At 44.4% G+C, this 144,179-nt stretch overlaps 5 protein-coding genes, 1 long non-coding RNA gene and 1 other non-coding gene across 10 annotated transcripts; 3 read left to right on the top strand and 4 right to left on the bottom strand.

Moving 5' to 3' along the window:
- Positions 1–2,444: 2,444 nt before the first annotated feature.
- On the top strand, positions 2,445–5,473 carry LOC110507614 (frizzled-9-like). Its single transcript, XM_021587714.3, has one exon. It carries the CDS (start codon positions 3,000–3,002, stop codon positions 4,749–4,751), a length of 1,752 nt encoding a protein of 583 aa, XP_021443389.1. The 5' UTR covers positions 2,445–2,999; the 3' UTR covers positions 4,752–5,473.
- A 36,114-nt stretch (positions 5,474–41,587) lies between these two features.
- LOC110507609 (tyrosine-protein kinase BAZ1B) lies at positions 41,588–67,932 on the bottom strand. Of its 2 annotated transcripts, XM_021587708.3 has the most exons (21): positions 66,944–67,603; positions 66,261–66,380; positions 64,832–64,948; positions 63,747–63,891; positions 63,400–63,616; positions 61,280–61,401; positions 60,819–61,016; positions 58,904–59,077; positions 57,109–58,678; positions 55,938–56,076; positions 55,576–55,709; positions 50,747–50,858; positions 50,483–50,581; positions 50,118–50,298; positions 49,684–49,869; positions 48,868–49,015; positions 46,590–46,737; positions 46,145–46,263; positions 44,734–44,870; positions 44,494–44,600; positions 41,588–44,226 (listed from the first exon to the last, which is right to left on the bottom strand). In XM_021587708.3, the coding sequence occupies exons 2-21, from the start codon at positions 66,377–66,379 to the stop codon at positions 43,617–43,619; spliced, it is 4,782 nt and encodes a 1,593-aa protein (XP_021443383.2). In that variant the 5' UTR covers position 66,380; positions 66,944–67,603; the 3' UTR covers positions 41,588–43,616. The 2 variants fall into 2 exon arrangements, with proteins under 2 accessions (XP_021443383.2, XP_021443382.2); XM_021587707.3 differs by having other exon boundaries at positions 66,261–67,932.
- Positions 67,933–74,819: 6,887 nt separating this feature from the next.
- On the bottom strand, positions 74,820–76,382 carry LOC118944673 (uncharacterized). Its single transcript, XR_005039976.2, has 2 exons — positions 76,023–76,382; positions 74,820–75,926 (listed from the first exon to the last, which is right to left on the bottom strand). It is a non-coding gene; the product is annotated as an uncharacterized LOC118944673 (long non-coding RNA).
- A 2,159-nt stretch (positions 76,383–78,541) lies between these two features.
- On the bottom strand, positions 78,542–82,016 carry LOC110507617 (B-cell CLL/lymphoma 7 protein family member B-B). Of its 2 annotated transcripts, none has more exons than XM_021587717.3 (6): positions 81,835–82,016; positions 81,294–81,369; positions 81,099–81,186; positions 80,698–80,868; positions 80,390–80,493; positions 78,542–80,245 (listed from the first exon to the last, which is right to left on the bottom strand). In XM_021587717.3, the coding sequence occupies exons 1-6, from the start codon at positions 81,924–81,926 to the stop codon at positions 80,177–80,179; spliced, it is 600 nt and encodes a 199-aa protein (XP_021443392.2). In that variant the 5' UTR covers positions 81,927–82,016; the 3' UTR covers positions 78,542–80,176. The 2 variants fall into 2 exon arrangements, with proteins under 2 accessions (XP_021443392.2, XP_021443393.2); XM_021587718.3 differs by lacking the exon at positions 81,835–82,016 and adding an exon at positions 81,508–81,686.
- Positions 82,017–88,300: 6,284 nt separating this feature from the next.
- Positions 88,301–100,746, bottom strand: LOC149971240 (uncharacterized). The gene is made up of 2 exons (XM_090224521.1): positions 100,440–100,746; positions 88,301–90,644 (listed from the first exon to the last, which is right to left on the bottom strand). The coding sequence occupies exons 1-2, from the start codon at positions 100,738–100,740 to the stop codon at positions 90,136–90,138; spliced, it is 810 nt and encodes a 269-aa protein (XP_090080647.1). The 5' UTR covers positions 100,741–100,746; the 3' UTR covers positions 88,301–90,135.
- LOC110507077 (huntingtin-interacting protein 1) lies at positions 92,963–142,951 on the top strand. Of its 2 annotated transcripts, none has more exons than XM_036964919.2 (31): positions 92,963–94,532; positions 114,909–114,972; positions 115,441–115,583; positions 116,698–116,754; positions 120,420–120,500; positions 120,958–121,034; positions 121,377–121,438; positions 124,959–125,099; positions 125,386–125,443; positions 125,607–125,682; positions 126,005–126,154; positions 126,396–126,496; positions 126,787–126,859; positions 127,020–127,203; positions 127,395–127,483; positions 127,704–127,820; positions 128,275–128,376; positions 129,208–129,402; positions 129,493–129,640; positions 129,881–129,967; positions 130,481–130,588; positions 130,924–131,060; positions 136,262–136,372; positions 136,531–136,589; positions 136,848–136,941; positions 139,405–139,505; positions 139,738–139,843; positions 140,059–140,182; positions 140,368–140,429; positions 140,506–140,614; positions 140,727–142,951. In XM_036964919.2, the coding sequence occupies exons 1-31, from the start codon at positions 94,413–94,415 to the stop codon at positions 140,735–140,737; spliced, it is 3,147 nt and encodes a 1,048-aa protein (XP_036820814.2). In that variant the 5' UTR covers positions 92,963–94,412; the 3' UTR covers positions 140,738–142,951. The 2 variants fall into 2 exon arrangements, with proteins under 2 accessions (XP_036820814.2, XP_090080646.1); XM_090224520.1 differs by lacking the exon at positions 92,963–94,532 and adding an exon at positions 100,496–100,770.
- Positions 130,021–130,127, top strand: LOC118944789 (small nucleolar RNA SNORA16B/SNORA16A family). The gene has a single exon (XR_005040106.1). It is a non-coding gene; the product is annotated as a small nucleolar RNA SNORA16B/SNORA16A family (small nucleolar RNA).
- Positions 142,952–144,179: the final 1,228 nt, after the last annotated feature.

Raw genomic sequence — 144,179 nt, 5'->3', positions numbered from 1 at the left:
TGGGGGAGTGTGTGTGTGTGTGTGTGTGTGTGTGTGTGTGTGTGTGTGTGTGTGTGTGTGTGTGTGTGTGTGTGTGTGTGTGTGTGTGTGATTGGAATTAAACTCAACATTTGTACTTTCTTCCAAAAAGTGGGAAATCAATTCTCAGATTAGGTGACACCCCCCACCTCTCTCATGCCTCCCTGTTTGATAGGTCATTCCAGTCACTGTGCCTTTCTAACGGCTTCCATGGACCGACAGTAGTATTTCAAATGGACTCACAACGGTTCTACGGTGTGCACTTTACCCCTTGAGAAGCTATATCTAGATAAATATATTTTTGTTAAGCCTCTTTTACTCTTAGGCCCCGTCACTTTGCCTCATGGCTTTGAAACCTGGGCCTTTTAGAAGGGCTCACACATCTGAATGCATAGGCTAAACAATGACATGAAAGAACTGTGAAGTATAATACTAGATTTATCAAAAGCATCATGCTGACGTGGAGCAAGATAACATCTCTGTGTCTGGAATGCACTTCCTCTCTGGCTAGATGAGGATCAAGCCCCAATTTGAATTTGAAGGCAAAGTGACAGCATATTTTACCAACTGCCAAATCTGATACAGCACCACATAACACCAGGGGTTACGTGGTTTTATTTGCCTACCGTCACCACCATTTGTCAGAAAAGAAAGCAAAATAGTCCAAGCTTTCCTTCCCTCTCTCTCGCTCTCTCTCTCTCCCTCGCTCTCTCGATTAAGAGGAGTTCAAAGACAATCCAGGTTTGGACATTGCCTTTGATGCAGAATAAGCACTGCTGCAATGGACCAACAACGAAAATGCCTTCCTTCACATTGAAAATGACTTCTTGGTGAGATCTCTTTCAGATATTTGTGGCTGTTTTCAGGAAACCTTTTCATAAACCCAAGTGTTGGTGAAGCTGCCGATTTAAATATTTGCTGCATTTTGTACCTATCTTTCATTTACAGTGCCTTGCGAAAGTATTCGGCCCCCTTGAACTTTGCGACCTTTTGCCACATTTCAGGCTTAAAACATAAAGATATAAAACTGTATTTTTTTGTGAAGAATCAACAACAAGTGGGACACAATCATGAAGTGGAACGACATTTGTTGGATATTTCAAACTTTTTTAACAAATCAAAAACTGAAAAATTGGGCGTGCAAAATTATTCAGCCCCCTTAAGTTAATACTTTGTAGCGCCACCTTTTGCTGCGATTACAGCTGTAAGTCGCTTGGGGTATGTCTATCAGTTTTGCACATTGAGAGACTAAAATTTTTTCCCATTCCTCCTTGCAAAACAGCTCGAGCTCAGTGAGGTTGGATGGAGAGCATTTGTGAACAGCAGTTTTTTGATTTGTTAAAAAAGTTTGAAATATCCAATAAATGTCGTTCCACTTCATGATTGTGTCCCACTTGTTGTTGATTCTTCACAAAAAATACAGTTTTATATCTTTATGTTTGAAGCCTGAAATGTGGCAAAAGGTCGCAAAGTTCAAGGGGGCCGAATACTTTCGCAAGGCACTGTAGCCTTGAAAGCTCAAACATCTCAGATTTAGCATCATGTGTCAGAGGTGCACCTAGTTCATGGGCCTAATGTGCACCTAGTTTTTGAACATGTCTGATATTTTTACCAAGACCATAATTTATTATGCTGTGCGTCACTGTCATATTATAAGCTGTTGGATCATCCTGTCTCTTTGATATTTTCTGGTCTCTCTTTGGCCTTTCCCAAGATAGCCTCATCAATGGGATTTTGTGCATGAGTAGAGTCAGCTATATCACATAGTGAATGAAAAGATCAAACACTTATTTGAGCTGTCAAAGGGGGCAATTGTAGCCTACCATTCGGCCACTAGATGGTAACAATAGTTTTTTTCCCTAGGCACAAACACTGACCACATAACATGTGATACCAAAGAGAATAATATACATTGTGATACTGTATGATAAATAGTGACCAATTCACTACTCACTTAAACCATTGCAGAAGCAGAAGATGTGTAGCCTCTCATAAGATGCCTTATAAACTATTTGGACATTTAAATTTAACTACGCTGGGTGACGCTGGGCCAATTGTGAGCTGCCCTATGGGACTCCCAATCACGATCAGATGTGATACAGCCTGGTTTCAAACCAGGGACTGTAAGTGACGCGTTTTGCACTGATATGCATTGCCTTAGACCGCTGTGCCACTCAGTAGCCCAATAGGACATAGCCTATTGTAAAAAAAATAAAACAGTAGCCTAAGGATTATGATCACTATTAAAATATTAACATTTATCCTAACCTCACTGACCACTTTCAAATTCCCAAATAAAGAAATGTGGAATTAATAGAGTCGTGCGTGCGCTTAAAGACGCTTCTCATGTCAGTGGTGGGCGGTACGAGATGGAAGCGTCGCGTCATGGAAATGCCCACCCTCGCGTCGGGTAAGAGCCGCAGATAGAAGAGAAAGTTCAGTGTTCTCAAACGATGGATGGAGAGCGGTTGTCCGAGGTAGAGTGAAATATATCTACTGCTGCAAATAGCTGCACCGAGTCAGCTTTAAACAGTTTTTATTCGAAATTAAGAAGTCAAGGATAAGGAGTCAACACTTTCTGTAATGAACGTTATTTAAGCTCACCACCGTTATTTTCTCATTTCATTGCGAACTTCATTTTCTAGATTGAACTCTGCCTTCCTCGAATTGGCTCGGAGGCTGCCTTCTAAGAACATTTAAACATTAATTCTGGGGAAGCTTTTTTTTTAATATATATATATATATATATATACATATATATCATAGACTAATGTTTACCTACTGGAATTATTTTTTGTTATATTTTACCTGCATTTGCGTTGTGCATCAGCATAGAATGCATTTGTAACAACGGATTTTTAACGCTTGTTGGGGCTGTGCTTACAATGGTAAAATAATACGGAAATATCCTCTTGAATTTACATTTTTGGTCTGAACAAATACAACTATTTGTTAGACTAATCATATGACTGAAAATAAGCATGGAGGGGTCTCCTTTGAAGATACTGATTTCTCTCTGGTGTCCGCTCATGATTGCTGCCTACAGTGTGGAGCTAGGAACATACGACCTAGAACGAGGGAGACCAGCCAAATGCGAACCCATAGTAATTCCCATGTGCCAGGGCATTGGCTACAACATGACCAGAATGCCCAATTTTATGGACCATGAAAACCAAAAAGAGGCTGCCATCAAGCTGAATGAGTTTGCACCTCTAGTGGATTACGGCTGTGATGTGCACCTTCGTTTCTTCCTCTGCTCACTCTATGCCCCAATGTGCACTGATAAAGTGTCTACCTCCATCCCAGCCTGCAGGCCTATGTGTGAGCAGGCCAGGCAGAAGTGCTCACCCATTATGGAGAAGTTCCACTACGCATGGCCTGACTCGCTGGATTGCTCCAGGCTCCCGACCAAGAATGACCCCAACGCGCTGTGCATGGAGGCTCCAGAGAACGACACCAAGACGGATATCAAGAAGGGAGAGGACATGCCTTTTGTTCCCCCTCGGCCCAGGCAACCGGGTAGCAGTAACGGGCGCTCCATGGGCAGTCTGGGGTCCTGCGAGAACCCAGAGAAGTTCCATTATGTGGAGAAGAGCCAGTCGTGTGCTCCTCGCTGCTCCTCTGCAGTGGACGTGTTCTGGTCCAGACGGGACAAGGACTTTGCCTTCATCTGGATGACAGTGTGGTCAACACTCTGTTTTGTCTCCACGGCCTTCACCGTTCTCACCTTCCTCCTGGACCCCCACCGCTTCCAGTACCCCGAGCGGCCCATCATCTTCCTCTCCATGTGCTACAACGTCTACTCTGTGGCCTTCATCATCCGCTCGGTGGCCGGGGCCGAGAACATCGCCTGCGACCGGGAGAATGGCGAGCTCTACATCATCCAGGAGGGGCTGGAGTCCACAGGCTGCACCATCGTCTTCCTCATCCTCTACTACTTCGGTATGGCCTCGTCCATCTGGTGGGTCATCCTCACCCTCACCTGGTTCCTGGCCGCTGGTAAGAAGTGGGGCCACGAGGCCATTGAGTCCCACAGCAACTACTTCCACATGGCCGCCTGGGGCATCCCAGCTCTGAAGACAATCGTCATCCTCACCATGAGGAAGGTGGCAGGGGATGAGCTGACGGGTCTGTGCTACGTGGGCAGCATGGACTCTGGAGCGCTCACCGGCTTTGTGCTCATCCCTCTGTCCTGCTACCTGGTCATTGGCACGTCCTTCGTCCTCACCGGCTTTGTGGCGCTCTTCCACATCCGCAAGGTGATGAAAACCGAAGGCACCAACACGGAAAAGCTGGAGAAGCTAATGGTGAAAATCGGCATCTACTCCATCCTGTACACAGTGCCCGCCACCTGCGTCATCATCTGCTACTTCTACGAGAGGCTTAACATGGACTACTGGAAGTTCATAGGTCTGGAGGTCAAGTGCGTGTCGTTCCCCGGGCGCCGGAACGAGGACTGCTCCCTGGAGTCGTCGGTGCCCACTGTGGTGGTGTTCATGCTGAAGATCTTCATGTCCCTGGTGGTGGGCATCACCAGTGGTGTGTGGGTGTGGAGCTCCAAGACCCTGCAGACCTGGCAGGGCCTGTGCAGCAGGAAGCTGGCATCAGACAGGACTAGCAGGAAGCCCTGTGGCAGCGTGAGCTGCAGCACACACTGTCATTACAAAACCCCTGCCGTGGTGCTCAACATGGCCAAGACAGACCCTTACTCAGACAGCCCCACACATGTCTGACGCTGACAGTCAGTATATTACCAGTATGCAGTTCATTCAATGCTCTGTCTAAACACAGGAAGCTACTGGGGTGACATTGTAATATATAGAATAAGAATAAGATTGAGATTGAGAGGAAGGAGAGAAGTTATAATTCAACTGTCCATTGTTGCTTTTCTGTGCAACTTTCCTTATTTCAGTATTAATGGGAAATGTTCAGTATTGCTCTCTATAAACACACAAGATGTGTGGACTGTATTGCATAGAGATGCTCAACTGCAATGCAGAAAAGGCCTTGCATGGACATTTTAAAGGAGAGGCATTGTTCTCCCCCGAACTGGGTATAAATAACTACATAAATAAGTTTAAATGTTAAACAGTCTATTTATTGTATATATATTTAATTGAAGTTTACTTTGGTTTCTCACACGTTTTGATTGGAGTGAACATGAATCCATGAGGCTAAAATAGTAAACTACTGAGCATCAAGGAAAATACAGTGCCTCTTATTGGGTTCTTAAGAATAATACAATTGGGTATACATTTGGTCGTGGTTTATTTACTATTATTAAATTGAGTGTGAATCCTATACATTTTTCAATATGGCTTAGTTTCATTGGATTGATTGAGAAAATTATATTGAGACTTGGGAGGAAAATGCATTGACAAAAAATATTGAATTTTACAATGTCTTTGATAATAATTTGGCTCTATAATAAATAAATATAATTCTTACAAAATGAGAAGTTTGTTAGATTATATATGGCTATAGATATCCATGATTCATTCATGTCATTATTCCAGGACGACCAGAATTAATCAGATGTGCTAGACTGGTTGAAGTAGACTGTAGTAGGGTTAATTCTGTTTTAGGTGAAGTAGACTGTAGTAGAGTTCATTCTGTTTTAGGTGAAGTAGACTGTAGTAGGGTTCATTCTCTTTTAGGTGAAGTAGACTGTAGTAGGGTTCATTCTCTTTTAGGTGAAGTAGACTGTAGTGGGGTTCATTCTGTTTTAGGTGAAGTAGACTGTAGTAGGGTTCATTCTCTTTTGGGTGAAGTAGACTGTAGTAGGGTTCATTCTCTTTTGGGTGAAGTAGACTGTAGTAGGGTTCATTCTGTTTTAGGTGAAGTAGACTAGTAGAGTTCATTCTGTTTTAGGTGAAGTAGACTGTAGTAGGGTTCATTCTGTTTTAGGTGAAGTAGACTGTAGTGGGGTTCATTCTGTTTTAGGTGAAGTAGACTGTAGTAGGGTTCATTCTGTTTTAGGTGAAGTAGACTGTAGTGGGGTTCATTCTCTTTTGGGTGAAGTAGACTGTAGTAGGGTTCATTCTCTTTTGCAAATGAAAGGTAGCCTAATTCCTATGGTAATGCCAACATGCAAATATCAACTGTAATCATTTGGAGAATTGGAGAATTTTTCTCAATATAAGGATAAATGCAACAGTTTATATTCCTAACTTTTGTAGCCTAATACGCCCATTTCTTCTTACTCCAAAGCCTCTTTGAACACATTTATCACAGGACAATAAGGCCAACATTTGTTGTTTATTTTCCTGTCGACCATTTGGTCCTTAATTTCCTCTCCTGCTTTGAAGCAATTTTCTACAGTGAGAATCGCGTGCCATATGTTCAACTGCATATAAGCTAGATCCTGGAAGCAACATGGACACACTATTCCTCAAAGAGAATTGGAGATGAATAGAGGGGCAATCCAAGTAGTCTCAAGGTTTGGGTCATCATCTTTAAAGAGATACTTCCTGGTTTTGACAATGAAGCCCTTTATCTACTTCCAGTCAGATGAACTCATGGATACCATTATGTCTCTGCATCCAGTATGAAAGAAGTCAGAGGCAGTTTTCCGATCCAAGGCTAACCAGCGTTAGCGCAATAACTGGAAGTCTATGGTATCTACTAGCATACTAGCAGTTACCATAGACGTCCAGCCATTGCGCTAACGCTTGTTAGCAACTTTCTTCAAACTGCAGGCAGAGACATACAAAGGGTAGGCCTATTCAAGAGTTCATCTGACTCTGGGGAAGTAGATATAGGGCTTCATTGCCAAAACCCTGAAGTATCCTTTTAACATGCGGGAGCTGTTCACAGAGAAATATATTTAATGGGTGTGCTAATCCTTTCCCTGAACCACTATTGTGCCCTGTCCTCCTCTCTGTTTGATCCCCATGCAAATACATGGCACTTTGATCCAGGAGGAGGAATTTGAAGTAGGCCATCTAGATCTCAGCACTAGTCCAACGCTTTACACCTGAATTGGGAGGAAATTAATTGACGATTTCTATTTGACCAAAAAGTTTCACAAATGTCATACTACATGCTACATATTGGTCATTGGTTGCATGGCTTTGTCTCAGTTTGAATTTGGCACATTCAAGCCTTATGTTGCCAGCAACTGTTCTCAGTAAATTAGGGTGTCAATGTCAATTATAAGCACACCCGAATATAAGAGACCATTTGTTTCACAGCAGGCTTGCTGGGATGCATGGTGTTTGACAGTAAATGTAATTGTTTATGTCTGTCTGTGTAATTGTGTTCCGTGTCAGGCAACACGAGGTGATGGCATGGAAAGATGTGAGGACCAAGAGTTACATTTACATCAGACTGCTGCTCACTTTAACGTTTAGATTTTGTCAAGCTTTATAGACGGAGGTGTTGTGTTGTGGTTTTTCATTTAACCTTTGTTAGACACCATCAACTTTAAGATTACAGCAATTTAACCAAATCATTTAAGTTGAGAAGACAGTCTTTGCAGAACAGAGTATCATATTGTATTATAGTGTGTGTGTGTGGGCACATATGTAAGGAGGGAGAGGTAGATGGGGGTTAACCTCTGTGTTTTCCTCGCTTGGCCATTATAGACATTGTCCATTGCTTAGCAGAGAGAGCTGAAGTCTTGACATTGCCAACCACATTTAACTATCAAAAGTGAGTGTGAGTTTCCTTTGAAGCATGTCGCTGGGACAGAATAACTGGAGTTAAAGCCACATGCACCAGTTCACGTACGGTTGAACGAGCTGCTGGCTTCCTCTCGGGATTACGCTCTGTGACATGACCCAGTGAGGTGAAACACTTGCTCTTAAAAAACAGCCAGTCCCACCTGTGTTTTCTGTGATTAGATAGGAACTGCAGTCTGTTTAGGACAAGGGCTGAGTTAGGAGATATGGAGGTACTTAATGTATTTGTGTTGCTAGACAGAGAAAACAAATCCCCAAAGACAACATGCGGTGATTGGAGTAACAGGGAGCGTTTGCAACCGTTTGTTGTTTATAAACCTTGTTCAATGAGGCTTGTTCCATGATTGAATGCTGTCCGAACATGTTAGTGCCAGTAGCTTGTGTATTTTCTAGCTGTCTCCAGAGGAAAAACTTGTTCAGACTCACAACACCACTGAACTTCTGTTACGATTGTCTGAATGAATGGACCAAGGCCCAGCGTACTTAGAGATCCACATGTTTAATAAATATGAAACTTGCCTCCCGGGTGGCGCAGTGGTTAAGGGCGCTGTACTGCAGCGCCAGCTGTGCCATCAGAGTCCCTGGGTTCGCGCCCAGGCTCTGTCGTAACCGGCCGCGACCGGGAGGTCCGTGGGGCAACGCACAAGTGGCCTAGCGTCGTCCGGGTTAGGGAGGGATTGGTCGGTAGGGATCTCCTTGTCTCATCGCGCACCAGCGACTCCTGTGGCGGGCCGGGCGCAGTGCGCGCTAGCCAAGGTTGCCAGGTGCACGGTGTAGCCTCCGACACATTGGTGCGGCTGGCTTCCGGGTTGGAGGCGCGCTCTGTTAAGAAGCAGTACGGCTGGTTAGGTTGTGTATCGGAGGACACATGACATTCAGCCTTCGTCTCTCCCGAGCCCGTACGGGAGTTGTAGCAATGATACCCGGCCAACTAAACGTGACGTTCTGGGCTGCTCACAGGCAGCTACACAAAAAACAAGATCCCACCAACTACAGGTGGGAAAAAAGCTGCTTAAGTATGATCCCCAATCAGAGACAACGATAGACAGCTGCCTCTGATTGGGAACCATACCCGGCCAACAAAGAAATAGAAAACATAGATTGCCCACCCTAGTCACACCCTGACCTAACCAATTAGAGAATTAAAAGGATCTCTACGGTCAGGGCGTGACAACTTCAATGTAGATGGAAGGGAGTTTGGAGCTGGGTCCAGAATACCTAAAACAGAGTTTGTTTGAGCTGTGTGTCCTGTGGGGCGCCTTACCTGTGGTCAACAGCGTAAAACTGAATTTAAATACAAACAAAGTGGTAGCAAAAATAAATTGAAATTCATCGGAGGAATCAGGTAAAAAAGCATCCGACTGCTCCGAACTCTACTTCATATATAGAGCAAAACACACACCTCTGGTAACACACACACTTCTGAGGTCAGCACTCTAGAACCTGTGCCAGCCAATCAGCACAACCCTGGAAAGAATCCCCACACAATTTTTTTTTTTTTTTTACAGAAATGTTTAATTTCAAGAGTGAGTAAGCTTGGCCTTAGTCGAAAGATTTCGCTTGGCCAAGGCACTGTTGTTGTTTTTTAACCACAAGGCTCAGGGGGTTAACCTGAGTTAGTATCTTTCTATAACGGCAGTCTGTGGGACAGAACAGGTCTGTCTGTCTCTGCACCTATCTGAAAAAGTTCAAAATTAAAGGGGACTTCAACATACTGTATCTACCTTGTCTATGTCTCTAGCTATGCTACAGTGTATTGACTCAGACTGGAGAAGCATGGCATAGGGATCTGTAATTGGTTCGTTTTTGCCTGGGAGAAAGTTGATTTATCAAACAGTGGAGTATTACATGAACTATTTAGGCTGGGTGAATAAGATTTATCTTCAAGGTGGGTTTATTAAAAGTTAAGGTACTACTGAGCTGACAGTGTTTATGTGATTTTCTGGGCGGGTGGTGTGAATAGAAATCCCCCTCCTATGGTCATGCATCTGATTAGAGAGGCGATCGTTATGGCACCGAAGCCCCTCCCTCCTGGCCCTAAACCACTGCCTACCCCTCAGGGTGTGTGGGGGGGGGGGGAAGAGAGAAAAGAAAGCATCCTTCATTACCCTGCTGCTGTTCCCTCCTCTGCCCTCCCCCACTCCTCCTCAGCACTATCCCTTTCCTGGGCCGTTTTGATGTGTAAATGAGTGTATTGAAAACCTGCAGGCCCCAAAGAGATGCTTTCCATGAAAATGCCCCAGTCTGAAAAGCAGCAGCAGAGTTCACACAGCTCAGACCCTTCACTACTGGCCTCCCACTGGGCTGCCTGTCTGAAGAGCAGCAGCAGAGTTCACACAGCTCAGACCCTTCACTACCGGCCTCCCACTAGGCTGTCTGTCTGAGAGCAGCAGCAGAGTTCACACAGCTCAGAGACCCTTCACTACCGGCCTCCCACTGGGCTGCCTGTCTGAGAGCAGCAGCAGAGTTCACACAGCTCAGAGACCCTTCACTACCGGCCTCCCACTGGGCTGCCTGTCTGAGAGCAGCAGCAGATTTCACACAGCTCAGACCCTTCACTACCGGCCTCCCACTGGGCTGCCTGTCTGAGAGCAGCAGCAGAGTTCACACAGCTCAGACCCTTCACTACCGGCCTCCCACTGGGCTGCCTGTCTAACAGCAGCAGCAGAGTTCACACAACTCAGACTCTTCACTACCGGCCTCCCACTGGGCTCCCTTGTCTGCCAATTCAACACTGTCTCTCTCGCTCTCTCTTACCAACACACACACACACACACAAAACGTAGATATTTTTTCAATGCCCTGCAATTTCAGAAACACTTCAGATATTCTTGAGCTATTTAGTAAGTAGGAAGGATATTGCTGCGACACAGAGCTATTATCTCTGTTATAACAGATGGTTACCCAAACCATCTATGTCTTTAAAATATGATGCTGTTTTCACAACTACACGATAGGTATGAACAATCATAACTCATTATAATGTAATGTATTCATCTCTGTTATTTTCTGGCTTGCCAGTGATGTATCATATCATGTGCCTTTTCACATATGAATGCCCTGATCTCTTCACGTTGTTAGAAGCCTCAGTCTCAATCATCATCTCTGATCCTCGTTCTTGTCATCCCAATCATCAACACGTGAGACATGCATACCAATGGAACAGTCAAATGTGATGTCAATATGAGAAATTAACCGGTAAGGAAATTAACCGGTAAGGAAATTAACCGGTAAGGAAATTAACCGGTAAGGAAATTAACCGGTAAGGATCAGCACAAAGTGCATACAGGAACCTTTACTACAGACAGACGTTTAGTTGGATTTGGAACAGACAACTCCATTATTGTAATTAGTAGGAAATTTCCCAGTTTTCCATCTTTCCATTTTTATTTTTTGCATGTTTTTTTCACAGTCTTTGATCAATAAATCAGAGACAGAACTCTAAAAGCGTCTCATCCCTTTTTCTCCTGCCTCTGGACTGGTGGATGAGTCAGAGAAGAGGGAGGTTCCGCCTCTCTTGCTGTGAAGCCGCAAATAAGCTAATAGCATCGCTGGGATCATAATCGTCATTGCCTTCTTCTCAGAAACATTGATTTCATTGCATGTTTATTTAATTTTAGTTTTGCTTATACTCATCCTATATTTAGATTTAAACTCATCCTTTGAACCGACCCGTGGTGCAATGACTCGGGGTGGAGGCTACCAATGGCAAGCATTTGTTTGAGGGTTAAAACATAATTTTGCCCCTTTCATCATGTTGTTGTGTTGTGCCATAGATCAGAGGCTTGGGATAATGTAGGTCAGGCGTTTGAGAGAGAGAGAGCACCCCTTTTGTAGCTGCCATTTTGAATCGGTTGCTAGGCAGCACCCCTCTCTAGTCGCCAGTACCATAGAGTCTCCTTTGAGAGGAGATAAAGAGAGCAGGAACTACAAAAGACAACAAAATCAACAACAGCGACAAAGAACACAAAACCATGCTGCATTACAACCTGCTTTATAGAAACACTGAAAAGAAGAAGCGAAGTGTAAAGGCCAGGATGTGAGTCTGTCTTCACCCTGCACGCCTCTCTCCACTACCCTGCTTCGTATGTCTGCCTGCACTTTACACCTCTCTCTGTTTGTCCCCATTACTTTCAAATGCGAGAACACAACCCTGTCTGTCACACTAACGGTCTCTTACCTCCTAATCCCAGGAAACAACATGACACACTGTTTCAAAGTGGCTGGCAGGTGTGTGTTGACAGGTGGTGAAGAGGATGAGAGCTGCTTGCATCTCTGTTGGCTGGCAAGTGTGGCTGTCACACTGTTACCCTGTCCAAAAATGTGCTCATGTCACGCTCAGCCATCAAAGGTTCCCCCCACGGGTCTGTGTTCCTCTTAGAAAGCCAGCCCAGCACAGCCTTCCTCATCTCCCCAGGGTAGACTAAACTCTTCCAAGTTCCTCTCCCTCTGAATTCACTCCACACTTTTAACTTTAACTTTTTAATCTCTGAGCGTTGTTTCATATTTATGGACTCCAAAGAACATTATTTCAGTCAGAGCATTTCCAGAACCACCTGAAAAAAACACCTGAGAACTAAGGTCTACATATATTCTGACATATTTTGTAAGGTTACCTTGGCACGCTGACCCAGCAGTGTCGCTAACAAACCAGAAAGAACAATGCATTGCGATTGAGTGACTGAGATTAATGAACTGCAGTGGTGTGATGTTCAGCATAGCAGAGGTGTGTGTTGGTTGATTGGGATCTCCCAATGCACGCACACACACACACACACACACACACACACACACACACACACACACACACACACACACACACACACACACACACACACACACACACACACACACACACACACACACACACACACACACACACACACACACGATTTTTCCCACTAGACCTGGAGAACTATAGAACCATTGTGTTCTCTGGCCCATTGTGAAGTGGCTGGTAGCTTTATAGAGGGGTGTAATGAGAGCGACCTCCCTCACCTCAACAATACCAAACCCCCAATCACCCCAACCCCCTAACACCGGGAGGACAGAATGGGGACTGGGGAGGTGGGGCGCCTACTTAATTAAGCACACCCCCAGGTGGAAGGAAGGGGGGGATTGTCGTCCCCCTGCACCAATTTTATTTATATTTTATTTCACCTTAATTTAACCAGGTAGGCCAGTTGAGAACAAGTTATCATTAACAACAGCGACCTGGCCAAGATAAAGCAAAGCAGTGTGACACAAACAAAACAGGGTTACACATGGGATAATCAAACGTACAGTTAATAACACAATATAAAACATATATATACAGTGTGTGCAAATGTATTAAGATTAGGGAGGTAAGGCAATAGGCCATAGTGGCAAAATAATTACAATTCAGCAATTAACACTGAAGTGATAGATGTGCAGAAGATGATTGTGCATGTAGAGATACTGGGGTTCAAAGGAGCAAACAAATAAATAACAATATGGGGATGAGGTAGTTGGGTGGGCTATTTACAGATTGGCTGTGTACAGGTGCAATGATCGGTAAGCTGCTCTGACAGCTGATGCTTAAAGTTAGTGAGGGAGATATAAGACTCCAGCTTCAGAGATTTTCACAATTCGTGCCAGTCATTGGCAGCAGAGAACTGTAAGGAAAGGTGGCCAAAAGAAGAGTTGGCTTTGGGGATGACCAGTGAAATATACCTGCTGGAACGCGTGCTATGGGTGGGTGCTGCTATGGTGACCAGTGAGCTGAGATAAGGCGGGGCTTTACCTAGCAAAGACTTATAGATGACCTGGAGCCAGTGGGTTTGGCGGCAAATATGAAGCGATGGCCAGCCAACGAGAGCATACAGGTCGCAGTGGTGGGTAATATATGTGGCTTTGGTGACAAAACGGATGGCACTGTGATAGACTACATCCAATTTGCTGAGTAGATTGTTGGAGGCTATTTTGTAAATGACATCGCCAAAGTCAAGGATCGGTAGGATAGTCAGTTTTACGAGGGTATGTTTGGCAGCATGAGTGAAAGATGCTTTGTTTGCGAAATAGGAAGCCAATTCTAGATTTAATTTAATTTAATACTTGTTCTCCCCACTGTATGTAGGTCTGTAACAGTTTGGGTCTAGAGTGTCTCCCCCTTTGAAGATGGGGATGAATGCGGGAGCTTTCCGATCTTTAGGGATCTCAGACGATACGAAAGAGAGGTTGAACAGGCTAGTAAATAGGGGTTGCAACAATTGCGGCGGATCATTTTAGAACGAGAGGGTCCAAATTGTCTAGCCCAGCTGATTTGTAGGGGTCCAGATTTTGCAGCTAATTTAGAACATCAGCTATCTGGATTTGGGTGAAGGAGAAATGGGGGAGGCTTGGGGAAGTTGCTGTGGGGGGTGCAGAGCTGTTGACCGGGGTAGGGGTAGCCAGGTGGAAAGCATGGCCAACCATAGAAAAAATGCTTATTGAAATTCTCGATTATCGTAGATTTATCGGCGGTGACAGTGTTTCCTAGCCTCAGTGCGGTGGGCAGCTGGGAGAAGGTGCTCTTATTCTCCATGGACTTTACAGTGTCCCATAACTTTTTGGAGTTTGTGCTACAGGGTGCAAATTTCTGTTTGAAAAAACTAGCCTATATCTGTTCTTAGTTTAAAAAATAAAAATAATGGGGCATGCTTATTTAAGATGGTGAGGAAAGCACTTTTAAAGAATAACCAGGCATCCTCTACTGGTGGAATGAGGTCAATATCCTTCCAGGATACCCAGGCCAGGTCAATTAGAAAGGCCTGCTTGAAGAAGTGTTTTAGGGAGTGTTTGACAGTGATGAGGGGTGGTTGTTTGACAGCGATGAGGGGTGGTTGTTTGACAGTGGACCCATTACGGATGAAGGAATTGAGGCAGTGATTGCTGAGACCCTGGTTGAAGACAGCAGAGGTGTATTTAGAGGGCAGGTTGGTCAGGATGATATCTATGAGGGTGCCCGTGTTTACGGATTTAGGTTTGTACCTGGTAGGATCCTTGATAATTTGTGTGAGATTGAGGGCATCTAGTTTAGATTGTAGGATGGCCGGGGTGTTAAAACCTCTCTAGGGTACGTGGGACGCTAGCGTCCCATCTGGCCATCAACCAGTGAGATTGCAGAGCGCCAAATTCAATAACAGAAATGCTCATTATTAAAATTCAGAAAACAAAATATATTTTACATAGTTTTAAAGATTAACTTCTTGTTAAACCAACCACAGTGTCATATTTATAAAATGCTTTTCGGCGAAAGCATACCTAGCCCAGAACATAGCCCAGTTGACAAATTATTACAAACAGTAACCAGCCAAGCAGAAGCATTACAAAACTCAGAAATAGAGATAAAATGAATCCCTTACCTTTGATGATCTTCATATGGTGGCAATCAGAAGACATTCATTTACTCAATAAATGTTCCTTTTGTTCGATGAAGTCTCTTTATATCCAAAAACCTTCAGTAATCCACAGGCTCAAACGCAGTCAAAACGATCAGACAAAAAATCCAAATTGTATCCGTAAAGTTCATAGAACCATGTCAATCAATGTTTGTATTCAATCCTCAGGTTGTTTTTTAGCCTAAAGGATCTATAATATTTCAACCTGACAATAACGTCGTCAATATAAAAAGTAAACAAGAAATGCACTTGCGCATGAAAAAGCTCTGCGATATGGTAGGGTCCACTCGTTCAGACTGGTCTTACTCCCTCATTTATAAGAATACAAGCCTGAAACGATTTCTAAAGACTGTTGACATCTAGCGCCGACAGAGATGTCTAGCGCCGACAGAGATGGCCGCCTCGCTTCGCGTTCCTAGGAAACTATGCAGTTTTTTGTTTTTTTACGTGTTATTTCTTACATTGGTACCCCAGGTTATCTTAGGTTTCATTACATACAGTCGAGAAGAACTACTGAATATAAGAGCAGCGTCAACTCACCATCAGTACGACCAAGAATATGACTTTCGCGAAGCAGATCCTGTGTTCTGCCTTTCACCCAGGACAACGGAATGGATCCCAGCCGGCGACCCAAAAAAACGACTTCGTAAAAGGGGGAAACGAAGCGGTCTTCTGGTCAGACTCCGGAGACGGGCACATCGTGCACCACTCCCTAGCATACTTCTCGCCAATGTCCAGTCTCTTGACAACAAGGTTGATGAAATCCGAGCAAGGGTAGCATTCCAGAGGGACATTAGAGACTGTAACGTTCTTTGCTTCACGGAAACATGGCTCACTGGAGAGACGCTATCGGAGTCGGTGCAGCCAGCTGGTTTCTCCACGCATCGCGCCGACAGAAGCAAACATCTTTCTGGTAAGAAGAGGGGCGGGGGCGTATGCTTCATGGTTAACGAGACGTGGTGTGGTCACAACAACATACAGGAACTCAAGTCCTTCTGTTCACCTGATTTAGAATTCCTCACAATCAAATGTCGACCGCATTATCTACCAAGGGAATTCTCTTCGATTATAATCACAGCCGTATATATTCCCCCCAAGTAGACACATCGATGGCTTTGAACAAACTTTATTTGACTCTTTGCAAATTGGAATCCATATATCCTGAGGCTGCATTCATTGAAGCTGGGGATTTTAACAAGGCTAATCTGAAAACAAGACTCCCTAAATTGTATCAGCATATCGATTGCGCATCCAGGGCACATATAAGGCCCTGCCCCGCTCTCCTTTCGGAAAAGCTGACCACGACTCCATTTTGTTGATCCCTGCCTACAGACAGAAACTAAAACAAGAAGCTCCCGCGCTGAGGTCTGTTCAACGCTGGTCCGACCAATCTGATTCCACACTCCAAGACTGCTTCCATCATGTGGACTGGGATATGTTTCGTATTGCATCAAACAACAACATTGACGAATACGCTGATTCGGTTCGAGTTCATTAGAACATGCGTTGAAGATGTCATTCCCATAGCAACGATTAAAACATTCCCAAACCAGAAACCGTGGATTGATGGCAGCATTCGCGTGAAACTGAAAGCGCGAACCACTGCTTTTAATCAGGGCAAGGTGACCGGAAACATGACCGAATACAAACAGTGTAGCTATTCCCTCCGCAAGGCAATCAAACAAGCTAAGCGTCAGTATAGAGACAAAGTAGAATCTCAATTCAAAGGCTCAGACACAAGAGGTATGTGGCAGGGTCTACAGTCAATCACGGATTACAAAAAGAAAACCAGCCCCGTCAAGGACCAGGATGTCTTGCTCCCAGGCAGACTAAATAACTTTTTTGCCCGCTTTGAGGACAATACAGTGCCACTGACACAGCCAGCAACCAAAACATGCGGACTCTCTTTCACTGCAGCCGATGTGAGGAAAACATTTAAACGTGTTAACCCTCGCAAGTCTGCAGGCCCAGACGGAATCCCCAGCCGCGCCCTCAGAGCATGCGCAGACCAGCTGGCTGGTGTGTTTACGGACATATTCAATCAATCTCTATCCCAGTCTGTTGTTCCCACATGCTTCAAGAAGGCCACCATTGTTCCTGTTCCCAAGAAAGCTAAGGTAACTGAGCTAAACGACTACCGCCCCGTAGCACTCACTTCCGTCATCATGAAGTGCTTTGAGAGACTAGTCAAGGACCATATCACCTCCACCCTACCTGACACCCTAGACCCACTCTAATTTGCTTACCGCCCAAATAGGTCCACAGACGATGCAATCTCAACCACACTGCACACTGCCCTAACCCATCTGGACAAGAGGAATACCTATGTGAGAATGCTGTTCATCGACTACAGCTCATTTAACACCATAGTGCCCTCCAAGCTCGTCATCAAGCTCGAGACCCTGGGTCTCGACCCCGCCCTGTGCAACTGGGTACTGGACTTCCTGATGGGCCGCCCCCAGGTGGTGAGGGTAGGCAACAACATCTCCACCCCGCTGATCCTCAACACTGGGGCCCCACAAGGGTGCGTTCTGAGCCCTCTCCTGTACTCCCTGTTCACCCACGACTGCGTGGCCACGCACGCCTCCAACTCAATCATCAAGTTTGCGGACGACACAACAGTGGTAGGCTTGATTACCAACAACGACGAGACGGCCTACAGGGAGGAGGTGAGGGCCCTCGGAGTGTGGTGTCAGGAAAATAACCTCACACTCAACGTCAACAAAACTAAGGAGATGATTGTGGACTTCAGGAAACAGCAGAGGGAACACCCCCCTATCCACATCGATGGAACAGTAGTGGAGAGGGTAGTAAGTTTTAAGTTCCTCGGCGTACACATCACAGACAAACTGAATTGGTCCACCCACACAGACAGCATCTTGAAGAAGGTGCAGCAGCGCCTCTTCAACCTCAGGAGGCTGAAGAAATTCGGCTTGTCACCAAAAGCACTCACAAAATTCTACAGATGCACAATCGAGAGCATCCTGTCGGGCTGTATCACCGCCTGGTACGGCAACTGCTCCGCCCACAACCGTAAGGCTCTCCAGAGGGTAGTGAGGTCTGCACAACGCATCACCGGGGGCAAACTACCTGACCTCCAGGACACCTACACCACCCGATGTCACAGGAAGGCCATAAAGATCATCAAGGACAACAACCACCCGAGCCACTGCCTGTTCACCCTGCTATCATCCAGAAGGCGAGGTCAGTACAGGTGCATCAAAGCTGGGACCGAGAGACTGAAAAACAGCTTCTTCCTCAAGGCCATCAGATTGTTAAACAGCCACCACTAACATTGAGTGGCTGCTGCCAACACACTGACTCAACTCCAGCCACTTTAATAATGGGAATTGATGGAAAATTATGTAAAATACATCACTAGCCACTTTAAACAATGCTACCTAATATAATGTTTACATACCCTACATTATTCATCTCATATGTATACGTATATAATGTACTCTATATCATCTACTGCATCTTTATGTAATACATGTATCACTAGCCACTTTAACTATGCCACTTTGTTTACATACTCATCTCATATGTATATACTGTACTTAATACCATCTACTGTATCTTGCCTATGCCGCTCTGTACCATCACTCATTCATATATCTGTATGTACATATTCTTTATCCCCTTACACTTGTGTCTATAAGGTAGTCGTTTTGGAATTGTTAGCTAGATTACTTGTTGGTTATTACTGCATTGTCGGAACTAGAAGCACAAGCATTTTGCTACACTCGCATTAACATCTGCTAACCATGTGTATGTGACAAATAAAATTTGATTTGATTTGATAGTGGAAGGCATAGGAACTGCAAATGGAGTCCTAAGTCAATGGATACTGTAATGGCATTGAATAGAAAACTACAAAACCAACAAAAAAAACTACTTCCGGAATGGATTTTTCTCAGGTTTTCGCCTGCTAAATCAGTTCTGTTATACTCACAGACACTATGTTAACAGTTTTGGAAACTTTAGAGTGTTTTCTATCCAGATCTACCAGTTATATGCATATCATATCTTCTGGGCCCGAGTAGCAGGCCGTTTAATTTGGGCATGCTTTTCATCCAAAATTCCAAATGCTGCCCCCCACCCTAGAGACGTTTTTAAGCATATCCCACTTTAGGTCACCTAACAGTACAAACTCTGAAGGTAAGTGCAGGGCAATTAATTCACATATGGTGTCCAGGGCACAGCACGGGGCTGAGGGGGGTCTATAACAAGCGGCAACAGTGAGAGACTTATTTCTGGAAAGATGCATTTTTAAAAGTAGAAGCTCGAACTGTTTGGGCACAGACCTGGATAGCATAACAGAACTCTGCAGACTATCTCTGCAGTAGATTGCAACTCCACCTTATTTGGCAGTTCTGTCTTGGCGGAAAATGTTGTAGTTGGGGATGGACATTTCAGAATTGTTGGTGGCCTTCCTAAGCCAGGATTCAGATTTGGCTAGGATCAGGTTTGGTGGAGTGTGCTAAAGCAGTGAATAAAACAAACTCAGGGAGGAGGCTTCTGATGTTAACATGCATGAAACCAAGGCTTTCATGGTTACAGAAGTCAACAAATGATAGAGCCTGGGGAATAGGAGTGGAACTGGGGGCTACAGGGCCTGGGTTAACCTCTACATCACCAGAGGAACAGAGGAGGAGTAGGATAAGGGTACGGCTAAAGGCTATAAGAACTGGTCGTCTAGTGTGTTGGGGACAGAGAATAAAGGAGCAGATTTCTGGGCATGGTGGAACAGATTCAGGGCATAATGTAAAGACAATGGTATGGTAGGATATGAGTACAGTGAAGATAAACCTAGGCGTTGAGTGATGATGAGAGAGGTTTAGTCTCTGGAGGCATGTGTGTGGGGTGGAACAAAAGAGCTATCTAAGGCATGTTGAGCAGGAATGAGGGCTCTACAGTGAAATAAAACAATAAGAACTAGCTAAGACAGCAGTAGACAAGGCATACTGACATTAGAAAGAGGCATAAAGCAATCACAGGTGTTGATTAGGAGAGCTAAGACAACAACGGGTAAATGGCGATGAATGGGCAAAGCGGGTCTGTTAGGTTCATACAGGACCTGAGTTTGAGGCTGGGGCGGACAGGTAAACAAATCAAATCAAATTTTATTTGTCACATACACATGGTTAGCAGATGTTAATGTGAGTGTAGCGAAATGCTTGTGCTTCTAGTTCCGACAATGCAGTAATAACAAGTAATCTAACTAACAATTCCAAAACTACTGTTTTGTACACAGTGTAAGGGGATAAAGAATGTGTACATAAGGATATATGAATGAGTGATGGTACAGAGCAGCATAGGCAAGATACAGTAGATGGTATCGAGTACAGTATATACATATGAGATGAGTATGTAAACAAAGTGGCATAGTTAAAGTGGCTAGTGATACATGTATTACATAAGGATACAGTCGATGATATAGAGTACAGTATATACGTATGCATATGAGATGAATAATGTAGGGTAAGTAACATTATATAAGGTAGCATTGTTTAAAGTGGCTAGTGATATATTTACATCATTTCCCATCAATTCCCATTATTAAAGTGGCTGGAGTTGAGTCAGTGTCAGTGTGTTGGCAGCAGCCACTCAATGTTAGTGGTGGCTGTTTAACAGTCTGATGGCCTTGAGATAGAAGCTGTTTTTCAGTCTCTCGGTCCCTGCTTTGATGCACCTGTACTGACCTCGCCTTCTGAATGATAGCGGGGTGAACAGGCAGTGGCTCGGGTGGTTGATGTCCTTGATGATCTTTATGGCCTTCCTGTGACATCGGGTGGTGTAGGTGTCCTGGAGGGCAGGTAGTTTGCCCCCGGTGATGCGTTGTGCAGACCTCACTACCCTCTGGAGAGCCTTATGGTTGAGGGCGGAGCAGTTGCCGTACAGCCCGCCAGGATGCTCTCGATTGTGCATCTGTAGAAGTTTGTGAGTGCTTTTGGTGACAAGCCGAATTTCTTCAGCCTCCTGAGGTTGAAGAGGCGCTGCTGCGCCTTCTTCACAATGCTGTCTGTGTGAGTGGACCAATTCAGTTTGTCTGTGATGTGTATGCCGAGGAACTTAAAACTTGCTACCCTCTCCACTACTGTTCCATCGATGTGGATAGGGGGGTGTTCCCTCTGCTGTTTCCTGAAGTCCACAATCATCTCCTTAGTTTTGTTGACGTTGAGTGTGAGGTTATTTTCCTGACACCACACTCCGAGGGCCCTCACCTCCTCCCTGTAGGCCGTCTCGTCGTTGTTGGTAATCAAGCCTACCACTGTTGTGTCGTCCGCAAACTTGATGATTGAGTTGGAGGCGTGCGTGGCCACGCAGTCGTGGGTGAACAGGGAGTACAGGAGAGGGCTCAGAACGCACCCTTGTGGGGCCCCAGTGTTGAGGATCAGCGGGGAGGAGATGTTGTTGCCTACCCTCACCACCTGGGGGCGGCCCGTCAGGAAGTCCAGTACCCAGTTGCACAGGGCGGGGTCGAGACCCAGGGTCTCGAGCTTGATGACGAGCTTGGAGGGTACTATGGTGTTAAATGAGCTGTAGTCAATGAACAGCATTCTCACATAGGTATTCCTCTTGTCCAGATGGGTTAGGGCAGTGTGCAGTGTGGTTGAGATTGCATCGTCTGTGGACCTATTTGGGCGGTAAGCAAATTGGAGTGGGTCTAGGGTGTCAGGTAGGGTGGAGGTGATATGGTCCTTGACTAGTCTCTCAAAGCACTTCATGATGACGGAAGTGAGTGCTACGGGGCGGTAGTCGTTTAGCTCAGTTACCTTAGCTTTCTTGAAAATGAGATACCATGTTATTGAAACAGTCCAGTGGGGAATCAGCTGTGTCGCCGAGTGATTATAGGGTCAAAAGAGCAGCAATAGGTGAGTCAGGGTGCCGTTCGGTAGTCACTACTACGCTAGGCGAGCAGGGGACACAGCGTTCAGAAAAGCTAGCGGGCCGGGGCTAGTAGATGGTTCTTCTGCGACATTGTAACAGAATAGCCTGTTGAGACCACATCGGGCGACCACGTCGGCAGTGCAGTCGTGATGGATCGGTGGGGCTCCGTGTCGACAATAAAGGGTCCAGGCCAATTGGCAAAGGAGGTATTGTAGCCCTAGATTTAGCTGGTATATGGGCCTAGCTCGAGGCTATCTCAAGGCTAACTGGTGCTTGCTTCGGGACAGAGGTGTTAGCTAACAGTAGCCACTCGTTTGCAGCTAACTAGCTGCGATGATCCGGCCTAATGATCCAGAGTGGCAGGAATCCGGTATGTGGTAGAGAGAAGCAGTCCGATATGCTCTGGGTTGATATTGCGCTGTGCAGACTGGCAGGTATTGTCCGAGCTAAGGCTGGCTGATGACCAAGAAAAAGGTGAAGATCGCTAGCCGTGGCTAACAAAGACTAGACCAATTAAACCAACCAGTGGAGTATGGCTGTTCCACTAGACATGCTCTGCGTTATGTTCTCTGTTCTATACCACTACCAGTAAACATCCTACATCCTACATCGTTTAGCCCAAAAGCTCTCCTTAAATAGCCCCAGCCATTTCACCTATTTGGTCTATTTCAGTACCAGCACACCTGACTCAAGGGCTGGATGATTAGTTGAACAGTAGAATCAGATGTGACGGTGCTGACGGTGCTGAAGTAGATCAAAGTGGAACGGCTTGAGGAGGTTGGGAAACATTGCTTTAGACCAACACAATGCCTCTTCCCCCTGCCAATTTCCCCCTGTCTGTGTTTACTGGGCAAAGACAACCTGAAAATTCAATAGCCCCGTTTATACCTGGTGCTTTGTCCTGATCGAGTCTACATTCTAATTATGCTCACATTTCCAGAAATGTGTCTACACTTGGTATTTCAATGTTTCTGTTATCCGTCCACTGTGTCTACAATGTGACCCGATTTCCTGGTCCCTTCCTTCATGGAAATTATTTCACAGCTATTCTTTCAGAATAATATTTATTGTAAGACACTTATTGATGTAATTAGTCAATGGTGCCACCTGTCAATGATTTTAGAGGGCAGAATAATTATGATTGACTGGTTTTCTCTGTCCAGATCTGTCTACACTTGTAAGACATCCAGACACAATGCATGTCTGACTATCTCCGGAGGTGGGCAGGATGATCTGATCACAATCAGATCACAATGTGTCTTTTGATTGTCTACACATGTCTAAAATTGTAGGCACAATCAGAATATGGACAAGATCAAGACAAAGGATGCAAGTTAGAACTAAGGCTGTGGCGGATCCTGAACTTTTGTCACCCAGTGATTGTCAAGCAAATAACTGTCAGTCACACAGTAATTGACCTTTAATTAAACATAAACACATTTAGCACCGGCTTCCGGACATAGCTTACAAGCCACTGAGACAGACTTTAGGAACATCTACATTTTAATAAGTAGAATAAATCCATATATATGTTTGATTTTTAAAACATTCTGAAAGGTATGAGCTCTGCTTAGTTTTTTTTGTGCAGGCTGTACACACTTCATCAGTTTCTCATTCACAATTTGACAAGCACTTGAAAATGCTTTGAATGTGCTGCGGGCTCCAAAGCACCTCTCACTCACATTGCTCTGAAGCACCTCTAACGCACATAGCTCTCCAACAAGTGATCGGATCTTTCTCACAGGCTACAAGTGAAGACAGACACATCTGGGACGCAACTGCGCGTGTCCTTATCCAATTCCGAGGCGCATATTGAAGATATTGGAAGAACTGTCCACATTTTCTTTTCATCAGCCAACAAGATGAGTAGGCCTAACGGACAGCAAAAGCACTAACCTATGTCAATCTACTATCCTCATAGTACAAAAGTTGTCCTATTATATTCTGTGTGAGAAATAAATATTCCAAACAGTCTGGGACAGCTGTGGGATGCGATTAGATCCCAAATTAATACAACCACTAGCATCAAAACAACTTTTTTTAGGCAATGAGGCTGACGCAACAGATCAGAACGTTTAGCTTGAAATGTTGATAAACTATTAGGCTATTTCTTCACATTATAAGAACAGCAATGCGCACATGGCAGTAGGCTATAAGTGCAACTGTGCCATTAGCAGGAAAGCAATTATCAGAAGTGACCGCAAATGTGATTATGCATGTAATGCTTTTATTATAAAGGTGCATTTTTATGGTGAAAGTTATCTTCCCCAAACTTGAAACTCACACACTGACTATGTATGCCAGTTAGGCTCTACACCTGTTGTAAACCAGTTTAATGTGCTTAATGTTAAGACATTATTTGGCCACTTTAGCTGCGATACAAACTTTATCAAAACATATGGGCTAGGCTACATGAGGTGTGATACTAAACTTATTAAAACATATAGGACTATGGGCTAGGCTACATGAGGTGTGATACTAACCTTATTAAAACATATAGGACTATGGGCTAGGCTGCATGAGGTGTGATACTAACCTTATTAAAACATATAGGACTATGGGCTAGGCTACATGAGGTGTGATACTAAACTTATTAAAATATATAGGACTATGGGCTAGGCTACATGAGGTGTGATACTAACCTTATTAAAACATATAGGACTATGGGCTAGGCTGCATGAGGTGTGATACTAACCTTATTAAAACATATAGGACTATGGGCTAGGCTACATGAGGTGTGATACTAACCTTATTAAAACATATGGGACTATGGGCTAGGCTACATGAGGTGTGATACTAAACTTATTAAAATATATAGGACTATGGGCTAGGCTACATGAGGTGTGATACTAACCTTATTAAAACATATAGGACTATGGGCTAGGCTGCATGAGGTGTGATACTAACCTTATTAAAACATATAGGACTATGGGCTAGGCTACATGAGGTGTGATACTAACCTTATTAAAACATATAAGACTATGGGCTAGGCTACATGAGGTGTGCGATCATGATTTGAAAAAGTCCCCCAAAAAAGGTATGCATTGTCTCTTGCCTTACGCTGGGCATTATTCAAAAGTGATTATATATAATTCACAAGTGATAGGCTAATATTGTCAACTTTGCCTTAATGACAGCTTTGCACACTCTTGGCATTCTCTCAACCAGCTTCATGAGCCTGGAATGCATTTAAATTAAAAGCACTCACAAACTTTAACAGATGCACAATCGAGAGCATCCTGCCGCCTGGTACAGCAACTGCTCCACCCACAACCACAAGGCTCTCCAGAGGGTAGTGAGGTCTGCACAACGCATCACCGGGGGCAAACTACCTGCCCTCCAGGACACCTACACCACACGATGTCACAGGAAGGCCATAAAGATCATCAAGGACAACAACCACCCGAGCCACTGCCTGTTCACCCCGCTATCATCCAGAAGGCGAGGTCAGTACAGGTGCATCAAAGCAGAGACTGAAAAACAGCTTCTATCTGAAAGGCCATCAGACTGTTAAACAGCCACCACTAACATTGAGTGGCTGCTGCCATACATGTAAAACATGTATCACTAGCCACTTTAAACAATGCCACTTAATATAATGTTTACATACCCTAATTTACTCATCTCATATGTATATACTGTACTCGATACCATCTACTGCATCTTGCCTATGCCGTTCTGTACCATCACTCATTCATATATCTTTATGTACATATTCTTCACCCCTTTACACTTGTGTGTATAAGGTAGCTGTTGTGAAATTGTTAGGTTAGATTACTCGTTGGTTATTACTGCATTGTCAGAACTAGAAGCACAAGCATTTCGCTACACTCACATTAACATCTGCTAACCATGTGTATGTGACAAATACAATTTGATTTGATTTGTTAAAGGTTAATTTGTGGAATTTCTTTCCTTCTTAATGCGTTTGAGCCAATCAGTTGTGTTGTGAAAAGGTATGGGTGGTATACAGAAGATAGCCCTATTTGGTAAAAGACCAAGTCCATATTATGGCAAGAACAGCTCAAATAACCAAAGAGAAATGACAGTCCATCATTACTTTAAGACATGAAGGACATGAACTTTGAACGTTTCTTCCTGTGCAGTCGCAAAAACCATCAAGCGCTATGATGAAACTGGCTCTCATAAGGACTGCCACAGGAAAGGAAGACCCAGAGTTACCTCTGCTGCATAGGATAAGTTATTTAGAGTAAACTGCACCTCAGACTGCAGCCCAAATAAATGTTTCACAGAGTTCAACAGACACCTCTCAACATCAACTGTTCAGAGGAGACTGCGTGAATCAGGCCTTCATGGTCGAATTGCTTCAAAGAAACCACTACTAAAGGACACCAATAAGAATAATAAGAGACTTGCTTGGGCCAAGAAACATGAGTAATGGACATTAGACCGGTGGAAATCAGTCCTTTGGTCTGATGAGTCCAAATTTGAGATTTTTGGTTCCAACCACCATGTTTTTGTGAGACGTAGAGTAGGTGAATGGAGGATCTCCGCATGTGTTATTCCCACTGTGAAGCATGGAGGAGGAGGTGTGATGGTGTGGGGGTGCTTTGCTGGTGACACCGTCGTGATTTATTTAGAATTCAAGGCACACTTAACCAGCATGGCTACCACAGCATTCTGCAGCGATACGCCATCCCATCTGGTTTGCGCTTTGTGGGGCTATCATTTGTTTTTCAACAGGACAATGACCCAACACACCTACAGGCTGTGTAAGGGCTATTTGACAAATAAGGAGAGTGATGGAGTGCTGCATCAGATGACCTGGCCTCCACAATCACATGACCTCAATGCAATTGGGATGGTTTGGGATGAGTTTGACCACAGAGTGGAGGAAAAGCAGCCAACAAGTGCTCAGCATATGTGGGAACTTGTTCAAGACTGTTGGAAAATTATTCCAGGTGAAACTGGTTGAGAGAATGCCAAGAGAGTGCAACACAACACTTTTTTGATTACTACATGTGTTATTTCATAGTTTTATTATTCTATTATTCTACAATAGTAAAAAATAAAGAAAATAGTAAAAGATAAAGAAAAACCCTTGAATGAGTAGGTGTGTCCAAAAATTGACTGGTACTGTATATTAAATATTATATGTGTGAAATTCCTGTTGATTTAGAATGGACCATTATCATGCATTACTATGCACCTGTCTCAAAACAGGGGCAGTGGAAAAATACATGTCATCTATCCACTTAAATAGTGAATGGAGGATGCTTTTCCTATGGTTCATTTTCATTCCAGCCAGGTAGGCTATACTCCTGTTGTAAAGAGAAGCAATGTGCTTAATATTAGGAAAGTTGAGAAATAAATATAGTAGGCCTAGCCTGGAGCATGCTGATGGGATCCTCTTAATTTTAGTAGAGGCCATCACTCTGTTTTCTCATGAAATTGCATAGCCTATATAAATGCTGCTCAACATGAGCTCATGTGCTCTCATGAAGTTTTTTATTTTATTTTTTATATCACCTTTATTTAAAACCAGGTAAGCTAGTTGAGAACAAGTTCTCATTTACAACTGCGAGTCTTTGATTAGATTTTTGATTACATTTGTATTGATGTCAGAGTGATTAGAGGGACAATAGAGTGCTGAGTACCAGGCAGTTAGCAAGTTAGGTAGGCTCCTAATGACCATCAGCAGCATCAGAGTTTGGAGATGCCTAATTATCGTGACTAAACAGTCACATGGAATTTGACTGCCTTCATGACTCGTGACCGCCGATGTGGCGGTCAGGGTTGGGTAGGTTACCTTCTAAATATAATCTGTTACAGTTACTACTTCTCTGTCCAAAATTGTAATCAGTAACGTAACTTTTGGATTACCCAAACTCAGTAACGTAATCTGATTACATTCCGTTACTTTTAGATTACTTTCCCCTTAAGAGGCATTACAAGAAGACAAAAATGTATGTTTCCAATTTAACGACATCTATTGCAGGATAAATCAATGTTAAAGTTTACATAGCTGGCCATATATGGATGTTACATTTTATTTTATGGGTTGGTTATGTAGGCTTCTTCTACCCCATCAATTTCTACTACATATAATACGGCTAAAATATACATTTTTATCAACTAAAATGGCGCCAGAAGAAATGGCAGCGGTTTTACGGGCACCCAACTAATTGCGCTATTATGTGGGTTTTTTGTAACTTATTTTGTACATAATGTTTCTGCAACCGTATCTTACGGCAAAAAAATAGCTTCTGGATATCATGACAGCAATCACACACCTCGGATTAGACAAAGATGTTTTCTTCAACAAACAAGACAGCACAAGACATTCCCAAACACCCGGCAGGGCCAACATCCCCGTTATTTGCAAGAGGAAGCAACGCAGGTACAGAGGACAAAGAGCCGAATGCCTGGTCAGGACCCGGAAAAGGCGAGTGGGAAAGCTGCCATTACCATCAATACTACTCACCAACGTGCAATCATTGGACAATAAACTAGACAAGGTACGATCACGAATATCCTACCAACGGGACATCAAAAACTGTAATATCCTGTTTCACGGAATCGTGGCTGAATGATGACATGGATATTCAGCTCGCGGTATACACGCTGCACCGGCAAGATAGAACAGCACACTCCAGTAAGACGAGGGGCGGCAGTCTGTGCATATTTGTAAGCAACAGCTGGTGCACGAAATCTAAGGAAGTCTCTAGATTGTGCTCGCCTAAAGTATATTGTGATAAATTGCAGACCACACTACTTGCCAAGAGAGTTTTCAGCTATACTTTTCGTGGCTGTTTATTTACCACCACAGACATATGCTGGCACTAAGACCGCACTCAGTCAGCTGTATAAGGAAATAAGTAAACAGGAAACCACTCACCCAGAGGTGGCGCCGGAGACTTTAATGCAGGGAAACTTAAATCAGTTCTACCAATTTCCATCAACATGTTAAATGTGCAACCAGAAGGAAAAAAATTCTAGATCACCTGTACTCCACACACAGAGTCGAGTACAAAGCTCTCCCTCGCCCTCCATTTGGTAAATCCGACCACAACTCTATCCTCCTGATTCCGGCTTACAAGCAAACATTAAAGCAGGAAGCACCAGTGACTCGGTCTATAAAAAAGTGGTCAAATGAAGCAGATGCTAAACTACAGGACTGTTTTCCTATCACAGACTGGAACAATCCGGCGTTCCGGCATTCTTCTGATGGCATTGAGGAGTACACCACATCAGTCACTGGCTTTATCAATAAGTGCATCGAGGACGTTGTCCCCACAGTGACTGTACGTACATACCCCAAACAGAAGCCATGGATTACTGGAAACATTCACACTGAGCTAAAGGGTAGAGCTGCCGCTTTCAAGGTGCGGAACTCTAACCCGGAAGCTTACAAGACTTCCTGCTATGCTCTGTGACGAACCATCAAACAGGCAAAGCATCAATACAGGACTAAGATCGAATCATACTACACCGGCTCCGACACTCGTCTTATGTGGCAGGGCTTGCAAACTATTACAGACTACAAAGGGAAGCACAGCCTCGAGCTGCCCAGTGACACAAGCCTACCAGACGAGCTAAATCACTTCTATGCTCGCTTCGAGGCAAGCAACACTGAGGCATGCATGAGAGCATCAGTTGTTCCGGATGACTGTGTGATCACGCTCTCCATAACCGACGTAAGACCTTTAAACAGGTCAACATACACAAACCTGCGGGGCCAGATGGATTACCAGGACGTGTGCTCTGGGCATGTGCTGACCAACTGGCAGGTGACTTCACTGACATTTTCAACATGTCCCTGATTGAGTCTGTAATACCAACATGTTTCAAGCAGACCACCATAGTCCCTGTGCCCAAGAACACAAAGACAACCTGCCTAAATTACTACAGACCCGTAGCACTCACGTCCGTATCCATGAAGTGCTTTGAAAGGTTGGTAATGGCTCACATCAACACCATTATCCCCGAAACCCTAGACCCACTCCAATTTGCATACCGCCCTAACAGATCCACAGATGATGCAATCTCTATTACACTCCACACTGCCCTTTCCCACCTGGACAAAAGGAACACTTATGTGAGAATGCTATTCATTGACTACAGCTCAGCGTTCAACACCATAGTACCCTCAAAGCTCATCACTAAGCTAAGGATCCTGGGACTAAACAACTCCCTCTGCAACTGGATCCTGGAATTCCTGACGGGCCGCCCCAAGGTGGTGAGGTAGGTAGCAACACATCTTCCACGCTGATCCTCAACACTGGAGCTCCCCAGGGGTGTGTGCTCAGTCCCCTCCTGTACTCCCTGTTCACCCACAAATTCATGGCCAGGCACGACTCCAACACCATCATTAAGTTTGCAGACGACACAACAGTGGTAGTAGGCCTGATCACCGACAACGACGAGACTATAGGGAGGAAGTCAGAGACCTGGCCGGGTGGTGCCAGAATAACAACCTATCCCTCAACGTAACCAAGACTAAGGAGATTATTGTGGACAACAGGAAAAGGAGGACCGAGCACTCCCCCATTCTCATCGATGGGGCTGTAGTGGAGCAGGTTGAGAGCTTCAAGTTCCTTGGTGTCCACATCAACAACAAACTAGAATGGTCCAAACACACCAAGACAGTCGTGAAGAGGGCAAGACAAAGCCTATTCCCCCTCAGGAAACTAAAAAGATTTGGCATGGGTCCTGAGGTCCTCAAAAGGTTCTACAGCTGCAACATCGAGAGCATCCTGACGGGTTGCATCACTGCCTGGTACGGCAATTGCTCGGCCTCCAACTGCAAGGCACTTCAGAGGGTAGTGCATACAGCCCAGTACATCACTGGGGCTAAGCAGAGGAAGGCCCTAAAAATTGTCAAAGACCCCAGCCACCGCAGTCATAGACTGTTCTCTCTACTACCGCATGGCAAGTGGTACCGAATTGCCAAGTCTAGGACAAAAAGTCTTCTCAACAGTTTTCACCCCCAAGCCAGACTCCTGAACAGGTAATCAAATGGCTACCCAGACTATTTGCATTGTGTGCCCCCCCCAACCCATCTTTTTACACTGTTGCTACTCTCTGTTTATCATATATGCATAGTCACTTTCACTATACATTCATGTACATACTACCTCAATTGGGCCGACCAACCAGTGTTCCCGCACATTGGCTAACCGGGCTATCTGCATTGTGTCCCACCCACCACCCCCTCTTTTACGCTACTGCTACTCTCTGTTCATCATATATGCATAGTCACTTTAACCATATCTACATGTACATACTACCTCAATCAGCCTGACTAACCGGTGTCTGTATGTAGCCTCGCTACTGTATATAGCCTGTCTTTTTACTGTTGTTTTATTTCTTTACCTACCTATTGTTCAGCTAATACCATTTTGCACTATTGGTTAGAGCCCGTAAGTAAGCATTTCACTGTAAGGTCTACACCTGTTGTATTCAGCACACGTGACAAATAAACTTTGATTTGATATGATTGAGCAATAAAAGCCCCACTTTTATTCCATAAACTGGGATCTGCACTGTGCAGCTTCTACAAGAGCGCATTTTTCACTGACTGTCCACTGGTTTCAAAAACAATGATTGATAGGCAGCTTAAACTTCTTGAATTCAACCATTATTGGGTTCAAATGCACATTTAGATTTGTGAACAGCCATCCACAACAAACAGTTAAATGAGAGAGCAGCAGCGTGATTCACATCAATACGCTGTGTAGATATCAATAATAAGTGATATCCGTATCGCCGTTGACTACACCACTGCTGTCATCCTTACCTTCAAGCGTTTATTCAAATTGGATAATCTTTGAATGTCGACAGAAATCTCACAATTGGAAGACATAGCTTGGACTGTAGCATAAAAGAGCCTATTTCTGCTCTTTTCCCGCGATAAATCAAACACATTTGGTGTCTCATCATAGTGATCTCTGACTTGTGGTCAGACTCGCTCACGTGGAACAAACTTAAACTTGCGCTTTTTTCCAATGGTGATTTGAATGCCATTGAGAAAACAGAGAAGTGTCAAATACTTTCCTTCACAAACATCCTTTCTGAATTTAAAAGTAATTATCGAAGTAATGATCTAGTTTTTCAAAAGTATCTGTAATCTGATTACAATATTTTTGCTGGTAACCTAATGGATTACAGTTACTGTTTTTGTAATCCCTTAAATGGAACGGATTACATGTAATTCATTACTCCCCAACCCTGGTGGTGGTAATATGGTCACTGTAATAGCCCTAGTTACAACCAGGTATAGATGGGGCTATTGAGACAGTTCTTTAGGCGGTTCAGACATACTGGCTCCAATTTTTCCTATCATCAATTAAGCCCGTTCTCCAGCCAGGTGTGTTGATTTAGGCTGATCACTGTACATTAGACTGCTCAGCACTAAGAGGAACCAGCTGGCGGCCAATAGGCCAAAGTCAGTCATACACACTAGACCTTTTTTGTACCGCAAATGAAGGAACGCTCAACCACCCCAAACCTAAAGAAAAAAACAGTTATTGCATGAGAGGTGTTCTTTATGTTAAGATGAACATGGTTCTCCATTGTGGCATGTTGAACATTACATGCCAGCTCGATGTAGAACTGGAATCAACTGCCAACCAGTATAGGCTTTGGAAACATTGAGGTGGCTGGTCGGTGATGATTTTGGCAGCAAGTGATGGTTGAATGAATTTCCAGGTCTAGCTGCAGCACTTGCGATCACTTAGTTCAATACCTCAGTCTTCATTTTTTCTGTCGTCACAATTCATCCTGCGTTGGCATGAAGCATGATTTGCCTTGTTCTGGTAATAATACATTTCCTGTGTAGTTGGTCTGCTCTGCATCTGGCCTTGTTTACAGGCCAGAGAAGAGCCTCATTAAGGCTGACACACCGCTGGGCGGATATGTCCATAAAGTACCTATTAGTTGCTCCAGACTGCAGGCCAGAGCCACAGTCACACTGGGCCAGGTGCTCATCAACACTGGTTGGCCTCTAGCTCTATTACACCATGCCAGGCCCTTCAGCACCAACAGGGAACATGGGTAATATTGTTGTCCAGCTGCAGGGTGTCAGGGATAGGGCTGCATTTCTCTTGTTAGGTCAAGCATGTGTGTGTGTGTGTGTGTGTGTGTGTGTGTGTGTGTGTGTGTGTGTGTGTGTGTGTGTGTGTGTGTGTGTGTGTGTGTGTGTGTGTGTGTGTGTGTGTGTGTGTGTGTGTGAGAGAGAGAGAGAGAGAGATATTTCTGAGTGATACCCAGAGAAAGAGAGACAGAGAGGGCACTCTGAGACAAAGCCCTCAGTGAAGCCTATGAGATGAATTCCACAAGTGTTTTCAGTTTGAAGTGTCACAAAATAGTTCCTTGGACGGGAGACCGAGGGCGGAGACAGAAGGGAAGGAGGGATTAGCAGTATCCCCTGCGCTCTCACGAGCTGCGGTCCTGCTCTCTCTCACACACACACACACACACACACACACACACACACACACACACACACACACACACACAGTGTATTCGACTGCACTATCTAACACACACAGAGTGTGTGACACGCAACACAACCAAACACTACTCCAGGGGCTCTGCTACTAAAACAAACGGCCATGGGGGAGCCGGGAACTCTGCAGCCACAGAATGCTGCAGCAGAGGTGGAAATGATCCCCACGTTTGACTCTTAACACAGGGGCCTCCCAGGGGTGTGTCCTCAGCCCTCTGTTGTTCACCCACGACTGCGTGGCTTTGCAAAACACCAACTCCATAATCAAATTTGTTGATGACACCACGGTTGTAGACCTGATAACCAACAATGACGAGTCAGTCGATAGGAAGGAGGTAATTGAACTGGCATTGTGGTGCCAGGACAACAACCTCTCCATCAACTTCAGCAAAACAATGTAGTTGACTTCAGGAAGCTGAGTAGGGAACATGCCCAGAACCACATCAATGGGACTGCAATAGAGAGAGTCAGCAGTTTTAAGTTCCTCTGCGTCCACACCGAGGACTTGACATGGACCAAAAACTCCACCACTCTGTTAATTGGACACAACATCGTCTCTACTTTTTAAGGCAGCTGATGAAATTCGGCATGCCACCCCGGGTCCTCTCTAAATACTACTGTTGCACCATCGAGGGCGTCCTGACCGGATGCATCTCGGCCTGGTACAGGAAATGCTCCGTCCACTGCCGCAAGGCCCTCCAACATGTGGTGAAGACAGCCCAGTACATCACTGGGACCGTGCTCCCACCCATCCAGGACATCTACTCGAAACACTGCCTGAGGGAGGCCCGCAGCATCATCAAGGACTTCTCACACCCCAGCCACGAGCTCTCCACTCCCTTCCTGTTGGGCAGACGGTATCGGAGCATGAGGTCTGATAACAGGTTTAAGGTCTAAGAGACAGTTTCTATCTACAGGCCGTTAGACTGCTGAACACTTGAACTGGACTGACCACCTGCTCTGATCCTCCACACCTTAGCACATATACTATGCACTCACTCATGTACACACCCACACAGACATATACTTTCATGCTACACACACATCACAACTGCTGCTACCAGACTCTTATTACAATGGCTAAATACTGCACAATTTAAACACTTGCTCCCCAATCGCTCCTTCCCCGAAAACACGTGTTATAATATTGAACATTAAATTGGGCCTTCTGTATTATACTTATGTAAAAATGTTTATTCTATTCTACTGAGCCATTTACTTTAAGTTCATATTCTTATCTTTTATTATTTCTTATGGTTTTTGCATTGTCGAGAAGGAACCTGCACGTAAGCATTTCATTGGACGCTGTGTACCATGTATATCCCGTAAATACAACTAATAAAACTTGAAACTTGAAGTGAGGGGAGGCTGAGGCCCGGGGTGTTTACACAGAGCGGTTAGAGAGAGCGGGAAATGCCACGGGAACACAATCCCCATGTTTGCCTTACCCTCGTTAATCCGACAAACGACACAGCGAGCAGATTGCCTTACAGAGAAAGCTGGCACTTGGATATTTATTCGAACTAAGGCGAACATCTGGCCTACCGGCTCCACTTTCTCCATGAGGCAGGAATGAGGGGGCAGTGGGGTGGCGATCCACTCGGCCAAATTTATTTGGGGTGTTAAGTTTTAATTCAAAGTGAAAGTGATGCCCACTGAGTCCCATCTGTGTGGAGGGACAGGGGGGCATGAGGAGAAGTTTGTGTGTGTGCGTGCGTGTGTGGTAAGGGACGGGGTTGCGGTTATTACACGGAAGGTGCTGATGGTGTGAAACTTCTCTCCTGGTTGTTTGTTTTCATTATCAGCCAGGCGAGGCGGGACATCTTGGGTCACAGACCAGGCACAATAACGTCTCCCTCTCCTCCCCCCTCACTGGGAGTAGGATATCTTTCTATTGTGTTAAATAGGAATTATAGCCCTCCCATTCTAACCTCATCCTTCATAGGTTTGATCTGTAACTGAACATTTTACTAGATATCTTCACAAGAGTGATTCTTGTAATATTGCTACTGATGTATCGTACTTCACTGCTTTTCCAGATCAAAGGAATCACAGGATTAAAATAACTTCAGTTGGTTTGTACTTCGTAAGCGAAGGTAGTTGTACGGTACATTGTACTCTAGTCAGAGGTGTTTGAATCATCTGTCTCCCTTGTGATCACCTGGCCAGAGGCCCTGTTGACAGCTGAAAGTGTGTGGAGACGGAACAGTGTTCAGGTTATGGTCTTCTCAGATGATCTCACGTAAGCGGCTCAGGTCAGACGGCGAACGTATTGTGTGTAAACTGGCCATGCCAATGACACGAGAGGATGTTAATTGGCCAAAAGGCGTCCTCCATGCCCCCGCTGGCATCAGAGCCAGGAGATGTGGCATAAAGCTTGGATAAAGCCTGGACCTCCAGACTCGGTGGGTCCAGAGAACCAGAGTGTTGGCCCGCCATCTGGCTGCCTCCTCGAGACAGGGCTCCTGTCGCCTGGCGATGGAAGGCCACTCAACCTGGGCAGATATTCTTTCCTCCACATCTGCTGTGCATTAGTCAGTGCCTCGCCACTCAAAGGGTCCTTTATGGAACCCTCAGCAGCCCCTCTGACCGCTTCCTATTAAAACACACACACAAGCACACACACACCAGAAGGGCTCTGTTGCACATGCTCACACCTCTGTAAAAGCCCTCCCTTTTCTTTTACAGGAATCTGACCTCCTGCAGGACCCAACAGCTGCAGCCTGTTTTTTTAATGAATCACCAGTGTTTAGTTCAGCTGTGTAGGAGGTGAGAGTCCTGGGGTGGTTATTACGCTGTTGCACGTTTTAATGGTTTTCTTTCTGATTGAAGTCTTCTATCTGCCGAGAGCACACTCAGGATTAGTTTAACTCAGGATTTAGCGGAACTAAATCCGCAGACAAATAAGATGAAGACTACATTGAAGACTAGATGCGTTTCTCATGACACGTGTACTGTTATATGAGTGAAACACAAGGAAAATGTTGAAGAACAGAAACCATTTGACAAGTGAAGAGACTGATCTAAATACTGTATTGAAACTTTTGTCATTTGTTTTCACACCTTAGACAGACTTTCAATAGCAACCTGAACTGCTATTCTAATCCGGTCAATACAACAGCTGCAACATGTGACATGTCTAAAAAGCCCCGCCAAATGATCAAAGTGCCAGGATGTGACATGCAAAACCAGTAAACACCACAGCACTTCCAGGCCAGGAGTGTACCACTCCTCCGTTCAACTTTTCAAATGGAATGCGAAGTGGATTCAGCCAGTAAGCAGGCCAAGACTGTTTGAGCTGATGAGGGCTGTTTGTCTGTCACTTTCTTCTTAGTTCTGTGTACATATCTACCTCAGCTACGTCGCGCCCCATGTATATAGCCACGTTTTCATTACTCATTGTGTATTTATTCCTCGTGTTATTTTTCTATTCTTTCTCTCTGCATTGTGGGAAAGGGCCCATAAGTAAGCATTTCACTGTTACTCTGTTGTTAACGAAGCATGTGACAAATACAATTAGATTTTATATGAGTGTCTATTTCCAGATCCAGCCGCAGCAGTGCATATATCAGTGATGTAAATTCTGGGTGAGTTTGAACTAGTCTGGGATGAGGAAGATTTCAGAGGAGAGCAGAGACTCCCATCGGGATGATTTCCCTGTCTTTCCCCAGGAGGAAGCTCAGCCTCAGAAGTTCTCTATTTCTGCATTCTGCTGTTTAGTTTTTTTTACTTCGTTTTTTTATCATCAAAGGGAGAGGAGGACGTACTTTTGTCGAGAAATTTGGGGTAAAGGAGTATGTTTTGTGAATAATGCATTAGTACTCCTCTGGAGCTCGCATTGAAAGGGAGAAGAGGATTCAATTGGGTGCATTGATGTTGCTGATACAGAGGTCAGGGGAGTTGGTTCTGTCTCTTGTTTTCAGGTCCTTTTTGTCCCTCTGTGTGGTTCTGTGGTTCTGTGGCTCAGTCTGGCTTCAGTCTGCATAGTCAGGCTGTCAAGATTGGCTTTGGAACAAAATAAACAGACAAGAACAATGTTTCATCACCAGACCTCGCATGAAGATTCATACCCACCAAACCACAGCCACATGACGCACAGACAAACATACACACACAATCCCCTGTCACCTATGAACTATTTTTGGTTTGCTGCTGCCTAATGCCCTCTGCACTGAGCAGGACCTTGGACAGAAGATGTGGGTCAATATTTGCTGGGCGCAACACTGCCCCCCACACGCTGTGGCTCGCTAGCTCCAATTGGCAGGTTGCACAAGGCATGGTTGGTCAAAGGTGGCTCTGCGCGTGGCGAGTGTTTGCTTGTCGATAGTGATATCAAATCAAACTTTATTTGTCACATGCACCAAATACAACGAGTGTAGACTTTACTGTGAAATGCTTACTTACAAGCCCTTAACCAGCAGTGTAGACCTTACCGTGAAATGCTTACTTATAAGCCCTTAACCAGCAGTGTAGACTTTACCATGAAATGCTTACTTACAATCCCTTAACCAACAGTGTAGACTTTACCGTGAAATGCTTACTTACAAGCCCTTAACCAACAGTGTAGACTTTACCGTGAAATGCTTACTTACAAGCCCTTAACCAGCAGTGTAGACTTTACCATGAAATGCTTACTTACAAGCCCTTAACCAACAGTGTAGACTTTACCGTGAAATGCTTACTTACAAGCCCTTAACCAACAGTGTAGACTTTACCATGAAATGCTTACTTACAAGCCCTTAACCAACAGTGTAGACTTTACCGTGAAATGCTTACTTACGAGCCCTTAACCAACAGTGTAGACTTTACCGTGAAATGCTTACTTACAAGCCCTTAACCAACAGTGTAGACTTTACCGTGAAATGCTTACTTACAAGCCCTTAACCAACAGTGTAGACTTTACCGTGAAATGCTTACTGACAAGCCCTTAACCAACAGTGTAGACTTTACCGTGAAATGCTTACTGACAAGCCCTTAACCAACAGTGTAGACTTTACCGTGAAATGCTTACTGACAAGCCCTTAACCAGCAGTGTAGACTTTACCGTGAAATGCTTACTTACAAGCCCTTAACCAGCAGTGTAGACTTTACCGTGAAATGCTTACTTACAAGCCCTTAACCAGCAGTGTAGACTTTACCGTGAAATGCTTACTTACAAGCCCTTAACCAACAGTGTAGACTTTATCGTGAAATGCTTACTGACAAGCCCTTAACCAACAGTGTAGACTTTACCGTGAAATGCTTACTGACAAGCCCTTAACCAGCAGTGTAGACTTTACCGTGAAATGCTTACTTACAAGCCCTTAACCAGCAGTGTAGACTTTACCGTGAAATGCTTACTTACAAGCCCTTAACCAACAGTGTAGACTTTACCGTGAAATGCTTACTTACAAGCCCTTAACCAACAGTGTAGACTTTACCGTGAAATGCTTACTGACAAGCCCTTAACCAACAGTGTAGACTTTACTGTGAAATGCTTACTTACAAGCCCTTAACCAACAGTGTAGACTTTACCGTGAAATGCTTACTTACAAGCCCTTAACCAACAGTGCAGTTCAAGAAGAGTTAAGAAAATATTTACCAGATAAACTAAAGTAAAAAAAAAAAAAATAATAATAATGAAAAGTAACTGCCTCAAATTAAACCTGGGTATTTTTCATTAACTATTAAGAAACACACATCTTCGCTTTCCGCTGCAAAAGGTTTTAAAACATTTTTCAACTTGCTGAGTAAAACTTTAGATTTCATGTCTGCAGCTTGAAGCCCTGCTAGTGTGTTTCCATACTTTACGTTTGCTTTAGCCCCAGGGACCTAATGGTGTAGTCACACTTTCAGATGGAGAATGTTGTTCGGACTGTACTTTATAAGCGGGTCATGTTGATGTAATGAAGATAACATTGACATCAACTATCAGTTTAATAACACCATGTGGAGAGTGAAACCTCAACCGACAATATCCCTACAGGGCAAACACCTGGTCATTAGAATGTTATGCTGAGTCTGGCCACAGCAAAACATAGGTCAGTCCAGGCCCTAACACAGAAAACCATAGGGCCTGGACTGACCTAACACAGAAAACCATAGGGCCTGGACTGACCTAACACAGAAAACCATAGAGCCTGGACTGACCTTAAACAGAAAACCATAGGGCCTGGACTGACCTAACACAGAAAACCATAGGGCCTGGAGTGACCTAACACAGAAAACCATAGGGCCTGGACTGACCTAACACAGAAAACCATAGGGCCTGGAGTGACCTAACACAGAAAACCATAGGGCCTGGACTGACCTAACACAGAAAACCATAGGGCCTGGAGTGACCTAACACAGAAAAACTCTGGGCTCTATTCTAGTTATATAGCCTGTAACATTAGAGCCTAAAAGTTTTCCTGGTCAGGTCACATCAAGGTTAACCTACCTAAAGGCCTATAACCAGAGAGCTGTAAGCTACAGGTTTGTTTGCTCCGTCCTCTCATTACTGGAAGATGTCTGTAGACACTGGGTTTAGAAATGAGCATGCTGTCTGAGGATACACTTTTCCAAATTTCATCAAAGCTAATTTACAAAAAAAACTAGAGTGTATTCAGGTACAGTACATTCCATCTGAGTTTGGTCAGTTTGGCTGTTCGGGCTTGTCGTCATACCAAGATGCTCAAAAGATGTGTAGAGCAGGTCCACGTCCACGCAAGTGAGCAGACTCAAGTGTACACCGATTGGTCTGGCCTGACCAGGTAGAGTATAGTCGCTCTAGACAGACAGCATGTCTTCTACTATATGCTGTTTTCCTTATGTCAGGGGTTTCCGAGACTAGAGTGAATATGGCTGAAGATATTCTGAACCACAATACTGGATGAGGACAGAGGAATGCTCTTACCTTTGTAAGGGAGTCTTTCAGATCAACTGACACATCCCAAAGGTTTTGGGGAGGTTGGACAACCCATCTTGAATATAAACAGAAGCCATGATGAGCCGAACCAGAGACAGAACACTTGGAAGTACTGTATATCAACAGTGGTTTTCATAAGCCCTCGGACAGTCAGGTCAAATAATGTGTACTGGCAATACACTCAAACAATCTGGATTTAGTATCAATGAGTACAAAATGACCTTATGTCTGGATATTTCCCTGTATGGTTAAATATTATTGAGTCTCCAACTAGAAACTTGGGAGCTATCACTTCCCTAACCACATTATCCATTATCCACTCTCCCCACCACCCCCCCTCTCTGCCACAGGCCCTCTCCCCACCATCCCCCTCTCTGCCACAGGCCCTCTCCCCACCACCCCCCCTCTCTGCCACAGGCCCTCTCCCCACCATCCCCCTCTCTGCCACAGGCCCTCTCCCTTTCATCCCCCCCCTCTGCCCACCATCCCCCTCTTCCACAGGCCCTGCCCCCCTCTCCCCACCATCCCCACTCTCTGCCACAGGAACTCTGCCCACCATCCCCACTCTCTGCCACAGGAACTCTGCCCACCATCCCCACTCTCCGCCACAGGCTCTCTTCCCACCACCCCACTCTCCGCCACAGGCCCTCTCCCCACCATCCCCCTCTCTGCCACAGGCCCTCTCCCCACCATCCCCCTCTCTGCCACAGGCCCTCTCCCTCCATGCAACAGTGGAAAGTCTGGAGCCTGTGTGCCTCACGAGAGACTAGGGATAATTACCTGGTGCCTCCGGAGAGGTCCAAGAACAACACAAGTGTCTGTAATTAAAAGAATGGCATGCTTCTCTGGGTGAGAGTGCAAGCCTAGTGAGACCGAACCAGAGAGCCCGACCGCAGACAGACTGATGAAGCCCCACGTCAGTGTTCCAGCCGTCCCGACGAGGCAACGAAACCCTTCAAACCTGACACACAAGAGTTTCACTTGACTCCACAAAAGCTGCCTTAATAGGACAGTCTTTTAAGGAAAGTCTTGTCCCCCCTCAGATAACTTGCAGAATTAAAACGGCTTCTAGTCATCTTCAAACTAAGCATACATGTACTGGGTTGTAACCATCTTTCACAATGCATAGGACCTTTATCAACATTTACATTTCAGTCATGAAGCAGACAACTTAGAATCAGTGCATTCAACCAACCAAAGTATAAAGACAGAAATAAGCAAGACACTAGAAAAGCAATACCATTGTATGATGTTTTATTAAAAAGTAAAGAAAACATACGTCAGCCTGGCTAACTCCTCCCCACAGGCAATGATGGATCAGAAGGTGTACCATTGGCAGTGATGGCTGGGGGAATAATATTTACCTCAAAACAAAGAAGACAAAAAGGGGGAGATCTAAACTCCCATATCCTTTACATGTGAGCCCCACACCTGTCCAACCAATCCCGACCCCAGTTGAGACTTAATACAAAAAAAAAAGTATAAAATACTCTTAGTTCTTCCAGAAATAAAGCATTTACAACAGACAGGTATTCTGAGAGCAGTCACTTTCGCAGTCATCTAGATTTGCACTTCCATCTATACATTCAATGTAATTGAACAGCCAACAATGAAATCCCAATCATCTCAGATACAGGAGTTGAGTAGTACAAACAAAAACCTCAAAACGCTTTTTAAAAAAAACGGCCCAAATTATAAGAACCAAAATTAAATCAGATCGGTCATTGAATCCTCAATCCTACGTGTCGGAAAACCTAACGTACTGCATAGAACAGCACATAGCTGCATACACAGAACAGGGCATAGTCAAGACCTCTGCATTGTAGATCACTACCTAGCCTGCGACCTGTACATAGATACCCCAACACCCCATCTGAGAATTACTATAAGGATCTTAGCCACTTTCCAAGGTGTCAGTATGGTACACACTCTAGTGATAGTAGAACGTGCATGAGGTTGTTAAGGAAAGGGACACGAACAAAACAAGAGGTTCTCATGAGACCATGGCTTGCACTATGCTGGTTAAGCGTGCAGTAGTATAGCGCCACCTGGTGCTAATGAATGGAAACGGAAAGGAATTTGAAGCAGCGGCAATAACCTGCTGCTGAAGAATGTGAACCTAACACGTCCCATGGTCCACGAACCCTCCTCCCCACACAGACCGCCTACCTCGGATTAGACCCTAACCAGACTTTGTATGGATGGCATAAAGATGACCGCTGACAAATCTTTGTGAACGAGGAAGTGGTTACAGCTCACAAGTATTTCTCATACACTGCCTTTGAATCAAATTCAGACAGATGTGCAACAAAAACACTGAACACGAAAATCACATTTAAAATCAACAAGCACGTTTCCATGCATTTAGACCATGGTTATCCTTGAATGTGGTTTCAACACTGGTTTCAAATAATAAAAGCCTATAAATGCTAATGAGACAGTGGACATGTGAAAATAAAGGCGGCAGGCATAGTTTTACAGGGAGAGAACTACAGGGCTGAGTTGAAGGAGAATCAACTACTCAACCTGAGGACATTATGGAGGTGAAAGGTCGGGTACCGCGGCGGACCAGGAATGAGACACTGCAGATAAACATGTATTTCTGCATCCAGAACAGAGCCATCTGGAGAAAGAGGGGACTAAAAAGTACTGCTGTTTGTACAATAGGTCTTTTCATTGTCAATAACACTGGAAACTGAATTGCATATGTAAAAACCTGGATAATCTGTTTCAATGCTTAGGCAGAGTGATGGCTAGGCAGTGTGTGTGTGTGTGTGTGGCCTGAAGAAAGAATTCAGACGTAGACGCCAAGGACTTTGGTGGCCTCACACGGCCGGGTTGCCCAAAGGCCAGTGTTAAGTCACGTCAAAAAAAGCAAAACCAGAGAATGATGACTGTACATCGACATAGACCTAATTTATCCTGGACAACGGTTACCAGCCCATCTCTCTCAGCCCAAGACGCAACTTTAAACCTGGGAGGATGACCAGAATGTAAGGTGTGGGGGATGGTCTCTAAGAGCTCTGACAAATCCTCTCGTCTTAAATGTAAATTTCTTGGTTTGAAAAATGTCAAAATATTAAATCGCATTACAAATATAAATCAGTTTCTTATTTTTTTACTAAAAAATATTAACAAAACCAAAATCACAAAAAAACTCCATCTGAGAAGTTGAGCCCCATTTCCTCGGAATTGGGAGGTGGGTTCTGCTTCATTTAGGGGCAGAAATTTGAAAAGACAGAACAGAAAAAGCACCCTGGACTTCATTAGGAGCGTTTTTGCCGCTTGGAATGTCGGTGGCCGGCCCTGTTCTCCTCGTCACTATCCCCGCCATCAGCCCCACGCTGCAGAGTTCTCCGCTTGTCGCACTCCTCGCCATCGCTCTCCTGCTCCCGGTAGTCTCTCCGGCAGGAAGAGGCCACCGCCCGCTTGCTCTTCCTCTTCGCGCTTCCCTCTTCCTCGCTCCCCTCCTCTCTCCTCCTTTGCTCCACCACTGCTTTCCTGGGCCGACCCACCTTGCCTTTCCCATTCTGCATCTTCCGAACCTTCGGCGTCTCCTCTTCCTCCTCATCCTCTGAGACCTGGGGGGTCCGACTGACTCTCTTCCGCTGGCGGCGGCGCAGGTAGCTGAGGCCGGGCAGCAGCTTGTGGAGCAGCTCGGTGAAGCTCTGCTCCGTCTTGGCCATGCAGGAGAGCACCGAGCTGCCCGTCTGGTTGTACTCCTCAGCGTTGGAGAACACCAGCTTGACGTCCTCCAGGAAGTCCTGGGCGTGGCGGTACTGGCCCTCGCTGAACTTGGCCTGCATGGTCTGGAAGTCCATGGGGCTGGAGATGATGTCAAAGTAGTCCTCCGCCTCCTCTACTGACACCGGCTCTCTGGAGAGAAGATGGGGAGGTTAGGGGTCAGGTCTACTGTCTCAGATCTAGTTAGCTTGTTACCATTGCTATGGAATTCACATGGACACCTACATTGAAAATTTAAAAAATCAACTGTCTGATATTTATATAGTTAATGTATGTTGTTACATTGAGATAGGAGTATAAGTCCAAAGTTAGTTGTACCAGTCAAGCCATAGTTTAAACACTTTCAGAAGGCATTTCCCAGCATGCCAGTCTAACAGACTAGTAGTGCATCAGTCTCACCTAAACGGCCAGCTGTAGCGGAATTTGACCAGTTTCTGCAGGATCTCCTCGCTCCTCTCCAGCTCCAGGGCCTGCCGACGCACACCTGTCTTTGAGCTCTGATGCACCTGCAGCAAACCAAACACACACCATAGTGTTGGGAAGGGGTCAAATGATCTGCATAGAAGCTGGCTTGCACCAGTGCGTTGGAGTCACCAGACCAAAGTCTTTATAACCATGAGCCATAGGGTGTGTTCTCACCAGCTCGTCGAGGTCTGCAGGGCTGCTATGGGCAGCCTTCTGTTTCCTGGGTTTACTGGGGGGAGTATGCTTCTTAGATCCACCCTTACTGGACGCCTTCGATGCTTTAGAGTGCTTGGTCTTCTTCCTTGATCTCACTGGGAAGAAGAGTCTAGTTAAATACACACCATCAGGAAAATATTTCAGTCAGCCCCATTTGTTGTACCTGTTTGAACTGTAAGAACAGGGATGAAGATATAAAATCACAAGTTAAATGGTCAAATATAATTCAGATTTGTAAATAAAAAAATAAAATAAAAAATCTTTCAACAGATCTCCTCTGGTCTAATAGGCTCATCAATGAGCCCAAATGATCCGAGGGAGGGAGCTGTGCCTAGTCAAGAGACCTCAAAATGCACGAGGCCGTATCCTCTCCCAGTTTGGTTTGCAATGTTATTGCAGCACTATAACCATCAACCACCCGTCTTCCAAACCCAGTTGTGTGTGGTTACCTTTCGTGCATGCCTAAACTCAGAGGATCACTCTGCCACATACTGTCAAGCCAAGCTGGGGGTGAAAAGCCCACCAGATCAAAAGGGGGTGGGGGACAATGACAACACTTAGACAATGAAGAGGGGAGAGAATGGGCTCAGAATACTGCACCACATTCCTGTCATTCCAAATCTCTCTGCACTCGTGAAATGGAAATGTGTCCATTGTTCGTGCTGTTCAGAGTTTTCCCTGGTCTGCTGGTCAGGATAGGAGACAATCTGGGTCCTAGTATTTATGTAAAACCACTGCTACACAACAGGCCCTTCCCACACAGTCTTAGAGCCCTAGTCCACAGTTGTTAGCTTCAGAGTGTATGGGCTTCTGTGTCAACTCTGCACTTACACCGATTCAATAAATATACAGTGGGTGTCATATTGAAGTATTCACCCTGCCTTGGGATTTTTTTTCCACATTCTGTTGAGTTACAAGGAGGGATTGAAATAGATTTAATTGTGAATTTGTCATTGATCTACATAAAATACTCTGTAAATGTCAAAGTGGAAATAATTCCACAAACGAATACAAATTAAATGAAAAAAATAAACCCCTTTGTTTAGGCAAGCCCAAAATAGTTCAGGAGTAAAATGTGGCTTAACAAATCAAAGGTTTATGGGCTCACTTTGTCAAAATACAGGTTGACAAGATTACTGAATGACCACCCCTTCCTCTACCCCATACAAACAGTGCCATAAGAAGGTATTCATACCACTTGACTTATTCCACATTGTGCTACAGCTTTAACTGAAAATGTACCAAGAAAACAGAATGTTCTTTAGCAAGACTCCCACTAAAAAGTAATACAAATAAATAAATAAATAAATAAATAAATAAATAAATAATTTTTTTTTTTTAAATCAGCAAGGGGGTCAATAATACTCACAGCTGTGGCCCACGGCCTTGTAATCAGCATCCTCCTCGTCATCTTCATCAGAGTCCTCCGATTCAGACTCCTCTTCTTCCTCTTCATCCTCCTCTTCCTCAGTGTCCTCGTTGTAGTTTCTGGAACAACAAGTAGCCACCAGCATTCTATGTTAAAGAGCATTCATCCAATTGGTACCCAACAACCACCCAACCAGCAAAACAGACTTCTTTCTTCACACGCTGTAGGTTTGGAAGAACATCAAACTAGAAACAGAATTGTATGATTTTGGGGGGCACATCAGTGGAGTCAAAATAATAAAACAAGTATTTTCCAAGTGGACTATACAGTACCATCTTCAGATTGAAACGGCTTGCTTGTGTTTGACGAGGAACAAGAAAGTTTAGACACAGCTAAGTCTTTAAACCTCCAGTGAAGTGATGCGTTTTATTGTGTGACCCCCTACCTTCCGCGGGAGCAGCGTCTTTGCACGGCAGGCTGGCAGGCGGGGCACAGCCACTCCCCCTGGGGAATGCGGTAGAGGGCGGGGCGCAGACAGAACAGGTGGAAGGCCTTGTTGCACTCGTCACACAGGATGAGCTTGTCATCCTCACCTGAAGACACGATGGAGATTATCATCACAAACAGACTCAGTAAAGAGTCATTAACTCAAGACAATGAAATGTGTATACATAAAGTCACTAAGACCAGCTAAAGTTATTCATATGAAATAAGGAGAAGCCTTTGTACAGAGTTCGTGTGCAAAAGCTCCAACTGAACAAACAAAAAATACCAGCGCTGCATCCCTCATAGCCCAGGACTCAGATCTACAAGTTAGGACCAGAGGTGGTTACTGATTAGAGGTGGAGGAACTATTTTGACAGGGACAGATGTGACAAAAAAATCTGAGTGGTTCACAAAAAGGGCTAGGGAGTAGGGGATGATATGGCATTGGACCAAGATGCCCCGAAACATCCAGGGTCATTTGGCTAGGGCTCAGTTTGCAATGAGACAGGTGGTCAAACCCTCAGGGAGAAGGGGCCCAGAGTGACTTTTGTTTCACTTATTAGCTCACCCATTAGCTCTACCAAAACAAGCATTCATCATAATAATTTATTACCTATATGAAATCAGTCTCATTTCCAAATATTTGCAGTTCAAGATAAGGCTAAGGATAAGTCATGGCTAACCTGAAATCACTGGGTAGGTTTCCACTACACCAACTCTGCTAATGTCAAATCAGCAACATGGATAGGAGGGAGTAGTGTATTTTCATACAGGGCCTTGAGTATTGTACTTCTACTTACAGTAATTGGTACTTATATTACATCAACACTTACAGGGCCTTATACTGTATGTATGTATGTATATATATTAGTTAATAATTTGTTTCTGCCTGTTCGAGGTCTGACTCAAAGGCCAAAATGTGAAAAATATTGTCCTCTATCCATCACTTTTGGATTTTTCTATGCTACCCCTAAATTACATTTCAATGACTGTATCAAGCTTCAGAGTAAAACACATTTCACTGTAGCTATTGGGGGTATGTGACAAAAAAAATATATATATATTTTTTTAAAAAGAGACTAAATCTAGGTCATTATTTTATTTATTTATTTATTTTAACCCCTTTTTCGTTGTATGCAATTGTTTTATGTAGTTAGTCTCTTCTCATCACTGCAACTCCCGTACGGACTCGGAGAGCCGAAGGCCGAGAGCCGTGCGTCTTCCGAAACACAAACCAGCCAAGCCGCACTGCTTGTTGACACAATGCCCACTTAACCCGGAACCCAGCCACACCAATGTGTCGGGGGAAACACCGTACACCTGGCGACTGTGTCGGCGTGCACTGCGCCTGGCCCGCCACATGAGTCGCTAGTGTGCTATGGGACATGGACATCCCTGCCTGCCAAACCCTCACCTAACCCAGACGACGGTGGGCTAATTGTGCGCCGCCCCATGGGTCTCCCGTTTGCGGACCCAGAACCTCCAGCGGCACTGCGATGCAGTGTCTTAGATCACTACACGGGAGGCCCAGGTCATTATTTCTACAGTCTCCATTTACTTCTAGTAATTTCAATGTCGATTGAGATTGAATAAACATTCCAGAGGAAATCCATTTTTTACTCAAACCACCTCTCTGGCCGGATTGAAATGGGCTCGTGGGCCTTGTTTGACACCCCTGCTTTAGTGGGTAGTTGTTTGGATGCAAGGTGATTTGTGAATCGCCAAGTCTTTACAGGACTTTGCTCAGGCAGATAATCTCCAACAGGCAGGAAATGACAGTCAAATGCTGTAGTGTAGACCAGGGTTTCCCAAACTCTGTTCCCGGGCCCACCCTGCGTGCCCGTTTTGGTTCTTGCCCTAACACTACACAGCTGATTCAAATAACCAACTCCTCATCAAGCTTTAATTATTTGAATCAGCTGTGTAGTGTTAGGACAAAAAACAAAACTTGCATCAAGGGGGGACCCCAGGACCGTGTTTGGGAAACCCTAGGTGTAGATGACTCAATACTGTGAAAAGTGTTCTTAACGAGACGCTGGGGCACGGTGCTCTACCGCCACCTAATGATACATTTCAGTTTTTCTTCATCTGATTGACTTTAGTGTTAAAATTAGATCCACTTTTAGGATACTATCTTCAATTGTTTCTTACTAATTGGAATGCCATTTTTCCATTGACACCATTTAAAATTCCCCCTTCAGTTTTCTGACAGCTCCAGGACATTGAGGATCACCCACCTTTCCTGCGGCACACCTTGCAGCGTGCGTTCTCTGCCGACATGTCCCACTTGATGCAGGCGTCCAGCATGCCCAGCAGCACGTGCATCCGGGAAAAGGTCTGAGCCTCACGGATCGCTGTCTTCCATTTTTCTACTGCCGTCGCCACCTGCACAGCAGACAAATTACTATTATTGACATTGTTTATTTAATCTCTTTTATTGTATCGATTTTCACAGAAAAAAAAAAAGTGTGTTTAAAACACACTTTAAATAAACATTGATTTGAAAAGACAGTCCTCCTTAAGCTCAAATACAGCTTGGGGGTAGAAGCAGCCCTTTAAAACCAGATCATGGGACAGATTACCCTAGCTTCAATCCTATCCTATGAAGAAACATTGGATTCTGGATTAGTCGTTAGGAATACCCCTTTCATATACAGATACAAATCACACTTTACCATAACCTCCTCTTTATACCATATTTTGCTTATACCTGAAAGAGGTAAGGGGTACAAATAAAATAAAATCATACTACATTTACAACCCACCTCGAGACCTAGTCATGAAACCTGTATTTTCAGACCCTGTAACCACATGGGTCTGTTTTACACGGGTAAATTCAATAACAATATGGTTTAATACCTTCCTAATATTAATTGCAAACAGGCCCCATGGTTTAACCCTCCCCCCATACAAATTGCCAGTTACGCACTGATATGTATAAAAGGGGTTATATTTGCAAGAAAATTGTAAATAAGAGACTGTTTGAAAGGGGGTTGCCTTGTTTTTAATTACAGGTAACATACCATGTTCTGATTAAAATATGTATTACTCACCCTGGCCTCCTCTGCCAGCTTCTTCTCCTCATCCACCTCCTCAGTCTTCCTGCTCTCCTCCCCTTCCTGCTTCTTCTTCTTCTTCTGCTTGGGGGCCATGAAGCCCTGCAGGAACTTCTTGATGACACAAGCCTGGAGAGTGATGACACACTCCCCAAAGTCCTTCAGGTTCTCCAGGTCACGCACCTGAACACACACAAAGAGAAAGATGTCAGAGGGGAATGGTAAAGTTCAGAGGTCATATTTTGCCGAATGTGCAAGGCACAAAGTTGAATACAGGTAAATGGGCATTGAGGAAGATCTTGAAAAGTTGGTTGAACAAAATAATGTTTATGGCCATTAGTGCTTCCTGACCATACGACCTGACCAGATAAGTGATCAGGATAAAGTCCTGAGTCCAAACATGTCAATTGATTGTATGAATAAATAGTTACCTTCTTCTCAAACTCATCCATGCTGTCGTCCATGTAGCCCAGGCCGCCCTTCTGGAGGCGCGAGGCCACCTCGATGACGTCGCTGCGCATGTACTTGAGCAGCTCCTGGTGGCCGTCGCAGCTCCTCAGCCCTGGGTTCCCCTTGCGGGCCAGGTTGATAGAGTGGAGGATGTCCTGGTACCTGTCAGCGTACAACATCCAGTCAGTCAGTCGCACATATACCTGTACCATGTGACCTAACCAGGAAAAACTCTGGGCTATTTGCATAAATAGAGCAAGACAAAAACATTATTTTTTTTTAATGTAAAGTGTGGAGTCGAGTGAATTGGTGGAGGGAATGTAGAATGTAACACTTGTCTCCTCACCTGACTTGCAGCTTGGTCTTCAGCTCGCTTTCTCTCACACCCTGTGCATGGAGGCTCTCCACCAGGTCATCGAGGTCCCGTGGAGCATCACACACAAACCTTCAACACAACACAAGCTAGGTGTAATCACATAGTATGCCCTAGAACAAATATAATCATCTACTCTCTGGTGTAAGTATCGTTTTAACACTGCTATTGAAAGACACACAAATCTTTTTAGTTAACAAGTCAACCAATGACCATCTCTGCAAGTGAGTTTCATACCAGAGGTTCTGTCCCTGGTTGGGAGTGGTGGTCTCGATGCAGACTGCAGCTGGCGCCCCCTGGTGGGCTCCCTCGCTCAGAGCACCATCTAGACTGCCACCGTCCTCAACATCTGCAGGACCAGCAACAGAATAGGGTCGTGTTCAGTAGGCACAAAACCAAACTTGACCAATAGGAATGGCTTATTTTTCTACAGTCTGCCCTAAGGTATATGACCCAGGTTTAAACGCTGCAACTACTACAAGACCATCTACTACAACTAATAATATCACTCAATTATATTTAGGGGTTCACAGCAAAGCTGTGAAACATTGTTATTCTCTGAATTAAAATAATTTTCTGGGACATGGTCAAATAACTCACAGCTAGATTGGTAACGTTTCTAAGCACACAAACTACAGGACCATGAGTCATTTAGTCTAAAAGAATGCCACTGATTGGCCTATAGGTGGCCCTATTATAAGTAGAGACTAAATGTTGTATGTAGGAGTCTTTTACATGCTGAACAAATTTGCCTCAAGGGCCCATAAAGTCCATCAGGTTTGATTTTCCTCCATTTTGGAAATTTGGAGAAAGAAAATCAAATTCGGTACATAGGCCTCTTAACTTCAGGGTTCATACACATTGACAGATGGAATTTCATGAATTTTAACCAAATATCCATGACCAACTGTTAGTGGCGTCTCTATATGTGCATGTAACAAAAGTATGCTTAATGTGGTATTGACACAGAGGCTACTCTCTGATCCCAAGTACCATCTCCTGTCGTTGTGGAAGGCACTTAACCCCCAACAAAAGTAGAATACCAGTTAGGCAGCTGTATAAAACACGTGGTCAACACTCAGCATGGAAAGCTACTGGATGTGCAGGCTTTTGATCAAGCCCTGCTCAAACAGAGGGGGGCTGGAATAACAGCCTACACCCACTAGCTGTCCTGTATAACATTGCGACATTACAACCAAATAAGTTACGCCTTTTGAAATAATCCACTCATTTAATACAGCAGATCAAAATGGCCATGGTAGGCTACAAATCTTTTTATTAAGCTGAAGCAAGCACACAAATTTTCATCAGTAAAATGTACCTTTTTAGTTGAGTCATATTTATCTTATCTTAGTGTTTACTTTGCATCTCAATAGATTCTAGTCAGCCTGCAATGTCCCATACATTGGATGCCTAAATCAACTGGAAATATCTACAAAGGTTTTGAATCCTAAAGAAAGGCTACATCTAATATTACTGTTTCCAATTCACATAACTATTTTGATTCACATTCGACTCATCCCGATTGAACCAAATCCAAATTAATACAATGGTGAAGTGAAACTCTTGTTGTAAAAAATGAATCAACTTTGCATGGCCTTATTCACAAGTGTTGATGGAACGTTTTTTGGGACATGCCGACAACATATGATAATAATAGCTAAAAAGTTCAAAAGACATGGTTTGAATTGGCTACCTAGCTATTTGATTGTTCTTTATCATATATAGGCCTAGTGCCTTTGGAAAGTATTCAGACCCCTTGACTCAGCAGTCTACACACAATACCCCATTATGACAAAGTGAAAACAGGTTTAGACATTTTTGCTACTTTATTAAAAATAAAACTGAAAGGCACAGGTCTGGGGAAGGTTACCAAAACAATTCTGCAGCATTGAAGGTCCCCAAGAACACAGTGGCCTTCATTATTCTTAAATGGAAGAAATTTGGAACCACCAAGACTCTTCCTAGATTTGGCTGCCCAGCCAAACTGAACAATCAGGAGAGAAGGGCCTTGTTCAGGGAGGTGACCAAGAACCCAATGGTCACAGACAGAGAGCTAGAGTTCCTCTGTGGAGAAGGGAGAACCTTCCAGAAGGACAACCATCTGTGCAGCACTCCACCAAATCAGGACTTTATAGTAGAGTGGCCAGACAGAAGCCACACCTCAATAAAAAGCTTATGACAGCCTGCTTGGAGTTTGCCAAAAGGCACCTAAAAACTATGACCATGAGAAACAAGATTCTATGGTCTGATGATACCAAGATTGAACTCTTTGTCCTGAATGCAAAGTGTCACTTCTGGAGGAAACCTGGCACTATCCCTACGGTGAAGCATAGTGGCGGCAGCATCATGCTGTGGAGATGTTTTTTAGTGGCAGGGACTGAGAGACTAGTCAGGATCGAGGCAAAGATGAACGGAGCAAAAATGTATGAAAAGGATAAATTCTGCTCTAGAGCGCTCAGGACCTCAAACTGGGGCGAAGGTTCACCTTCCAAGAGGACAACGACCGTAAGCACACAGCCAAGACAACACAGGAGTCTCTGAATGTTCTTGAGTGGCCCAGCCAGAACCTGGACTTGAACCTAATCGAACATCTCTGGAGACGTGAAAAGAGCTCCCCAATCCAACCTGACAGAGCTTGAGAGGATCTGTAAACAAGAATGGGAGAAATACAGGTGTGCCAAGCTTGTAGTGGCATACACAAGAAAACTTGAGGCTGTAATCACTACGAAAGGTGCTTCAACAAAGTACTGAGTAAAGGGTCTGAATACTTAAGTGTGATATTTCTGCTTTGTCATTATGGGGTATTGTGTGCAGATTGATGAGGAAAAATAACAATTTGATCAATTTTAGATTAAGGCTGTAACCTAAGAAGATGCGAAAAAGGTTAAGGGGTCTGAATACTTTCCGAAGGCACTGTATATAGGCCTACCTGCTACTGTAATGTCTGACCGTCTCTCGCTCCTTGAGCAACGGACCACTCGTCTCGCACGCGATGCAAACAGACACTCTAAAGTGTTATTCTGATCCTTGTTTACATGTTGATTTATATTTGATAAAATATGTAACCGTGCCTAAATAAATGATCTTAAGAGATGGCGGGCAGGCCTCTGCACTCTAGTTATGAGTCCTTCTGCACTGTATGATATTTGCAACTGGCAGCACAAAACTCAGATTTACTGCGGAAGGTAACTTCGATTCTAAACTACATCAAACCACAACCACTGCGCGCACGCCTGTTTGCAAACTATGTGGAGGTATGGGATCAGAGCATGACAATGTTCTATTTCATACCAAGGCTTGGTGGTTACCAAGATGGAGTGTTTTAAAATGTTTCATATTGAGAGAGGAACTGTTGTCTTTCACAATGGATATATAAAAACAAAAAGACTAATGAAAAGAAAAATGGCTCCTTGCTTATGTAACAGACATACGGGAAACTGAACAAACTGAACACAAGCCTGCAAGTGTTTTGGTTCGTCACAAAGGGAATACCCTGCAGTCTCCCTCCGAGCATTAATGCAATGTTGAAAACAACTGGGAACTCAGAAATCTCCAACTTTAGAGTGTTCCAAGACAACTGGAAACATTAAATATAAAAAATAAGAGCTTGAACAGTCATACAACTCGGGAAGTCGGGCCTCTTTCTAGAACTCAGACTTGCTGACGTAACGATCACCGACGTCATGATTTGACCTCGTGTTTTTCCTGAGTTCCCAGTTGTCTTGAAGCACCATCAAACTCATGTGAAGCTGGGTTAAGTGCTCTCGTCTGCATTAAAACCAAAAATGTATCCAGGTTGGATTTGAGAGCAGAGATGCACACTGTCGACTACACCGCATGGTTTTCAGACGCTCCGATGCGACATGCATCAAGCACATCATTAGTGGTGGTGAGATAACGTGTCTTATGTCAGACTCATTTGCAATTGACCGTCATAGCCGCACGTTAAAAGTATGTGACGGTGAGTTGACTGCCATAAACATTGGCTGTTAATAATTACATACATTTCCCCCCCACGTGGTTGGAGTCGCAAACATTTTCAGATATCAAAATGGGGTAGTTGGCCAAAAAAGTTTAGGAACCACTAGGTTAAGAGATAAATAAGGAAAGAAGATTTTACATGTCCATTAAAATCCTTTGTAAATCCACTCCACAATGGCTTATCAATGCCAAAGTTTCAAGTTAATACGCAAAAAAAGAAATAAGGAAACTATTAACAATTCACTTTGACTGTTTTTTTTAACCTTTATTTAACTAGGCAAGTCGGTTAAGAACACATTCATATTTTCAATGACTGCCTAGGAGCAGTAGGAGCAGTGGGTCGTTCAGGGGCAGAACGACAGATTTGTACCTTGTCAGCTCGGGGATTATGAGGCCTTTCGGTTACTAGTCCAACGCTCCTGCCACAAGGCTACCCTGCCGCCCTGTAACGCTAATGCTCAGAATAATCATGGACTAAAAGTCAGATTTACTCTAAATGTCTTTTGACTCATCACAATAGCCCCTAAAGAGTTTAAGAAAATAACACTGACGTATTCAAAGATTGTCACACTACAAGATGCATATTAGCCCATACACAAATATGCTAAAAATACTTTTAAAATCTTCTCATGAACCATAGCCCATGGTTCAAGTCTTACCTATGTTTTAAAAAAGCAAAGGGATTGATCAAAAGATGAGTTATTGCCAAATTAGATGTGTCCATTTAAACCACTGTAAATCCACCCCACAGTGGACTATTAACTTGAAACTTGTCGTTGCTATTTTAAATTAGGCACATACCCGAGCATTCCCATTGCATAAATCACCTATGGAACCACAGAGTCAACATTGTTTCTAATTGACATCCCAAAGAAAAACCACACTGAATTTGGTATTGATATCTAAAACAAGGAAACTATAAGAAACTTCTTTGCATATGTAACGCTAATGTTCAAAATCATCTGTAATACGTCGTTGCTGCTCACAGCTATATTTATTAATTATATTCCTTTACGCTTCTGGGACATGAGGCACTAAACATAGTACAGCCTCTCAGATGTGATGACAGTGTAATAACTCACCGTTAGTCTCCTCCTCGTCTTCAGGCTCGGCTGAAGCCTCTTCCAGGGTGAGGGTGTAGCTATAGTCAATGCTCTCGTGCACCCAGCCCTTCTCTATGTACAGGCCAGGCACCACATCAGAGAACAGCCAGTACCTAACACAGACACAAAGAGCTGGAAGGTCAATACCGACGGTAATATAAACCAACCGTGACATTAATTTAGTTTACATTTGACATAGTTGTTGATTCCTAATATATCCAAAGTCTTGGGACCATTGAGGATGCGTGCACTAAACCATATAAGTGATGTGCATGTATCAAGAGTAAACTGTAAATGAAACACCTGAACCGGTTGTGCATCATTGAAGTGTGCGTGCTGACCTGTTATGGTTTCGATCAGTTCCCAGTGGGATTCTTCTCAGCACCAGTTTGGCTTTGGCGATGCCGTCCTGGAAGGCCCTCTCTGCTGCAGCCTTCTGCTTGCGGACACGTTCCTCCTCCGCCTCCTTCTCCATGCGCTCTGAGGGGAGAGAAACTGAATTATTGGAGCCGGTAACAAAAAAAAAAAAAATACGCTTTGTTTTAAATAGGCACTTAACAGAGCATTCCCATTGCATAAATCACCTATGCAACCATGGACAAACCATTGTTTGGCTCAAATTCAACCATAGTCATCTCATCTAATTGTCCTCCACAACAAAAATTGGGGAGAGGACTTTGGATCGGTCTCCGTCTGTTAGTACGTTAGTCACACGCGACCTCAGACCATATTGGCCCCATTTTGATGAAACTTGTGTGAATGATTTGTCTTACCATAGAGATCTGGCATTTACAAAATTACACTGATTGGTCAGATGTTGGCGCTGTAACAAGAGATTGAAAATGATAACTTTGAAAGGTCAAGCCCCTCACCCTGTTTGACTTAGGGGCCTCAGGGACTCCGCCATTTTGAATTTGCGAAAAACACTTCAACGCTATTCTTCTGGCACCAACTGACCGATCTACACAAAACTTGATGTGGCATCTATGGACAAAGGTCTCAACGCAGTATTTTCAAGACTAATGACCAATAAACTTTCACGTTGTCTGATACAAATGCATATAAATCAGTCAAAAGACATTCATATTATAACAATATTTGGTACACATGTTGCAAACACTCAAGACATAACATATGCAAGAACATTCATATCGACAACATGGTGGCGATATAACAGACACTTTTAGCTCTCTTAAACTGTTTGACTCAGTGATGATATTTGGCACACACGCTTAGGGATGAGTCTAGCTAACCCACGAGATCTTAAACACCAACGGCCCGATTTTGACTAAAAGTGAGCGAATGATGCGTCTTGCCATGGAGATCTGGCATTTACAAAATTACACTGATTGGCTCATGGGAAGCGCTGCATAATTCATGGGGGACGACATGTTTGCTGTTTACATGTTTAATATTTTTTCTATGACTAGTGATGAGTATTTCCTTACCATGTGACCTGAACAGGAAAAATGGCCCAGTCTAATGACCTACAATACTCTCAGCTGTCCTTACCCTTGTTCTGTTTGTCCTGCTCCTCCTTTTCCTTCTTGGCTTGGATGGACATCAGCCTCCTACTCTTCACCGTACTGATCATGTCTTCCGACTCGGTGGCTACCGGCTCCGCGGCCACTGGCTCTGCTTTCACCTTCTTCACCTCTTTCTTAGCGCTACCCTCTTTCTTTTTCTCCACCTTGGTGGTGGCTGGTGGCGTGTCGCCGGCGGTGGCTGATGGCGTGTCGCCACTGGCAGCCTCCTCGCCTTTGACCTCGGCTTGTTCCTTACGCCGCTGCTTCTCAGCCCGCTTGCGGTCGTTGACCTCCTTGAGTGAGGCCAACCTCTCCTTCCACAGCTCGGCCGAGCGCTGCTGCATGGAGTCCACGTGGTCCTCCACCGAGTAGGTCATGAGGATGCGGTGACACAGTGCTACCAGCAGGCTGGCCTTCTCTGTCGACGTCAGCTCAAACACCTCCACCGCCTCCAGCTGCTCGAGGAACTCACCGCTTACCACCTGGTCGAATCCCCCTAGGGGGCCCCAGTCATCCCCCCCAGAGCCCTGGCCAGAGTCATCGCCGTGGGCGTCACACGGCCGCAGGCACAGGCGCACCAGCTCCGAGACAGAGTGGAGGGTGAGGGGGATCTCCGACAGGGGCATGTCCAGCTCGCTGTAGCCCTCAGCCAGCTCATCTTGCAGCAGGGTCTGCAGCAGCACCACCAGTACACGGTTCAGGTAAAGGAAACCTGCCTTCTCCCCGGCCAGAGCCTCCATCAGGGCCACTGCCGTCACCGGGTACTGGTCATCGGGCATCAGCAGGCCCGCGTAGCAGTTGAGGAAGTCTGCTACCATGGCCACATCTCCGAACAGGGAGTTGGGCAGGCCCTCTGGCATGTCAACCAGCTTGAAGACAGGAAGTGCCTTGCCGCCCTCAATCTCCAGGTCCTCATAGCGGCGCTGCTGCTCACGGCGCACCTGCAGCTCCTTCTCCCGCCGCTCCTTAGTCTTCTCCCGGAGTTTCTCCCTGATCTCCTCACGCCTCTTCCTCATCACATCCTGCTTCTCCTCCTCGCTCATGGCCGCCCATTTCTTCTTCTGCTCCAGCAGCTCCCAGCGCTTCAGGACCAGGTCTCTGAGCTCCTCTGGCAGCCGGCCCCGGTCCTCTGGCGAGAGGGCCTTGGCTGCCTTGGATATGAGACAGGACATGGCGTTCCTCTTGTCCTCCTTGCCCTTGTGCTCCTTGTAGTAGCGCAGCAGATGCAGGGCCATGGGGTGGAGGGGCTTGCCCAGTTTGGGGGTCCCTGGGCCAGTGCTCCGGGCTCTCTTCTTGGGGCTTCCAGCAGAGAGAGGGTTCTTGGCCAAGTCCAACAGGGTCATCTGCTTCATCTTGGGCTTCTTGGCACCTCCACCCTTATCCTTTTTGGAGGATATCTTCTGACCACTCTTGCCGGGGGTCTTTTTGCCAGCAGCAGATTTCTTATCCCTGGGTTTTTTGCTGGATTTTGGAGAGGAGAGGACAGAGGCCCCACCATCTCTTTTCTTGGGGGTTCCAGAATTTTTTACCTTCAGAGGCGAGCCATTCATTTTCATCTACAATATAAATGGATGCATTATTGATTCAATCCAAAGCAACAGACTAAATCTGCAAATTCTACAGAACATTTAAATTCTCAAATGGTCAAATAAGGAAAACAAACCCTGTGTTTATCTACCAACAGTCATATTCCAGGTGAACTAAGATTCTTTATAAAACCACAAATCCAGTAAAAATATCTGCAAATCAGATTACATCAGCATGTATCAAATTTGACAAACCTGCATGTGGCCCCAGATCGTGGGGCTCAGGGGCATGCCAAGAGAATCCTTTTTCTTCTCGTTCCCTGAATTCACTCCTCCCGGGGTGTTCGAGGTCTTCAGCTTCTTACTGGGTTTGCCCTCCGTTGAGCTCAGGCTCCTGCGCTTGGTTGAGACTGGATTCTCTGCGAAAAACTAGAAGGCAAAAAAACTATTAGTCACATAATTAAAAACAAAATGTTTCATAAAAACATGCATACAATGCCTTCAGAAAGTATTCACACTGCTTGACTTAAGTTGCATGGACTCACTGTGTGCAATAATGGTGTTGATTATTTATTTTAATGACCGCCTCATCCCTGTACCCAACACATTCAGATAATTATAAGGTCCCTCAGTCGAGCAGTGAATTTCAAACAGATTAAACCACAAAGAACAGGGAGTTTTTCAAAATCCTCACAAAGAAGGGCACCTATTGGTAGATGGGTAAAAGAAAAAGCAGACAATGAATACCCCTTTGAGCATGGTGAAGTTATTCAATTTACACTTTGGATGGTGTATCAATACGTCCAATCACTACAAAGATAGAGGCATCTTTCCAAACTCAGTTGCCGAAGAGGAAGGAAACCCGTTAGGGATGTCACCATAAGGCCAAACAATGGGGACTTTAAAACAGTTACAGAGTTGAATGGCTGTGATAGGAGAAAACTGAGGATGGATCAAGAACATTGTAGTTACTCCACAATACTAACCTAATTGACAAGAGTGAAAAGGAAGCCTTTGAAAAATACAAATATTCCAAAACATGCATCCTGTCTGCAACAAGGCACTGAAGTAATATAGCAAAAAATGTGGCAAAGCAATTCACCTTTTCTCCTAAATCCAAAGTGTTCTGTTTAGGGCAAATCCAACACAACACATTACTGAGTACCACTCTCTATATTTTAAAGCATAGTAGAGGCTGCATCATGTGTATGCTTTTTCAGAAAAAATAACATTTAAAAAAAGACAATGGACCTAAGCACAGGCAAAATTCTAGACGAATATCTGGTTCAGTCTGCTTTCCACCAGACACTGGGAGATTAATTCACCTTTCGGGAGGACAATCACCTAAGGCCAAATCTATACTAGAGTTGCATACCACAAAGACAGGGAATGTTCCTGAGCGGCCGAGTTAGATTTTAAGTAGATTAAGTCAAAACTATGGCAAGACCAGGAAATAGTTGAATAGCAATGATCAACAACCAATTTGACAGAGCTTGAAGATATTATATTAGAATGCAAATGTTGGTGGCCTCCCGGGTGGCACAGTGGTTAAGGGCTGTGCCACCAGAGACTCTGGGTTCGAGTCCAGGCTCTGTCGTAACCGGCCGCGACCGGGAGGTCCGTGGAGCGACGCAAAATTGGCCTAGCGTCATCCAGGTTAGGGAGTGTTTGGCCGGTAGGGATATCCTTGTCTCATCGCGCACCAGTGACTCCTGTGGCGGGCCGGGCACAGTGCACGCTAACCAAGGTTGCCAGGTGCACGGTGTTTCCTCCAACACATTGGTGCGGCTGGCTTCCGGGTTGGATGCGCGCTTTAAAAAGCAAGGTGCGGCTTGGTTGGGTGTGAATAGTAATTTAAATGAGATATATTTCTGTATTTCATTTTCAATAAATTAGCAACATTTTGTAAAAACATGTTTTCACTGTCATTATGGGGTATTGTGTGTAGACAGATTATATTTGTATTATTATTTTGAATTCAGGCTGTAAGAACAAAAAGTGGAATAATTCAGGGGGTATGAATACTTTCTGAAAGGCTATATTTTTTTCCATTTTGTCTTACTGTTGTATTCTATCACACAATCCAGAGCTCCGACACCAACAGGAGTATATGTGGAGGTTTTTGGACCTACAAACAAAAGTACAAAACACCATATAAATTCAGGTTTACCTTGTGTGGATCCAGGAGGAAGTCGCTGAATTTGCTGGGCAGGTTGAACTTCTTCACCAGTTCATCCTCCACCACCCAGGGGGCCGTCTCTCCCGTCCCAAGCCGGAGTGCATAGTGGCGGATGAAGTAGCGCATGATCTCCTTGGTCGGAGGGCGCTCAGTCCGGAAGAGGCTGTCCACTGGGACATCACTGATGACCTGTTGGTGTAGGGTTTAAACATTTATATAAATTACATAACAGACGCCAGTGTTGTGTTCATTAGAGTATGCAATGGAAAATGTTTTAAATCAATTTGGTAACGAAAAACAAAAGTGTGTGTCTCTTATTCAACAAGTTCAGGCAGCCTCTTTCTGTTTAAATCCATTTTGTAACCAATGAACACGACCCAGTAACAGAAAACGTGCACTTGATGGTCGGAGGTGAACAATAGACATTTTAAAGCAGTGGAGAGGACACCAACCTTGTCCTCGCTGATCAGTTTCACATCATACTTGTGTGGCAGGAACTTTGGCATCACCCATCTCTTCTTCTCCTCCTTCATAGCGGTGGGAGTTTTCCTGGGGGAGCGCCGTGCTCGATCACCTAATGGCAAACAAGCACACAGTATACTTTAACACATGTCAACAGATCAGGCCTGTGTGGATCCTATACTATTTTTACATGTACATTTCAATAAAATAAAAAAAGAATCATCCAGGTTTGTCCAATAGACATCAAATCTCTGTAATATGTAAAAACAGCTGTCTCTGAACTAGCCCACATGTCTTAAAGCTCCATGTGCTGTGTTATAGGGATGTGACATAAAAAATAAATAATGGGTGTCAAACTCATTCCATGGAGGGCCTAAAGCAGGGGTGGGCAAACTTTTTGGCTCGAGGGCCACGTCAGGATTTTGAAATTCAACAGAGGGCCGTATTTTTTAGAGGACCAATATTTTGTTAAAATCAATTTGAGGGCGCCTCCCGAGTGGCGCAGTGGTCTAAGGCACTGCATCACAGTGCTTGAGGCGTCACTACAGACCCGGGTTTGATTCCAGACTGTGTCACAGCTGGCTGGGAGACCCATGAGGCAGCTCAAATGCCCAGCGTTGTCTGGGTTAGGAGAGTGTTTGGCAGGACGAGATTTCCTTGTCCCATCACGCTCTATCAACTCCTGTGGCTGGCTCAGCACCTGTAAGCTGAAGCGGTCTCCAGGTGAACGATGTTTCCTCCGACACGTTGGTGCAGCTGGCTTCCGGGTTAAGAGGGCATTGTGTCAAGAAGCAGTGCGGCTTGGCTGGGTCGTGTTTCGGAGGACGCACAGCTCTTGACCTTCACCTCTCCCGAGTCCGAAAGGGAGTTGCAGCAATGGGACACGACTAACTACCAATTGGATACCACGAAATTGGGGAGAAGAAAAAGGGGGGCGTACTTTCCCCCCCCCGGCCTAATGTCTGCTGGTTTTTGGTTTCAATTAAGACCTAGACAACCAGGTGAGGGGAGTTCCTTACTAATTAGTGATCTTAATTCATCAATCAAGTACAAGGGAGGAGCGAAATCCCCCAGACACGGCCCTCCACAGAACGAGTTTGACACATTGTTTAAACTGACATTTACATTTTTTTCTGCGGTTTTCCGTTTACAACTACGAAAAAAATCATACATTTCACAATGAAGCTGTGCTGCTGCCAGCAACGGTTTGGGTCTCACTGTGCATCCCTTTCAGATGGTTAAACATTGCACCTGTACTACCATTACTGTACCTCAATTCTACCTCGCAAAGTTAACATTTCCTTCTCATTTAACTTCTCAAAGTATTGCCATAGAGGACTTCACTGCCGTCGCTTGCCTCTCTCTGCCATTTTTTCCAACTTAACGACAATTCCTTGCACACTCACTTGCATTTTGCAGTGTCAAGATTAGATTCCGCTAGGAATTGACTCCTAAGACTCAGTATTTTTGGAACGGAGGAGACTGAGAGGGGAGGGGCACAGTATAGGCATAGGCAGTATAGGCATTTACTATGCCTATCTACCGGCAACCAAAAGCTGTCTCTCGCAAGGGAATGCTGTAGATCACCATTTCTTGGCTTGCAATGCCTTGGAACTTCCCTAATACAGGGCCTATCAATGAATAGGCTAGAATAGAGATGAGCACGATGCAGCATGTTGCCCTGACAGTCACTGCACATGGGCTTGATTCACACGGTTAACAGCATGGTAGCCAGGGCACCAAAACAGCAGAGAAGTAGTCTTGCACTTCAACGCTCTAGGTTGTTGCATAAGTTGACCCACTATGTTGTTTCCTTTCTGCATTCACTTCATATCGCTGAGTCTACCTTTAAAAAATGTTCCCCAAGCCTTTATAGCATATTGTCTGGTTAAGGCTATAACACAGAAAATAATGTGTTTTGTGATAAGTGCACTGTCATAAGAATGTTGTAGGGACATTGTTTTAGCTGTTAGGGATTTTTCTTAACGTTAAGGCTCCCAATTTCATTTAAACATTTACACCCCTACTATGTTGTGGATTTTGGTGCAGGTTACCCAAAATCGAATAATATAATTTGCAGCACAACATGACCCAAACGTGTTGTACTCACTGAGGCTCTCTCTCCTGCTTTCCCTGGTCTCCCTGGGGCTCTCCTCTCTGGTCAGCTGTTGTTCCTTCTTCTGGTTCTCCTGGCTGGCATTCTCCTTGTCGCTGGAAGGAGAGTCGCAGGCTCCCTCTAGCTTCTTCTCCGACGTCTCCCCCTCAGCGTTCCCTTCAAGGGGGTGTATCTTCACGACCTTAACCCGCAAACTCTTTTCCTTCCCCACCTAAAGACCCCAAAAATTATTTTGAATCAACATTTTCCATGAAAAGTATTTCTTCCACCTTCATAGACTACTATCTCACCACATGAAAACAAACATTCACAGCATTCGACCAAAATAAAGATAACCTCACCAGAAAGTCACACTCTTCGTCTACGGCGTACTTGGTGAGGATCTCCACCCAGGCCTGGTCCACCAGCTTGTCCAGGGAGACAGTGTTGTGATGGACCATCTCCAGGACGGGCTTCTCGAACCATAGTGGGTATTCCTCCTGAAGTCTGGACATAAAACACTCATGTCAAACATCTCACTTATCGAACACTCGATTGAAAATGGCAGCAATAAACAGTCTTCTTATGCTAACTGATTTGGGTTTATTGGTGCACATTCACAAAATTCATTTTGACAGATGGTGGCTTTGTATTGCTATTGCTATTTGCACTGTTCGAGTCACCCGCAAATGCTTTCCGTAATTCATAAACATGCACGCAGAAGTCCGAGCCGAGGAATGAATACAAATGGTAACATCTCAATGAAACGGAATGCTGGGACCACCAATGCCCATCCTACCTGTACACAACCACTTCTCCAGCAGGGGAAGCAGATTCAAACCAAGGCTTCCCTGCATAGTATAAATAGACATCTTTAAATACGGTTGCTGATCCTGCATGGCTTGCGCCGAGGGTGCTGGTGGAGCAGAGCCTGGCTGTAGCACTGCGCTGAGGTCATTCGTGAACACACGGAACTCAACTTTCCTTCCCTCCCACAGTGCAGCACTCAATGCCACAGCAGCCAACCTGTACACACTGTCCTGAAACTTATCAAACGAAGAGAACCTAGACCTTGTCTAAAAACATTCCCTAATCCAATCCCTTCAGATGGACACAGGTGCTAGGGGGTGTGAAGTGCTAAGGGTTGTTTCTGGACCATGCCACACACTTATTTTGCACTCTCTTTTCATTAAATAAAATGAAGACATTCACCCCATCATTGGATTCAAGGATGACTCAATCCATACGTCATGCAAATAGAAAGGAAGGAGACGCACGGGGAAAGTCCAATAACACAGCTGTGAATCGTGTGACCTTCAACGGGAGACAGTGAGCAGTGTGTGCTACAGATCTTTTTAGCCTCTGTATAGAATAACAATTTATATTTCTTTTGAAACAGAGCATTTCTGTTGTAATGTCACTCAAGCTAGACTTGCTTGTTACTCACAGTTCAGTGACTTCTTGCTCCTCCTCCCAGGCCTCCTTGTGTGTGAGCTGGTTGCTGCCGGTACTCTTGCATGTCCAGATGCGTTCGGCGTACCTCTGCAAGCGCGCGTCATACTCTCTGTAGCCATTTCATCAGGATAACACATATTCCCTTCAAATGATCATAGTATGAGTACTAGGATACAGGATAGGAATATCCGCTTAGTCACTTGACTCAGTTAGCTCTACGGTAAACCCAGAGACCACTGATTCATAATTAATTAATCATGTTAGCAGCAATTGATCTCAATAATTAAAAGTGAGTGTGAGGGACATCCCACAAAATGCATATATTCGGGATCCTGTAGAGGCTAAGCAATGTGTTAAGTCATGTCCCGATATCATCATGACTTTGGCATCTATAACCCCAATGGCTATAGGCTAGTTAGATGTTAAGCAGTACAAACGTCACCCATTATATTACACTTACTGACAAAATGCAGAGCACAAACATTTTGGGTTGATGATGGTGTACATTGGGATAGTAGTGTTAGGGTTTGCTTACAGGCGGCTCAATTAGCTGCTTATCAAATTAGGTTATTGTACTGTACCTTTAGACTAGAAACACAAAAAGTGGTGATGATGGCCTAGTAAGTTATGCAGCCTCCTGGAGCAATACATGATCTCGAACTCACGTGGGGCACCAAAACACTTCTGTAACTATTGGTAGTAGGGCTAGGGGACTTCAAAACAACGCATTGAACTGCATTGTTACTACACAGTTGAGCAACCTGAACGATAACGTTACATGTTTAATATCAATCGGGCATGCCAGGCAGCCTACACCGGCTACACTTTATTGGAAAGTGGTTCATGGCACAAACACGTTTGCTTTTTCTTACATGTCATAACCGTTGTATTTACAACAAGTCAAACATGCCAATTTTATCTGCATGTCAAATCAGACCGATTTGATTATGAGCTAGTGTCAGAACCGACGTGATGTAATCTGTGACGTTGTCTGTCTGTAGTTAGCTGCTCTTCGATCTACTCTGTAAAGTTAGCTAGCTATGCTAACAAACGCGCCATAACAAACTTAAACAGATCTTGGGAATTACCCAAACCAGTTAGGCATAAATCAGCTCGATAGATTGCTGGATACTACTATTCTCAAATCAATCTAGTAGTAGTTAACTTAGCTACTGTTTGTCTAGTTAGCTAGTTTTAAAAAGAGAGCACAACTTTGGCTACGAAATAACACTGTGTGCTCATATTACGACAAAGACAACATTCTACAGTATTTAGTTATTAAACATCAGAAGGTCAGAAGGTGAATAACATGTTAAAACACTGACAAAACGCGAAGTCACAATTCGTGTACATAATGGTTGTGCTTTGATAGTCAGCTAGCTGGCGAACTGAGTCGGCTTTGCCATAATGTGAAAGGATACTCTTTGTTCCTGAAGGCCTCCTTGGTGTGTTCGATGATGTAGACCTCCTCCTCTGGGCCTGGCGGCTCGGCTAGCGGCTTAACCAGCGGGTAGGGTTTCCGGCCCAGCAGTGGTGCCATCCTGAGTACGAAACGGCAGCGATGACGTCTTTACAAATAAAACTCCTAGTACAAAACTACGCAAAATATCACAATATGGCCTTAGCATGTAGTCAAGTATCCAAAAAATATTCCAGGAGCATTCAGCGTGTAGCAAGCTAGCTAGCCAGTCGACTAAATCCTCGCTGCAAAACAATAACACAGCACTTCTTGCTAGCAGTCAAATCGCATCCTTGTTCTGTTCGCCGGTAGTTGTGTCATTGTTAATCAACACGAACTTGTCAAAAACAGCTGTTTAAAAGTGTGAACTGATAATGGACTCTTCGGGTAGGCTATACGGATAAACGTATGCTAGCTAGTCCCAAAGGAGGATGGAGAGGCGAGCTGACAGGATTCTCAAACTCGCGGCAACAGCGGAGGTTCCCGTCAGGGGATCTGGCGCGCTCTCTCCGTTCTCCAAAGACTAGGCCTCTTCTAATGGAGCGATTTTTTTTGACTCGCAGTTTCCGTCCTTGAAAGTTGAAGTTGTTAAAATAATAGTAAAGGGTTGTAACAACTTAATAGAAATATCCAAGAGGTTATCACCTGGGTTGAAAAAATGGCGGGAGTTCCCGCCCGGCAAAATTCTGCACAACCCCAAAACTCAGTTTCCCCGACAGCAAACAGCGGCGTTAGATTTATCCCGCCCCTCTCGTTTTCGATTGGTCTCACAAAGAGCGACCCTATTGGCGTGTTCTAGCATGCGTTTGCATATTTCCGTAACTCACTTCGCCCTTGCACTCCTTCTAAACAACGGCATTTTTTTTAAATAAACTTTGGCAAATGGTCAAATCTACTAAACCTAGTCCACTCTGTTCGTAAGATATTTTAGTTCTGGGCACATAAAACTGTATTGAGATTAAATGTTTCTTCGGTGAGAAGATTTGCATAATTGTCGGCCAAAATCCATCTTCTCCAACTGCCGGTCACTGGGCTTCCTCTCATCATATTTGGTAGGGAGTGGAAACGCCAACCGGATGCTTCACACTCATACATCTGGTGAAATATCTGTCTCCTTGTTCTATCTGTGACTACAAACTGTCGAATTCTATCACAAATAGAACAAGGAGGAAGATATTTTACCGGATGTATAAATGTGAAGCACCCGACGCGCCAATAGGATATCTAGATCGTCCCCACCTCCTTGCTTGTTCTTCTCACTATGACTAATTTGTTCCCGTTTGAAACGACAGGCTGTGGTCTGTCTTGGTTTATTCATAACAATCTTTGAAATACGGTTGGAAACAATAGAGACAAAATGGTACCCTCCTCCGGAATGAAACGTCATGGAGCCAGTTTCATAACCCCAGTATAATTAGATTTGCCGCTGTTGTGGCAACACATTATTTCAAATGACAAGTAATTTTGGACACGCGATTTATTGATTTTAATTGTTAATTTGTCACTACCTGACCGAGCGCTTATATCCTATTAGGGGCGTGGTTTAGCAACGTGAGCTGTAAGAAAATGAAATGGTCAGGAAGTGAGTAATCTCGCTAGCTCGTGCTTGGCTCTGCACCCCTCTCTGCTTGTTCTGCCCACTATGACTCATTTGTTTCAATTTGAAACGTCAGGCTGTGGTCTATCTTGGGTTAGTTATAAAAAAATCGTTGTTGTAGTCCTAAACCCGGAAATGATTTACCTCTGGTTTGTTCAGCCACATTCGGGAACTCTAGCGAGGAAGACTCGGCAGACCGGGGTTTAGGGAATGAGTGAAGTGGAAAATCCTTCCTTAGTTGTTAATTTTCTTGAAATGTAAAGGCACAACATAGTTTCGAGCTTTTGCCTTAAGTAGCTGAACATGTTATTACTCCCACCTCGTGAATGTGACAAACGAACAAGTTTTAATTTTCGGCAAGAACAACTTCATATAGAAGAGTGCCTTTGAATTGACGGCCTGCACATGCGCAGTTTGGCGCGATACGACCGTTACACCCGATAACATGTTTCTGCGCATGAGTTTAGCAAGCCAACATCGCCATGACATCGCCTACAAGCGTGAATAGGTATTTATATTAGAGAAGCAGTTTCTACATATCTTTATACTAAACCATCTTTGGTTCAGCCATCCCTATGGGGAAAATGAATGGGGAAAAAAAATGGGTTTTGGAATAAACACGAAAATTGTCTGAGGTTAACACAGGTTTCAAATCAAATTGTATTAGTCACATGCGCCGAATACAACAGGTAGACCTTAGAGTGAAATACTTATGAGCCCCTAACCAACAATGCAGTTAAAAAAAATACAAATAACAATAAGAAATAAAAGTAACAAATAAATGGAGAGCAACAATAGCGAGACTATACACAAGGGGGCTACCGGTACAGAGTCAATGTGCAGGGGGCACTGGTTAGTTGTGATAATATGTACATGTAGGTGAATATGCTCAGATGATAGAGAGTAGGGGGGGGGCAATGCAAATAGTCCAGGTAGCCATTTGATTAGGTGTTCAGGAGTCTTATGGCTTGGGGGTAAAAGCAGTTTAGAAGCCTCTTGGACCCAGACTTGGTGCTCCGGTACCGCTTGCCTTGCGGAAGCAGAGAGAACGGTCTATAACTAGGGTGGCTGGAGTCTTTGACAATTTTTAGGGCCTTCCTCTGACACCACCTGGTATAGAGGTCCTGGATGGCAGGAGGCTTGGTCCTAGTGATGTACTGGGCCGTTCGCACTACCCTCTGTAGTGCCTTGCGGTCGGAGGCCAAGCAGTTGCCATACCAGGCAGTGATGCAACCAAATCTTTTCAGTCTCCTGAGGAGAAATACTTTGTTGTTGTTATCAGGGCACAAAGCGAAACGCAGGAGGCAGATGGTTGGAGTCTTAGATGTTTATAGATCCAAAAAGGGGTATTCAAGAGAATGGTCGTGGACTGGAAAAAGGTCAAAACCAGTTCAGAATCCGGGAGGTACAGAGTGGCAGGCAGGCTCGAGGTCAAGGCAGGCAGAATGGTCAGGCAGGCGGATACAGAGTCCAGAAACAGGCACGGGTCAGAACCGGGGGGGCTAGCAAAAAGAGAATACAAAAGGCAGGTGCACGGGAAAACACGCTGGTTGACTTGGAAATACAAGACGAACTGGCACAGAGAGACAGGAAACACTGGGATAAATACACTGGGGAAAACAAGCGACACCTTGGAGACAATCACAAGGACAGGTGAAACAGATCAGGGGGTGACAGTCATGCCCTCTTCATGACTGTCTTGGTGTGCTTGGACCATGTTAGTTTGTTGGTAATGTGGACACCAAAGAACTTAAAGCTCTCAACCTGCTCCACTGCAGCCCTGTCGATGAGAATGGGGGCGTGCTCAATTCTCTTTTTCCTGTAGTCCACAATCATCTCCTTTGTCTTGAGATCTTATACGTTTTGTTCTGTGAGATAATAGCATTCAGTTAACATGAATTGTGAAGCCTTTATGTGGTTTTTATTAATACATAATTTCTTCAAAATTCACAGAAAGTGACATTAACTGATGATTATCTTATAGGACAAAATGTATAAGATCTTCTAAGTCTGCGTTTACCACATACCTTATTTTCAGCGTTTATACAAAAATATACATTTATTCCAAAACCATATTTTCCCATTGATTTTTCCTGTAGGGACTGCTGAATGAACCAGAGTGTAACGGTTTTCTTTCGGTGAAGGAGAGTCGGACCAAAACGCAGCGTGTTATTCTTGATACATGTTTAATAAAGACGACACACAATCAATACAAAACCAAGAAACATATCGCGAAAACCTAACAGCCTATACTGGTGCACAAATAAACACAGAGACAGGAACAATCACCCACAAAACCCAACACCAAACAGGCTACCTAAATATGGTTCCCAATCAGAGACAATGACTAACACCTGCCTCTGATTGAGAACCATATCAGGCCAAACATAGAAATAGACAAACCAGACACACAACATAGAATGCCCACCCAGCTCACGTCCTGACCAACACTAAAACAAGGAAAACACACACGAACGATGGTCAGAACGTGACACAGAGGTAGCTAATTTCCAGGTTTTAGGACTGCAAGCTGGCGAGCTCTATTACAGCCGACTTTAAAGTCAAGTTGAGATTGCCTGATTTACAAATCACCTGGCTTGCATCCTAAATAACTGCCCAATATTATTTGTAGATCAGTCGGTTTGAGTTTGAGTTGATTTTATTTTTAAAGGAACAGTGCACATTAATCAACGTTTCAGTAAAAGTGCCGGTTTTAGCCAGCCGGCTAATTTTCAACCGCAGTCCCTGGGCAGGTTATTTTAAACAATTACAATATAGACAATAGCAACATAGGACAAGCAAGACGTAGCATACAGACATAGCAACATAGGACAAGCAAGACGTAGCATACAGACATAGCAACATAGAACAACAAGCAGCAAGACAAAATTCAGTCACAATTTACCCATGCTACATCATGGTCTTGATGCTCTCGAACACAGCCAATGTCAATGGTGTATGCAGATGGCAATTAAGACCTAGACACTTTGAATATGTCATCAAATAAGAACATATATTGTACTGTAGCAGCTGCTACCATACTGTAAAATTCCATCAACCACTGTAAATAATGTAATAATGTTGTATCTACAGTGTAAGTACCATAATCAGGATTTGAATAGAGAACCACAGTATGTTACAATACTCATAAAACCTAGCGATCAAACACGGAAATGGTTCCAATCGATTTTAGAAACAATTCAAATAAGGTCTGTGTTTCATGACGTGACGTTTTGATAACTGTGTAAATCTCTCTCAGACAAGGTGACTATTATCAGAGAGGAAGAGGAAGAGAAGAGTTGTTTTTTTGTTTTGCCCACCCAGCAAGACGTTTTTGTATGGAGGTCAATGAGTGTCAAATTTGCTCAACAAAAAAATGAATGGCTTATTTGCTATGTGAGGTTTATTTGATCTGATAGAAGTTTTGTAATGCTTTAGATGTTACGAGTCTACGGATAGTGTACTTTGTGAGACAAAATACTTTATATCAGAGTTGTCTCGAGATGACTATGCATTTTCATGTCATGAGGCTAGTAGTATAGCATTTCTCTCCATTGAATACTGGCGGTTGACGTCAAAAACCCTCATCAAAAATGTTAAAAAAACATTACACTAATGAGATGTATCCACCAATCCAAAGAAAGGATAGGCGGGAGCTGAGACAGCCCACTGTGGCGTTTCGTGGACAATGACTCCCATTGTTAGGGTGGAGAGACTTGTATTTTGACAGTAAATCCATATCAATATAACTTAGATGGTGACACTAGGCATCCTTGAGAGTATGTTTTTGTGTCTGTGGGTGAGGGTGAGGCGTGGGTAACCTACTTCATTACTACTTGACTTGTAGCTGCCCTAGCTTGCTGTATTATTTTGCGAATACGGGACAATATTTCTAACGTAGAATGTGGGGAATGGTCAGAGGCAATCTACAGAACACTAATGTCGTTTTGTATGCTATTTTGTGATGTCATTAAAAATGTTATAAAGGAAATACTGTAACTTGGAAAGTATACCCACTACATGGATGAAGTTTCCATACTATGGGTTGTGCATGTAATATGGAAAATTATGAACGTGTTTTTGTTAAGAGAGGGATGTGATTTGAAAAGTTATAATAGAGAATTGTTTCCATAACTTTGCACACCGCCCCGGAGTGACGTCATGGAGCATGCCAGCCTGCCAGAACCGCCAGTTTCGTGCAAAAGTTATAAATGATGGGTTATGAATTAACACATGGGACCAGAAAAGTGTGAAGCTGCAGCTGTGTGTTTAAAATGGTCTGAACTTTGAATCTCAAGTCAAGGTGGAGACGATAAACTCACCTCCCAGAAAATCACTGGTACGGCTGATTGGCTGTCCTAAGTAAAGTATCTTCAAAAGCGAATTTAAGTAGGACCAACCTGTTACTCTGCTCAAACCATCGTATTACGCAACTCTCATCACCTCACTGGGGAACCATAGATACGGCTGGCTAGCCTATCTTCAAAGAAGCTTCTTCACAGACAGTTTTCCCGACTATAAATCCTAACTATCAACACGAGGAGGAAGAGGCGAGAAGCTCACCTCAGACAATCACTGGAACAACTGATTAGCTGTCCTAAGTCAGATATCGAGAAAAGCGAATCTAAGTGAGACTATCCTACTACGCTCTTCACCAATGGGATCTTGCTCATCACCAAAACTATCTTCCAGAGTGAAGAACATTAGAAGAGACGGATCCGGACCATTTCAGACTTGCAAGCGTGCTGCTGAAAGGCCAACCCACATCCTTCCTAAGAAGGCCTGGTTCCGACAGAGATAAATGGCGAACAAAGGCACCCACATGTAAATACATTAATGATTTCATATTCCAAATGGGTGGCGGTTCGTGTGCAAAATATATGATTAATGTGAGAATAGTTCTAAAATGTATCCATGATGAGTGTCCCTTTTTCTCTCTCTCTCTCCTCCCTACCCCACTTTATTCATTGTTTATAAGCCGCTATATTTTGTCAGTCCAGTAGGGACCTTTGTCTCATGTAAAGGGTGTATTTTTAGTCTGTGTTATTATTTAGTTAGCTAGTAAATAAATAATTAAACCAATTTGTGTAGTACTGAATCATGAGTGAGGCTATTTTGTTTTTCAGATGCATGGTTACGACTGTTCAGAATGATGATATGATTATATGATGATATGATAAGAGGTAATGATTAATATGTAGACTGTTTAATGGATGTGATAGGTAAAGACCTTTAGAGTTTAATTCAGGAGATGGTAACTCTTTAAACAAAATCAAATCAAATTTATTTATATAGCCCTTCGTACATCAGCTGATATCTCAAAGTGCTGTACAGAAACCCAGCCTAAAACCCCAAACAGCAAGCAATGCAGGTGTAGAAGCACAGTGGCTAGGAAAAACTCCCTAGAAAGGCCAAAACCTAGGAAGAAACCTAGAGAGGAACCAGGCTATGTGGGGTGGCCAGTCCTCACCGTGGCCCCATCCGATGACACCCCCGGACAGGGCCAAACAGGAGGGATATAACCCCACCCACTTTGCCAAAGCACAGCCCCCACACCACTAGAGGGATATCTTCAACCACCAACTTACCATCCTGAGACAAGGCTGAGTATAGCCCACAAAGATCTCCGCCACGGCACAACCCAAGGGGGGGCGCCAACCCAGACAGGAAGATCACATCAGTGACTCAACCCACTCAAGTGACGCACCCCTCCTAGGGACGGTATTAAAGAGCCCTAGTAAAGCCAGTGACTCAGCCCCTGTAATAGGGTTAGCGGCAGAGAATCCCAGTGGAAAGAGGGGAACCGGCCAGGCAGAGACAGCAAGGGCAGTTCGTTGCTCCAGAGCCTTTTCGTTCACCTTCACACTCATGGGCCAGACTACACTCAATCATATGACCCACTGAAGAGATGAGTCTTCAGTAAAGACTTAAAGGTTGAGACCGAGTTTGCTTCTCTCACATGGGTAGGCAGACCATTCCATAAAAATGGAGCTCTATAGGAGAAAGCCCTGTCTTCAGCTGTTTGCTTAGAAATTTCCAGGGACAATTAGGAGGCCTGCGTCTTGTGACCGTAGCGTAGGTGTAGGTATGTACAGCAGGACCAAATCAGAGAGATAGGTAGGAGCAAGCCCATGTAATGCTTTGTAGGTTAGCAGTAAAACCTTGAAATCAGCCCTTGCCTTGACAGGAAGCCAGTGTAGGGAGGCTGGCACTGGAGTAATATGATCAAATTTTTTGGTTCTAGTCAGGATTCTAGCAGTCGTATTTAGCACTAACTGAAGTTTATTTAACAACCTATTCCATGGTGCCACAAATCCTAATGAGTTAATTGTTGCATGATAAATTTAATTGGGTAACAATTAAAGGTAGTTAGTTGGTTAAATAAATAAGTCATCAGATTAATGAAAGTAAAGTCACGACAATGGTTACTGTAGGTGAGAGAAGCTTCTGAATGTGGCAATGTTAAGTATCTCTGCTCCTCTCTCTCCCTCTCCGTCCCTTCTTTAACAAGCATCCATGTTGTTGTCATTCCGCTAGAGACCTGTTTTCAGAGTAATAAGTCTCCAGTCAATAACCGATGCAGAGTGTGTGTTTATCCTGTGCTCCCGTTTAATTAGCTAGTACATAAATAATTTAACCAATTTGTGTAGTACTGAATCGTAAGATTCTGTTTTTTGCAGATTCAAGGAGGTTACGACTGTTCAGAATGATGATATGACACGAGGTTATGATTAATAAGTTGACTGTTTATAGATGTGATAGGTAAAGACCTTTAAGAGTTTAATTCAGGAGATGGTAACTCTTTAAAGAACCGCTCTCGTGGTGCCCCAGATCCTAATGAGTTATGTTTTACATGATTCATTTAATCGGGTAACAATTAAACATAGTTAGTTAATTAGATAAATTACAGTCTTCAGATTAATGTTAAAGTCCAATCACGATAACTTTAATGTTATGATTCACAGACACTCGATGTTCACAATTTGAATGACGTTGAGGGACACGCTAAGACCCCGAGTATGACTGGACATGGGCCGGTGACATTATTTGTGACAATGACTTAGAAGGGGTGCAGAAACACACCAGTACCATGACAAGCAAGTTAAATGTTTATTCCATAGCTACCCCTTATTAAATGTTTATTCCATAGCTACCCCTTATTCCACACTGCCTTTTATGCCCTGTGGTCCTTCAACTTTGAACATTTTGGAACTCTCCATCTTATCTCTATAAACCCACCCTACCTTCACCCATTTTCCCTATGCTCCTGATTTGATCAATTCTAGACTAATTAACATGTTTAAAAATGGCCAGCAGAGGTAGGTGGGATGGGCTGAGGGTTGGGATGTGGAATTGGAAACAAGTGGGAGTGGAGTTGCTGGGCGTGGGATAGAATGGCGGTCAAAGATAAAAGTATAAAAAGTCCAAATAAAACAACATAAAGTAAGTTTGAATGACACTGAGGGGCAGGGTTTTTACAGCTAATGCCGGGTTGCCTGAAGCTGATGCCGTGCAGGTGTTTGTACACATGCATATACACACTCTCATTCAAATGCACACACGTGCACATACACAGACACACACACATGTAAATAGGGCCATACATGCACTCAAACATATTCAGTTGGCCTTGCTTGTTATGATTTTTTGTTGTCCTTGATGTCTTTTGTTTTCTGCATTGTTGTTTTCTGTTTTTCCCTTTGTCTTTCTCTTATTTCTCTTTTGTTCTTTTTCCTGGTTATTGGGAAGGGGGTGGTGGAATTATTATTATTTTAAAATGATATTTTCTCGGGGGGAGGGGGGGGTGTCTCAGATGGTTGAGGGGCAGCTCTTGGGTAACTGTGGGGAGGGGGATCTTGGACAGCGGTTGGAAACTTGGGTCGGTGGCTGATGGATCCTTGGTTCGGGTCCCCGTTTTTGACTTTGTGGAACGTCTGTCGACGTGCCCTTGAGCTGGCCGTTGACCCTGGTTGCTTCTGTGTGTCGCTCTGGATGGGAGTCTTTTAGATGTGATGTTGTTGAGCAGCTTCCCTGCAAGTATATTATATGTTTTAATTATTCAATAAAAAAGTCATAATTAAAAAAAAAAAAAGGTTTAAAAGTGTTGTGGTGTACTGTTTTTGTTACCTTATTTCACCTGTGTAATTCTGTCCTGCTAATTCTGGGGTTCAGACTGAATGCAGTGGTACATATTCTGCTCACAATTGACAGCAGCAACATTACATTGAGAAGAAGGCTGTTGATATACCTGTGTTTAGGCATGGCTTCCTTGTTTTGTGTCACGATGATCGGAATAATGGTTGAGCCAAGACGCAGCGCGATATGAGTTCCACATAATTTAATAAAGAAGTGAAACTTTAGCAAAGACAAAACAATAAAGAATATACGAACTGTGACGACAATGCAGTGCTAACAGGCAACTAAACATAAACAATATCCCATAACCCACAGGTGGAAAAAATGCTACTTAAGTATGATCCCCAATTAGAGACAACGATAGCCAGCTGCCTCTAATTGGGAATCATACCCAAACCCCAACATAGAAAAAACAACCTAGAACCCCACATAGAAAATATAAACTAGACTTATTCGCCTAGTCACACCCTGACCTACTCTACCATAGAAAATATAGGCTTTCTATGGTCAGGACGTGATATTTTGTTTCTCATTCTGCCGGAGTTGACCTAGTATTTAATATTAAACCTACCTTACGCATCCAGTTGTTTCTCATTCTGCCGGAGTTGACCTAGTATTTTATATTAAACCTACATTACGCATCCAGTTGTTTCTCATTCTGCCGGAGTTGACCTAGTATTATATATTAAACCTACCTTACGCATCCAGTTGTTTCTCATTCTGCCGGAGTTGACCTAGTATTTTATATTAAACCTACCTTACGCATCCAGTTGTTTCTCATTCTGCCGGAGTTGGCTTAGTATTTAATATTAAACCTACCTTACGCATCCAGTTGTTTCTCATTCTGCCGGAGTTGACCTTGTATTTTATATTAAACCTACCTTACGCATCCAGTTGTTTCTCATTCTGCCGGAGTTGACCTAGTATTTTATATTAAACCTACCTTACGCATCCAGTTGTTTCTCATTCTGCCGGAGTTGACCTTGTATTTTATATTAAACCTACCTTACGCATCCAGTTGTTTCTCACCCAACAAAAATCACAATACACAATACGTTTTACATTGTGTTATTTTTGCTGGTCTAATTTCTAAAATGGAAAAGCAGAAGAATCTGTGCGCTCTCTGATAGTAATACTCACTCATATGGTGATCTTCGATGTCCCAGGTTTGTGGCATTGATTAATAAATTGTTTAATGTTTAAGTAAGATATATTTATATGTTATGTATAAAAGGCTTATGCATGCATTGTTCATTTCTTTAAAACAATGTAACTGTTGGAGTTCAGTTGTTTGAAGTGATTGATGGGTGACTAGGTGCATTCTTGTCAAACAAATATGCTTATTCATTCATAATTATGTATACATTCTGCAATTAATTAATCTCGCTTTGAATTGCAAGAATTTTCAGAACATGTCCACAAGTTAGTTCTGAATTGCTTTAATACAGCAGTGCATTCTGACACCATTAATTTAAATAGATTTCTCCTCATTCATATAGTTGTCAGAAATGTTAAGGGATTAAATATAGACCTCCACTGGCTGAAGGAGAAGAGGATCTTGTAAAATAAGGGTATGTTGCTAGTATTCATGTACGTAGCTGGCTAGCTAGCTTCTTTGCAAAAAAATTGCAGAGTATTCATGGCACATTGTAAATATCTGACTGCTACTAGAATAGTATTATGTACATGACACAAGACCAAATATGGAACAGTAAATGAAAATGTTCAATATATATTTTGTTTTGGATCAAGGTTGCTAGTAGCTAGCTAGCTGACAGCAAAGGTGTCTGCAAGAAATTAAGTGCAGGAGCTTGTAGTCTTGCATGTCTACTTTGATGCTAATTAGCATTTTCGAATCAGAGATTAAATAGAGCCAAATATATTGTTAAAAATCACCTTGTCTGACAGAGTTTACATGGTTATCAAAACATCACGCCAGGGAAAGTCTACATGAGACACAGACCTTGTTTGAAGTGGTTCTAAAATGCCCTATGGGAAAAATGAATGGTGAAAAAAAAAGTTTGGGAAATATTTCCCTGTTTGACCACTAGTTTTTAATGACGCATTCGCTGTGGGGCTCTATTTCAGTGGTTCAGTGGTACCCCCAGGAGACTTGGACCCCTGGGGGTACTTGGCCTTTCCACAGGGGGTACTTGAGAAGACTCATGAGACCATAGGCCTACTGGTAAAATGCACATGTGGGGGTACTTCAGGGGTACTCCTGGCAGAGCAAAATTCATTTGGTGGTACAGTAACCGAAAAGGTTGGGAACCACTGCTCTATTGCTTGGGTGGGCTGGGCACCTCCATAACTGTCAAATATATTGACATTGTTGGGCCCCTTCTAGAAAGAGAAAGGGTTGTAAAAAAAAAATGTCCCATTGCATTTAGATTCAGTATCCCTGTCTGAAAACATTGTTTGAACATTTGAAAAGCCACCTTATTCCCCTATAATCCACTTTGTTTTATTTTGAGTGAACTATCCCTTACATTCAATAACAAGCAATGGAGTATTTCTCATGAAAATGTTTAGTATGACAGGAAAATAGTATTCTTTACAAATAATGAAAACACTAAAATCACATTTTCACAAGAATTTATACTGAAATGAAATGTCCTACAGTGGTAGGAGTTACTTACTTCCCATGGATTTTAACATTCAACCAAGAATAATTATATCATCTCTATCAGGTGTCAGGAGTTTATTTCATGGACTTGATAAAAACCCACAGTGCTAAGTCTGGAGATTTATGGTCAGCCACAGCCCAGGCCATGGATTTGCAATCCAATAATTTCCATGAAACAGTGTTGATAAAATGCAACCAGGTCAAGTGGTCATCCTATATGGTGAAAAATATTTTGGCCAATTATTTGAGAGTATGGGAGTCAAAAGATGCAAAACACTGCAAACAGAAAACACAATATCTACAACCATATTTTACTATGGAGCAGTGTATATTCCAGCATGTGCATCACTTTTGCAGCACAAAAATAAGCACTTGAGAGCATGACCCACCTGACCATAAGAAACATTCTCTGAATTGCAATACAAGTGTATTTACACCAAGGTCTTGAACTACCTTTCAACGTCGTTCACCATTCACTTTCAATGCTCTATGAAAATGGAACAAGCAAGATACAGTATATCAAAAAGGATAGACATGACAAACAGTTTTCTAATCTTATTTGCAAAGCAAAGTACAAACGTAAAAAAATGATTTAAAAAATTTCAGCCCATATTCAATCAAATCCAGTGACAGGAATAAGTTTCCCCTCATACTTCCTGTGCTGCTTGGATAAATGTATTTAACAAAACAGCGCTAACAGTGTGAAACAAAAGAAACTCAACCGAACATGAATTAAGATGTGCTCCACTTCATCCCTTAGGATTAACAAACTGATTTGATTGAATAGGGGCCATAATTATTTATATCTGTGCAATTTATACAAATAGCATAATATATGAGTCACTTGCGTGACAGAAAATAAATAGTGTATATTTCAGAGCGATAGGCACTTTCTGTGAGCACGACTTTATGTACAGTGTAACGCATTAAACGGCTTAAGATTCCTTTTCAAAGCTGAGAAAGTAAAATTGTATTTTTAAAAAACAACTTAAAACTGTATTAAAACATTAACTTAACTCAACGTTCTTTTTAAATGTATTCCATTTGTAATAACTTGATTAACAGAAATGCATATTTTATAATAATCTATCTACAAATAACTGCCAAAATGAAGTAAACACCAACATAAAGTGTCTTAATAGGGCGTTGTGCCACCACGAGCCAGAACTGCTTCAATGCACCTTGGCATAGATTCTACAAGTGTCTGGAACTCTATCGGAGGGCGGCGACTCCATTCTGCCACAAGAAATTGCATCATTTGGTGTTGTCATACAGTACTATGGTAGCCAAAGTAATGGCCTGCCCCAGCATTTTTATACATGACCCTAAGCATGATGGGATGTTAATTGCTTAATTAACTCAGGAACCACACCTGTATGGAAGCACCTGCTTTCAATATACTTTGTATCCCTCATTTACTCAAGTGATTCTATTATTTTGTCAGTTATTCGTATGTCCAATTTGAAGCCTTCAATAAAGCTAGTGCATGGGTTACATGCATGTCCATCCAATCAACTAGTTATCTCAGTACAGCCTTTTTTTCAGTGCAAACTTTCTTCAGTGGAGGGGCTCCTGATCCCTCTTCTTCCTGTTAGAAATATTGGTATTTAAATAAATTGACAATGGTGATTTCTTTCATGTTATTATTAAGAGCTGAAGCAATTATCAATAACATTTTTTTGCAGGAAAAAAAAGAAGGTAATATCCTTTATTAATATAGAAAACCACTTACCTCTGTGCATGGAGTTTTTACTCGGACACCAAGGGGCAAAACCAGGTCCTCTTTGATCAATGTTGGAGGCTCATCAGCAACTTCATGTGCTGGCTGGGATGGTTCTGCATATAGAGTGAGACTGAGTGAAACACTTAAAAGGCATTGAGATATTAACCGTAATATAGCCAATAGAGTATACCTCATGTTACATGAGTGACATAATAGCTAGGGCCCAGAGTTTTTCCTAGTCAGGTTACAGGGTCTGGAAAAGCTCCTTGTCCTACATGGGTGCAGTGTGATGGTGTAGTATGCTAGGCCAACTGTACCGTCCACACTCTCCTGGCCCAGCATGGGTGGTTGAGCGTCTTCGGTCGTGCGGAGGGTTGTGGTTTGGGGAAGAGGACTGACTGCCTCACTGGCATGCTGGGAGCTGGAGCTGCTGCTGTCCATTTTGGGCTGGTAGATATCAGACAGGAAACTCTGGTTGCTGCATTCATCTATGTTGAAGAGAACAGGAGCAGTCTTGAACGGTTTCAGATCAATATCATTTTCAATTCAGAAGGTAAATTGAATTTCCATTTAAAAAGTATGTCAAATTGTTTTAATCTGCATTGAGTGAATTTCCACGAAATCGCCCCAAACACTGTTATACAGAGTATTGCAGTGCTCTAAAACCTGCTCCAAATACAGTGCTGCTTGTGCTGCTCATAGTCAGTCAGTGCCTCACCTTGGAAATCCAAGGTAGAGCTGGAGTTTTCCAACACCACATCTTTTAGACCTCGAACCTCTCCAGTTATGGATTTGCTCCGGTATATCTGAAAGAGAGGAGAGAGAGTAAAATAGAGCCAGCGTAGTTTCATACACAAACTCATTAAATTCAGAACCATATAATGGCCAGACGCAGCATTATAAAATAACATACCTGTTTAGTGTCTGTCACAGGCACCCACTTGAATATTCGTAGGGATGTGTCTCCCACTGTTACCCACTTCTTCTCCCTGAAAATGAAATGTAACAGAACAGAGAATAGATTAACTACATTCAGTAATAAAAAGCATGAACCAAAGACTCTGCTGGCGTTGGCTCATTTACTGGTGGGTATGTAAATAGCCTGTGTGTGATATTATTTTATTTACATGCGCAAGTGCATTTTCTGCCAAATATTCCTGAAAGTCGCCGAGCGAAACTGCTCAGATGGACGACGGATATGTTCAATGTGGGTCACAGTTATATCAGAATGCGTAATATTGTAACAACATATGGGCAAGTGTAGCCATTTTGACAGATTGGGAAAAATTCCGTTAGTCCCGCCTATAGCATTACCGGGCTTCGGCAGCCCAGTCTCTCTATTGGCTGCTGTTTCAATCACTCACCAACCCTTCTAACATTTTACGAGTGAAGTTTGATGTGTGGCGTTGCAGATGTTTACATTTCATTTACATAATCCCCGCGGTTTTACTTACCATTTACGCACTTTTTCAATTGCTGCCAGCACCTTTTTAATATCATCTTTAGCACGACTCCGTGTCTCCGCGCGACCTGACCGTCCGGACATCTTTAGTTGTTGTTACTTTTTGGAGATGTATTTTCTTGCAACTCCAAACTTGCAGTGTGCCTACTCTTCCAATATACTAATATTCTCGCGAGGTTTTAACACCCATTCTCTTTTCCTAGTGGTTGGTCTGTCTGTTTTCTCCATCCTCCCCATCATCTTTGAACCGACGTCATCACATTACCATTGACAGTAAAATAATAGGTTGTTATGATGGGAATGATGAATATCTGGATAATTTAACCGCATAAATGACATAAACAACGATTTACATGGTTCATTATATCAAATTGGATATGAGATGATAATCCTTGGGTATGAGAGGAAGTGAGGGGGATGAAGAAACTACAATAGAGAGGGAGTGATACAATTATATACAGTATGTGTTATTTTGGGCCTATCTTTTTAGTCTTGCAGAGGGTTGCACTGACCAATAAACACTGATATGGCATGCATTTGTAAGCTTGGTTCTATTGAGCAAACCAGTGCTTGACGTGGACTGAAATTGGTGCCGGTACTCATTTTGTGTGTCAGTACTGTTTATTTTTAGGTGCAGGAACTCTGCAATAGTTTTAAACCAATATTTTATCGGAGGTGCAGGAACTGAAGCAGTAAAACATTTTAGGTACTGGTACTCAGTTCCGGTGAGCTCCTGCCCAAGTCAAGCACTGGAGCAAACAAATATTGGTTGGCAGGCTCAATCAACAGGGTGAGATATTTTGTGTAACCTTTATGTATTCTGATCTTATGGCTGTGGCTAACTACCTTAATAAGTGGTGCAGCGGTCCAAGGCACTGCATCTCAGTGCTAGAGGCGTCACTAAAGACACCCTGGTCCAGGCTGTATCACAACCGGCCGTGATTGGGAGTCCCATAGGGTGGCGCACAATTGGCCTAGCATCGTCCGGGTTTGGCCGGTGTAGGCCATCATTGTAAATAAGAAAAAGTATTTAGTCAGCCACCAATTGTGCAAGTTCTCCCACTTAAAAAGATGAGAGAGGCCTGTAATTTTCATCATAGGTACACTTCAACTATGACAGACAAAATGAAGTTTTCACACACTGTTGCTGGTATTTTGGCCCATTCCTCCATGCAGATCTCCTCTAGAGCAGTGATGTTTTGGGGCTGTTGCTGGGCAACACAGACTTTCAACTCCCTCCAAAGATTTCCTATGGGGTTGAGATCTGGAGACTGGCTAGGCCACTCCAGGACCTTGAAATGCTTCTCACGAAGCCACTCCTTCGTGGCCCGGGCGGGGTGTTTGGGATCATTGTCATGCTGAAAGACCCAGCCACGTTTCATCTTCAATGCCCTTGCTGATGGAAGGAGGTTTTCACTCAAAATCTCACGATACATGGCCCTATTCATTCTTTCCTTTACACGGATCAGTCGTCCTGGTCCCTTTGCAGAAAAACAGCCCCAAAGCATGATGTTTCCACCCCCATGCTTCACAGTAGGTATGGTGTTCTTTGGATGCAACTCAGCATTCTTTGTCTTCCAAACACGACGAGTTGAGTTTTTACCAAAAAGTTATATTTTGGTTTCATCTGACCATATGACATTCTCCCAATCTTCTTCTGGATCATCCAAATGCTCTCTAGCAAACTTCAGACGGGCCTGGACATGTACTGGCTTAAGCAGGGGGACACGTCTGGCACTGCAGGATTTGAGTCCCTGGCGGCGTAGTGTGTTACTGATGGTACGCTTTGTTATTTTGGTCCCAGCTCTCTGCAGGTCATTCACTAAGTCCCCCCGTGTGGTTCTGGGATTTTTGCTCACCGTTCTTGTGATCATTTTGACCCCACGGGGTGAGACCTTGCGTGGAGCCCCAGATCGAGGGAGATTATCAGTGGTCTTGTATGTCTTCCATTTCCTAATAATTGCTCCCACAATTGATTTCTTCAAACCAAGCTGCTTACCTATTGTAGATTCAGTGTTCCCAGCCTGGTGCAGGTCTACAATTTTGTTTCTGGTGTCCTTTGACAGCTCTTTGGTCTTGGCCATAGTGGAGTTTGGAGTGTGACTGTTTGAGGTTGTAGACAGGTTTCTTTTATTCTGATAACAAGTTCAAACAGGTGCCATTAATACAGGTAACGAGTGGAGGACAGAGGAGCCTCTTAAAGAAGAAGTTACAGGTCTGTGAGAGCCAGAAATCTTGCTTGTTTGTAGGTGACCAAATACTTATTTTCCACCATAATTTGGAAATAAATAAATTAAAAATCCTACAATGTGATTTTCTGAATTTCTTTATCTAATTTTGTCTGTCATAGTTGAAGTGTACCTATGATGAAAATTACAGGCCTCTCTCATCTTTTTAAGTGGGAGAACTTGCACAATTGGTGGCTGACTAAATACTTTTTTGCCCCACTGTATAACTAGGAATGAAAGACAGATAGTAAACAGTAGCAGCAGTGTATGTGATGAGTCAAACAAAAATTGTGCAAACGGGTCAATGCTGATAGTCCGGGTAGCTATTTGGTTAACTATTTATCAAACAATTTAGAAGTCTTATGGCTTGGGGATAGAAGCTGTTTAGGGTCCTGTTGGTTCCAGACTTGGTGCATCGGTACCGCTTGCCATGTGGTAGCAGAGAGAACACTATGACTTGGGTGGCTGGAGTCTTTGGCCATTTTTAGGGCCTTCCTCTGACACTGCATGGTATAGAGGTCCTGAATGGCAGGGAGCTTGCCCCCAGTGATGTATTGGGCCTTATGCAGAACTCACTGTAGCACCTTGCAGTCGGATGTCAAACAGTTGCCATACCAAGCAGTGATGCAGCCTGTCAAGATGCTCTCAGTGGTGCAGCTGTAGAACTTTTTGAAGATCTGAGGGTCCATGCCAAATCTTTTCAGCCTCCTGAGGGGGAGGAGGCATTGTCATGTGTTGGTGTGTTAGGACCATGATAGATCCTTAGTGATGTGGACACCGGCGAACTTGAAGCTCTCAACCCGCTCCACTACAGCCCTGTCGATGTGAATGGGGGTGTGCTCAGCCCTCCGTTTCCTGTAGTCAACGATCAGCACCTTTGTCCTGCTGATGTTGAGGGAGAGGTTGTTGTCCTGGCACCACACTGACTTCATCCCTATACACTTTCTCATCATTGTCAATGATCAGGCCTACCACCATCATGTTTTCTGCAAACTTAATGATGGTGTTGGAGTTGTGCAGAAGGGCACTAGCGTGGCAGATGTGTTGTTGCCTACCCTCACCACCTGTGGGCGGCCCATCAGGAAGTCCAGGATCCAGTTGCAGAGGGAGGTGTTCAGTTTCAGGGTCCTAAGCTTAGAGATGAGCTTTGAGGGTACTATGGTGTTGAACGCTAAGCTGTAGTCAATGAACACCATACTCACATAAGTGTTCCTTTTGTCCAGGTGGGAAAGGGCAGTGTGGAGTGCAATAGAGATTGCATCATCTGTGGATCTGTTAGGGCGGTATGCAAATTGGAGTGGGTCTAGGGTTTCTGGGATAATGGTGTTGATGTGAGCCATGACCAGCCTTTCAAAGCACTTCATGGCTACGGACGTGAGTGCTACGGGTCTGTAGTCATTTAGGCAGGTTGCCTTTGTGTTCTTGGGCACAGGGACTATGGTGGTCTGCATGAAGCATGTTGGTATTACAGACTCAATCAGGGACATATTGAAAATGAAAGTGAAGACACCTGCCAGCTGGTCAGCACATGCCCGGAGCACAAATCCTGGTAATCCGTCTGACCCCGCAGCCTTGTGTATGTTGACCTGTTTAAAGGTCTTACTCACGTCGGCTACAGAGAGCATGATCACGCAGTCGTCCGGAACAGCTGATGCTCTCATGCATGCCTCAGTGTTGCTTGCCTCAAGCGAGCATAGAAGTGATTTAGCTCGTCTGGTAGGCTCGTCTCACTGGGCAGCTCGCGGCTGTGCTTCCCTTTGTAGTCTGTAATAGTTTGCAAGCCCTGCCACATACGACGAGCGTCGGAGCCGGTGTAGTATGATTTAATCTTAGCCCTGTATTGACGCTTTGCCTGTTTGATGGTTCGTTGCAGGGCATAGCGGGATTTCTTATAAGCTTCCGGGTTAGAGTCCCGCACCTTGAAAGCTTCAGCTCTACCCTTTAGCTCAGTGCGAATGTTGCCTGTAATCCATGGCTTCTGGTTGGGGTATGTACGTACAGTCACTGTGGGGACGACGTCCTCAATGCACTTATTGATAAAGCCAGTGACTGATGTGGTGTATTCCTCAATGTCATCGGAAGAATCCCGGAACATGTTCCAGTCTGTGATAGCAAAGCTGGGGCTTCACCATGTTTCATCAAAATGTACAGCTGTGTGTCATCCGCATAGCAGTGAAAGTTAACATTATGTTTCCAAATGACATCACCAAGAGGTCAAATGCATAGTGAAAACAATAGTGGTCCTAAAACAGACCCTTGAGGAACACCAAAATGCACAGTTCATTTGTCAGAGGACAAACTGATATCTTTCCGACAGATAAGATGTAAACCAGGCCAGAACTTGTCCGTGTAGACCAATTTGGGTTTCCAATCACTCCAAAAGAATGTGGTGATCGATGGTATCAAAAGCAGCACTAAGATCTAGGAGCACGAGGACAGATGCAGAGCCTCGGTCTGACACCATTAAAAGGTAATTTACCACCTTCACAAGTGCAGTCTCAGTGCTATGATGGGGTCTAAAACCAGACTGAAGCGTTTCATATACATTGTTTGTTTTCAGGAAGGCAATGAGTTGCTGTGCAACAGCTTTTTCTAACATTTTTGAAAGGAATGGAAGATTCGATATCGGCCGATAGTTTTTTATATTTTCTGGGTCAAGGTTGGGCTTTTTCAATAGATGCTTTATTACTGCCACTTTTAGTGAGTTTGGTACACATCCAGTGGATAGGGAGCCGTTTATTATGTTCAACATAGGAGGGCCAAGCACAGGAAGCAGCTCTTTCAGTAGTTTAGTTGGAATAGGGTCCAGTATGCAGCTTGAAGGTTTAGAGGCCATGATTATTTTCATCATTGTGTCAAGAGATATAGTACTAAAACACTTGAGTGTCTCCCTTGATCCTAGGTCCTGGCAGAGTTGTGCAGACTCAGGACAACTGAGCTTTGGAGGAATACGCAGATTTAAAGAGGAGTTCATAATTTGCTTTCTAATGATCATGATCTTTTCCTCAAAAAGTTCATGAATTTATCACTGCTGAAGTGAAAGCCATCCTCTCTTAGGGAATGCTGCTTTCTAGTTAGCTTTGCGACAGCATCAACAAGAAATTTTGGATTGTTCTTATTTTCCTCAATTAAGTTGGAAGATAGGATGATCAAGCAGCAGTGAGGGCTCTTCGATACTGCACGGTACTGTCTTTCCAAGCTAGTCGGAAGATTTCCAGTTTGGTATGGCGCCATTTCCGTTCCAATTTTCTGGAAGCTTGCTTCAGAGCTCGGGTATTTTCTGTATACCAGGGAGCTAGTTTCTTATGACAAATGTGTTTTGTTTTTAAGGGTGCGTCTAGGGTATTTATTGTGCAAGGTTAAATTAAGTTCCTCAGGTGGTTAACTGATTTTTGTACTCTGACGTCCTTGGGTAGGCGGAGGGAGTCTGGAAGGGCATCTAGGAATCTTTGGGTTGTCCGAGAATTTATAGCACGACTTTTGATGATCCTTGGTTGGGGTCTGAGCAGATTATTTGTTGCGCTTGCAAACTTAATAAAATAGTGATGGCCGTCATGGCTGAAAATATTCTAATTTTTGGTGACTTTAATATTCACATGGAAAAGTCCACAGACCCACTCCAAAAGGCATTCGGAGCCATCATCGACTCAGTGGGTCTGGCCAACATGTCTCCAGACCTACTCACGGCCACAGTCATACTCTGGACCTAGTTTTGTCCTGTGGAATAAATGTTGTGGATCTTAATGTTTTTCTTCATAATCAAGGTCCGATAGGAATTCAGGGAACTCAGTGAGGAACGCTGTATATGGCCCAGGAGGCCTGTAAACAGTAGCTATAGAAAGTGATTGAGTAGGCTGCATAGATTTCATGACTAGAAGCTCAAAAGACGAAAACGTTGTTTTTTGGGGGGTAAATTGAAATGTGCTATCATAAATGTTAGCAACACCTCCGCCTTTGCGGGTTGCACGGGGGGATATGGTCACTAGTGTAACCAGGAGGTGAGGCCTCATTTAACACAGTAAATTCATCAGGCTTAAGCCATGTTTCAGTCAGGCCAATCACATCAAGATTGTGATCAGTGATTAGTTGAGCTGACTACACTGACTGTGCTAGTGACAGACTCCACTAAGCTGGCAGGCTGGTTAGCAGCCTGCTGCCAGGCCTGCACCCTATTTCTGTCAAGTGTCAATGTGCAGCAGGTAGGACGGAGTCAGGCACAGGACACAGAACTGAGTAAAAAACATATTTTACTTGAATAAACAACAAAATAATTCCACGCAGGGAAAATATACAGCTCACAGAAATAGTGAACACTTATCAACGAACAAACACGCACAAAACCATGTGGGAACCAGAGGGTTAAATAGGGAATAAATAATAATGTAATGGAAACCAGGTGTGTACAATAAAAACAAAACAAATGGACAATGAAACGTAGATCGGTGGCAGCTAGAAAACTGATGACATCGACCGTTGAGCGCCGCCCGAACAAGGAGAGGCACCAACTTTGGCGGAAGTCGTGACAGTACCCCCCCCCCCCCCCTTGATGCGCAGCTCCAGCAGTGCGCCGACACTGGCCTCGGGGACGACCCGGAGGACGAGGCGCAGGACGATCCGGGTGGAGACGGTGAAATTCCCACAGTAACGAAGGGTCCTGGATGTCCTCCACCGGCACCCAGCATCTTTCCTCTGGACCGTACCCCTCCCACACCACGAGGTACTGAAGGCCCCTTGCCCGACGTCTTGAGTCCATGATGGCTCGAAAATTATACACTGGGGCCCCCTCGATGTTCAGAGGGGGCGGAGAAACCTCCCGCACCTCAGACTCCTGGAGCGGACCAGCCTCCACCGGCCTGAAGAGAGACACATGAAATGAGGGGTTAATATGGTAATAAGGGGGAGCTGTAACCTATAACAAACCTTGTTTGGTCTCCTCTGGACTTTAAATGGCCCCACAAACCGCAGACCCAGCTTCCGGCAGGGCAGGCGAAGGGGCAGGTTTCGGGTCGAGAGCCAGACCCGATCCCCCGGTGTATACACCGGGGCCTCACTGCGGTGGCGGTCGGCGCTCGCCTTCTGCCGCCTGATGACCCGTTGCAGGTGCACATGGGCAGCGTCCCATGTCTCCTCCGAGCGCCGAAACCATTCATCCACCGCAGGTGCCTCGATCTGGCTCTGATGCCACGGTGCCAGGACTGGCTGATAATCTAGTACACACTGAAAAGGAGATAGGTTAGTGAAGTTGTGGGCGTCTTGGGCCATCTCTGCCCAGGGGATGAAAGCCGCCCACTCCCCCAGGCGGTCCTGGCAATAGGACCGCAGAAATCTACCCACATCCTGGTTAACTCTCTCCACCTGCCCGTTACTCTCGGGGTGAAAACCTGATGTGAGGCTGACCGAGACCCCCAGACGTTCCATAAACGCCCTCCAGACCCCGGGGACCCCGATCAGAAACTATATCCTCAGGCACCCCGTAGTGCCGGAAGACGTGGGTGAACAGGGCCTCCGCAGTCTTTAGAGCCGTAGGAAGACTGGGCAAAGGTAGGAGATGGCAGGACTTAGAAAACCGATCCACAACGACCAGGATCGTGGTGTTTCCTTGTGACGAAGGAAGGGTACAATATATACATATACATATGAGATGAGTAATGTAGGGTATGTAAACATTATATTAAATAGCATTGTTTAAAGTGGCTAGTGATATATTTTACATCAATTTCCATAAATTCCCATTATTAAAGTGGCTGGAGTTGAGTTAGTGTGTTGGCAGTAGCCACTCAATGTTAGTGGTGACTGTTTAACAGTCTAATGGCCTTGAGATAGAAGCTGTTTTTCAGTCTCTCGGTCCCTGCTTTGATGCACCTGTACTGACCTCGCCTTCTGGATGATAGCGGGGTGAACAGGCAGTGGCTCGGGTGGTTGTTGTCCTTGATGATCTTTATGGCCTTCCTGTGACATCGGGTGGTGTAGGTGTCCTGGAGGGCAGGTAGTTTGCCCCTGGTGATGCGTTGTGCAGACCTCACTACCCTCTGGAGAGCCTTATGGTTGTGGGCTGAGCAGTTACCCTACCAGGCGGTGATACAGCCTGACAGGATGCTCTCGATTGTGCATCTGTAGAAGTTTGTGAGTGCTTTTGGTGACAAGCCGGATTCCTTCAGCCTCCTGAGGTTGAAGAGGCGCTGCTGTGCCTTCTTCACAACGCTGTCTGTGTGGGTGGACCAATTCAGTTTGTCTGTGATGTGTACGCCGAGGAACTTAAAACTTACTACCCTCCTAGACACTATAAATGCCAAGAAGGAATCGGGATGAGCCAGCACGGGAGCCTGGGTAAACAGAGCCTTCAGGTGACCAAAAGCCCTGTCCGCCCCAGCCGACCACTGCAGTCGCACCGGTCCCCCCTTAAGCAGTGAAGTAATGGGAGCTGCTACCTGACCAAAGCCCTGGATAAACTTCCGGTAGTAGTTGGCAAACCCTAAGAACTGCACCTCCTTTACCGTGGTTGGAGTCGGCCAATTACGCACGGCTGAAATGTGGTCGCTTTCCATCTCCATCCCTGACGTGGAAAGGCGGTACCCTAGGAATGAGACAGACTGTTGAAAGAACAGACATTTATCAGCCTTCACTTACAGGTCATGCTCCAACAGTCAACCAAGCACCTTGCACACCAGGGACACATGCTCGGCGCGTGTAGCGGAGTATATCAGAATGTCGTCGATATACACCACTACACCCTGCCCTCGGAGGTCCCGGAAAATCTTGTCTACAAAGGATTGGAAGACTGATGGAGTATTCATCAACCTGTACGGCATGACAAGGTAGTCATAGTGCCCAGAGGTGGTACTAAATGCCATCTTCCACTCATCCCCCTCCTGGATACACACCAGGTTGTAAGCGCTTCTGAGATCCAATTTTGTGAAGAAGCGCGCCCCGTGCACTGACTCAATGCACTGGCTATAAGAGGGAGCGGGTAACTGTACCTCACAGTGATCTGATTGATACCTCGATAGTCAATACACGGGCGCAGACCTCCATCCTTCTTCTTCACAAAAAAGAAACTCGAGGAGGCAGGTGAAGTGGAAGGCCGAATGTATCCCTGCCCCAGAGAGTCGGAGACATATGTTTCCATAGCCGCAGTCTCCTCCTGTGACAGAGGATACACGTGACTCCTGGGAAGTGCTGCGTCTACCAGGTTTGGTCCTGTTTGTGGGTGAGTCCTAGAAAGAGGGACAATTATCTACAAATTCTATCTTTTGGGAGGGGCAGAAAAAAGTTTTCAACCAGCGATTGAGTTGTGAGACTCTGCTGTAGAGCTCATCACTCCCCCTAACTGGGAGGGGGCCAGAGACAATTACTCAATGCCGACACATCTTTCCAGCTGATTTACACGCTGAAGCTATGTTGCGCTTGATGACCTCTGACTGTTTCATCCTAACATCGTTGGTGCCGACGTGGATAACAATATCCCTATACTCTCTACACTCGCCAGTTTTAGCTTTAGCCAGCACCATCTTCAGATTAGTCTTAACGTCAGTAGCCCTACCCCCTGGTAAACAGTGTATGATCGCTGGATGATTCATTTTATGTCTAATACTGCGGGTAATGGAGTCTTCAATGACTAGGGTTTTCAATTTGTCAGATCTAATAGTGGGAGGCTTCGGCGTCTCAGTTCCCCGTAACGGTAGGAGTAGAGACCAGAGAAGGCTTGGCCTCTGACTCCGACTTGCTGCTTAATGCTTAATGGGGAGAACCGGTTGAAAGTTTCTGTCGGCTGAATGAGCGACACCGGTTGAGCATTCCTACAGCATTTTCCTCCAGAAGCCATGAGAAAGTTGTCCGGCTGCGGTGACTGTGCAAGGGGATTTTTACTACGATATGTACTTACTGGTGGCAGAGACACTGTTTCATCCGTTCGTTCCTACACTGAAATTACCCTTGCCTAAAGATTGCATCTGAAGCTGGGCTTGTAGCACAGCTATCCTCGCCGTAAGGCGATCGTTCTCCTGTATATTATGAGTACAGTGACTGCAATTAGAAGGCATCATGTTGATGTTACTACTTAGCTTCAAGCGCTATGATGACACTGGCTCTCATGAGGACCGACACAGGAAAGGAAGACCGAGTTACCTCTGCTGCAGTGTATAAGTTCATTAGAGTTACCAACCTCAGAATTTGCAGCCCAAATAAATGCTTCACAGAGTTCAAGTAACAGATACATCTCAATATCAACAGTTCAGAGGAGACTGCTTGAATCAGGCCTTCATGGTCGAATTGCTGCAAAGAAACCACTACTAAAGGACACAGATAATAAGAAGTGACTTGCTTGGGCCAAGAAACATAAAATATTTATCACATCGACTGCTCTAGGAATCTGGTCAGCATCTTTCAAAAAGAGGGTGGTGCCCTCCGCATTGTTACAACATTTGGGAGGCCCATGGTGATGCCTTACAGAGCTTGATTTGGCCTCTGCGTGCCTCTGGAGGCTCCACAATTGCCTCCATATGGAGCATACAACCACATTTTCAAATCAAGCATAAATTGGCATTTAGTCTTGGCCTCCGCAACGGATTAGTTCACTGAGATGGCCGCAAATATATATTTGTTACTGCTCGACTAAAACAATCTTGGTCGACCAACAGCCAAAAAAATCGACCAGTCAACTAATTGGGGTCAGCTCAACAACAGCGGAATTCCAGCCAGTGCATCTGGGCCGTAGAGAATGATAGAGGCCTCTAGTGGCCAAAAGGCGTGGCCAAAATACCATATTAGCATAGTCAGCACCATTGAGGGCTTCCACAATTTTAATGTAGTCAACTGGGTGGGACTTTCCAGCCTGGTCTCATAGACTAGAAGTAACATATTAAATTATAATCCAGGATACTCAAATCAGTATGAAATGTATAAGGCAAAGGTCTAGTGAACTTCTAAGAACCCAAAGGTTCCGTGTTCGATTGTCATCGCGGACAACTTTTGCTTTTTAGATAATTAGGAACTTTTCAACTATTTACTACTTTTGATCTACTTAGCATGTTATCTAATCCTAACCTTAACCCTTTAACCTAACCAATAACCCCTAATTTAGCTAACTTTAGTCACAACAAATTGGAATTTGTAACATATCATACGTTTAGCAAATTTGTACCATACTGTACAAATTACAATTCGTAACATATCATACGAATTGGAATTCGTAACATATCATACGACATGAATGATGGACAATCAGAAATTAATACCTACAGTACCATTTGAAACCTAACATATCATACTAATTAGTGTGTCCCGGATTTACATGTACTATGTTATGTTGACCTCTGAGTCCAGGTTGGACTTCCAACTTCATTGGCTGATCCTTCCTGGTGACCCTGCTGGAGTCATGTCCAACCAGGTCATCAGAAAGGATCAACCAATCGTGAAGAAGAACTACTCCTATGGAGATGCCTCAATGGCGCTGTCACAGACGCGTCGTCCGCGTTAGGGGAGAGTTTGGCCGGGGTAGCCTGTCATTGTAAAATAAGAATTTGTTTTTAACTGACTTGCCTAGTTAAATAAAGGTTAAAACATAATAGCACAGATACAAAAATGAGTTCTATGTATCTCTATGTTCTGGGCAACTCTATGGTTCATCAGTGTCAAAACAGTGCAACACCTTCGCAAAAAAACGGATTTAGACTGCATAGGGAGAAAGGGTAACAACATGAGAGCATGAGGATTATATTTTAAAATCAGTTTAGTACAACCAGCAACCCCACTGCACATCAGGTTTAACCCTGCGTTCATAATCAAGTGCGGAGTGGGAATTTACCACATAGGACTGGGAAAAATCCACTTGAATGGCCTTCCAAATGGTAATTACAAGTGGGAAACTCTATCATCATGAGCTCACATTTCTCGCACAAACTGACAACTGACCACCTACTAAGAAAATTATCTTGATAACAGCATTTTGGCAGTTAAATGCAAAACACTGCATTATTTAAAATTGTATTTATTTATATATTTTCTGAACACTATCATTTGTTTACAAGCATGATAGCTGTACTTTTAGTTTATGGTCTACACAGCTTGTTGGGCATAAGCAAATCTGCGTTTGTCAACAAATTCAAAGCACATGAACGCATCCAACTGGTATTGACCACTTCGCAACTAGTAAAATCCCACCCTCTACTTGGTTACGAACCCAGATTAAAAACATGACATCGCCTACAGAGGGAGACGCAGTGGCCAGGCGAAATGATCTCCTGAATTGGTCGACTGCATGGACTATTATTGTCAATTTTCATTAATAATTTGACGATGACTTTGTAGAAATATTATTTTTCAGTGGAAATTCTAAAGAGACACAATGGACCGAGTGAAGAGTTCCATGCAGCAAGTACCGAACCCAATTCACAAAGCGCTGATTCGTCGGACCGGTGGTGCCAACAGTTTCGAACTTGAAAAGGAGAACTTTGAACGCGGTCAGGTAAAACACTTGTTTAGTGGGAATTCGGGATTTCGTTTACAGAATTAGAAGGGACTAAGAAATGTGAAGATATTATAATAGTTCTGGTATAGCTTCGAGTTCGAACCGTCCGTTGCGTTGAAATTGGCAATGATCCTTTCAGCGTGAGAACGTGCAGACATGTCATGATTCATCTGCTTGACTGATTGGTGCTGCCTCGCACATTCGAATTTCCATGGATTTTTTTTGTGAACATTGCTCATGACCCATGCGCGCCAATTTGACCTAAATCAGCGAGTGTTTACAGGAATGCATTGTTTACGATGTTTGTAGTACAATGCAGTACTGTAGTACCACCACACAACAGCAAGCCAACATCATCTCTCCTCATTCTTAGCAGGGGGTAACATATCTAATATTAGTTTTTGATTGCTATGCCTCAAATAGCCTAGCACCCGTAGGAGGAAAATATGCCATCACATAAAATTGACATTGCAAAGATTATAGAGACATGACATCAGTGTTGGGTTTTCAGTGCAAGATCAAAATCTGTTGAAATGGGTTAGTCCTATGAGCACAAATGTAGTCCTTTTGAGGAATTCTGCCTGATAAGAACAGGTCTGATTTACCATATCTAAGGAGAGGTGACGCCCACAACTGTGGCGAGAGCGGCTAAATTATGTGTGTCTGCCTGGACTATTCAGAGAGGTTCGCAAAAATGCTGTGTGTGTCTGCCTGGACTATCTATAAATACCACTACCATGTATCGAACTGCAGTAAAAGCCTATTAGTGACTCCTGGACACAGCACTAGAACTATTGACCTGGGATATTGTAATGGGTTCTGGAAAGTGCAATCAGCCTACATACTGGGTGGGGTGTGTGTGAGAGAGAGCTGGGTGGGACTATCATTTTTGCTTTGATACAGGGAAATAAATTGTGGGAAAGGAAGGAAGAAATGGTGGAACTGAGCAGCACTGTTTGTTGATGCGGTTTAAAGGGGAAATCCGCAGTTCTAACAAAGTGTTTGTAAAAACAAACTGAGGGATGGGGCTGGAGAGTTCATAGACAGAACTATGGATGCAAGGACTGATCATCCATGATATCAAATGTTTTAGTTTTAATCATATTTTGAGGCTATATAGTGTTTGTTTACAAACATTGGAGTGAAACAAGCTTATTCTAGGTTTTGATGGGGTAGGACAGTTGAATTAAGCTCATGGGGCATTTCTAAGTTATATTCTTCTAGAATCAATGGGTACATATTGTCATTTTATAAATCCAAAAATGGATGTAGCAACTGCAGATTGCCCCTTTTTTTTAATGGTTTGGATGTTATATGAATTATCCATCCCATGTAGCTGACAGGCTGTTACTCAAGAGCTGAAGTCCAGAAAAAACGCAATCTCGTTTTTCAAGCAAGCTACTGAGCTATGTGGACAAGACACTTCCTGCTTGGCGGTCTCTCCCCCCTCTTCCCAGACCAGTCAAAAGTAGGCCAGGTGAATCAAGCCTTTGAATGACCCTGCTCTGCCGGATTATATATTTTTCAGCGGTTGCTGCAACCTGCTTTTCCCATCTTCTACTACGACCACTGCTAAATGAATCAGTAAGCTTTTGAGCACTCATTTACGGGACTGAAGATTGATCCAGAGAGCAGAGGTTTGCTGTCTCTTGTAGTCGTAGTGTGCTGCGACTGTGGCATAGACAAGTTTAGGCTTTCACCTAAAATCAATCACACCACATTCCTCTCAAAATTGCTCAAATTGGATATGATTCCTAATCTGGTTATGGCAGTTGTTTTTGTTATGGTAGATTTTTGTCAGCAGTCGTAAAGCTGTTCTGTGGCGCAGGGAGGAATCGGTGAAATCTTGTTTGTGCTTTAATACAGGGATCATCCCGAGTTAATCTGATCTGTTTTAGCTCAGATCTGCCTGAATCTGCTGGCTTTCACCACTGTCCCAAAACCTCCAGTCTGGCTCTGCTCTAAGACCTCTTTCCAGCTCCTCTGTTCAGGCACAAGCACTCTAATACAATCTAGCCTGGTCCCAGATCAGTTTGTGCGGTTACACAAATGACCGTAGGAGTTGGAAACATGCAGTCTTTTTATGGTGCATAGAAATGCATTGACACAGAACAAGTCTCTAGAGTAGACTGATAGTGGTACGGGTGAAGTTATGGGTCCCAGGGCTACTATCTCGGCGAGGCTTAAAGCCTGAGAGTCGGGTAAACAACAAGGGTGTGTTCAGACTCGGAGTCCTCGCTCCATCATTTTGTCTGCAGAGTTATAAAAATACCTCGCCCAGGGCCAGGTAACACATACAGCATACATATAAGGACATGTTTAGAGACCTGAAATTAGTAATGCTCTCTCTGTTTGTGGATGGAATTAATCTATGGTGTGCTTGTTTATGAAGGCCTCTCTCTGGAGTCACAGTTGTGGTGCTACGTAAGAGTTTCTCATCGGTCATGAAACATAATGGCACAGTTGTTGAAAAATGAGCTCAGTGACCAACTTGAGAAACTATTTTAGTCGTTTCAGCAGTCCACCTCCATTTGAAAACCGTACCACTTTAACTAACCATTTAACTTCCAGGGGAGAGCTGCTATCCACCTCTTTCTCGTCTGGAAAGACAGGCCTGACTTTGTCTTGAAACAATAAAAGAGTCTTGGTTTAATTAGTTTCTATTTATTCCTGAAATAGGCTGGTAGGCCTAGACTACATGTTGATGTTTTTCCATCCATCTTCCCTGGAATGCACCATGGTGATGAACACCACTGTTGTGGTCGGAAACCATAGCTAAGTACTGCCTGCTACAATGACAGAGTGTCTGTCTGGATAGTCGTCTGAAATGAGAGAAACATGGCTGCGTCTGTGGGAAGGCTACTTCCGTTCAGCCGGGCACCCCACTTTAGAACCTCTCATGGGCCTCCCAGACTGGGCTTTCTATTGTGGGATACATCATGAGATCGACTCCACCACACAGCAGTGTGGCTTACATAATTAAGGCCTTACATTTAGACCCAGATCGTTCCTGCCTGTCTGCTGCATCCCACAGCTCTACAAGGCAGGCTGCCTCTGGGTATTCGGTATGGGTCGTTCCATGTCATTTCAGCAAGCCATAACACCCGCCATCTTAAATGGTTTCTGTTAGAAACAGATAAGATTAGCATTCCTGCAACATTATTTTGTTGAAATATAATATATAATTAGATCTCTGAGAAATTAAGCTAATTGATTGCACCCAAATTGGCCATTTTAATTTATAGCAATCATATAATATTCAATGAAGAATCCAAAGAAATTGTCAAAAGCCGCCTTTTAAAATAAGAGTAATCACCTGGAACAGCACCATCTAGTGGCCAGAACCTGGTAATATCAGGATGTAGGCTGGGACATAAACCTAACAACTTCAATGACTTTCAACTGAACAGTGGAAAAAACATCACCAAATTCACTGGGAATGAAGAAACAATACTCTGAGCTGCAGTTCCATACTGCTTGTCAGACATGGAAAACTGATGCTATATACTTGTTATTTGGGGTGGGGTGTCCGTGGGTGACAATTTCTTTGGATTCCTCATGTCTTACCCATTGTTAGAAAACCGTTTAGTCCAAATCGGTACTATATTGGTACTATGTTAGGTACTATATTTATTGAATATTATATGAACCCTATAAATTTAATTTGCCAATTTTGGTGCAATCAATTAGCTTAATTTCTAAATTATGCTTTATTTAATAAATGAAACTAAATGATGTTGCAGGAATGATAATCTTATGTTTCTAACAGAAACCATTTCAAAACAATCTGAGATGGTGGGTGTTAAAATTCTCTGCTTTTTGAGAGTAAGAGTCATTCTGACACTTTTGGACAATGTTAACAGTTTAGTTCTTAGATCATGTACCTTGGTTTGACTAAGAGAACGCCTGTGCCCCCTTTAGTGGGGCACTGTGGTGCCCTGGCAGCTGTGGAATGTCCCTTGGGCATGAGCAGCACAGCAGGGTGGACTCTCTAATCTCTCTGTCTGTTACAAATACTCTTGGTCTTCCTTTTTCTCTCCCTGCCTTTGTAAGTTACACCCACCATGTGCTTGTACCCTGTCATTATAACCAGAGAGAGGTAGTTACATACACACACGCACAGGGAGAGCGAAAGCGGCCCGGGCCCACTAAAACCACTGAGGCAGCAAAAACAGCAGGCACTGGGCTGTGGCCTCATTGCACCGGCTGTAAATTGAAAAGGTCCTGGACATGAGTGGCAGGTCAGCGATTGGAACAAAGTGCCGAGATGAGATCATAATGGCATTAACTCTGGCATTTAATTTGGAGTAGATTAGATATTTTACATGCTGAAAAAAAGTTAATTGGACATTGGATGCTTAGGTTACATCATCACAAGGACCTACATTTGTATTATTGAGTTCATTATTACAATAATTCTTGTGATTTTTAGATCTAATTTCTATCGGACTTGATAATATTATTGAGTAAAACTAGTATTGCTTAGTGGATACTGTTCTCACACACAGTAGCGATATGCCCTGAGTCTGGCCAACTGGCTAGAAGGGCCTACTCCGCAATGAAATGCCAGCATGACCTACCAGTAAGTTGATTTTTGGTCTGTAACTTTTTTGTCTCAGCTATGTTCAAGGCCATTATATGAACGTTGCCCACATAATTGAGACAGAGGGGACTTTGACCCTTGAAACTTGGTGTGTGTGTGTGTGTTCTCGGCACCACCATCACAAAGGCGGAATCAATGTATGGGGACTTAGATGAAAAGAGAAACTCAAGTTTTGTAAACAATCAATATTATATAACTGACTACAATGTAAACATGATACTCAAAGGCCTAGAGTAGTGTATGTGAGAATTGCAGACTCTCCATAAAGCAGTGCTCGGTGGGTCCACCCACACAGTACCAGGAAGTGAAGAGACTGTGGTGAAGAGCAGGCTTTGTCTGAAGAGTGACTGTTTGTGTGGAGCGGCCAGTCTGCCAGCAGGAGAATGGGTCAAATATTGATTACCGTGAACTATGCTCCTCAATTGGCCCTAGTAGTTATAATAATAATAGTAACTTTATTTGTTCATGTGATTTTCATGCATGATGTGCAAACAATTCCGAAAAAATACCACATTTCTGAGGTTATTACTAAAGAATGATATGCTTGGGCTAATGTTGACTTATTTTTGCTTTTTCTATAATTTAAGAAGCCAACTCGTTTGAATAGCTATCTGAAATTATCTGAGCTGTTCGATTTCTTTTGTGAAGGTTCCAGACAGTGCAATCATTTCATGATTCTGATATAAAGTAACCAGCGGGGGGCACTATTTACCTAAAATTACTCAGTCGGCTAACGTTCATAGCCACATTGCCTCAGCATAGCTGAAGACTGAAAACGGTTCCTTTTTGCAGTAGAGTCACAGCATATCTTTGATATTGACAGTGACTTACTTTAATAATGCTACTGTAGGGTACACTTTTTGTAAAGCACATCATATTTCAATATGGCCCATAGACATAGGCCTACATCAGAGAGTAATGTTATGGCCACATGTAGCAGTCACCCAATCACTGATGATTTGTTATACTGGTGATGGAAAGTTACATTGTTTACCATCATGATTATTTGCAGTGTGTCCGAGCCGCGCTGCTCTGGTGTCTCGTCTTCTCATAAATTATTTGATAGTTCGTTTTTTTTATTCGGGATTGTATAATTTGTTACGTGGTGAGGAACGAGGTTAGTTTGGGCGGGGGTTTGTACCATCCCCGGTCTACACCTATTGTCTCAGTGAGAGCACGCTGTTAACACAAAAGCCCCGGACAGATATTAAATACTCGATGCTTAGACACTGTCATGTCGTTTTTAATACTGCAATCTAAAATGGTATGAAACATGCGGAAAATGCAGAGGTGCAGCATACCGTACACGTTCCCGTGTGTAGACTGTCGTTTTATAGACGGTTCGGTTCCGCTTCTCGACAGTCGGATGCTGTGTCTGGGAGCCCCCACCGTCAACTGAGCACGTAAGGCCGGGGAGAGTAGAATGGACACGGAAGGAGAGAATTTGATACCAAATCGGGACACATGTTGAGTTAACGGGCCCACTCCACCACCGTTTCCCTCATAAGCGTTTCTAGATTTCTCCTTTCCCAGTTGTAGACTACTGTGTCGGAAGTTTTGCCAGCGACCCGCTTCGTCTTTGATCTCACAGCCACCCTGCATTTTTCTGAGACTATGGATCTTAGTAAAATGGTAGGTTTCCAGATATCGATGTTTTTTTTTTCTTCATTTAGCATTATTGCGTTAAAGGCGCAACAGATATGCATGTTTATGGTGAGAGCTTACTCATTTGTTACCAGGATTGTTTCTTTAGAAAATGTAAGATACTGCATATGTTCATGTTCGCTCTAAATCCGTTGATCATTAAACTATATCGAGGTGGTGTTTTTTAAGTTGGCCGTGTAGGATATGGTTTGTTATAGGATAGTCCAGACTCCAGTCAGATGCATGTTTTTAGTGTAGGCTATAACTAGTATATTGGGCTATAGTTTGCTAACGAATTTCCCTGGACTGATCGGACTTTCCCTGGACTTTATTTTTTTCACAGTAGCCCGTTCTCTATAGTCATTAGATAACGTAAGCACGCGTACGTTTTTCACGGTGACTGGAATGTCATCTAGAACGAGCTATCTGACTGTAGTGTTGTTTTCTTGGACGATAGCGATGTCAGACATACATTTATGGTAGCCCAGCTGCTTTGCAATGTGTGTCATGGTCAGCTAAACACGTTCTATAAGGCTACTGGACACAGCAGCTTATCTAGTAATAGGTTGGATTGCACAACCCATAAACATAATTTAAAAAAAAAAAACGAATCGCCAGTGACATAAGATACAGCGTTACGAACCATACATGATTAGTCCGGACTAATAATCACTCTTATTGATACACAACCATCACATTTTTATTACAGCATGAGTGTTATTGCAAATATCATGCGTTATAGCGATAGAGGCTATGTATGCTGTTGTGAATGATTGATCATGAATGGCCTTCAACAGCTGGTGGAGAACATTGATTAGTAATTTGTGAATAGGGGAATCCCCACTTGAGAAATCCCCTCAGGGTCAGTTCAACACTGGCAGGACTTGATGTGAGTTCCGGAGCAGGTGTACTAGCAGGGCCAAAGCACCAAAACTGCCCTTTCAGTGCCAACACAGTGTAGGCTACTCTGGCTCTGTATAGAGGAGTGGGGGAAGGGGGCCAATTAGAAAAGCATCCAGGGGATTTGTGCTCCTTCCTGAAAGCTCATTGGCATGGAGGTAGCTGTTGAGGACACACAAGTTTGTTTGTGACAGACACTGATTGTGATGGGGAAAAAGTTCCTCAGTTGTTCTTGGAAGCAACACCGGTTGCTCAGAGTCATGTTATATGTTATTGGAGCGCTGTTCACTCCTCTGGATCAAACAGACGAAGCCTCAAGGCTGCTCTCCGAGATGAATTCCTTTCTCTCTCTCAGCCAGAGGAAGATGAAGGCCTGCCTGCCGCCTGCCTGCCACCTGCCTGTCAGTGTTCTCTTAACTCAGATGCCTCTGCTTTGGTCATTTATGTCATGACCTGAGAGACAACGGTATGAAAACATCAACAGTCTTGGCAGATGCAAGAATGAAAAACGGATGTCAAATCGTTCTCAGAGGGCCCAGAGAACAGCCATGTCGTTTACATCTTGGGTATAGGTCCTACTATTGTTGTTAAGGTGAACTAAAACCTAGTCTTGTAAAACTGTATTACATTTCTACAGTGTCATAGCATCTTTTGTCAAGGTTCATTAGTGTGAATGTGCGTAGAGAAACCACAAATGAGTTCAGCTGCAGATGTGCTTGCCCTTTTACAGTGTTTTTATGACGTCAGCACTTCTTCAGTAAGTTAGTTACACTAGTTGCACAAAGCAGATAGGAGGCCTTCCTCACGGGACGTTGCACAAAACTGTCTCGACAAAGGAGGCTTGTATGCAAACGTAGCATGGGGTGTAGGTTTTATTACGCTAGCCATGGCCTTTGGACCCCAGGGTCCACACTCTGGCCAGTATTTCTCTTCAACCACCTGCTGTTCTGTCTTCCAGCCCAAGCCCCCCAGGAACAAAAGCCTGCTGTCGGTGAGGTCATAGACTTTGACTAGCTCAATGCTGGAGGTTTTGATGTGATAATGGAGTCTTAATAGACATGAGACAATGAGAAGTAGATGGACAATACAGTAGCATATACCTATTCAGTGGAAACATGTTTAGGCCTACCAGTTTGATTCTGGACAGCTTTATATCCACAGTGTTGACTTTTTTTCTGAGCACATGACCTGACCAGGGAAAAACTCTTGACTTAAACGGGGAGGGACTACCTAAACTTGTCCAAGAAGAACACATTTTCTTTGTGAAACATTTTGCTATGCTGCCCTAATGAACACAACCCTGGTGTAATCCATGTTGCCTCTCTGTTCACATAGTCAGGAAGAGTGGCCATGCTGGAGGGATTGTCTTGTTTTTCCTTTCCCCACCATGGCAGGCTTTTAGAGGTGTAGAGGGAATGTTCCATGGGAGCGGATATCGACGTCAGAGATATGAGCACATTTGTAAAACAGAGGGCCCTTTTTAGTGTGCTGACGTTTTAAAAGGGGCGGAGTTCAAACCTGTAGAAATAGTATAACCTAAACCCACTCACTTTTACGCTCTATGGCTTTTGCAGCTTGTTGCTTTTGAGGGAGCACCCCCACAACATGATGCTGCCACCCTCGTGCTTCAAGGTTGGGATGGTGTTCTTCGGCTTGCAAGCCTCCCCCTTTTTCCTCCAAACATAACGATGGTCATTATGGCCAAACAGTTCTATTTTTGTTTCATCAGACCAGAGGATATTTCTCCAAAAAGTACTATTTTTGTCCCTATGTGCAGTTGAAAACCATAGTCTGGCTTTTTTATGGCGGTTTTGGAGCAGTGCCTTCTTCCTTGCTGAGGGGCCTTTCAGGTTATGTTAATATAGGACTCATTTTACAGTGGATATAGATACTTTTGTACCTGTTTCCTCCAGCATCTTCACAAGGTCCTTTGCTGCTGTTCTGGGATTATTTGCACTTCACACCAAAGTACGTTAATCTCTAGGAGACAGAACGCGTCTCCTTCCTGAGCGGTATGACGGCTGTGTGGTCCCATGGTGTTTGTACTTGCGTACTATTGTTTGTACAGATGAACGTGGTACCTTCAGGCGTTTGGAAATTGCTCTCAAGGATGAACCAGACTTGTGGAGGTCTGCAAAAAAAAAAGAATCTGAGGTCTTGGCTGATTTTCAATTGATTTTCCCATGATGTCAAGCAGAGGCGCACTGAGTTTGAAAGTAGGCCTTGAAGTACATCCGCAGGTACACCTCTAATGGCTAATAGACATAATTTTAAGTCAATCAGAAGCTTCTAAAGCCATGACATCATTTACTGGAATTTTTCAAGCTGTTTAAAGGCACAGTCAACTTAATTTATGTAAACTTCTGACCCACTGGAATTGTGATACAGTGAAATAATCTGTCTGTAAACAATTGTTGGAAAAATTACTTTTCATGCACAAAGTAGATGTCCTAACCGACTTGCCAAAACTATAGTTTGTTAACAAGAAATTTGTGGAGTGGTTGAAAAACGAGTTTTAATGACTCCAACCTAAGTGTATGTAAACTTCCGACTTCAACTGTATGTGGTTTTCACATTTGCTTCCTAAAAATTTCTATTTTTAAAGTGCATAGTTGGATGACTGTTTTCACACCGTCTGTGTAGTATGACGTAATGTGAAGTGAGTAACTTTTCAGGAAGTGGCAAGTAGTATTTTTAGTTCAAAATATCCATTTAAAGCTATCGTTGTCAACAGGAGAGCATTATTAGTGTCAAACAGCTACAAATGTGTGTCTCTGTCTGTCTTTGGGTAGGGGGGGGAAATTGACCTTTTGGGGCCACTTGGAAGAGGCTGGCGAAGGAAACATTATAAGAGGGGAGCTGGAACTGGAGCTGTGAAGTCTGTTTGGGTTGGCACCGGGTACTAGGCCTGAGGTGGAGGAAGAAGGGAGGAGCTGGGTGCATTTTTCGGCAGAAAGGATATGGGCAGGAAAAAGTGTGCCAAGACAGGAAGCCTGAATGAGCACCCCCCCCCCCCCCCCCCCCCGTCTCTCTACCACACCCCAGACCTACTGACCCTCTCCCCACCACAGCACCTCCGTGTACAGACGGCGATCCATGTTTCCTGTTTTCATTCTCTGCTGCTTACCCTTTCCTCTTGAGGTGGTGGGCAAGTCTCGGCAGTACCAGCGCAGCAGCCCGCCATGCACCTCCTGTCCACGGTGCCTGACTCTCCTCATACAGTGCATTCAAAAAGTATTCAGCCCCCTTCTATTTTTCCATATTTTGTTACGTTACAGCTTTATTCTGAAATTGACAGGACTGTGTCGAGGCACAAATATCAACATATTTCTGCAGCATTGAAGGTCCCCAAGAACAGAGTGGCCTCCATCATTCTTAAATGGAAGTAGTTTGGAACCACCAATACTTTTCCTAGAGCTGGCCGCCCCCCAAACTGAGCAATCGGGGGAGAAGGGCCTTGGTGACCAAGAACATGTTGGTCACTCTGGCAGAGCTCCAGAGTTCCTCTGTGGATATGGGAAAGCCTTCCAGAAGAACAACCATCTCTGTAGCACTCCACCAATCAGGCCTTTATGGTAGAGTCTCCAGACGAAAGCCACTCCTCATTTAAAAGGCACATAACAGCCTGTTTGGAGTTTGCCAAAAGGCACCTAAAGGACTCTTAGACCATGAGAAAAAAGATTCTCTGGTCTGATGAAATAAAGATTGACGCTTGGTATTCAGGCCAAAGAGTTCAATGTGGAGGAGACCTGGCACCATTCCTACAGTGAAGCATGGTGGTAGCAGCATCATGCTGTGGGGATGTTTTTCAGCAGCAGGGACTGGGAGACTAGTCAGGATCGAGTGAAAGATGAACGGAGCAAAGTACAGAGAGACCCTTGATGAAAACCTGCTCCAGAGCACTCAGGACCTCAGACTGGGGCGAAGGTTCACCTTCTAACAGGACAACGACCCTAAGCACACAACCAAGACAACACAGGAGTGGCTTTGGGATAAGTCTCTGAATGACCTTGAGTGGTCCAGCAGGTCCCGGACATGAACCCGATCAAACATCTCTGGAGAGACCTGAAAATATCTGTGTGGTGATGTTCCCCATCCAACCTGACAGCGCTTGAGAGGATCTGCAGAGAAGAATGGGAGAAACTCCCCAAATACAGTTGTGCCAAGCTTGTAGTGTCATACCCAAGAAAACTCAAGCTTGTAATCGCTGCCAAAGGTGCTTCAACAAAGTACTGAGTAAAGGGTCTGAACTCTATTATACATTTGCAAAAAAAAAAATGAAACCTGTTTTACATTTGTCATTATGGGGTATTGTGCGTAGATTGATGGGAAATAAACAATTTAATCAATTATAGAATAAGGCTGTAACATAACAATGTGGAAAAAGTCAAGGAGTCTGAATACTTTCCAAATGCACGGTATAAGATAACACAAACTCTCCCCTTGTTTCCCCCACCGGTCCCACCCCATAATCAGTGAGTTCATCGTACCGTTCGATCATATGAACGTCACAAGGTTGGCTGTGAAAAATCGGTGAGATCCTGATTTAAAAACCTTTTTTTTAAATGTGTTTTTACTCATTGTTTTCTCCAGAAAAAGGAATCTTGGAAGAGATGTGGCCAGATAAAAGCACTATTGTGAGAACAGGGAATAGTGTGTGCTGCTTGGCCCCTGCTTGTGTTTTGGTGTGGTTTCAGCACTGCGTGAACAGCAGAGCATCCAAAACACTATCACCACCGGAAAATCACTCTTCTTCCATGTAGCTTCTTCCATAGGACGGCGCACGATTGGCCCAGCGTTCACCGGATTAGGGTTTGGCCGGGGGTAGGCCGTCATTGTAAATAAAAATGTGTTCTTAACTGACTTGCCTAGTTAAATATAAATTCTAATGTAATGATGGCATCTCCCAAAACTCGTTAGAACCCAGGCTTATTGATTTAGACTATTATTTTGATTAGACTGATTGTGTTAATTGATTGATTCAATTGATCATAATTGTTGTTGCACAGGAGTAGAGGTTGCCATCTCTAAATACAGATGTTTTTGGACCATCGTTAAGTTTATTCTGCTCTTCCACAAGTTTCCTAGAGCAGTGATAAAAAATTATGCGCTGTCGTCATAATCATGTAGTGTCCTAGTACCGCTATGTCTGCAGGAGAAATTCCCCATTTTGCCATGGGATGGGCCATGTTCATGTGAAGCATTCAAAGCCATTATTCAAATGTTTTCCTTGGACAAATAACTCCTCAATGTTGCATTATTAAATGGGCTGTTTTGAAGGCACTGGCTGGGTCCTGCGCAGTACTAGACAACACAGGCTCATGCTGAATCTCAATCCACCCCTAAGGCCTGGGCACTCCTGTAGATATCAAAGGATCTGATAGGTTTAAACAGTATGGTAATTCCTTCACCTTGCCTTCTGATAGGCTGAGTGGAGTTTAAACCATATTGCTCACGCCTATCCTTTAAGATCAACGAATGTGTAGGCCGTTGACGTTTTGTTTCTTGACAGTGCCTCTGCCACACAGCCAGGCGACGGGAGAGGCCTCCAGAGGTCTCTGTGCACGACGTAGGTGTGCCCAGTCCAGACTAGTCTGTCTGTGAGGCAAGCCTCATCCTCTGTCTAATCTCCCCCAACACACTCACCACTAGGCTGTTTCTCACTTCCTAATTTAATTTGATTTCTGTCATCATCTCACTTCATCGGCTGCCCATACTGCAATGAGATGAGTTAATAGGCCTGTCGATGCCAGCGAGCCGCTCCAACTTCCAGTCCCATTGGCTTGCCAGGAGTCCTGGGCAGCTGACGCTCTCTTTCAGATGACAGTCACGCTGTGGACTAATTGGGTCGTTCCTGTGTGGGAGCTGCTTGCACAAGTGCTGGGAGCCTTTTATCGTTCCTTGGTTTTCAGAAACTTTTTATAAAAAACATTTTTTAGGGGAAAATTGGTGTGGGGTTTTGAGTGAAATGTAAGGGTAGATAAGAGTGCTATTTTACACTAAACAAAAATATAAATGCAGCATGTAAAGTGTTGGTCCCCTGTTTCATGAGCTGAAAATAAAGATCCCAGAAATGTTCCATATGTACACATTTTTTTACATCCCTGTTAGTGAACATTTCTCCTTTGCCAAGTTAATCCATCCACCTGACAGGTGTGGCATTTCAAGAAGCTGATTAAACAGCATGATCATTACACAGGTCAACATTGTGCTGGGGACAAAAGGTCACTCTAAAATGTGCAGTTTTGTCACACAACACAATTGGCATGTTGACTGCAGGAATGTCCTCCAGAGTTGTTGCCAGAGAATTGAATGTTAATTTCTCTTCCATAAGCTGCCTCCAACATCGTTTTAGAGAATCTGACAGTACGTCCAACCGGCCTCTCAACCTCAGACTACGTGTATGGCGTTGTGTGGGCGAGCGGTTTGCTGATGTCAACGTTATGAACAGAGCGCCCCATGGTGGCGGTGGGATTATGGTATGGGCAGGTATAAGTTACGAACACAATTGTGTTTTATCGATGGCAATTTGAATGCACAAAGATACCGTGGCAATATCCTGAGGTCCGTTGTCGTGCCATTCATCTGCCGCCATCACCTCATGTTTCAGCATGATAATGCACAGCCCCATGTCACAAGGATCTGTATACACTTCCTGGAAGATGAAAATGTCCCAGTTCTTCCATGGTCTGATGTGCTCTGGATTGACGTGTACGACAGCGTGTTCCCGCCAATATCCAGCAACTTCGCACAGCCATTGAAAACGAATGGGACAACATTCCACAGGCCACAATCAACAGCCTGATTTAACTCTATGCTAAGGAGATGTCGCTCTGCATAAGGCACACCAGATACTGACTGGTTTTCTGATCCACGCCATATATATATATATATATATATATATAATATCTGTGACCAACAGATGCATATCTGTATTCCCAGTCAGGGGAAAACCATAGATTAGGGCCCTTATTTATTTCAATTGACTGATTTCCTTATATGAACTGTAACTCAGTGAAATTGTTGTTTATATTTTTGCTCAGTATAGAAGATGCTGTAGACTGTATTTGCAGTATTTATATCCAAGTGGAATCTAGATATTGTCCTTTGTCCAGTCTCCTCCTAAGCGGTTTTCAATAAGTGTCTCATCCATCCTGCAGTGGATTCTCACAGACAAACAATGGTGACACTTGAAAAGGTCAAACATTAGCTTGCCTGTGGTCAGATCTTCAGTAAACACAGAGGAAACCACAGGAGACTTTGGTCAGATGTATATGGCTCTGTGTTGACATGATGACACACACACACACACACACACACACACACATCTCTTGGCTTGTGCTTGATTATGTAACAACAGGAGTTCTACCAGTAGCACCAATGTCCATATCAACCCTGCATGTATGTTTTATTGATTGAAGGCATGACTAGTAGATTTGAGCATGGTTTGTGGTTCATCCTCTGCAGGCCTACAAGCTAAGCACAGAGACACGGCTGGAGTGGAATTTAAACCAGGGAGCAGTGTGTGTTGAGAGCTGTTGGCCAGCTCTGCATTCTTCTCTCCTTCCTCTTCAGAAGGCACAGCTGTGACTTAATGAATCAATCTTGTCAATACAACGCCCATCTTTGTCACCTTGAGCTGGGATATGCCATTCGTAATGAGGCTGAGAGAAAAACACAGAAACGTATGCTATTTTGTCTGCTCTCGTCATGACTGTTGCGCCCCTTGTTTGTGTAATATGTATATGCAGATTGTTTCTATAATCCAAACTGTGTGTGTGTGTGTGTGTGTGTGTAATATATACACACACACAGTTTTGATCATTTTTTCTGTAATCTACATGTCCAAATGAAGAAGGTGTCCATAAAAATCACACAATAGACATTTTTGGGGTTTGACTTGTGACTTGCTCATCATACACTTCTGGTGTGTACTTTACTCCAACCAAGCATGACTGTGTAGTGTACTATACCTAGGCTATTCCTCTGACTTCCATGGTCAGCAAGTTCTTCCTTCATGTGAAACCAACACACTTCCTGTGCTCCCAGTGAACCACCAGGGAAGTGGACCTGTGATGATTTATCACCCTCTGCTTCCCCTCCCAGAGAGGACTCAGGACATCTGGGGGAAGTGAGATCGGGCAACCGGGCCTGTCCTTTTGTGAACACTCCCCGCATCCACTCCACTTCAGACCTCCATGTCACTGTTCTTTATCGGAGAACATGCTACATGTGACACAGCTATTCATTTAAAGCAGGGATTGGCACCTGCCGGCCCGCCCACCTTTTGTAGGCCCACAGATGTGTGATCTATATATATATATATATATCTAGAGCACACATTTTTCGGGGTCTCAATTTACTGATGAGAGTTAGAATAGTAGGATACACAAGCTGCAATTTGGACATTTGGATGTGCATCAGCAGTTTTTCTCATTTTGTCAGTCACTCAGTTAGCTACTCAGTTAGCCATGTCAGCTGACATTGGTAAGTTAGATTGCTTTAGTCTAGCCAGCTATCTAATCTTGTTGTAATCATGGTTGAATAATAGACCAGTTTTAGGTCGGGTAATTTATTTTGTCTGTCATTCTCACTCGGATATCATATTAACATGGCATAAGTCATGACAAAATGTGTAGAATTGCAGGAAATACGCTTAAAAAACTGCATACGTTTCTCTCCGCCCCATGGCAAAATGTGTTGCCCTGATTTTAAAGGCTCCGAGAAGAGGTGGAGGTGCATAGGGGGGCTGCCTTTTCCTCTCAGATGGAGGCCGAGATCTAATAGGCCTATCACTAAAGGGGAAAGAATGTGGCTCTTTACACAGAAGTTAAAAGAATGTCTCCTGCTTTGAAATATGACAACCCTGAAGTGAAATGATTATTCTTGGAAGGTATGGAAGGCTTTCTGGGAGTGTGTGTGAGGAATCAGATGTTTACCTGGCAGATGGCTGATGGGGTTGTGATATGTGTGTGTGTGTGTGTGTGTCCTTTTGCATTTGCTCAGCCTTGTTTGTTTAACCCTCTCAGAACTGGAGGTAGGCCACTACCACCACATATAACTGGACAAGTGAAGCCCACACTGGGCCAGTTTGCTGAGGATTGCTTTCTTGAATATTCAGAACAAGTAGGCTACTTGTACTTGTAGTGTACAAGTATTCCCTTTTTTTGTTACAATTGTTTTATTGTATAAACTCAACAGAAAAAGAAACGTCCTCATTGTCAACTGCATTTATTTTCAGCAAACTTAACGTGTAAATATTTGTATGAACATAAGATTCAACAACTGAGACATAAACTGAACAAGTTCTACAGACGTGATGAACAGAAATTTAATTGTGTCCCTGAACAAAGGGGGGGTCAATATCAAAAGTAACAGTCAGTATCTGGTGTGGCCACCAGCTGCATTAAGTACTGCAGTACATCTCCTCCTTATGGACTGCACCAGATTTGCCTGTTCTTGCTGTGAGATGTTACCCCACTCTTCCACCAAGGCACCTGAAGGTTCCTGGAAATTTCTGTGGGGAATGGCCCTAGCCCTCACCCTTCAATCCAACAGGTCCGAGACGTGCTCAATGGGATTGAGATCGGGCTCGTCGCTGGCCATGGCAGAACACTGACATTCCTGTCTTGCAGGATATCACGCACAGAACGAGCAGAATGGCTGGTGGCATTGTTATGCTGGAGGGTCATGTCAGGATGAGCCTGCCGGAAGGGTACCACATGAGGGAGGAGGATGTCTTCAATGTAATGCACAGCGTTGAGACTGCCTGCAATGACAACAAGCTCAGTCCGATGATGCTGTGACACACCGCTACAGACCATGACGGTCCCTCCACCTCCAAATCGATCCAGGTCCAGAGTACAGGCCTCGGTGTGACGCTCATTCCTTTGACGATAAATGCGAATCCGATCATCACCCCTGGTGAGACAAAACGGCGACTCGTCAGTGAAGAGCACTTTTTGCCAGTCCTGTCTGGTCCAGCGACGGTGGGTTTGTGCACATAGACGACGTTGATACCGGTGATGTTTGGTGAGGATCTGCCTTACAACAGGCCTACAAGCATGCGAAACAGTGTTTAAACTAGAGGTCGACCGATTATGATTTTTCAATGCCGATACCGATTTATTGGAGGACCAAAAAAAGCCTATACCGATAAATAAATATATATTTATTTATTTAATTGTGATAATTACAACTACTGAATGAACACTTATTTTAACTTTAATATAATACATCAATAAAATCAATTTAGCCTCAAATAAATAATGAAACATGTTCAATTTGGTTTAAATAATGTAAAAACAAAGTGTTGGAGAAGAAAGTAAAAGTGCAATATGTGCCATGTAAGAAAGCTAATGTTTAAGTTCTTTGCTCAGAACATGAGAACATAAGAATGCTGGTGGTTACTTTTAACAGGAGTCTTCAATATTCCCAGGTAAGAAGTTTTAGGTTGTAGTTATTGGAATTATAGGACTATTTCTCTCTATATACGATTTGTATTTCATATGTATTTCATATACCTTTGACTATTGGATGTTCTTATAGGCACTTTAGTATTGCCAGTGTAACAGTATAGCTTCCATCCCTCTCCTTGCTCCAACCTGGGCTCGAACCAGGAACACATCGAAAACAGCCACCCTCAAAGCAGCGTTACCCATGCAGAACAAGGGGAACAACTACTCCAAGTCTCAGAGCGAGTGATGTTTGAAATGCTATTAGCGCGCACCCCGCTAACTAGCTAGCCATTTCACATTGGTTACACCAGCCTAATCTTGGGAGATGATTGGTTTGGAGTCATAAACAGCGCAATGCTTGAAGCTTTGTGAAGAGCTGCTGGCAAAACTCATTAAAGTGCTGTTTGAATGAATGCTTACAAGCCTGCTGGTGCCTACCATAGCTCAGTCAGACTGCTCTATCAAATCATAGACTTAATTATAAAATAACACAGAAATACGAGCCCTTAGGTCATTAATATGGTTGAATCCGGAAACTATCATCTCGAAGAAGAAAAAAAAGTTGATTCTTTCAGTGAAATACGGAACCGTTCCCTATTTGATCTAACGGGTGGCATTCATCAGTCTAAATATTCCTGTTACATTGCACAACCTTCAATGTTATGTCATTATTATGTACAATTCTGGCAAATTAGTTCGCAAAGAGCCAGGCGGCCCAAACTTTTGCATATACCCTGATTCTACGTGCAATGAACGCAAGAGAAGTGACACAATTTCACCTGGTTAATAATATTGCCTGCTAACCTGGATTTATTTTAGCTAAATATGCAGGTTTAAAAATATATACTTCTGTGTATTGATTTTAAGAAAGGCTTTGATGTTTATAGTTAGGTACACGTTGGAGCAATGACAGTCCTTTTTCGCAAATGCGCACCGCATCGATTATATGCAACGCAGGACATGCTAGATAAACTAGTAATATCATCAACCATGTGTAGTTATAACTAGTGATTATGATTGATTACGTTTAATGCTAGCTAGCAACTTACCTTGGCTTCTTACTGCATTCACGTAACAGTCGGGCTCCTCGTGAGGCAGGTGGTTAGAGCGTTGGACTAGTTAACCGTAAGGTTGCAAGATTGAATCACCGAGCTGTCGTTCTGCCCCTGAATAAGGCAGTTAACCCACCATTCCTAGGCCGTCATTGAAAATAAGAATCTGTTCTTAACTGACTTGTCTAGTTAAATAAAGGTTAAATAAAGGTGTAAAAAAAAACAACAAAAAAACAGCAAAATCGGCGTCCAAAAATACCGATTTCGGATTGGTATTAAAACTTGAAATCGTCCCTAATAATTCGGCCATTCTGATTAATCGGTCGACCTCTAGTTTAAACCCTTTACAATGAAAATCAGAAGTTATTTGGCTTTTTACAAATTATCTTTGAAAGACAGGGTCCTGAAAAGGATTGCTGTCAGTGTGTGTGTGTGTGTTCTAATGGTTCAGTTAAAGTATGGTGTTTGAAACATTAGGGTTAGGCTTTGATTGCCACATAGACCTGTAGCCTACTGAATGTGTCAACACCTCTTTGGGCCAGGTATCCCGCTAGCGTGCCACTACGACAACATCCGGTGAAATTGCAGAGCGCGAAATTCAAAATACATAAATCATAATATTAAACATTCATGAAAATACAAGCCTTAGGAATACATAATTCGTTAGCTTAGAATCATGGTAATTGAACCACTTTGTCCGATTTACAAAAGGCTTTACGGCAAAAGCATTGCATTTGATTGTCTGTGGACAGCACCCCGCATACAAAAAAAATAAAAAAATTCAAACCAGCAGAGTCACAAAAAATAGCAATAAAATTAATCACTTACCTTTTGAAGATCTTCCTCTGTTTGCAATCCCAAGGGTCCCAGCTACACAACAATTGGTCATTTTGTTCGATAGAGTCCTTCTTTATAGTCCAAAAAAGTCAGTTTAGTTGGGACGTTTGATTCAGTAATCCACCCGTTCCACTCGTTCAACATGCAGACAAAGGAATCCCAAAAGTTACCGGTAAACTTCGTCCTAACAAGTCAAACAACGTTTCTAATCAATCCTCAGGTACCCTAATATGTAAAAAAAACTATACAATTTAAGAGGGAATGTAGTATGTTCAATACCGCCAATAAATAACGAAATGCTTGCCCTCATTCACGCGCGCCACAAGACACACGTCCTAATGAGGGACACCCTGGAAAAACTACAATTACTTGTTAATTTTTCAAAAAACAAGCCTGAAACCTTTTATAGACTTGACATCCAGTGGAAGCCATAGGTACTGCAATCTGGGTCCTTTTTGGTTGGAAATTCAATAGGCCAACATAGGAATGGCCTGGGAGCTCAAAAAACACATTTTCCGGGTGGATTTTCCTCTGGTTTTTGCTTGCCATATCAGTTATGTTATACTCACAGGCATTACTTTAACCGTTTTAGAAACTTCAAAGTGTTTTCTATCAAATACAAACAATTATATGCATATCCTAGCTTCTGGGCCTGAGTAACAGGCAGTTTTACTTTGGGCATGTCAGATTATCCAAACTTACAAACACTGTCCCCTAGCCCGTAGAGGTTAACAGTAGTTCACTTTGGCGTCTGCTAAATCATCTAAAAATAAAGAATTTTGTGTGTTCTGTGTTCCTCGAGTGAGGAGTGAAAAGCATTGCCCTGATTTAGGTATTTTCTGTCTCTTTCCTCTTTCCCTCCACTTCCCCCTCTGCACAGGCTGTGAGCATCAACAAGGCCATCAACACGCAGGAGGTCGCCGTCAAAGAGAAGCATGCCAGGAATATCCTCCTTGTGGAGTCGCTCTGTGTGTGTGTGTGTGTGTGTGTGTGTTGGATAGAATCTGTTTTCCTCTGACTATAGAGAAAGGAGAGCTGTGTTTATGTTGATTCCCATGGGTTTGTGGAAGCTCTTTGAGTGTTCCTTCATGACTCAGGGTTATGTTTGTGCAAAACAAAAACAGTATTGTAACCTGACGGTGGTTGTCAGCCGGGACCAGGCCATTCATTTAGCTGTGTGTCTGAGAAAGAGACTGAGAGACGGACTGCTCTGTACGGTCTTTCTGTGAGATAAGTTCAGAGATGTGTGAGAGGTTTTCAGCCCCTCTTGAGAGAACAATGGATGTTGAATAGGCAAGCAAAACACCTCTCTGTTAACTCCCCCAGCACATTTTGTCATAGCAGCCTTCGTCAGAGTATGTGTGCTCTCTCTGCCATCTCCTGTGTGTTTCTCCTTGACTGGTTCGTCTCACCCTGTATCCTGGGGACCCACCATGAGAAGGGCGCCCACACCTTCTGGGCGGCGGTCAACCGGCTGCCGCTCTCCAGCAATGCGGTGCTCTGCTGGAAGTTTTGCCACGTTTTCCACAAGCTGCTGCGAGACGGCCATCCCAACGTAAGTCTGAACCCACCAACACAGCCCTGATGGGACACACACCTGGGTCGTGATCTTTAAGGCATGCAATAGAAAACATTTTGCAACAGAAATGAGCATTTTTTTATTGGGCAAGACTCTGTAGTCCCTCCCAGTTTCACTCCGTTTTCTTAATGAACAGGATCCTGAACATGCTGCATGCCAGGGACATGCGCATCTCTCCGTAGACTTGTGCTCAAGAGGTCTCAAATGAAACATTATTCCCTGTTTATTACTCGGCTGGCTTTGGTTTGAAGCTATGCAGGATAGGGCCAGGGTTGGGCTTGAGTGGGAGACTGACATTCTGACGCTCTGTGATCCCTAAGATCCCACAACACTTATCCCAAGACTAGGGGTGTTAACCCTGGTCGCCCTGTCTTAATTCCTAATCCAGCTCTCCTCATCCCCAGCTTCCAATTGGCTCATTTCAAACCCCTCTCTTGTCCTCTCCCCAGCAACTCTTCCCCAGGTCATTACTGTAAATGAGTGAGTGTTTTCCGTTAACTTACCTGGTAAAATAAGGTTTAAGTCAACTAAATATAGGGGCGGTTTCCTGGAAACAGATCAAGCTTAGTTCTGAACAAAAAATATATTTAAATGAAGATTCTCTGTTGACCATGCTTTTAGTCCAGGACTAGACTTAGTCTGTGTCCAAGAAACCGGCCCATAGGGAATATCATTTGAGATTTGCACTTAATTCAGAATAGCCGTTAGTCTGGTCCAAGATTTGTTTGTGCTGCCTTGCCAAGTCATATTGCATTGTCATGCCAAACGCAAACAGATCTGGGGCCAGGCTACATGGCCTCTACTTTTATGAATATATCCTACTGTACAGTGAGATGACAACTCATCAGTTTAGCCAAATTAACTACAACGCCCCATGCAAATTATCAGCATAGTGCTGTTCACACACCCCCATACACATTCACTTCTGAGCACCCTGGCGATTGCCCAACACACTGGCCTTGAACACACCCACACAATGCATACAGTACAACTTCACATGTAGTGCTCTCTGTTGAATCAGCAACATTCTGAACTTTTGTCTTGTGGCTTCAGCCTTGTCTAAATTCTCTTTCTGTGTCTGTGTGTTCAGGTGATAAAGGACTCGATGAGGAACAAGGCGGACCTCAGTGACATGAGCAGAATGTGGGTAAGGACCAGAACACCGCACCGACGGTTGCCATTAGGGCCCTAAGGCCAGGAAAAGCTCTCAGCCCCAGTCAGCATGTCTACCACTCTTAACCGGCAGGCTGGCATGGACACATTGGATGTGTCAGAAATGGCACCCTATTCCCTATATAGTGCACTAAGTTTGACAAGAGCCCTCTGCCGACCCTGTTCAGAAGTAGTGCACTATATAGGGTAGGGCTGACCCAAATTAGTCGTTTGGTAGATATGTTGGTCAAATGCAATTTTTGGGTGGTCGAGCAGTAGCAAATAAATATGTTTATTTTTTTATGGCACATGAGACACGTCTTATTCGCGCCCATCTCGGTGAACTAATCCATTGCGGAGGCTACAGGGATGGCACAGTCCAAGAAGAAGGGGTGTGTGGCTAAGATAGACAATACACGTCTCTCTCTAGAATGCACGCTCTCCCGACAATTTGTGCACTGTCATTGTTGTGTGATTTGATTGTCAGTGTATATCAATTCCTCCTTTCATACTGTATATCAGCAGTAGTACATTTACTGTTAATTCCTAGAATTTTGAATCTACAATGTTTGTTTGGTTACGGTAATTTCTGTTAATGCATTCAATATATTAATCCAGTCTTTTACCGTTGTCATTGTCGGAGTGGACACGTTGTTTCCAGAGCGCACAACCTATGCTACACTTGTGAGAAAGTAGTTTTTGTTTTATTTAATTCCATTTACGAGTTTTGTTAATTTAGTGATTGTCTTTTTTTTTGGAGTGCTCCTGTCAATGTTGAGTAAGGACGCGGGCCTGACTACCCGTAGAAGTAGACCTATAGGCTACCTGGCCTGCGTGCAAATGTAGGCATATAAATGTGCCCATTTGGGGGTCTGATAGTATTTCTGATTGGCTTAACGCACCACCACTAATGACCTGTGGATCTTCTCAAAGTCATGTTTTCTTCACCTCAAACAGCAAGCAAACAAAGTCTGTTTCTACATTCATTGAGAATGACAGTAGTTTCTCAATGTATTAAACACATCTTTCCAGCTCTCCTTTTCTCTCCCAGCGTGAAAGGGGATAATGGCATGCTCTGATCCAGTGGAAAATAGTCCTACTGCTTGTCCCCTGTGTAAATAGCCTACAGCTGTGTCTGTCCTGAGCTCACTGGCTCAGGAAACTTTTGAGGGCCCTGAATATTTTATACAATGTTGCAAGTTTTCTAGCATGAACTTCAGGCCTGACCAAGTTAATAGTTGATACAATGTTTCTAGTGCATTGCCACATGACGCCAATGTGATTTATAGTCTTATTTCATTTTCTCTGGCTATTTCCTACCTGCAGGCTGCCGTGTTATTGGTTGGCTTTATATGTATGCTATTTTTATGTAGCTGACATACTTTGTATGGTTGTATCATTTTCATTTTGAGACATGAAGACGTTTATAATAAATGAAATGAAACTGTTAGACAAAAATGTGCATAGGAAAACCATACCTGGCACTCGGATCAATTGGCATTCCATAGGGAATATGATGTGATATAGAACACACGTGTCATGGACAGTGACTGAGGGAGTAAAATCATAATCATCACCACCATGTCATCATTATTATCAGCGTGGTGTGTCCATGCCGGTCTGCTGTGAGTGTTGCCATCGGGGAGACCGACATTCTAATAGGTGACAGACACACAGCGGTGTGGTTCTGCTGAACCCGAGTCGGACTAAATAACACACGCTGCTGTTATGGTATCCTAATGGTGATACTGTGTATAAACTATTGCATTTTGGGGTGGGGGGGTGGGGGCTGTTTCCATCCAGGTGAATGATTGATTCAGGACTGTTGACTGTTATTTTTACATGACATAGCCACCTTACAATAAGAGTTGCCGCTGGGTTGCAGCAGTAAAGTGGAAGAAACGATTACTGCTCAGTCATTCAGTGTGTAGGAGTGTGGGGGTAGTAGGGACTAGTCACCTTTTCCTGGAAGTACACTTAGTCGGGTCTCTCTTGGTATTTGCTAATGGGACAAAATATACTAGGACTCTGGGAGAGGGACATTGATGACCAGTACTGCTTCCTTCCTGTTGTGACATCACACTGAGGGCCCAAGGAAAGGGAAGCGAGAAGAAGCAATTGACTTCATAGCTGGCTATTCAGTTTTTGACACACACACTACATGATGCGTGGGTTGACTCATAACCCACAGTCCTTGTGGTTATATCTGTTGGCGGGCGGGTTTAAGGTCATTTAAAAATGGTGTGGGGGTCAGGTTGAATAAAGAGAAAATAATACCTATAGATATGAATTGCACCAGAATTATACATAAACTTAAATTGCACAACAATTACACATTTTTCTTTCATTATTTTAGGCTATCTGGCATTCGTGCGTAAGCAAGCCTAAGCTTTAGGGCCTAACTGTACGCGCACCGTAGGCCTTCAAATAGGCCTCTGGCACGTCAAGGGAACTAGCCTGCTGTTCAGATGGGTTCAATAGAAACTGAACTCTGGACACTGACTGGAGGTAAATAACATCTCACAGTCTTAATATTAACTCCTGCAGAATTAAGCATTACTTACAGTGAAATTGTAAGCAACAATTTGGCACAAGTTGGCAACAATACTTTATTTATCCAGAACAATATTTTATTTCAGTATCTTGAAAGAATGCAAATGTTCAGTCAGCACCTCTACAGATATATATCTTTATATATGGTCAGTACCAGTCAAAAGTTTAGACACCTACTCATTCCAGGGTTTTTCTTTATTGTGTACTATTTTAGAATAATAGTGAAGACTTAAACTATGAAATAACACATATGGAGTCATGTAGGTAGCAAAAAAGTGTTAAACAAATCAAAATATTTGAGATTCTTCAAAGTAGCCGACCTGGCTTGATGACAGCTCTGCACACTCTTGGCATTCTCTCAACCAGCTGCCTGACTCTTAATGTTGTCTTTCAATAGCAGCACCATATCGCCAAGTGAAATTCTGAGTGTGTAAATATATGTGTCAAACTGATGCAGTCTTTTATTTTTAGCTATTGCATTTTCTCCCCAGTCACTAAACATCTTTTCTCTGTGAAGAAGCAGAGATGACAAATAGATCTTTACTGACATCAACTAGATTTAAACATTCATTCTATCCATTTATGACATTATTCTGGTGAGCATTTTTTTGTCTTCTAGGGCAACATATAATGACAGAAGAGAAGCTGCATGTATCTAGTTATAGATGATACAAATTATAAGCAGAAACATATCTAAAATCAGGCAAAACTAATCTTGCACCCCCTGTCAAAAAATTGTTCCGCCGTCTTTGACTGTAGCCTACAATGCATTTTCTATATTGGCGGGTTAGGGTCGGGTGTGGGCCTCAGATTTTCACGTTATCACGTAGTCGAGCTCTGCTGATGGGTTAGCAATCACGAGAGGGTGCAGGTGAACAAAGAGCTGACCCGCACACCACTAACACACAAACATACATACTATTGACACACGCATACAGTGTAAGACTTTGCAGAAGCAGATCCATTTTATTTCATGATAAAATTCCTTCTGCAACTAGCGATCCCTTTAGGAACTCTCCCAAGCCTCTGGAGAAGATCATGTCTATCTCACTTTGATCTGGTCCCTCTCTCCGGTGTCTCACTCCATCTGCTCCCCTCTGCCCTCAGGGTCACCTGAGTGAAGGCTATGGGAAGTTGTGCAGCATCTACCTCAAACTGCTTATCACCAAGATGGAGTTCCACGTCAAAGTGAGTAGTGCCCCAGCCTGTATGACTGACTGACAGACAGACCAGTCTCCCTTCTCTCTCTCTCTCTCATATACCCTTCTCTAGGGGTATTCCTCACACAGACACACGTCTCTAAAACTAATGGCCTTTTAGGAATCAGTAGTTCATAGACCGCTAAGCTCGGTGAAATACTGCAGGCAGCAGACTTGGTGTTGCTCTGGAGGTTTTAGTCGTGGTTCCTGATTTTTAAATGGAGATGCCTATCGAATTGGAAAAAACCGAGGGTAAATCTCAATTGTATTTCCTTAATTCCTCACGTCCTATCTCCTTCTCAAAGAACATTGTAGCAGAAGACCTTGAATCTTCTCCTCCGATGCGTTTTGAGAAGGAGGGAAGGCGAGATGAGACGAGGAATCACGGAAATACAATTGAGATTCAGCCCCATTTCTGATATGACTCGTTCTTCTCTCTCCCCCAGAATCCCCGTTTCCCTGGCAACCTTCAGATGTCAAACAGGCAGCTTGACGAGGCGGGAGAAAACGACGTCAACAACTTGTGAGTGTCGCTTGCCTTTGTTGTTCGCACTGAAGCACAGAGGGCTGGATCTATAATGATACATATTCTAATATACCCCCAATGTTCCCTTTGATTATGATAACAGGTGTTGAACATGACAAGAAAATGATGAATAATTTTTTGTTATTGCCTTTTATTAGACCCCATATAGAGCATATGACTGTTGTTATATGTATACAAACCAACTCCGGGTCATTGCTACATGGGTCTTACAGCCTCTGTATGTGTGATGTGTAGGCTATGCCTCCACTTTACATGCTGTGAACCCTCCAATCCAACACCTTTGTGTGTGTTTGGTGTGTGTGTGTCCTCTCACTACAGCTTCCAGTTGACAGTGGAGATGTTGGACTACCTGGAGTGTGAGCTCAACCTCTTCCTGGGTGGTAAGCTATTTCTCTTTTCTATTTATATATAGATGTCATCTGCAACCGCGCGTATCACACACAACCTGGTTCTAGCTTTTATATGTCAGGGTCATGTTCATCCGTGCACACAACCTGGTTCTAGCTTTTATATCTCAGGGTCATGTTCATCCGTGCACACAACCTGGTTCTAGCTTTTATATGTCAGGGTCATGTTCATCCGCACACACAACCTGGTTCTAGCTTTTATATGTCAGGGTCATGTTCATCCGTGCACACAACCTGGTTCTAGCTTTTATATGTCAGGGTCATGTTCATCCGCACACACAACCTGGTTCTAGCTTTTATATGTCAGGGTCATGTTCATCCGTGCACACAACCTGGTTCTAGCTTTTATATGTCAGGGTCATGTTCATCCGTGCACACAACCTGGTTCTAGCTTTTATATGTCAGGGTCATGTTCATCCGTGCACACAACCTGGTTCTAGCTTTTATATGTCAGGGTCATGTTCATCCGTGCACACAACCTGGTTCTAGCTTTTATATGTCAGGGTCATGTTCATCCGCACACACAACCTGGTTCTAGCTTTTATATGTCAGGGTCATGTTCATCCGTGCACACAACCTGGTTCTAGCTTTTATATGTCAGGGTCATGTTCATCCGTGCACACAACCTGGTTCTAGCTTTTATATGTCAGGGTCATGTTCATCCGTGCACACAACCTGGTTCTAGCTTTTATATGTCAGGGTCATGTTCATCCGTGCACACAACCTGGTTCTAGCTTTTATATGTCAGGGTCATGTTCATCCGCGCACACAACCTGGTTCTAGCTTTTATATTTCAGGGTCATGTTCATCCGTGCACACAACCTGGTTCTAGCTTTTATATGTCAGGGTCATGTTCATCCGTGCACACAACCTGGTTCTAGCTTTTATATGTCAGGGTCATGTTCATCCGCGCACACAACCTGGTTCTAGCTTTTATATGTCAGGGTCATGTTCATCCGTACACACAACCTGGTTCTAGCTTTTATATGTCAGGGTCATGTTCATCCGCACACACAACCTGGTTCTAGCTTTTATATGTCAGGGTCATGTTCATCCGTGCACACAACCTGGTTCTAGCTTTTATATGTCAGGGTCATGTTCATCCGTGCACACAACCTGGTTCTAGCTTTTATATGTCAGGGTCATGTTCATCCGTGCACACAACCTGGTTCTAGCTTTTATATGTCAGGGTCATGTTCATCCGTGCACACAACCTGGTTCTAGCTTTTATATGTCAGGGTCATGTTCATCCGTGCACACAACCTGGTTCTAGCTTTTATATGTCAGGGTCATGTTCATCCGTGCACACAACCTGGTTCTAGCTTTTATATGTCAGGGTCATGTTCATCCGTGCACACAACCTGGTTCTAGCTTTTATATGTCAGGGTCATGTTCATCCGTGCACACAACCTGGTTCTAGCTTTTATATGTCAGGGTCATGTTCATCCGTGCACACAACCTGGTTCTAGCTTTTATATGTCAGGGTCATGTTCATCCGTGCACACAACCTGGTTCTAGCTTTTATATGTCAGGGTCATGTTCATCCGTGCACACAACCTGGTTCTAGCTTTTATATGTCAGGGTCATGTTCATCCGTGCACACAACCTGGTTCTAGCTTTTATATGTCAGGGTCATGTTCATCCGTGCACACAACCTGGTTCTAGCTTTTATATGTCAGGGTCATGTTCATCCGTGCACACAACCTGGTTCTAGCTTTTATATGTCAGGGTCATGTTCATCCGCACACACAACCTGGTTCTAGCTTTTATATGTCAGGGTCATGTTCATCCGTGCACACAACCTGGTTCTAGCTTTTATATGTCAGGGTCATGTTCATCCGTGCACACAACGGAAAACATTTTGCAACCGAAAACAAAAATGAGCGTTTCTTAAGTCCAGGTAGTCCCTTTTTTTGTTTTTGTCCATTCTCTTCCGTTTGAGGCATAATGAACATGACCCTGGTTTTGGCGTCATAGGCTACGTCCCTATAGCCACACTAGCATACCACCTAGAATGTGTGCCCAATACATTGCTTCATTGAAAGTAGCGTACTAGCATGGACATTAAAACAGCTATACAGTACTCTCCTGTCTCCCTTCCACTATAAGCTCTTCACAAAGTAAAGCACATATTTCATCTTCCATTTGTCTCAACATGATTGCCCTTCTGCCTCCGTTTGAACACTCTCAGTAGGACTAATTTCTACCCTGTCTCCTCATGTCACACACACACACACACACACACACACAGAGACTCTTTGCCTCCCATCAGGAGAGATGTTTTGCAGGCTAAAGCATCACGTCACCCAAGAGCTGAGAGCCCTGACTGTGTGTGTGTCAGGGTTTGGCTGCACAGGAAACTACACCTCTGTGTGGAGGGAATGACTGGGTCTGTAGGGACTGGCATCAGAGAGGGAGGGAGTGCAAAGGAGATGGAGGGACTGGCATCAGAGAGGGAGGGAGTGCAAAGGAGATGGAGGGACTGGCATCAGAGAGGGAGCGAGTGCAAAGGAGATGGAGGGACTGGCATCAGAGAAGGAGCGAGTGCAAAGGAGATGGAGGGACTGGCATCAGAGCGGGAGGGAGGGAGTGCAAAGGAGATGGAGGGACTGGCATCAGAGAGGGAGGGAGTGCAAAGCAGATGGAGGGACTGGCATCAGAGCGGGGGGGAGTGCAAAGCAGATGGAGGGACTGACATCAGAGCGGGGGGAGTGCAAAGGAGATGGAGGGACTGGCATCAGAGAGGGAGGGAGGGAGTGCAAAGGAGATGGAGGGACTGGCATCAGAGCGGGGGGAGGGACTGCAAAGGAGATGGAGGGACTGGCATCAGAGCGGGGGGGAGTGCAAAGGAGATGGAGGGACTGACATCAGAGCGGGGGGGAGTGCAAAGGAGATGGAGGGACTGGCATCAGAGCGTGGGGGAGTGCAAAGGAGATGGAGGGACTGACATCAGAGCGGGAGGGAGGGAGGGAGTGCAAAGGAGATGGAGGGACTGACATCAGAGAGGGAGGGAGGGAGTGCAAAGGAGATGGAGGGACTGACATCAGAGCGGGGGGGAGTGCAAAGGAGATGGAGGGACTGGCATCAGAGTGGGGGGGGAGGGAGTGCAAAGGAGATGGAGGGACTGGCATCAGAGCATGGGGGAGGGAGTGCAAAGGAGATGGAGGGACTGGCATCAGAGCGTGGGGGAGGGAGTGCAAAGGAGATGGGGGGACTGGCATCAGAGCGGGGGGGAGGGAGTGCAAAGGAGATGGAGGGACTGGCATCAGAGCGGGGGGGAGGGAGTGCAAAGGAGATGGAGGGACTGACATCAGAGCGGGGGGAGGGACTGAAAGTGAGCTGTAATGAGAGAGGAAGAAAGAGACTGTTGCAGTACATACTCATTGGTTGATTGACCGACCACCTGCGTGCACATACACACACTGTGTGCGTGTGTGTGTGTGTGTGTGTGTGTGTGTGATGATCACTGATATGTGCGTGTCCACCCTTGCAGTGTTCAGCTCTCTGGACATGTCGCGGTCTGTGTCGGTGACGGCGGCGGGCCAGTGTCGCCTGGCTCCCCTGATCCAGGTCATCCTGGACAGCAGCCACCTGTACGACTACACCGTCAAGCTGCTCTTCAAGCTGCACTCCTGTGAGTCCAACACACACGCCCCCCGCTGGACAAATGGCAGAGTGACAGCCTGAATACCTCATACTTGGCTACTAATCTAAGGCCAACAATTTTTCCTGTGATCTTCCCAGAAAATCTGTGGCTATTCCAAGGGCACATAATTCACCTAATTTTCTTGGTCATATCATAGGCTTAGGAAATGCCTAAAACCTGAGTACACACACACACTCTGTAGTACATTCACATTCTCAGTAGTTTCACAAACACACACACACACATTCCAAAACTGTTTGTCTGTCTGTTCCAGGCCTTCCTGCTGACACACTCCAGGGCCACAGAGACCGCTTCCAGGAGCAGTTCAAGAAGTCAGTTCACACACAAGTCATGGACCGCGTCCCAATTGGCACCCTATTCCCTATGTAGTGCACTAGTTTTGACCAGAGGTCATAGTGCTCCGCCACCTGACCTAACTAAGTTGTGATGATGGTGGAGTGTTTCATCGGTGTGTGTGTGTGTCGTCTCTGCTAGGCTGAAGAGTCTGTTCTACCGCTCCAGTAACCTGCAGTACTTCAAGAGGCTCATTCAGATCCCACAGTTACCTGAGGTAAGAGTCCTCCTGAACTAGCCTGTAGATTAGACAGGATCTCTGCTGTGTATTTTCAAATTAATACTGTATCATTCACACACATGAACATAGTCTCCCATTTTCTCTGTTGCCCTTGCTTGCTCTTGAGGAATTTGGGCCCAGGTTGCTGTTCAGCTACTTGGGTTAAGTGCTATACAAATACAATTTGATTAATTATGCTCGCGCTCTCTCTCTGTCTATCTCTCTCTCTCTGTCTATCTCTCTCTCTCTGTCTCTCTCTCTCTCTCTGTATCTCTCTCTCTCTCTGTCTGTCTGTCTCTCTGTCTCTGTCTGCTGTCAGAACCCACCTAACTTCCTGCGGGCGTCGGCGTTGTCGGAGCACATCAGTCCCGTGGTAGTCATTCCAGCTGAGTCGTCCTCCCCCGAGACGGAACACATGGTGGACCTGGTGACAGAGGACCTGGTGGATACCGACATCCCCGTCCAGCCGGTAGCCCATCTGAACATGTCCCATTACTGCTGTCTTATGGGGCGCCGTTTGTAACATGCCTTATTGTGTGTGAAAGATGAATTTCGTGCACTAGCTGACTCGCACACGGAATGCATTTTTTTCACAAAATATGCCATGTTACAGACGGTGCCCTTCCTGTGCTCTGTCAACTGAACCTAATGAAACCTAAAGCCTGTAGAACGACTCTCTGTCTCTGTCTTGCTGTGTTGGTTCCGACTAGGCTGCTGTGGTAGAGCCCAGGTTCGACGACCTCTTTGGCACGTCCGCCGCCACGGACCCATTCAATTTCAACAGTCAGAACGGGATGCGCAAGGACGACAAGTAAGACACCAGAACCAAACTGCTGCACTCTGGATGAGCGAATTTGACATTTGTAGGATATCCTTGGTCTGTATAGATTGTCACACAATTCAGACCACACTGACCTCCAATAGAGGTATTCAGAGGCATTGAAAACCCTGCAGCTTTCCGTCCCAGAATAGTTTGCTATGGAAAACCGAAAATACACTTTTGTCTTTGGCCACATCCAGCCATTTCTCTCCCTGTTTCGGACTGTTTTCCTCTATTTGGTGCCTAATGAACACGACCTTGTCCTGTCCTGTTTCCATTAGGGACCGCCTGATCGAGCAGCTGACACGGGAGATCCAGGCCCTCAGGGAGGAACTGGAGTCCTTCAGATTGGAGGTGAGGAGGGGGGAGGGGGAGGTTTAATGAGGCACTTAAGCCACTACAGAGGCAATTCTCCATAATGCCTGAACTTCTGAGTGTGTAAACACACTGAACCAGAACACGCTCTCCCTCCTCTTTCTTTCTGTCTCTCTTTCTCTCTCTCTCTCTCTCTCAGAGTGGGCGTCTGCGCCAGGCGCTGCGGGGGCGTGTCGATGAGCTGGAGGCGGAGCTAGCAGAGCAGAGCCACCTGAGGATGCAGGCGTTGGGAGAGGGCGAGTTCCTGCGGGCGGAGCTTGACGACCTGCGCCGGGTCAAAGAGGACACGGAGAAAGAGCAGCGAAGCCTCACCGAGATCGAGAGTGAGTTCAGGGACAGCCCGCCAGACAACCCCAGGCCTCAAGATTAACATGAGTCACTCAAATATCTTCTTACTTACTTCTTACTTACTTCTTACTGCCTAACTTTTTGAATTACGTGTGCATATCTCAAGTCAGGATTCAGCCATCTGACTGTTGTGACAATAACAGCTCTGTCTGTCCGTGTGTCTCAGGGAAAGCGGTGGCCAACGAGCAGCGCTACGTCAAGCTGAAGGAGAAGTACACAGAGCTGGTGCAGAGTCACGCTGACCTGCTGAGGAAGGTAGGCCCATCCAGACACCTTACGATCGAAGAACCTCACCCCTCAGAATCATGGTGCAGGCTTGCTCCTACCCCTCTCAGCCAGTCCCGTTTAGGCTCTCTTCCCCTTGGAAAGACACTTCTAGCAGCAATGCTCACACATTTCTTCCACATTTCTTGTTTACAATTCTAAAAACTCTTCCCTCACCTAAAACCGTCTGTGTTTCTGTTGGTGGCTTCAGAATGCGGAGGTGACTCGTCAGATGACGGTGGCGCGGGCGGTTGAGGACGAGATGGACAGCGTGAGGAGAGAGATGCATGAGAAGGTCAAGGCTGCCAAGGAGGCCGCGGAGAGACGGGTGAGGGCGAGACACACACTCCCACAGGGATGCACACTCTCCTGAAATACTGTGTTTACAGTATGTATCACCTCTTTCTGTTTTCTCTCTCCCATTTTTCCCCCTCTCTCTCTCCCCTTTTTCCCCCTCTCTCTCTCCCCTTTCCCCCCCCTCTCTCCCCTTTCCCCCCCTCTCTCTCTCCCTCTCTCGCTTTCTTGGACACAGAGGACTTCAAATGTAATATACTTCACTCCTTCATACTACAGTACATTTTCAACTTTTTCTCCGTCTGTCTCTGATCATTTAATTGCGTAACTGAGATGCCTTGCTGTACATGTGGGATTTAGAGAGGTAGAATAGACGGAGGTAGAGAGATGGAGACCTAGCAAATAACATGCGTCTCTGTTTCGTTCTCTCTTTTGTCCTCCCACATCTCCCCCGCCACTCTCTCTCTCCTGCCTCTGTCTCCCTTCAGGAGCAGGAACAGGTGGAGCAGCTGCAGGAGCTGCAGAGAGAGCTGATCTCCAGCAGGGCGGCGCTAGACACCCTGAAAAGCTCCATGGCCTCGTCCCAACAGGTAGCCAACTTTCTAACCTAAAACACCCTTGCGTCCTCTACCCAACCGTACACTCCTCATATCCTCTCCACCCTAAACACTCACCCAACAGTACATTCCTCCTCTCCACTCTACCCCACTTGAACTCACCCTGACACCTTCAAATTGTCTTTACTCTGTTTTCTGTCTTTACATTCCACAACTCCATGTTACTCTTCGACCCATCTCTGTCTGTGTACGGTGCCTTTGTGTGTGGAGAGGGTTGTGTGGAGCGTCGGTGCAGACCTCGATCTCTGCGTGATCCCGACACTGTGTAGTCCTACCAGGCCATGAATGTCCAATTACCATTCCTCCTCTATATCGCCCATCCCTCTCTCTACTCTCCCACTCCTGTCAACCCCTATTTCTGAATCAACTTCTCTCTCGCCCCTTCTCTTTCTCTCTCACGTCCACTCCCTCCTGTCCTCACACACATGCTCTGTCACTTTGTCACACATCTCACTTACAAACTCTTTCTTCCCGTCTCTCGTTCATGTTCTTGTTCACATGCTCAGGGGGGGGGGGGCCCACAAACAGGTGAGGGAGAGTAGAAGAATGGCAGTTGTCATTTCCACATCTCGTAGCACTTAGGGCGTTGTCTTTTAAAAGGTGTTATTAGGAGTGTATAGTGTGTGAGCCTTGTCGTTCAGTTCAGCAGGGAAACAGAGATATGTACGATCCTAAAATACTGTGTATGTGTGTCACGCTCTCGTTCTCTTCTCTCTCTCTCACTCATTTTCTCCCCCCCCCCCACTCACTTTCTCTCTGTATGTCTCTCCCCCCTCACTCACTTTCTCTCTCTCTCCGTCTCAGTCGAGTGAGGAGCTCAGTTCTCAGCTCTCGACTGTGGAATCGGAGAAGGTGGAGCTGGTGGAATCCTTGTCGAAGAAAGAGGAGGAGCTTGCAGGCCTGGGGGAGGAGCTTGAGCGTGTTCAGAGCAGCTTGGCCAGTGAGAGGGAGAGCGGCGTGAAGACTGCCGAGGCCCTACAGAACCAACTCAATGAGAAGGTGTGTGGCAGCTGTTTGTGTGCGCCTGTGTGTCAGCCTCTCAGTGTGTGTGTGTGATATCTGATTCTCTCACTGACCCTATGTGGATAGGAGAGCAGGGAGCAGGCCCTGGAGAGCCAGCTGGTGGCAGCACGCTGGTCTGCCCTACAGGGGACTGTGGAGGAGGCAGAGAGGATAGTCCAGGACTCACTGGCCCAGCTTGACGACCCGGCACACATCAGCTGCACCAGCTCTGCAGGTCAGCCCCTAACCTTCTCCAACCTCTTCTCCAACCAACGGTCTGTCCGTCCGACCGTCTGAGATGATGCCACATTGTGAAACCCATGCTGGATGTGTGTGTGATGCCTCAATCTACTTGTACATGTGTGTTTGTGTTCCAGGGTGTGATGTAGGATGGTGTTCCCTCATAATAGTGTGCATGTTTGTTTGTATGGTGGAAGATGCCTCCCCCCTCACTGTGTACCCTCGTTGTGTGTAGACTACCTGGCGTCCAGGTGTCAGGCCTCTCTGGACTGTATGGCCAGACTTCACTCTGCCAGAGACGGCTACCTGGCAGACAACACAGGTCAGACTCAGAACTTACTCCCCTAGTCAGCTTTGTGTCATCACCGCCTACTTTCAGGCACCTATCGAAGCTGCTGTTGTTCTTGTGTAGCAGACAAGGTCAAAAGGCAGCCAAAAAATGTTACTTTCACCGACGGCCGCTGTGCAGTAAAAATAAAGGAAACTCTTGAATAAGTGGGTGTGTCCAAACTTTTGACTGGTACACATGTATATTACTTGAAGAAAAGTTCATTTTTCAGTTTCTTGCCCACATGAAAGATCTAGATTTCTATTGTCTTATTTGATTTCTTCCCAATAGAAGAAAGTTAATATATTTGAATATAATTGAATATGTTGCAGGTATTCATTATTCTCTTTGTGGACAGTGGAGGTTGATTGTAAAGTGCTTCTTTATAGCTAAAATACTGGGGTTTTCAGCATTACATCCTTCAAGTACTTGAAAATTAAAGTAGCATATCCTGTTGATTGTGTTTAGACTTTATAGTAGTTTGACCTTTGACCCTTGGTTCTCCAGGTGTGTCGGAGCTGGTGCGGGCAGTGACCCATCTTGCCCACCTGGTGGGGGACACCATTGTTCAGGGCAGTGCCACCTCTCACATGGTGCCAGTGGAGCAAGCGGACGGTGAGTGTGAGCTGTCCCTGTGTCTTTTCAACTGAAATGTGTACTCTCACATCCAGGACAGGAATGTTCCATGATTTTTAAATAAAGTTTGAATTGAGCCATGTCTAATATAAAATAAACTCTACATCCCTATATACATCTGTTAGAGAAGTACTGACAATGCACAGACGCAACGATAGCCTAGCCTGGTCCCCGATCTGTTTGTGCTGCCTGTCACCGGCTGACAATGACCATCGGCGTTGGGAAGACTGCACAAACAGATCAGAGACCAGGCTAGCGGTTAGCCACCCACTTCCTCTAAGTCTCCATACTGTGTCTGTATCTCCCCCCCACAGCGTTGTCAGACAGTGTGAAGGCGTGTGGGGCCGAGGCCCTGTCCCTGCTGGGTCAGATGAAGGAGCAGGAAAGCCTGGCAACGGCAGATGGCGCCATGCTGAGGGCAGCACTGGATGGCATCCTGGCCACCGCAGAGGTCAGCCCAGTCTTTATGGTCATACAAGTATTGTTGCTGCTTTATTCTTAAGAGTAAATATGAGTACGTGGTACAGTTTAGGTGCAAATTACAGTAATTTGATTTCATAAAAACATTTGATTATTATACCATTACTAGCCGATTTAAAAGGAGGAGGAGAAAAACAAATTTTATACTATGCAGTGCCCAGGTTAACGTTGATACTAACGATACAGAACCATTGAAAAACCTCAACCTGCAGGGATGAAGGGATTCATGTATAAACTAGAATAGACTACATGTCCATTTTTTTAACTAGAAAAAGACAACAAGGCTGTTAGTAAACACTTGGCATCTCAGAAGAAGAATCACAATCAAAAAAGAACAATCACAAGTTGACTACATGTTCAAAAGATTCTGTACTATGCCTACTGGCAAGAATGTCAATCTACTTTCAGCCCTGGTGTCTATCAACAACCTACCTCTTGCTTAAAAGCTGCGATATCTCTTACTGCGTATCTCTCTCAAGGTATCCCTGGCGTTTGGTGCTGCGTTATGTACACGTCTTCCACAACCGAGACATCTACACGACGCGGGTCATAGGCGATCGTGACAATGATCCGATCCATGTTCTTCTCTGCAGTAAAGGGTTGTCTGTTATCACAAACGGCGTCATTTGGCAGGGTTCTAGCATCGGGGTTGATTTCTGGATTGAGGCTGACCACCGCAAAGTAGAGTCGTGTGGCCCGATCAATTGCTGGGAGTAGCCCCTCGGTGTTCCCAAAGTAATGGAAGCCATAATGCAGCGCGTGTGCGTTGAATCAAATGACATTTTATTTGTCACATGCGCCGAATACAACAAGTGTAGGTCTTACAGTGAAACGCTTACTTACAAGCTCCTATCCAACAATGCAGTTTAACAAAATATGATTAACAAATAAAAGGAACAGGTAATTAAAGAGCTGCAGTAAAATAACAATAGCGAGACTATATACAGGGGGTACCAGTACGGGGGCACCGGTTAGTTGAGGTAATATGTACATGTAGGTAGAGTTATTAAAGTGACTATGCATAGATAATAACAGAGTAGCAGCGGCGTAAAAGAGGGGGTGAGGGGGTGGGGCAATGCAAATAGTCTGAGTAGCCATTTGATTAGATGTTCAGGAGTCTTATGACTTGGGGGTAGAAGCTGTTTAGAAGCCTCTCGGACCCAGACTTGTGTAGTGGACATTTCCTGTATTTACCAAATCATGAGAGCAAACCACCACACAAGTCAGAGTTATCATAAAGTCCATCTTTAATAATATGAGCTCCATCACAACCCTGTGACTCTCAGATCAATTCAGTGTCTATAAATGAATTCTCTGAGAGTCCTTACAAAACAGTTCTTAGTATCATTTATAGCCAAGACACACCCATCTCAACTCACATGACGAATAACAGATCTCAAAGGAAGACTTTACTTGAGAGAGGAGTATCCCATAGCCAGACAGCATTAGCTATAAATTATCGTTCCGTTTGCTCTCCTAAAATGAGGTTCTACTTCTCGTTCTTGGTACAACATAGTACCAAGACATTAGGATATATATCAATTGTCATTTTAGACACTCCCATTCTGGACAAGCTCACGGAGACACAGTGACTGGCACACAGACATTGTGGAGCCAAGAGATAATTGGTTCCCCCTCAATCGATCCATTCACATGGTTTAAAAGATATGTTTACATATGAAGACAAGCTTGACCTCTCCCCTCTCTGCAGCCCAAGTAACTGAACCCTGACAGAGAACAGATAACTGCAACCGGCCAACAGTATTATCCAAAAATAGACATTCTAATGACATATCTCACATAAGCATAAAATAAATAAAACATTTTATTTATAAATGTTACCTAAATAATTCTGATTCTGCCACGACACTTGGCGCTCCGGTACCACTTGCTGTAACGTTGTGTAACCGAGGCCGAGCATTTGCCATACCAGGCAGTGATGCAACCAGTCAGGATGCTCTCGATGGTGCAGCTGTAGAACCTTTTGAGGATCTGAGGACCCATGCCAAATCTTTTCAGTCTCCCGAGGGGAAATAGGTTTTGTCATGCCCTCTTCACGTTAGTTTGTTGGTGATGTGGACACCAAGGAACTTGAAGCTCTCAACCTGCTCCACTACAGCCCTGTCAATGAGAATGGGGGTGTGCTCGGTCCTCCTTTTCTTGTAGTCCACAATCATCTCCTTTGTCTTGATCACATTGAGGGAGAGGTTGTTGTCAGGGCACCACACGACCAGGTCTCTGACCTCCTCCCTATAGGCTGTCTCGTCATTGTCAGTGATCAGGCCTACCGCTGTTGTGTCATCGGCAAACTTAATGATGGTGTTGGAGTCGTGCCTGGCCTTGTAGTCATGAGTGAACAGGGAATACAGGAGGGGACTGAGCACGGGCCCCTGTGTTGAGCATCAGCGTGGCGGATGTGTTGTTACCTACCCTTACCACCTGGGGGTGGCCTGTTTAGGAAGTCCAGGATCCAGTTGCAGATGGAGGTGTTTAGTCCCAGGGTCCTTAGCTTAGTGATGAGCTTTGAGGGCACTATGGTGTTGAACGCTGAGCTGTAGTCAATGAATAGCATTCTCACATAGGTGTTCCTTTTGTCCAGGTGGGAAAGGGCAGTGTGGAGTGCAATAGAGATTGCATCATCTGTGGATCTGTTAGGGCAGTATGCAAATTGGAGAGGGTCTAGGGTTTCTGGGATAATGGTGTTGATTTGAGCAATGACCAGCCTGTCAAAGCACTTCAGATATGCGTCAACCAACAGACATGTGCGTCTGTGCGGCCGTTGGTGGTCAGCTGTTGAGCGACCCAGTAGAGCAGCTTGAGGCCGTGACGTGTATAGCTGTTGCCCAACTCTATGGTTCTCAGGTCATTGATTGATTGAAGAGACTTGGACCAGGGACAGCAACTGGAGGACAGAGCAGACCAGGCCTTTTCTGTCCATGGTGAACGTTGGTGTAGCTTGAATCTTAGCTGGAATCTGGATGATTAGGAGTGCAGATCTGGTCCCCAACTCACCATTTTATGGAAGAATTTGGGTATGTCCTAACCGTACTTACTCAATCAGTTATGGGGATGAGGAGCAAACTCCCATGTTTATTGTCTTGGTAATAATGGAGGGCACGTTAAATTTGTTCAAACAGTAGTTAGTTACAACATTCAAGTAGATCTAAATGCCTATTCCCACGAAACTGATTGAGATCAAGTGGTTGGCCTAATTTGGTATTTGTGAATATTTATTTGAGCCAATATGTGTAGGCATAGGCAGATGTTGCATAGAGGATGCATTTCTGCATATTTTAATATGGTATTATTCAATGATCTACTGCAGGACAAACTTTGATTGAGAAATGATGACATTTATTTGTTTTTATTTTGCGATCCGGCACCTAAAGAAATGTCAATAGACCACTGGTTAGGTCCCAGCATTTGTTGGGGACTGGTGTCCACCGGCGTTTGTTTTATGTCTTAGACATGGGCTCTTGTTTGCCCCTTGGAAGTTTTATGATATAAAGCTTTATGTGAAGAATTAGTGCTGCTGTCCACTCTCTGGCCTGCCACTCTCTGGTTGTGAAATTCACTGACACGGTTGTGACATACGGTTGTGACATACCTGACCTGCAAACTCCTGTTACCTACAGTACCAGTCAAAAGTTTGGACACCAGATACTCATTCAATGGTTTCTCTTTATTTGTACTATTTTCTACATTGTAGAATAGTAGTGAAGACACCAGAACTATGAAATAACACGTATGGAATCATGTAGTAACCAAAAAAGTGTTATATTGTATATTTGAGATTCTTCAAAGTAGCCATCCTTTGCTTTGATGACTGCTTTACACACTCTTGGCATCCTCTCAACCAGCTTCATGAGGTAATCACCTGGAATGCATTTCAATTGACTGGTGTGCCTTCTTAAAAGTTCATTTGTGGAATTTCTTTCCTTCTTAATGCGTTTGAACCAATTTTTTGTGTTGTGACAAGGTAGGGGTGGTATACAGAAGATAGCCCTATTTGGTAAAAGACCAAGTCCATATTATGGCAAGAACAGCTCAAATAAGCAAAGAGCAACGACTTTAAGACATGAAGGTCAGTCAATCCGGACTCTGAAAGTGTAGTCGCAAAAACCATCAAGCACTCTCCTGAGGACCGCCACAGGAAAGGAAGACCCAGAGTTACCTCTGCTGCAGAGGATTCATTTATTTGAGTTACCAGCCTCAGAAATTGCAGCTCAAATAAATGCTTCAGAGTTCAAGTAACAGACACATTGCAACATCAACTGTTCAGAGGAGATTGCATGAATCAGGCCTTCATGGTTGAATTGTTGCAAAGAAACGACTACGAAAGCACACCAATAAGAAGAAGAGACTTGCTTGGGCCAAGAAACACGAGCAATGAACATTAGACCGGTGGAAATCTGTCCTTTGGTCTGATGAGTTCAAATTCTTGGTTCCAAACGCCATGCGAGAAGTAGAGTAGGTGAATGGATGATCTCTACATGTGTGGTTCCCACCATGAAGCTTGGAGGATGTGTGATGGTGCTTTGTGTGATGGTGCTTTGCTAGTGACACTGTCTGATTTATTTAGAACTCAAGGCACACTTAACCAGCATGGCTACCACAGCATTCTGCAGCGATACGCCATCCATCTGGTTTACACTTAGTGGGACTATCAAAACAACAAAACAATTTTGTTTTGTTTAACACGTTTTTGGTCACTACATGATTCCATAGGTGTTATTTCCTAGTTTTTATGTCTTAACTATTATTCTACAATGTAGAAAATAATACAAACCCTTGAATGGGTAGGTGTGTCCAAACTTTTGACTGGTACTCTAGGTCTACTAAATTTACCACAAGTCCACACCCTGCAATCATTCTGAGAACCTCAACTTCTTCATAATGCCTATTTGTGCACATTTAAACCAGGGGATGTCATCATGATAAGATGAGTCTCAGTGCCTCATATCCTTTCAACGAAGTATGTGACCTGTGGAGGAGAGGTCACAACCCTGCTTATGATAGAAGTTGAACTTGGGCACAGGGAGGGGGAACTGACCTATGTCCTTTAAAAATATTTTGCCGAAATGTCAAACTGACAGCATCTAGGGGGACCATTAAAAACAACATCCAATGCCCCCTCTCTTTTTCTCTTATCTCCCTCTCTCTGGTCTGTAGAAACTGCGTCCTCGGGGTCTGGAGCTGCAGCAGGGGGAGCTGGGAGATCTGGTGGAGCAGGAAATGGCCGCCACATCGGCCGCCGTGGAGTCAGCAGCTGCCAGGATAGAGGTAACCAGCTCAACGTGTGTATGGGTGTGTGTGTGTGTATCACCAAGGAAGACCCAAACTAAAACAGAAATGTGTGTGGGAAAAGAATCCTCTGGTTTCATTTTACAGTAGTACCAACCAAAAGGTGTCTAATTTCCTCTATTGTATACTATTGACAGGACATGCTCGACAAGTCGCGTGCTGTCGACACAGGGGTGAAGATGGAGGTCAACGAGAGGTGAGTCTCCCACTCCTGGGTTGTGTTCATTTGGCACCGAATGGAAGAAAACGGACTGAAACAGGGAGGGACTCCCTGAACATGTCCAGTAAGAAACGCAATTTTTTTTTCATCCCCTTTTACATTGTTTTCATCGCGTGCCCTAATAAACACAACCCTGGCTTTGAGAATCGCATAACTTTCAAATGAGTGAAACATATCAAGATGTGTTGCGCAGTGGAGATGCTGAACGAATGTGTCCTCTATCGCCCCACATAGGATCCTGGCCTCCTGTACAGACCTGATGCAGGCCATCAAAGTGCTCGTGCTGTCTTCCAAAGATCTGCAAAGGGACATTGTGGAGAGTGGCAGAGTGAGAAACAGAAACCTATCATATGTGCATAATAATATAATATACGGACACAGTGGCTGCTGTTCCGGCTTTTCTGGAACCTGACTTGCCGGGTCTATTGATATGGCCATTTATGCACATGTGCTGTATTTTGTTTTATGTAGCTGCTGCCTTCTCTGCTGCCAATGTAGCTTCTGCTCAGTGCTCCCACTATCACTTGACGTGGAGGGAGAAACGTCATATTGTACACTAAAGATATGGCCGACATGTTCCATCTATGCATTCCATGCCTCAAGCTTTTTTTCTTCTTCAAGGTGTTATGGCTCAAACTTGTGCGCCTGGTACCTACTACCATACCCCCTTCAAAGGCCCCTACTACCATACCCCCTTCAAAGGCCCCTACTACCATACCCCCTTCAAAGGCCCCTACTACCATACCCCCTTCAAAGGCCCCTACTACCATACCCCCTTCAAAGGCCCCTACTACCATACCCCCTTCAAAGGCCCCTACTACCATACCCCCTTCAAAAGCCCCTACTACCATACCCCCTTCAAAGGCCCCTACTACCATACCCCCTTCAAAGGCCCCTACTACCATACCCCCTTCAAAGGCCCCTACTACCATACCCCCTTCAAAGGCCCCTACTACCATACCCCCTTCAAAGGCCCCTACTACCATACCCCCTTCAAAAGCCCCTACTACCATACCCCCTTCAAAGGCCCCTACTACCATACCCTGTTCAAAGGCCCCTACTACCATACACCGTTCAAGGCCCCTACTACCATACCCCCTTCAAAGGTCCCTACTACCATACCCCCTTCAAAGGCCCCTACTACCATACCCCCTTCAAAGGCCCCTACTACCATACCCTGTTCAAAGGCCCCTACTACCATACCCCGTTCAAAGGCCCCTACTACCATACACTGTTCAAAGGCCCCTACTACCATACCCCGTTCAAAGGCCCCTACTACCATACCCCCTTCAAAGGCCCCTACTACCATACACTGTTCAAAGGCCCCTACTACCATACCCCCTTCAAAGGCCCCTACTACCATACCCCGTTCAAAGGCCCCTACTACCATACCCCCTTCAAAGGTCCCTACTACCATACCCCCTTCAAAGGCCCCTACTACCATACCCCCTTCAAAGGTCCCTACTACCATACCCCCTTCAAAGGTCCCTACTACCATACCCCCTTCAAAGGTCCCTACTACCATACCCCCTTCAAAGGCCCCTACTACCATACCCCGTTCAAAGGCCCCTACTACCATACACTGTTCAAAGGTCCCTACTACCATACCCCCTTCAAAGGCCCCTACTACCATACCCCCTTCAAAGGCCCCTACTACCATACCCTGTTCAAAGGCCCCTACTACCATACCCCGTTCAAAGGTCCCTACTACCATACCCCCTTCAAAGGCCCCTACTACCATACCCCCTTCAAAGGCCCCTACTACCATACCCCCTTCAAAGGCCCCTACTACCATACACTGTTCAAAGGCCCCTACTACCATACACTGTTCAAAGGCCCCTACTACCATACCCCCTTCAAAGGCCCCTACTACCATACACTGTTCAAAGGCCCCTACTACCATACCCCCTTCAAAGGTCCCTACTACCATACACTGTTCAAAGGCCCCTACTACCATACCCCCTTCAAAGGTCCCTACTACCATACCCCGTTCAAAGGTCCCTACTACCATACCCCGTTCAAAGGCCCCTACTACCATACACTGTTCAAAGGCCCCTACTACCATACCCCCTTCAAAGGTCCCTACTACCATACACCGTTCAAGGCCCCTACTACCATACCCCCTTCAAAGGCCCCTACTACCATACCCCCTTCAAAGGCCCCTACTACCATACCCCGTTCAAAGGCCCCTACTACCATACACTGTTCAAAGGCCCCTACTACCATACCCCCTTCAAAAGCCCCTACTACCATACCCCCTTCAAAAGCCCCTACTACCATACCCCGTTCAAAGGCCCCTACTACCATACCCCCTTCAAAGGCCCCTACTACCATACCCCGTTCAAAGGCCCCTACTACCATACCCCCTTCAAAGGCCCCTACTACCATACCCCCTTCAAAGGCCCCTACTACCATACCCCCTTCAAAGGCCCCTACTACCATACCCCCTTCAAAGGCCCCTACTACCATACCCCGTTCAAAGGCCCCTACTACCATACACTGTTCAAAGGCCCCTACTACCATACACCATTCAAAGGCACTTACATTTTTTGTCTTTCCCACTCACCCTCTGGCACACAGACACAATCCATGTCTCAAGGCTTAACAATCCTTTAACCCGTCTCCTCCCCTCCATCTACTCTGATTGAAGTGGATTTAACAAGGGACATCAATAAGGGATCATCATAGCTTTCCCCTGGTCAGTCTGTCGTGGAAAGAGCAGGTGATCCTAATGCTTTGTATACTCAGTGTATACTCAGTGTATATTCCAATACAATCTTTTTTCCACCAGGGGGCAGCATCCATGAAGGATTTCTATGTCAAGAACTCTCGCTGGACGGAAGGCCTGATCTCAGCCTCCAAAGCCGTGGGCTGGGGCGCCACAGTCATGGTGTAAGTAGTATCACCCTTTCTCTTCTAACTTAACCTTGTATCACAGCAGTGTTGTTACCTCTCCACAACACCATTGTGTTCTGGAATACACCCATTTAGGCCAGAAGATTTTCCTGACTACATGACCTGACCAGAAAAAAAACTCCACCCTGTGCTGTATAGCCTATAACCGTTGAACTCGAAGCATGATGCACTACAGTACCCATAATGCTCTGCGTAATATATCCCATAGAGATGCAGCAGACCTGGTGGTGCAGGGCAAGGGCAAGTACGAAGAGCTGATGGTGTGTTCGCATGAGATCGCAGCCAGCACTGCACAGCTGGTGGCCGCATCCAAGGTGAGACGGTACTTCTTATATGTAATGATTTGTGGTAACTGAAACTCTGTGCTTGTGCGTGCAAGCCTGAGACACTCACTCACAACCGGATCTACACATGCCAAGTTAGATCGGTCTTATCACTCAGTGTGTCAACCATATCTCTACATGTGTTTAAGACACACCTGTGACCCATTCCCGTTGGTGACCCATCCACTCTCTGGTCTGTTGGGCAGGTGAAGGCAGACAAAGATAACGCCAACCTGGGCCGCCTGAAGCTGGCATCCAAAGGGGTCACACAGGCCACCGCCGGGGTTGTAGCCTCCACCAAGTCCGGGAAGTCCCAGATCGAGGAGAAAGGTGAGTGGATTAACAGTAGCGTGCCCGTGGATTTACACAGTGAGCGATCAACGTGAGATGTATTGTGACTGAATGTTTTGTGAGCGAATGCTGAATTTCTTTCTCTCTCCTTTCTCTTCATATGTCCCTCCCTTTTCTCTCTCTCTTTTCTCCATCTCTCTCCCTCCTATGACTGTGTGCTTCAGACACCATGGATTTCTCCAGTATGACCCTCACTCAGATCAAGAGGCAGGAGATGGACTCACAGGTAAGAGCAATGTGGGGTGGCTGTGTGTGTGTGTGTTACAGGTCTAAGTAAACCGTGTTTTTGTGTGTGTTGTCAGGTTTCTGTTCTAGAGCTGGAGACAAAGCTGCAGAAGGAGCGAGAGCGTCTAGGGGAGCTAAGGAAGAAGCACTACGAGCTGGCCGAGGGCTGGGGGGAGGAGGACGAAGGTGCGTATGTGTGTCTCAACGTGATTACGCAGAGGCACTATGGCAGAAATAGCGATTGTGTATAATTGGTTGTGTTGAAGCCCAGTCTAATATCCCTCTTTTCTACTCACAGGTACAGGTTGAGGTCTGCTCCCCACCTCTCCTCCAACCACAAGACTAACTTCTCTCTCGCTCTGCCTCTTGCCCCATTTATACACTCTCTTCGGTCTTTCCCTTTATTTTTTATCTTTTATGAAAGCCAAATAAAAAAGGTGCTTTTTAAAAATTATCTTGTTTCCAGCTGCTTCTAATTGGACATTGATGAGGAGGGAAAGCGGCGGGATGGATTGACTACCTGCCTGGGCCCCTTGAGAAATACCACACCAGCTGATGGTTCCTCTGTCTTCTACCAAGTATTTATTTCAGTTCTCCAACGGTTCACTTTATCCCAGTCGGAGCACCACCAGTGTGACTGTGGAGCGACCCACCGCGAGCACAAGTTCTTCACAACCAGACATCCTGGAATGCATTGCACAAGGGCCAATCCCTCATGAGAGGGAGACTTGACTGATTGCCACATAGACCCCACCCCTTGCCCTCCACCTGCCTACCCATGTCTCATCAGTGCCACGAAAACAGGCGTTTTTTTTCTCCCACTAAACGGTTGTGTTGTTATTCTAAGTGGTAGGGGTTGTTAACTTGCACCCTGTGTTAGAGGGAGAGCTAACCCCTTCCCTCCCTCACTGCCTCCCCACTTTTATTTTCTCTTGGATCCTCTTTTTCCACTCACTGTGAGCTTTTACATCTCTAGTAGTCCAACCCACACCCCATCTAAGCTATACGCCCACCGGGATACGGACTTCTGCCTTTTCGCCTCCTGTTTTAAAGACCATGATGACTGTTGTTGTTGTTATTATTAGAGTTGACTGTTTAGACGCCCAACTACCCTGTGGATACCAAAAAGCCCCGACCCATTTAATGGGGTTTAGGTTTGCTAAAGGCACAAGTGTAGCGTGTCTGAGCAGCCAGAGGACTGTTGCTGGAGTTGAAGCTAGAGATTAAGTTGTGTGTGTGTGTGTGTGAGAATGTCTGGGGCTGCTTTGAGCCCCTGGTTGTGTTCATTAGGCACAACACGGATGAAAAGGTAGTACCTAAACGTGTCCAATATGAAACACTCGTTTCCACTTTCTAAATGGTATGCTACGCAGTGTCCTATTGAACAGGACACTGATCATGCTGGACCGTTAATTGGCTGTGTGGCTCTGGGCTTCTTGGTGTCTAGCGTGGCTGGAAAAAGGACTTCCATAAGCTGACGTCTGATAATTTACTCTTCTCCGAGGCACCACCCCTTTTATTGATTTGAAAGGAATGGACTTGTGTAAGAAATCTGGTGGGAGTGAACAAGTAATAAGCAGAAAGGCAGGGAATTGTAACGCAGCCCTACACACCCACACTGCTGGGTTCTTATCAGCTTCCCCAGACGACGTAGCTGTAAAGCCTAGAAAGGGAAACCGACAACTTCCATCTGTCTACAGTAGCAATAACACCTGGGCTGTGTTCATTAGGCACCAAATGGAAGAAAACAGACTGAAACAGGGAGGGTATACCTGGACCTGTGTTAAATGTTACATTGTCACAAGAGGGCAGTGTTGCACCGCAGAGCTACCACATTAGAGACTCTATCATAAATTCTCCTCGCCTGTCTTGCCAGTGGTCACTACTGCTCTTCAATCTGGCTTTATGAAAAGATATGGGAATATCGTATGTTGTTGAGTACACCATGAGTTAGATTAGTAGGGTTTCATTCAGTATTTGTTTTCCTTTCAAATACTTTAGCTGCGCTTGATTGAGCTTGCCTGGTGCAATGGAACCAATGAAAGAGTCCCAAATGTACTTCAAAACACGCCCATCGGGCACTCCAGTCAGGCTCAATGAAACGCAATGATATTCAAGAAGTATTCAAAAAAATGTATGAATCCTATTTGGACCCTGATCTGGTTTAATCACAGTATACTGTCTCTGTGTGTGATGCTCTTTGAGTTTGTCTTCCTGCGTGTCTTAATGTCCCTTTGAGGTTTTATTATCCTGCTCTGCTTTTGGTTGTTTTATATAAAAAGTTGTGACACTGGGTATTTAATGATGATTTAACGTGTACTTCCTGGTTATTGACCCCTCACCCTTTGGTTTGTGCCTGTAGTCCAACCAGCTCAGCCAGCCTTTCAAACTGCCGCTCACTGTAGTCGATGAGAAACACACAGTACTCAATAACATTTAAATAATGTCTTTGTATGATATACTAAAAACGATGTATCTGCGTATAATTGTTCCCATTTTTAAAATTAAATATTTCAACTTTAATATGACAAGCTTGTTTTTGTTGTTGTTGCTCACTTCAATGCAGACTGATCAAGGTAAGCTGCCACCATTTTTTCAAAGTCCTTGAAATGTTCATGAATATTTAATGTTTAAAACCCTTAAGTGATTAGGAAAATGTATCATTCAAATGATTGAGTGACTCGTGGGTTATTTCCAGATGGCCCATCCCATTCCTCTTTTAGGACGTTATCTCATCATGTACTCTTTCTAAGGATTCTATTTGATGTAATGCACTTGGGGAGAATTATTCTGAAACATTTTAATCATAGTGATTGATACAGGAGCTGTAGGATGGATGTCTGGCTCTGTACTGTTAGGAACGGTCAAGAGTGGATTGTCTAACATTTAATAATTGTTTAATGTAGCAAGATGAACTAAGTTCCTTCTGTGTGAGTTGTACAGTAATACTGTTATATAAGCGTGATTAATTGTGGACGGAACACATTTGTTTAATGTCAAGACAATGGGACTAAAGGTGGGTGGGTGGGGGGGTGGGGGTCAAACCATACCTTTTCATATCACTCAATCGATTCAGCACAGTTTTGAATAGTAGGGGTATAGTATTTACACAGTATTAACATCCATCGCAACCATTGTTACTGCTATACTATAGTATACAGTATGAACAGTAAGACTGGAGAAAGAACATATCCTCTTTCAATGTTCAGCTAGAGCCTTTGTGGAAAGTATTGATTTGATTTCTTGCATGGAAAAACAAAGTTGTGGTCCTTTTAACTGTCTCCCATTGATCTGAGAGTAGACTAATGCACCAATATCCCGCTTTCTTTTCCACTCATTAAAGGCCTGTTTACAAATACCTAGAAACATACCTGATTCAAGTCAATTCCTTGACATCTATGTAATAAGACATTGCTGCCAACATCAATGCCCATGAAAGTACACTGTTGGTTAAAGTTATGTACAGCCGTTTAGCATTTGTCTTCGTCATTCTTTGAACACCACTCCTTATTGTAACACAAGGCTTCTGTGAGGTTACCTGTCATGTAGAACAGGGAATCGTGTCTGTCTGCTCTATTCATTATATTTCTGTCTCATGGAATAGACCACAGTATCCAGCTGTGGAAATTACGTGTGTAACAAAGTATATAATCTGAGACAAATGTGGAGATTACAACCATCTCTAATCTAGAGGGGAAAGGATGAACTACAGAGGGTAGTGCGTACAGCCCAGTACAGCACCGGGGCCAAG

Source organism: Oncorhynchus mykiss, chromosome 27 (assembly GCF_057628025.1).
Source record: "Oncorhynchus mykiss isolate SJ-2025 chromosome 27, ASM5762802v1, whole genome shotgun sequence".
NCBI lineage: Eukaryota > Metazoa > Chordata > Actinopteri > Salmoniformes > Salmonidae > Oncorhynchus > Oncorhynchus mykiss.
The sequence above is the reverse complement of the archived record's forward strand: the minus strand, read 5'-3'. Positions and strand labels throughout refer to the sequence as shown.

Coding starts and splice junctions, on each gene's coding strand:
- LOC149971240 (XM_090224521.1), bottom strand. CDS start 100,740: ATGCAGGGTGGCTGTGAGATCAAAGACGAAGCGGGTCGCTGGCAAAAC. Junction 90,645..100,439: donor TACACACGGGAACGTGTACG/GTATGCTGCACC, acceptor TCTCATTCCTAG/GGTACCGCCTTTCCACGTCA.
- LOC110507614 (XM_021587714.3), top strand. CDS start 3,000: ATGGAGGGGTCTCCTTTGAAGATACTGATTTCTCTCTGGTGTCCGCTC.
- LOC110507609 (XM_021587707.3), bottom strand. CDS start 66,379: ATGGCACCACTGCTGGGCCGGAAACCCTACCCGCTGGTTAAGCCGCTA. Junction 50,299..50,482: donor AAGACCAAGCTGCAAGTCAG/GTGAGGAGACAA, acceptor GTACGCTGACAG/GTACCAGGACATCCTCCACT. Junction 49,870..50,117: donor TGGATGAGTTTGAGAAGAAG/GTAACTATTTAT, acceptor GTGTGTGTTCAG/GTGCGTGACCTGGAGAACCT.
- LOC110507077 (XM_036964919.2), top strand. CDS start 94,413: ATGGACCGAGTGAAGAGTTCCATGCAGCAAGTACCGAACCCAATTCAC. Junction 127,484..127,703: donor ACGCTGACCTGCTGAGGAAG/GTAGGCCCATCC, acceptor TGGTGGCTTCAG/AATGCGGAGGTGACTCGTCA. Junction 129,403..129,492: donor AGAACCAACTCAATGAGAAG/GTGTGTGGCAGC, acceptor CTATGTGGATAG/GAGAGCAGGGAGCAGGCCCT.
- LOC110507617 (XM_021587717.3), bottom strand. CDS start 81,926: ATGTCCGGACGGTCAGGTCGCGCGGAGACACGGAGTCGTGCTAAAGAT. Junction 81,370..81,834: donor ATTGAAAAAGTGCGTAAATG/GTAAGTAAAACC, acceptor TTTCATTTTCAG/GGAGAAGAAGTGGGTAACAG. Junction 80,246..80,389: donor TAAAAACTCCATGCACAGAG/GTAAGTGGTTTT, acceptor TATTTCTAACAG/GAAGAAGAGGGATCAGGAGC.